The following is a 144,059-nucleotide window of genomic DNA, read 5'->3' as shown; positions in this document are numbered from 1 at the left end:
ACCCTCGTACCGAGTCCCATACGATTAACCGAATAATAACTTTTCACTGTAAATTTATAATGTATGATGAAATATTTGAATAAAATTACATTATTTTTACCAAAAAATTAACTATTATTGAAAAATATATATATTCAATTCATGTTTACTATTGATCCCCAAGTGGTTGTTAATTAAACACTGTTGGAAATTTGAGAAAAACTTATATGAAAATACATTTTTCGGACCCTCTTTTTCTAAACCTATTGCTATTTTTTTTAATGTTTACAATTATATAGGTTGTCAAAAGCTCAAAAAAAAAGAGAATCTCATGACAAACACAGGAGAAAAAAAGATGCTGAATTGTTTTATTTTTGCCTATGTATGTAATATAGATAGCGTTGAATTAAAAATATTTTTGGTTATAAAATAACTTCACGTGATATAAAATGGAGGTAATATATTTTCAAAACCAAAAACACTAAGCTAAACTATTTTATGGTTCAATGAAAATAGCATTTATATTAAAGAAAGCAGGACAGATTATGTATTCTTTTTAGTATTTTTAGAACGATTTCACTTCGGTTTAAAAGGTCTGACACTTAATAATTCTTATTTCAGAGAAAGGCTTCCAATTCTCAACGTGTTACGTTTAGACAAGACGCCTTGACGAGGGTTCAGATCGTAATTGAAAATTTAATTAAGCGTACTAATTTTATCTTAATTTTACTAATATTCTGAGTTCTGCTACATCCGTATATCGGACTTGTTTAACAAGTATAATTTTTATCAGGTGAATTATCTTATATTCATCTAAATTTAATGTACCTTTGTAGAGGCTACTTTACCATTCCTTCGAGTTAAAGGGTGAGGATACAAGTATTATTTTAGGCCTAACGCCCGATAATAGCGCCCGAACAGTTTAAAGCGTGTTTTACACAATTCGCTGTGCCACTGTCTGTAAGCGAACGTTTACTTACTTATCTGAAAGTAGAAGATCGAGTTACTTCGAAAAATAATAATAAGAAACTCCTTGATTATCGAAATGCATGAAACAATTTAAACCGATTTATAATAATATTGATATCTAATTTGAAACATGCTATCATTTTAATTATTGTACATATTACGTAAGGCATTTACCATTTGTTTCTTGTCATTCCTAGCTTTCTATTATTCTAAATTACAGCATTGATTTTCCTATTAAATCTTTCGATAGTTACTTTGAAGTAAAAATCAAAAGCTGAATTCTGAAAGTAAATTTTGCGAGGAAATTTGAAAAGTAAGATTATATTAATTTTTGTTTAGTAACATTTCAGAAATGAAAGTTTTTAGATTATCATTCTTTGTTACGCCAAAGAGTTGAAGATAATAGAATGGACTAGTTGACGTTTACGCTTGTTATAAAAAGTAATCGATCATCTTGGAACACGCTTTGTCATCATCGCCGTCAATACAATAGACAATATATGTCTCTCATTCCATTACAAGGAAACCACATTGACATGAGTTATGTTAAGCCGTGAGTATGACGTATGAGTCTAAATAATGAATACCTTTTTCAGAAAAGGTATTCAATGTTTAGACTAGAGTAAGGTAAAACATACCCAGGTATCAAGCCTGCTTTTAGTCGCTTGTATATTATTTTAACTTTTATATATTGTGTCTTTGTTTTTACGGATTAATAGAAAATCCCAACAACTGTGAAATGTCAAATTAGCTATTTGACAAAGTTTATCTTTAGAATTGGTTCTATAATATAACAAATAACTCAAATATTATTTAGTAATTAATTGATTGCCCTCAAGCAATGCATGTTACTAGTGCTTCTGATTCCGTACAGCTAAAACGTAGCATAGATATGAAAATGAGTAATTATTTATAAAATAATTAATGTTCTCTCATATCTTCTATACTGCTCAAAAGTTATTAATTGTTAGTACGCAATACTTGACATAATCTTGTTAGGTAATTAATTTTGCTAGCAATTTCAAGCGAGACTTTAGTGTACCTTGAGTGTACAAAGTAATTACCATATACATAAGCACTTGATTGCTCTTAGAATCATTTATAAATATTGTTCTGGGCCAATATTTTACGTATATTAATCAAAACTCGTGTGATTTGAGAAATTTAAACAGTGGTAATGAATTATTTACTCTAACTAAGATCTGATCGGTTACTAGTTACAAAATGCGTTAAGTGTACGTAAGTGTGCGTTGGAAACGGTAGAAACTGGAACTGACTGAATCTGTTTAACTTGCTCCCTGAGCTCCTCTTAGAATATTTATGTGAACTGCATAATCAAATATCTACGTTGATAGCAGTGACAACCGTGGTTGACTAATATATTATGTGTTCAACTGCGAAGTTTAGCATTTCAAAAATGTTTGTAAAAATTGTTTTGAATAAAGTTGAAACTTAACTCGACAAAATCGAAAGAAAATCTGTAAAGTACCATTGCATACTTGCATATGTATGCATGCAAACCAGAAACTGCAGCGATTTTTAGAGAGATTTAAAGCACTAGCATATATGTTGGAAATAAACGACATAAAAATAGTCAAATAAACAACATAGAGATAATTAAAACTTAAAAAGTAGCCACCCTTTGATTCCTTATATTTTAATTTGTGTGTGCTTATTTCAGAAACTAGACTAGTTTATGACTCACTTTATTGGTGTTATTTATAAATTACATACATTTTACATTTTTTTTTTACATTAATAGCCTGCAAAATTCCCACTGCTGGGATAAGGCCTCCTCTTTCTTTTTTCTTTGAGGAAGGTTTTTGGAGCATATTCCACCACGCTGCTCCAATGCGGGTTGGTGGAATCCACATGTGGCAGAATTTCGTTTAAATTAGACACATGCAGGTTTCCTCACAATGTTATCCTTCACCGCTGGGCACGAGATTAATTATAAACACAAATTAAGCTCATGAAAATTCAGTGGTGCTTGCCTGGGCTTTAACCCGAAATCATCGGTTAAGATGTCCGTGGTAAGAAGGCATGCATGGTAGTGCGTGAAATTACATACAATATATTAAAATACCATCCTTATGTACATACCTTGATTTATATATTTATTCTATAAATTAATAGGATAATGACAATTTATGTATAATATTTCCACATTTTTAGTTATTTGTTGTCTTTAAATAAAAACTTTTCTCTCACTGTTCATAGTGTCCATTAAAATGTAGATTATACACAGTTAACGTCATTACCAGTAATTTAAGTAATTTTACTAAAGTCTCAGCTGTATTTTGATGTATTGACCTCTTTTTAACCTCTCCTTTCAAAAGGGTTACCTTAATGATCTTGTTTAGTAATATTTGTGAAACTTTTCTTTTATATGTATAGAGGACAATTAATAATTAAAATATTTGTATATATAATGTTGAATACATTAAAACAAGGAATTTAATTTTAACGTAATTTCTCGTTAACGTATAATTAGATATTATATGGTATTTTTGGATGATAATAAGTTTTAACTTATATTAATACTTATTACTTACATAACAAATTCAATTCAATAGTATTTATTCAATAGATTTGTTAACTATCGTTATTTTAATATCATTGATTATCTAGCCACTAGACCAACGAGGTCTTACTTTTATATGAAACTAGCAACCCGCTGCGGCTTCGCACGGGACAATGCTGATACTAAATATACTACATAATATCTTTATATACAACGTTCACAGTTTTTCAGCCATTAGTCTATACAAACCGCTAAGTACCTGCGTTTTAAATCTGTAATATCTTCGAAAATATTCATTTAAATGTCATGTTGCAAAGGGCCATATTGATTTATATTAAATGCAAAATGTATTTAAGGTACTTAATTGGATAAGGATTAATGCTGTATTGTTTAAAATCACCTATTATTTCTCGTAGAAAGTAAAGTATAAAAAATGGCTACTGTGGGAAATAGATTGCAACCCTAAAAGATAGACATATACCACTCCAGACTTTTTTGTAGACCTTTATAAGGTGTACAATACTGTAGTACATTATTTTGATCTATCTCGTATGGTTAACTCGCCAAGCGTTCGCAATGTAAGCGCAAAAAAGTGTTTATTTACGACATCACTTTAGACAACTCTAACATTATCAGTGTTTCTCTATTTTATTGCGCATGTTTTATACATATATAAACCTCCTTCTAAATTCTAAAATACTTCTATCTATTTAAAAAAACCGCATCAATATCCGTTATCTCATTTTAAAAATCAAAGCATACACAGGGACAGACAGCGGTAAGCGACTTTTTTATACTATGTAACGATAGGGCAGACAAATGGCATGTGTATGTATCACCACATAGTCAGTCATCAGGCGCCATGTTAACTTAGATGTTATGACCCTAGTTCTTCTATCCACCCGAACAGTTACGTTTCCTAATATACTTATTGTTTGGTAGAATATGCCTACCCAGACGGGCTCGCACAAAGCCCTATCACCAAGTAAAAGTGGATCAAATCAAAAATTCATGCTACTTTAAAAAATATATAATTACATTTGATATAACTTTAATCTCCATCAGATATATTTAACGCCCAGTGACTGCACATTTTTTCATAACAACCTGGTAAACAAAGCGTAATTCACTTTAGCCTTAAGCAGTCTTAGGGAGGAGGCGGAATGTTTGCAAGCCACCGCCCTTGTTTACTCCCGGTTACAAATATTGACACAAACATCGACTTATGCCCCGCAATCAACTTCGTAAGGAACTCCCTGTACTTATGACAAATATAATCATTAATTAGTATATTTATAACAACTTCAGCAGATTTCAATAAAATGTTATTCAAAATATTACATAAAAACTATTTTATTGAGAGAATAAATAGACTTAAGGAAAAGAAAAACTGTATTATCAAAAGAAGTCTTGAGAAAAAACATTTGTTGTGACAACAATGTTTTATGTGATTAAATGATAGTTTGTATGTATGTAATGAGCACAAATCATATGGAATTATCACTGCGTATTTATTTAAGTCATTATTTATTATTTATAACTCCTATCATTCTAATATTATCTATGAAACATAAAGGATGATATATAAATATATGTATATATTAAATAAGAAGATATATTTCAATCAAAATCAAATACAAACAAAACTTATCTTAACTTAGATATCTCACTGGGAAGTATTCCATTGAATGTCTCGATGCCTAAAATTAATTTTATACCCGTGTTTGTCAACAATAACACACAATTCACTTACATACGTACATTGTTGTAATGCTAAAAGTAAATTGTACAAAACATTTGGAAATTTTAGAAACACTTATGTAATTCTAATTGTCTTAATTAAAAGTTAAGTTTTATATATTGGAAAGGAGATTATAGTACTTAAGGATCAAGAAGATCAAAAGAACAATCTCAATAATTATGTTGTAAATTAATACATTTGAAACAAAAATATTGAATTTTATGATTTAATAAAATAATCACACCACTAACTCTAAAATACTGGCTAGAAATCAGTAGTCAATTTGAGTGACTGACTTTTTGATATATATTTATTAATTAAGGTTTGTTTTGACATCTGCCCTCTAAGCCAAGTGTTCTCAAATTATTCTAGCAACATAAACCTCTCGTCTGATCTAATCAGTATGCGACTCTATCGCAATCCCAACAAATTTCCCCAACCGTCTGTGGAACGAAATGAATAAACATCTCAAGCAACCAGGCTATATTCCCTATATTATTATAGCATATAATCTTATTTGCTACCTAAGTATTATAAAACATACATCTTTCTTTTGAAGAGTAGATTGTTACTTAATACTATGAATATAATTGAATTTAATTTTAATATTCGATTATACAAAAAAAATATCTTTTTTTTATTTATAAATTGTATTAAGCACTAGCCTAGCATGTATTGCAATGTCCCTAATTTTTTTTTATAAATATTTTATACGACCGGCTCGTTTACCGTATGCCGCTAAAAAAATATATATAATTTCGATGTAAATTATGCATTATCCGTAATACATTGGTTTATCAATAAAACGTCAACAAAAAATATAAAAAAATATAATGCTCTGTTTTAAGAAATCAATTATGATATTTAAAAAACCGTAGTTAATATTATTTTTAAATTATAATAATATTTTAAAGATATGATAGTGACGTAACCGATTCTACAGCGATTTTGGGAATCGCTTTAGATGTGAAAGTGTGGTCAAAATTTATATTTCATAACAGCACCATTAGCTTTGTAGCATACACTGTAAGAAAAATTAAACAAGTAACTGATATTGATGCTGCTATATTAGTATGTTTTGGTTATTCTCCTAGTATTATGTCATTTGATATATTACTTAAGTAATTCCTAAAGTTTCGTTCTTAATAATGTTACTGTGTCCGGAGTCCACAGCTAATATACAATAATGAAAATTATGATTTTAGTACACTGTATAAGAATAATATCACTACATAGTATAAAACAAAGTCGCTTCCCGCTGTATGTATGTATGCTTCGATCTTTAAAACTACGCAGCGGATTTTGATGCAGGTTTTTAAATAGATATCGTAATTCAATAGGTAGGTTAATATGTATAATAAATACATAATATAGTAGAGAAACACTAATAATTTTAGAGGTTTCTAATGGGATGTCGTAAATAAACACTATTTTGCACTGGCTGAACCCTACGAGAGAGACCAAAATAATGTCGTAAAGGATTGTACATCTTAAAAAGATCTACAAAAAAGTCCGCGATGGTATATGTCTATCTCTTAGGGATAACCCACAATAACCATTTTTTATCCTTTACTTTTTCGAGAAATAATGGCTTACTTACGAAGTGATTTTAAGCAATACCACATTAATACTTATCCAATTAAGTAAAGTTTAATATAAATCAATATAGCCCTTTACAGCATGTATTTTAAACGAATATTTTCGAAGATATTACAGATTTAAATGGCAGGGACGTAGCAGTTTGTATTGTCTGATGACAAAAAAAACTGTGAACGTTGGGTATAAAGATATTCAGTGGTATATTTAGTATCAGCATTGAACCCGTGCAAAGCCGGGTGGGTCGCTAGTTAGATATAGATATTAATATTATATAGATACAGGAGTGTAATGTACTTACTAGAAATTAACAGAGAGAAATGAAACAAAAACAATCACTTGAAAAGTGCCGTCTAAAGTCTTCACAGATATGCATTAGAAAATATATAGTGAAATTTCTTCTTTTTACAAAATAACTTCTCGGGCTATTAATAATATTGGAGTTCGAGTATCCCTTCGGGATATTTTTGGCAAAGAAGTATTCGCGCTGAAACTATATACTGTATTTACAGTTGCGTCACAGTATCACAGACACAATAAGAATAATATTAATTTATACCTAAACCTTGTATGCTCTTTCTCTCTGTTTTAGTTATGTAGTTATTTTTTATTGTAATTTCACTTATGGTCTGTGTATTATTTCCTTCAATTGATTCTATTATTTGTATTAGTGTAAGATCGGTCACTATCTGTGGTTGACTTTTGTTAATGGTTTTTATACTATTCAAAGTAATAATACCGTTTGGCAAAATAAAAAATATAGCTATTTTGAAAAAATTAAAGATAAACTTTAAACGCCAAGTTTCCGACTCTGAACAGTTAAAATATCATTCCTGGGGTCGAGTATTTGAATTCAAGTTTTTCAATTAATAAATTTCAAATCATGTTAAAAAACTTTAACAAAGAAGGCAAATAATATGATATAAATATAATATATATGTTTGTAAGAACCTACTTGAAAACAATATTTTGACTTTGTCTATTTTGCTGTCAACAGACTGGCAGTTGATTGTATAGCTTAGAAATGCAAACGGCACAGACTATGAATAATTTATTTTTATACACGTGTATATATATATATTAATAAACATACTTACGTCTTACCTTACTCATGGAGGTAAATAGCAACAGCCTGCAAATGTCTCGCATAATTTGACTAATCATTATTCCTAGTCCTTACTAGTAGCTTAATAGATTATGTTTACTAAAAAATATATCTGTATTGACTTAAAAAAAGGCTTAATCCGGTTACAACCGGTTAGGAAAGTTACGACTAGCAACGTCTTTATCTCGTATATCGAATCATGGAAGTAAACCCATATGTTTACTATATAGAAAAGGAAATGCAAGAGAAAACATAGCTCTTCGTAGGCTTATTTTTAATAAGCAGGAAAATAAAATGAAAGCATCATTTCTTGTTACTAGAAGACTTCAAAATATGAAGTGGATGAATGAAACATTTCGAACTCAATATGTAAGTAATGATATAATTTTTTTAATTTGAATTCCACATCTCATTTTCATACATAATTTTATAAAAGAGGAAGTGTTCTTTGGAATTCAAAATTTTCGTGGAAAACACCCGAAATAAAATTCAATGACATTAAGACCACAGTGCCACTTGACACTTGGGAACTGTGAACTGGCTGAGTGTACTTGGAGACTGTTCTGTTACAAAAGCTAGTTCCGTCATGATGTTACCGTTACTTTCAGTTACAGCTCGACTCATTACAATAAAGCAAATAGTAAGTTTAAACTTACACGAATATTCATTGCTTCTTTAAAGAGATACAGTGCAGAAATAAGTATTTAATATATGTGCTAGAAACCATAACTTTTAATTTAGATAATAAATAAACATAACTAAATGTAGGTAAATGTAACATTTGTTATAACATCAAATTGTCGAAAAGACCTGACAAAAACCTCAGCATCACTTTTATACTTATTTTGGCACTAATTTATATACATACATACATTGCGTACTTTTAGATCACTGATATAGCCAACTACTAAAACTTATGTTCTTTAATATGATTATTTGTTTTGTAAACAGGTCAGCACGTTTGAATCATAAACAGAGGGCCCTCGTGGCACCTGAGCCCGGCGCTAATGATCCTATATCCCTCACACGTCTCATTAACTACATGCTTGTGTTATAAACTTGTTTACTTCCAACAATGCCACCATTAGGTTAATTGGATCTGAAAGTAGGACAAAAGTTAGATAAAAATATTGTTTTAATATTTCACTCGCTGCCATATTAACTGGAGCGTGAATAAAAGCACTTATAAAATAGGTTGATTAAATAAAAGCTCTGCAAATTTTACCTTGTACTAAAATGTTCCCAATTTTACAATTCCTATTTAAAATGATTCAATTCTAATGAGGTTAATTTTATTTTCAACAAATGAACATAAAAAACATAGAATTGTATTTTAATTTTTTTATATTTAATTTTTAAATATCTGTGGTTTATTTTTGAAATAATTGAATAGATTAATTCGTACCAGTATGTTCCGAGTAATAAATTATAATATACATGTCGTAGAATATTATGCATTTAAATTGTTATAGATTATGAAAGTTCCCTTGAGTAACATTATGTCACGACTCGAGCACATTTCCAGTTGATCCATATTTCATGATCATAAATTTTAAAAGCACATTAACGTATGTGTAAATGATGCCCGCTGCCACTCTCCGCTATGACGCTATTTCACTAATAAAATTATTTGACCGCATTTATTACTTAGCGGGGATCTCTAAAACGCTTTTATGGGGTATTATGAAAAGCTTCTAGGGCTTTATTTCGGCAATGTCCTTTAAGTTTTTCAGAGATTGTTTTTAACTTTGTATAATGAAATTGTACTTTTCATCATTTTAATTTTTTCATAGGTCTGAGGAATGGCTAATGGAACAGCTGATGGTAAATGGTGACCACTGGCCATAACAATGGTAAGAATATAAGAAATATTAATCATTGCTCATATCAGAAATGAGCCAGAAAACTTAGATCCGATTGTCAATCCGTTCGAGTTCTTTGACCAAGAAAATTGTAAATATTGTAATCTGATCCAGTAGATACTTAACTGTTTTTTGTATTGTCCGTTAAATAATGCACGTTTTCTCACAGTGTTTTAACACAGTCTGCTCTCAGTCTCATTCAATTTAGTTATATTAAAAAGCCAGGATATCTAATATTTTTGCCATCTTATATCATTATATGTGGGATATTTTAAAGAAAGATAGCTTAATGAAAATATTCACAAGAAATTATGAAATAATATGTTAATTTATATTAAGTTATTGTTACATTAAAAATTATTTTTATAATTTTAACTTTTTTTTTTTATTTTATAAAACGCCACAAAAGTGTCAATTCGCTAAAATCCGTGCCGTTAACCCATTTCCCACTTCCCATATATCGGTATTGCTGGCTCAATACATCATTTTGTCATTTTCTTTGAATTTAAATAATAAAATAACTTATATTTATTTTATCATTGCAGTGAAATAATTATTAAAATTAGATTTTATTATCTAATTCGTTTGTTGTATTTGTTGGAAGTCATTTTGCATCGCTTCAGATTAGTTTATTAGCTGTCATCCAATAAGTGTTAGTATTTGTTTGAAAATGTCGGAAATTTATTATGACAGATTTATTTTGCCTTATACTTGGCTTTTATTAAATAAAATAATTATTCCATAATGGTTTCTTTGATTTAAATATGGATATAATTCCTATTTAATTTTGGTGGTGATACTGGCCACACTCCCGCAATCTTTCAAAGTTTCAAGAACTTTCGATTTCGTTATTTTTGCATTTTTACATCTTCGGTTTAACACCGAATTCAAACTTCAAATTCGATATATTGAATATATCGGTGAGTTACCTTAATAGTAGAGTTTCTTAATTTGTGATTGATTATTACTTCAGTGCTTTAACAGCATATATCTTTTCAGAATGTATTTATAATGGAGTTTTGAAGTTTGATAAAAACTTTATACAACATATTTCTACCGACTTTAAAAAATTGTAAGTCTTTAATTTTTGTTTTTGCTTAAATGCGTTGGTTTGCAATTCAGAAAGTCGTAGTCATGTTTAATTTGTGATTTACAGTGATTTTCGACCCATTGGAATGTTTCTCCGGAGTTAAAATCGTCATTTAAAGTAAGCAGGACTTTAAACCTCCAGAAGGTAAATTACTGCTTACATCCCTCGTTAAAGCTATTTATCTCTTGGTTATTTACTTGATTATTGAACCTGTATATTTCGTATTGCAGGAGGTTTTTTTTTACCCACCACATGGATTTGAAATATTAAGTATGGACGGCTGCAGTTTCCTGGTTGAGTGTGTCCAGATAGCTGCTGGTGCAACTCTAAGGATGGCATGCCTGTTCCCTTAGATATAAACAATATCCACGTGTAGCTGAAAATTTGGTGATGTACCCACTTTAATTTTTTATACAAACTAAACCGGCCTGGCAAACGGTGTACTAAATAAATAAAAACAAAATCTTTGAATCGTCAGTGGCGCCTAAATTGTAATATTTAATAAGATAAATTATAATGCATTGAATTTTCAAACATTCCTTTTATCCCAAGTGACCCACGCTGAGTCTAGCTGGCACATTTTTTTTAAATTATCTATAGTACAAAAGCTGTAACTAAATTAAGTAACTAAACTTATTGTAAGATTTATAAATTCTGGTTTCTGCAATTAAATAGTTATATAACAAAACTGTTTTCTTCAAATCCATTCCCACAGAAAAAAGATAATTTTACAGGATTAATTAAAATAATTAGAGACAGATAGAATTAATTAAATTGTTATTTTACAGGAAGTTAGAACCACTAATGATCTGGTCAGCGGCCGTAAATCACGGTCTAAAGATGAAAAATAAGTAAACAAAAACATTTTTAAAGATGTCGTTTTATTATATAGAAATTTTAGTATTGTTTTTTTATACTGAAATTATATTTATTAAATGCATATAATATTTGATAGGTCCTGTGTGGTTAGAGGGCGTAGACATCAACTGACTATTCCTTTTTCAAACGCAGGCAAACACTACTGAGTTTTCATGTAGATATGTATGTGCATGGACAAACGTTAATTTTTCTCTTTTGCTCATTCTTCGTTTTTGTTTTGTTTTTCACTTTTGTTGTCGTAGCAAGCTATAGTAATTAATAGTTTAAATAGTTTGTAGTGTTTGCTTTTAAATGATTTTACATAATCTATGGATTTATTATAATTGTAAATAATGTAAATTGTATGTAAGAATGGTCAATGTAAAAATCGCCAGTGAACCTAATAAATAAATTAATTAATTAATAAAAATGAAATAAATAAATGTACTTAATTTGTGTCTATAATTCACCTCGTGCTCGGCGGTGACGGAAAATATCGTGAAATATGCGACATGTGCCTTATTTCAATGAAATTCTGCCACATGTGTATTAATTCTCCAACATCGGAGCAGCGTGGGGCAATAAGCTCAAAATCTTCTCCTTTAAGGGAAAGAAGGCTTAGCCCAGAAGTGGGATCATAGTGTATTTTTTGATAAAACCTTGTACGTTTTATCTTGTCATCAAATATTTTCTCGATTTCTTCGTCTCCGCTTCAACTTTTCAATATAAAAATATTTTTCATGTTCGCTTCGTATATTCGCTTAGATAAGATATCATTATATAATGAAATAGTTCTGTGATATTTTAATATAAACATAATTTAATCTACTTTTATATTAAATTCCTATTTTATGAATATTTACATATTAATGTTAAAGGACAAAGCGTTGAGGTTAATAATAGAGGTTTAAACTTAATATACTTTGAAGTAAATTAAACTCGCCAGACTCGATTTTCACGTGGACGTAATGTCGATGAAAATATCTCATTGGATAAAATACGTATCGTAATTTGAGGTCACACTGATTCTAGGCATTCATGAGCATTGTCATTAATTCAACGTACTTGTATTTTGTACAGTGGTCTCCAGGATTTCGAAGAGAGAAAAGAGAATAGAAGAGAAAGCCATAACTTAAACTTATTAATTTTGTATTATAAGAAGACTGCGAGGAGGTAAATGTTAAGCTTGAGTCAAGAGATACTATACGGAATTCGCATAAAAAGTATATTAGTGCTAATGTTGAAAGCAAAACAAAAAATCTTAGCGGAGACTTATGCTGTGGATATTATAGTGCTCAAATGGTTGCACAAGCACCGAAGCCCTATTATATATATCGATTACTTCATTTATATTATACTGGAATGTCAATCCGATGACTAAAACCTCGGGATCTTAGAAAGGCACAAAGACGACACCTTAAAAGTCATAGCAAATAAAACAATGTTTAATAAATGTAAATACAATTCTTTATTATTTAACAATTCATATAACAGCGTAGAATTTCTAGTTGCAGATTATATATGAATATTTGTGAAGATTCAATATGAAAACTTTTTGCCCTTTTATTTTCTCTATCGTGCCTGTAATCGCTGTCAATAGAAAATATGTCAACATCGATGTTCTTGGGAGTGATGAAGATAAATTGTCGCAGTCAAAGTAAAGGCGGGCGCACCAATATATTTCGTAGAAATAATTTAATTTGCGAACATTATGAAAATATAATATGTACAAATAATGGCAGTCTTGACAATATCGTCATCTGTGACTGACAAAGTAATGAAATTTTTGATAGTTCGTAATATTATAAAATAGTTTATTAATTTTCTCCCTCGATTAAACTTGAATCGTATGCTTATAAACAACATAATTTAGACGTATTTAAAAGTTAAAAAAACTAATTCATGTTAGATCATTTGTATATCTAGATACTAATAGAGAGTTACAAAATTAATGAAATAAACGCGCCAACTTTATTTTGAACCGGAGTATAAACATAAAATCATCTGCCCCGTACCTATCTATATTTATAGTATATTTATTTTCAAATGCAAAGGGATGATATGATATCACTGGAGAACTCTTTAAAAAAGTTTTAATCTCATCAGCCTTAGTTCCATAACATCCAGATTTTAATAAAACAAACGCTATATGTTACCCCAAAGTTACTACAGTACATCAGTGCAAACAGATAAACAGAGCAAATTCTGAAAATCATATTTATGTGATATATTGCGTTAATAAGCTATTTTTTATCAAATTACTTCCATCATCAGATAGAATTTTATTATATGTATATAAAAAAATATTGTAATAGATATAGAATATAGATAGATTATGTCACTGCGCTTTGCGGTTTTCTCGCAATGAATTTAGACTTGAAATGGTTAGCGTAAATATGTTCTTGTAAATGTATGAAATAGCAATATAGGTGCGTATATTAATTGTATACTATGTTACGAAATCTCATTTCACGCTTCCGATAAATCTATTATTTCTGAACATAGTTAAAAAAAATCTTTTAGCGAATCGAATATGAACTTTTAAATTATTTTAAAACTAATTTTTATGACGCTTTTATATTATTCTAGAACTAAAGAATAGTGAATTAACCACCGGAAAAATAATGCGTCTCATTTCGGCTTGTAAAAACATATTTGGAATTGTAATCAGAGTTACATTAACTAACTAAAAATAATTAGAAACTCATCTCATTTTATCTGAACGCTTTTAGTTTCGAACATGATATAAATTTTCCGGTGAACTGGCTAACTCGAATCGCAGTACCGTAATTTGTATTAAGCCATTAAACAGGACAAAAACTTCGTAAGCTAGGTAAAGAGCAGTTAAAACAATCCACTGGCAAAAATAAACAACAAGTATCACAAACTTGCTGCTATAGGTAAAGTACCTTTTGTAAACTCTCTCATAAAACGATACACCAGTAATAACGTAAATCTACCTAAAGACCCATTATTTTTCAACGCTCCTGTTTATAATAAATGTGTATAAAATTCATAGAACCGTCTACATAATATATTCATTACATATAATTAGATATACCATCAATTAGTAATATGAAGGTAATTAATGTTTAATATTTTAAATAGAATGATGAATGAAATACCTATGTGATTGAAATAGAATAATTTTGAATTATGAAGTTTTAACAGATAAAAATGAATAGCTACCTGTTGTTTTACCGGTACTAAATTTATAAAACTTTACCTTTAGCACAAACTATGACCCCCATTTTACCCCCTCGAGGGATGAATTAAAAAAAGTCGCCAATGTCCTTCCCCGAGACTCAAACTATCTCCATATCAAATTTCATTTAAATTGGTTTAAGCTTGAACAGGAAACAGACCGAGTTACTTTCGTAATTATAATATTAGTATATATAGATGTAAGTATAGAATAGATATATTAAAAACTGTTTTGTCATGTTTTCAGTCTATATGTGTATTAATTATTTTCATATTAAGCTTTAATATGGTTCTATATAGCATTGCTGATTGCGTCGTTGGTTTAGTCACTAGTGGCTCAATATAAGGCTACGGATCCTAAGGTTTCGGGTTCGTACCCCGGGTCAAGCCATCGAAAGGTAAGAAGGTTTTCCGCCGAAAAATTCTGAGTAGTAGCCTGGAAATTAGCAGAGTTTATACTCCCGCGCCTCAGCACGTAAACTCGTTAGGCCTGCACCCAAACTCTTTTCGTCCGTGTCGGATTTGCCATCCTATCGGATTATGAGGGAGGAAAACAGAGGGTGCATTTGTGTTTGCGTACACACTTGCGGTCTATAGGAAGTCCCACGCCGATGTCTAGTAATCTGCCTTGAGAAGGACCGCCGTGGGCGAAATCGATCAAAAATTCATCATTTAACAATTAAATTGAAAAACATAATCTATTATAAAATTTGTTTGTTTGTATAGGAAATCTCCACTATGGATCTCATTCAAAAAATATTTTTACTGGTAAAAAGCTACATTATTCCTGTGTTATAGGGTTTAAATTATATTAATGTTATATAATTTTTTTATTAATAAACTGTATCCTTGCGAAGCCGGGCTGGATTAATAGTATAAATATAAAATATAATACAAGAATATCAACGAAGATTTGTACCAAATAATTTGATTAACGACAACTCTCATTTGATAGACTTGAGAAAAAAATTGTAATCTAACTTGTAACATAATTTAAAGCCTCGTTACGGCTATACATTTTTGATTTACATAAATTATGTAAAACAAACTTATTTAAAAATACAATTGATTAAAAATTAATAAGATTGATTTCAATATCATTTAAAGATTTCAAGCTGCAATATCGTAGTAATTTAAATAATATATATGAACGAGTTTAGTTACAAAATATTATCCAATAGCTTAAGTTTTATTATATAATACACTATATATACTGCCTGCATATACATACAAATTATGCTTAAACGATAAGTATAAATGTTGATGGTGCAGCAATTGGTGGCATATTACAACGAAGTGGATTGTTTTATGTAAAAGTGATCCCTATAAAAACATTTTTATGTACCAAATAACTTTTACAATCATTCGCGAATTTTAACATGTACCAATTATTACCTTTTATTATAAAAGGGTTAAAATAGCGGTAATCGTTGTTTTTGACAAACCACAAAAATTTGTTATCCATAAAAAGTTTAATTTAATCTGAGTTCTACAAAGCGCTTTTCTGAAATGTACCAAGTATTTATGTCAAATAAAAATAAAATATTGTAATCTCTTAAAACATAACGTAATAAAGCAGTATTTCAAATAAAAACAATATATTCATGTTTATTTATTTGTAACACAAAATAATACTAACAGATTCAATATCATTAGCATACATTATATTTCAACTGTTGTATTGTATTGTTGTAACTGTTGTAGTTGTATTGTAACCAACGTCTGAACATTGGGTTTTCACAATTATAAATTTAAAGTATCTTGGTTATAACGAACTCAACATAGTAATGTTACCGACTTTTGATATTTCATTATTTTAACAAATGACAGAACTATATTCTACTAATTTTAGTATCTCAGTTGATTATTTCCGTTTAGATTAAAATATTTGTTTTGATTAATAATATGGTTTTTATTTTGACTCGAAAGTCATTCGTTTGCTAGATACCGAGCAAGAAAGGTGTGCTGACAAATAAATAAGTATAACATAAACTTAGTGTCTTAATTATAATTAAAAACCTAACGTCCCCAAAGTAAAATGTAATAGTGAAAAATTAAATGTTGTGAAGTTTGTGTGACTAAGATAATAAGAGAAGGCCGTATCAGTAAATATACCGTATTAATCATCTATGCAATCACTTCAAGCAATTTCTCCTTTACCGACTCTCGTCAAAGAGATCTATGCCTTCAATCTCTATTGAGCATGAAGTACGTCAAGGGAAAATTAAAATGTCACCAGCAGTATGTTCGTACGATTACAAATACGAGGACACTTGAGGGATAGATAGGAATAATCTTTTCTGAATGCGATGAAACATAAAGTGAGAGATGATTTTGCATGAAATCAAAGTCAAAATATATTTTATTGCAGATGGCCTTTATAAATACTATTTTGAAAAAGATCATGAAGGCGTATTAAAATAACATAAATAACATGATGAGTGATTGAGAGTGAGTGAGAGGTAAACATTTGGATAAAAGAATTTGAGATTTCTTTCTTTTATGTTATTTAGTTGTCAACCTCGTTGGTCGAGTGGCTAGATATAAGGCCGCAGATCATGAGGTTCTAGGTTCAAACCAACAAGGTTTTTCGATTGAAAAATTCTCAGTAACAGCCCAGAACTGAAAGTTGGAAGTGTGTACATTCCCGAGCCCCGAAAAGCACGTAAAGCTTGCCTACTAGTAACGCCGTTCCATCGGACAATGAGAGTGAGAATAGGGAGTGTACCTGTGTTTGCGCACACACACACACACTTATGCGTTATATGCCCTGTGTAGTTGGCTGATCTCCCTTGTGATCATTATTATTGTTATTACCACAAGTTTGAAATGAAAATTCTATAAATACGAATCGGCAAGAAATTCAGTAGTTACTTTTTCATAGCATGTTAAAAGTATTTCAATTTATCAATCTTATATAGTAATAGCGTAAACCGATTTTTGTCTCAGTGATTATGGAACGAAAGCTGCACATAAAAAATATCGGTTATAGTCTCATTTTGAAGCGCTCCAGCCGCAGATGTGCAGAATAAAGAGGATTCTTGATTGCAATTTATTACATTTTTATGATTTAACAAAGAATTCATTTTAGAGAGCGGAAAAAAGTAACTGGCCACTTATAGAGCGGCGCTATGGCTGTATAAAAAAAACAAATGTAAATCGTGCGAACAGACGTCGTCAGCTTACAATAAAAAAATAAATAAAAAAATAAAATATAAATAAAAAAATCAAATTTGTTAAAATCTGTTGAATAAACGAAAAATTTCGCGACCCACTATCGAGAAATATAAATAACAAGGGCATGAGTATTAAATATATATATCTATATATATTAAACATAGAGAGTTTGGTTATGATCAACAGGAAATACATATATGGTAGAATTTTAGTAGAACTGAAATATTGCTATTTAAAGACATTGTAACAAGACAAAATACGAAATTTCGTTTGGGTTAGGCTCTTGGGAGTTTATAACAATATCAATTTTTGTTTATGCTTATGTTATGCTCTTAATATTATTATAATATATTCTGAAGTAGCGGTGCCCTTCAGAATGATTTCGGTTCTGGGGGCTATTTTAAAGACAAAACAAAGACTCATTTTCCTCGCCCTTTTATTCCGATTTAAATAACAGTCCGAAACTAAGGGAAATAATACAGATACCGGACCAGTGGCTTCATGTACTTTCTGAGGCACGGGAGTGTAAAACCATCAACACTTAAACTCCGAGCTGCTACTAAGTAGTTCTCGCCAAAAACAATACCAAAATTTTTTTGTTAGTTTGACCCAACATTTAAACTTAGGACCTCGGTGTTAGTAGCATTATAAGTTAGCCAATATACCAACGAGACAATAACTTGTAAAATAGTAACGATAAAACCTTTATTAATAGTACAGTGTAGACATAACTGGTTAACTTCCCTTGTAAAGTTAGGTACAAAGGCATATTGACGTTTATTAGCCAACGTTGATATAATTTTGAACTGAAAGTCAAGGCAACGAAAATCAGGCGGTAAACATCATTTATACATCAACATCGTAAAGCGTATTGTAACCACGTAATAATATAAGATTTTATAAAACAAGACGTAGATCATATTATTGTAACATTAAAAAAAAACAACAAAAAATAAATAAACAAGAATAGACAAAAAATATAAGCAAATCAATGTATTTTGTTTTGTAAAGTAAGATATATATTTTTGATATAAAAAATAAACTAATCATAAAATGTTTTTTTTAAATTAACTATTTTAAAATTCCAAGAAATTATGCTCGCTTTCTTTACTGAGCGTTTTAGTCGCACGTTCTTTCAAAGTTCTCGCTATATCAAAGTAATTTACCAAATTAGTAACAGTTATTTGCATAATGGTATCTTGTCTTGTAGCTCTTAAATATAACTTTGTTCATAAAATTTTACGATAGCACAAATATTATTCTTTAGTATTCTGTAGTATAATATATTTAAAAGAGAATTATATTTTCTGTTATTTTGTAAGGACGAAACGGTAATTTACTCGAACATTAAGGCAGTTGTGCTGTCATATTATTTTCATACATCACAATAAAATCTCTATAATAAGTAATAGATTCATTTCAATTCACTGTCTATAAATAATACACTTATATTCCGATTAGTAACGAAAAATAATTATTATTATACGTAACGAGCAATCCATCTCGAGCGCTTATATAAAATCTAACAAAATATTAGAATACAATTCATCGTGCTAATGAATAACATTCATACGTCTACTTCCTAACGACTTGAAATATCTTCCAAAGAACTTAGGCAGAGCCGCCTCAAGGCTGATTCAAATATCTAACATATAATAGTTCTTAGAATAATAGTAAAGAATTAATGTAATACAATAAATAATACGAGAGTCGAGCAAGTTATTAGTATCACAAAATTGCCAGAAATACTTGTACAGTATATATTATGAGAAGATTTCGGTTTAGAAAATTTTTCGTCTCCGAATTGCTGCCAAAAGCTTAAGCTTAGATATAGCTATATAAATCCGGGAGATAGAATAAAGCGATGTGTAATGCCTTTATTTGTTTTTTTCATTTCATTAACTAAATTTTCTAATGAAATTATATGACAAACAAATTAAGTCGAACTTAGTGCGATCAATGTGTTATCATATTAATAGATAACAAGTCTTTATTTAACGTTTATGTCAAATTATACAATTGAATTTCAAAAAAGTTTAATTCAACTGACTGAGATAAATTTTTGCATACACTTTTGGTTGTGACAATACAATCTAATAAACTTGCAAATTTATTCGTTTTTATACGACGATTGAATAAAAGCTATAAAATGGGGTCCTTCTTAATAATTTAACTTCTTTTGTTTTAGATTAGTAATTTACTTAACTTAACTTTTTCTGCTTTTCTTCTGATTAACATTTTATTTTTTATTTTAGTTGAACGACAAGTTAATGATAGGTATAAATTGTAGTAACTAAAAAAAGTGTTCTAAATTGCAAGAATACAATACATTATATAAAGGCCGGTATATACAACAGGTTCACACAGCAGGTGACGCTGACATGGCTGTATAACTCGCATTTGTCATGAGCCATGTCCCAGATATCTCATCGGACAATAGCAGATAAATAGGGCAATATATCCAAATGTCATATTTTAGAAACAGAATGATACTGTAAAGGGGCCACATACATATTCAAGAGATAAATTCGTTGAAAATAACGACATTGAAAATAGTCCATACAATATAACTTATAGATGTAGTCAGTAACTCTTTTCTTTATCATCTACTCTTAATACGTTAAATATATACAGGATATTATATGCCCCTTAAACGACGATTTCTCGTTTATGCAGAACCATCAATTGCATGCCCTCTCGGTCAGAGGGACTGACGCTGACAAATTGACATATATCTGTTTACATATACACCTCAGTGATACGTTAAGGTTATAAAAAAACATTTTCCTATGTCGAATCATATAATAAAATTTGAGAAAACTATAATGCAGATAATGAATAATAGTGAGTTAAAATGATTAATTATAAGTATTTATGTTTCTTTAATCTTAACAGTTTTCTTTTCTAAAATTTAAGCGTTTTACCGTTAATTAAACCTAATGAACCTAATTATACAAGTTATTCGGGGGTGAATGTTTACCGTACGTACATTGACAACAGAGTATATTAAGATCTTAAAATTTAAATATATTAAAGCCTCTTTTACGTGCCTGATTAAACTTAAATAATTAAAAAAACATAAAAATCACAATCGAGTGAACCTTCAAAGCGTAGGTGCGTGGATATTGTGCTAAAACCTTTTCCAAACCGCGCTGCATCTTCTGTGTAACTTTTATGTATATTGGTTTAATATATTTTTCAATTACATTAGGCTAAGTAATTTCTGTTTATAAGGAAAAGTACGTTATTATTTCACAATAGATTCTATAACTGATAAAAGCCCTCAATGAAAGGGAAACACGCATCAAAGTCAAGATGGTTGGCTTAAAGTGCCCGGGCAAGTGCTTAATTTATGTAGATAGTTGAATCTGATTCTCGGATGAAGGAATACGTGACAACTGAGTCGGATGAAATTCTGCCACCACTGCCTTATGTACCACAGCCTAGCAATAGGACATTTATTTTATTTTTCCTCATAAATGATTCATAAAATGTGAATATTCCCTCACTCGGTCGCGCCGTCCGCTTTTTTCCTTTCCTTTGCTAATTTAAGAGAAATATTTTTAATTAAATTATGAAATATTATGAATCTACACTTTAGTATCCCATATTATTATGCGGTTTAATTAGATGAGAACGAGCATTAATTAATTAAGGATGATTTAATTATATTAAGTTATTTTTACTCTTGTTTTAGTTCATTTTCTTTCATTCTTATTAAAAACATATTTTGTAGTATATTCGTATATTATATTCGTATTATGTAAATTTATTCATGCTTTGATAGATTTATAATTACCACAAATATAGTAAGTGGTTTTAAAAACAACATGGCCGATGAAAGGCTTATATTTAAGTAAAATCTGCTGCAAATCGATATCCTGCTAAGCTAAATATTCTCAGTAGCGCAGCTTGTACGCTATAAACTATGAAATTAAAGACCTCAGAGAGGGAACTGCGCAAACATTTTCAGTGGAAATGTTGTTTAACTTCATTTTCATTAGCGTCCTTCATTAAATTCTAGTTGAAATCAACGTTGGTCTGAAGCTATCTACATTTTGTTAGTTATTTACGCTGTCAATACATTTTTCAATATATTTAATATGAACAAAAAAAAATACGTTTCAACTTGCAATTGGGCAAAATTCATTATAAATTGTAAATACCATAGTCATCAAACTCGAGAATTCTACTATAAAATATTTAGATAAAAATGCTCAAAATGACAAGGTATTATACATTTTATAAATACCTCCCAATATTACATATTTATTTGAAATAATCTTGTTATAGCTTTGTTTTATCTATAAACACGGTGAATATTTGAAGTGGGCGTGGACGGAACTCTGAAATTACTAAGAATAGCGAAACATTCTTATGAATTCCTCTCGGCAGCGATTTTCATTTTAAATTGTATCGTTTGATTTATTCAAATGAAAAAGTTGACGATTGATATACTTTTTGAAACGTATATAATAATACCATTTAGTTATTAAAATTAAACCTTAACGCTTGATACTACAAACATAGTTTCATGTTCCATAATAAAATATTTTTACAACACAAAAAACACTTCATAAGTTATCTTTGAATACTTTTAATATTTTGAATAAAAAAATATTATATATGAGACGATTTTTTTTACAATTAACAATTTTAATCAGATATTCTCGGAATTGGAGTCGTACAAGTTAACAACATTTATTAAATAAAAAAAATGGCAGAATCGAAATCCTCATTATTGTTTGAAGTCGACGAAAACTATTCGTTAATTGAGTAAAAACATTTGATGTTTAATCGTGAAAATCCACTGAACAGCGAAACGGTTTCGTATCGCATAATAAATTGACGCACAAAGCTCTTCCGTTTCAACTGATGGTTATTAATATTTTAATCCGAGTTTGTGTAAGAGGATCAGTTATTTTAAAAACGTACAATAAACTTAATTACTATTATGTTGAAACCTATTCCAGCATATATAAGGTTTGCGGGTTACAGCCACACCCCGTAAATCAACTTGATAAGTAAAATTTACATATCCTAGCTATTGCCCAGCTCAAATCTGACACATTAACTACCTACTTAATTCATTGATTCATTAATTTCATTCGTTCATTCAATTGCTTTAAATTTTGCGTATAATTGTTCATTGTATTTTGTTCATTTTGTTTCTCTGCTTCATATCTGTATTATTTATTAGGAAACTTAAAGGTATTGTGTTATTGAATTATTGTGTGTGTCCCTTTTCTCCCGAATATAGAATTAATAAATAATTAAATATTTTACAGTTCTTACATGGAACTATGACTATACGATCTTTAGACAGATATATTATCCTTTATTATTATATCCTTATTATCCTTTAACCCTTTACGGACCATGAGCATAATTAACCCAGTATATTATTATAAATTTATATATCGGCGAGAAACCCGAGTTACATATTAACTTAAAACGCGTGCAGGAAAATCATCAAAAGTAGAAACCTCATATAAAAATCATAGTTTGATTAATTTTGATACAAATTTAATCAATTAGTTTAGTTTATGTTTGATTGTAATAATCAACGTGTTTTGATTCTGTGGTCCTAGTTTTGCTATAAATACAGTCCGATAGCTCAATTTGATTGAGTCCTGTTCGAGCCGCCCAATTGTACGGACTAAAATCAACATTATATTTATTATTACTTACTCTGTTCATTTGGAAAATAATTTGTTGAAGTATGACTCTTGAATTTTCTTTTGCTACCATCATGAATGATCAGCATCACGAGAAAAGTGGGGATGTCAGCTTATCTGACGTCACCTTTTTAAAAAGCGTTCTTTTGGCGCTCGTCTCACGTATATTATTAACCCATTTTAACAGTTCTTTGCCATTACTGACAATGAAATTGACAGCTTAATGCGCTCGTCACAAAAGGGCTTGGAGAGCGAAGAAAAATATCAAAAACAAAAAAAAAATTGCCAATATAAAATACTGTCCGACTTAACTTCACCTACCCCACCTATATTCTACTCCCTATGCTTATAAAATAAACCTATGTTCCAAATTTCAGATTTTTAGACTCAATTTCGGCTGTTCTATGACAGTCAACTATAATAAATGATTACATTCGTTTGATTTACCAGTATTACAGATTACTATTACTTTACGTATCACAGACTCTTAAAATAACTGTTAAACTTAAACAAGTTTGAATATCCGTTGCTGAAAGTGGAACGTATCACGTTTTCGTGCCAAGATTTCTTAATAACTACAGTTTTATAAGGAAGCCACTTTTTTGCTCCCAGTTGATACCTTAAGAAAGGTACCCGGGTCCTTGTGTACCTCTGTACCGCAATGTGTCTCATAGCTTTCATCTCTATCAGCTAGCCTCTATGACTAGACCAACAAGGAAGACTAAATTATGCGCCATTTACGTAATAATTATGTGTTAGATCTACAAAGCTCCTAAAAAGTAAAGATTCAGTAATCAATGAACAACATTGAACCAAATTGCAATATCGAGTTGATGTAACAAAAATAAGGTTACTGCTCGTTTTAAACCACTACGGGACGAAGTCTTATTTTCTTTTTAAGGAAAATGATTTGTTAATTGTAAATTTGTTAATTGTTTTGTGACGCTTACAATGCATTGTAGAATAAAAATCTACTTGTATCGCAAATGCATCTGGTACATGCAGTTTTCCATACAATATTTTCCTATACAACCAAACACAAGAAGAATAATAAACTTGAATTGATCTCATTAAAATAATTATATGGGTTTGCTTTGTTATCGTGTCGATAGATATTTAAACAAAAATGAATTGGCCAAGTACACAATAGCATTAACCGTATAATTAAAGCGATCGAATGTTCATTAAATTCTAGAAAGAAATAAAAATTTCAATTCACCGTATAGTATTGATACTCGGTACCAAGAGGGGTTATTTCATTTGCGGCGCTCAAGAGCACTCCGACAGAACCACTCAACCATTTTATGTTGAAAATTTTGTTTCATAGCGTCAGTTTTATTTCAGTCTGTTGTTCTGTGGCAGTTTTATACTTTTCCCAATGAAATATTGTTATTGGTCTTTATTACATTTTCATTGAAGCACGTCTATGTACTTTTCGGACAAAAAGATTTCAAAAAAAGGAATTTTTATGTTCGTTATATAATAATAAAAAAATATTTTTTAAATATATTTTTTGAAACATTGAAGTTATTAAACAAATGCTTCATTCAATATCATATCATACAAATCCGTAAATGTTTATCGAATAAAATATTTTGTTTACTAACTGCACAATAAATAAATATATATGTATATACAATTGATATTTAAAAGTAGGTATTCTTTTTTAGCCAGCTGAAAAATTGAAAATATTTTATTTACATTGATTATATTCATGTTATGAAACCGTAATGCACATTTATCATTAAAAATGTAAGAACACATTTTTTTCTAATTTATTTAAATTCAATTCGAAACAAGAATTTGTTTTGTAAAATGACGTTAACCGACTATAAAATATGAAATTTTCAAAAAAAGACAAATAAAATAAATAATGTATAGACGCCTCTATCTGGTCTGTTTGGTCGAACGCATTTGCCAAAGATCATTTGCGTATCTAAATCACTGAATTTCAAAAGGAAAAGAGTTTAGGGTGAACGGTAATATTTTATTGGATTTTTAATTACTATGGAATGAAGAAAGTCTTCACTTTTTTACTTTCTTTACACTCAATTCAATAAAAACGGACGCCATCTTGAAACAACAGCTCATTATGAAGAGAAAGAAATGGAAAACAGATAACGAATGAATCGGTCGAGCATCTACTTTACTTTTGAGATAAATATTGTAAATTAACGTTTCCTCTTAGCTCAGTATTTTAAAGTAACTATATTTATTATAATTTCAATGTATTATTTTATTAGGCTGAAGTCATTTTTGATCGCGTATAATATACTCGCATTTATATAGTTGTGCAATTAGCTTGTATAGCTACATAAAATTAATCAATAAAATCTTACACTAATATTATTGGTATTAGCAATTATAATTATCTATAATATTATTAAAATTGCGAAAGTATCATATGAAACAAGCTTGAAATCAACCCCTTAAACGCGAAAGAAGCCGTGTACGACAACTGGTATTTCATACAACACGGGTGTATGATATGTTACTGTTCATTAAGATATATGTATAAAATAAAATATGATTACAAAAACTTAAAACGATCAATATAGCAAACGCAAGTATATATTTGACAAGCTATATAACCTAAATGTTGTTTTTATGTATGTGGTCCAACCAAATCAAAAATCAAAATATACTTTATTCAAGTAGACTTTTACTAGCACTTTTGAATCGTCATTTTACAAACTATATTAAGTGAAGCTGTCATCGGTTCGGAATGTACATTATACCGAGAGACACTGGCAAGAAACACAGTAGTTGCTCTTTTTCGACATTTAAAATACAAAGTTATGTTAGCCAAATACAATCACATATTTATATAATATATCCTGGCTGGAAGTCAACAGATATTAGCCCCACACCTTTCTATCATCTATATAATTATGTATTAAATAATATGCTTTCTTTATTAATGTTTTTTTTGCAAATGATTTGAATTTATGAATCAGAAAAGTTAAAAATATCTGCGGAATTTTATAATAGAACGGATAACTTGCGCCAAAGAGGATGTATTAACTTTGCGGAGTCGGAAATTTGGCGTTATAAGCTTATCCTTAAATCTCGTGCACAATCAATGATTAACACTGATTCTATGAAAGTGATCAATGTTACTGTAAGTAACAGTAAGTATTCCTACTTTGTTAAAAACATCCCGAAAAAGGAAGGAATGGTGGTCAAACAAGGAGAGAAGTAGAGACATTCATATAAAGAACTTGGACATTGAATTAAAATAGTGCAAAAAACCCATATGATATCTAATATATTTTTTCGTAAAAATCATCACCGTGGACATGATGTTCTTATACAGACTTTTTAATAACTACATCGACTTATCTAAACTGTTATCTAAGGTTCATTTAAAATACCTTACAGAATAACAAGAATTCGATAAAACATATGTAAAATAATAAAACAAGCACCATTAAACAAATTTATACGAATCTACAATGAGTTAAGGAAAAATAAAGAAAAATTAAGGATTTAGCTATCGCTCATAATAATGGAATATTTACTTTTGTTCTTTAATCCGTCTACCTTATCGTGTGCATCTCGAGTGCTGGCTCACACGGATACGCTAGTACAACGCAATTGGTCATGTGCGCGCCCGCTCCCAGTCTAGATAAGTTCAATCATTAGGAGTGTTAGAGAAAAAATGAGCTAACTTCGCTAATAAATCACTGTTATTCAACAAATTTCAAGAATTTGTATCAAGAGTCGATTTTTTTACTTCTATATTTTAAAGTAAAGTTCTGAAGAGTTCTGGTCTCTAGCACCTTTTGTTTTTTTTTTTACTATTTTTTTGTATAATAAATATCGAAATGCAGAGATGTCTTTTTTAAGTTCTACCTCAGATAATGGTCCAAATGATAATTAGATTAAATTTTATCAAGTCAATGTCCGATAATTAGAAGTGCCATTAACATCATTTTTTCATGTGTTATATTTTGTATAATCTAATAATACGATATTAAAGAAAATAAATACAATTTCAGATTATTTTCTACCTATTTATTAGAGTAAGTTAAACAAACAGTTTGGCCTCATTATACCTTATATGGATTGTCTCTCTTAGAAATAATAACTATGCCTTAACAGAACCATCAAATAACCGCCAAACTCGGGATTATATCATTCTCAATCTCGCTTTAAATTACTCCGTGTCACTCATCCTACATAATACAAAGTTCAGATGTTGAGCGGTGGAATAAGTTATGAACGGCAAAGTGCTACTGCCATTAGCTGCAGTCCTAAAGCAGTATGATAATATTCATCATTTATTTTGAATAATTCCACCAATACCAATGTTATTCAATCATTATTTTGTCGACAAAAGCAAAACCGAGTCCAAATGTCAACAGACTAATTTAAGCTAAAGCTATTCAATTGGAAGCTATCAATGTTTCGAATGATCCGGTTACAGATAACTAGATTTTGATTAGTATTGCTATTCAGTATATTGCATATCATAGCTATTCATTGATACATCACTCGGCCACATTCAATATAATGGTGCTGCAATGGAATAATTCTGTCGAAATAGTTTGCACGATGTATCGTATTATTATTTTAGAACATTTAGTCAGTTTGTATTTTCCGTTAACGATAAATTATAATGATATACGATGTACTGCTCTTATGGTATATTGCATATTTTTTTAGAAATTAAATTATAATATCGATCTGATTATTATAAATATATATACTATTACAACAAATTAATTTATTATCTTATTACTGTTTCTGTTAGCTGGAATTACATCTGTTCTTATTTAATAAACAAGCTTAGACCAATTATACATAGCCCAGAGTAATTTAAAAAGTGGTAGCAACCAAAGCAAAACATTATTTCACGTCTATTTTTAAACTTTCCTTAAATTATTTACGACACATATATCGTAAGACCTCATAGAGCTGCATCGCTTGAAAATTGCGGTGTAAATAAATTGAATCGCTGTACATGTACCTCGATACTCCGTGTCTGGAGTAGGATAGACTAGGCTTTATGAGCGCGCTTTGCGGCAATCAACATTTTGTGTCTACTCTCAAACCTTTATATAACTTTAGTGATATTATTTCTTTATTCTTTGTTATTTTTCAGCGTTGATATATCTAATAGTTATGATGATGTCCTCGTAAAAATGAATGATAAAGAATGCTATGAGTTTTTTTACGTTGATAGCTCTGCGTAAAAGTGTACTGCTAAATAAAAAGGTCGCGTGTAGTGTCGAGCAACCCCAGCCAATTTTGGTAGACAACAATATTGTATTCTTTACGAGAATCGATTTTCTACTCTTCGTGGGTATTGTGAAATGTACTTTATACTACGACATGATGTTTACCTTAAACAAAAAGTGCAAAGTAAAATCTAAAATAAAAATACAAGTAGTATGCGTATTTTTTGTTGAAGTTAACTACGAATCTTCAATATTTTATGAGTTTATAAGCATCGTTTTATTAAAATAATAGTCAATTTCAGTTTCAAATTTAAAGGTTAAAAATGGCATAAATATTTGGATGGATACGTGATCGAATTTAACAACGTTAGAAAGCGACAGCATTGCCTGTGAAGCAAGATTCGTGGCAAATTCGGTCTCATTATCACGGTAATTAGTTCTATCATCGCTGTTATTTTGTTTCCGTAATTCACGTACTTCTTTTGTTAAATTTTCTAAAAGACTACTTTGATGTTTTTGTATCTTGGCATGGCTTTGACGTTTACATCTCCCTTAATGATGAGTTCATCATCAGGTTTAAAGAATTTATTTCTTAAAAGAATTATAACAGAATTCGCTTATAATAAGATACAGTTTCGTTTAAAATATTGGTACATAATGTTTTTTTTTTTAATGGAAATTTTATTTCACTTTATTACTACTAAAAGGTTCATTTTTAAGTTTATATAATATATATATTCTTACCGACCAGAAGTGAAAATGACTTTTTAAAAAGAATATACTGTCTTATACTATCTGACTTTATAATAACAAATAACAATCAAAAATAAAAATAATTATTTTAAATTAATAATAAAAATCTAGTTAATTTGTAAAGACAAATCTTCTATGACTCAGAAATAGTATGTCCGAAGCACCCAAATTTCGCGCCAAAAAGTAAACCCAAGCCTTTGTGACAAGCGATCGCGCGCAATATTTTTAAATTTATTACCGTACAGGGTATTGATGCATTAGTCGATAAAAATATATATTAATTAGTTGTACAGGTACACCTCAAACAATAGCGTATTTGCGCTATAATTAGTCCGTGGAGTTGTAAATGTTGTTTATTTTGAGTTATTGTTTTTGTACATCATTTTATGTTTGTTTGTAAGTCGAATTTGAATTATTATTCGAAATTAAGGACTTGGGAAATAACGCACAAGTTGTCCAAGTGTGTACCTTCATAATCATCCACGCCTATTATACTAAAAAACTGTATTTTTTTTAAAACGAGAAGTAGGTATAATAAATATTCGAACATTAAAATTTATTATGTAACATATTTTAAAAAACTTATGCAACTTACATGAAGATTAAGTTATGCACTTTCATACTTTTCAAATAAAAACTTGAAACTTGTATAAGTTTAAAATGAGATAATACTTTTTAGCAGAAGTTAACATGACAGGAAAATTGCACGCGAATTATACACTCAAATAAATTTTAGAATATACTTATACATATATAATGTATAATTTTAAAGCAATTGCTTTGAAAAGAAGACAAAATGTGAAACTTATTTTCCAATCCGTTCTTATAATAAAAATAAATATTGAGTCTAAATTATATTTATTTTAAATAATTGTTTATTAACATAACAATTATTAACATTAAGTCCTTAAATATATACGAATACTAGCGGCCCCGTACGTGCTTCGCTGTGTGCTTCGTGTAAAGTGATATAATACTAAATGAGTTAGAACATCGATTCATTTCTTAAAAAAATATATTTACTTAATTGCTAGCTATTTAAAAAAATAATTCAAAACATTTGGATAAACAATATTTTTGGTTTTTCCATTTTGAGTGTGAATAAACAAACGGCTGGGAGTACCGACTCTGGAACAGGCAACATAAAGTTGGCCGTGTGAAAAACCTGATTCTTCCAAATTCACACCACAAACGTGAAGTGTTTGCCCTTGGGCCTTGTTGATGGACATCACAAATGATAAACGAACAGGATATTGTAATCGTTTGAACTCGAATGGCATATCAGTTTGAATCATAGGGATACGCGGTATCAAACAAACATCACCTTTAGATTTACCAGTTAAGATCGTAGCTTCGATCAAATTTGGCAATAACTCTTTCACTGTCAATCTGTTGCCATTACACAGTTTTGGTGGATTCATATTTCGCAATAATATAATTAAAGAACCAACTTTCAGATTTAAGCAGTGCGGTGCAATACCAGCCGGTTCCAATGAATTTAAAAATTCAACTGGAAAGTTCAATGCCTCATCTTGATTCATAGCACTGTCAATTGATTTATATGTCGTAAATACACCTGGCAGTTTCTCTTGAATTTGAAAATTAATAGCATTGATATAAATTTTCTTTGGTGCTAAAATGGCGCGTTCTCTCAACCAATCATGATGTATATAATTCTGAAGAATATTCGGAAAAACACATTCAATCAATTCATCTATCGATTGCACAATAGTAAAAAAATTGTTCGGTATAGCGATCAATCCATTGGTCCTGTCGATTTGTATTTTGCCATCACCAATTTCTAACAAATTTTTTGAAAACTCATGAGCAGCTGGATCATTTTGTAGGTTAATACCCATATTAATGTTTAGTGTCAATTTTTGTACATATCTCCAAAGAACTTATGACTTCAAACAGGCATATATTTCATCAGCAGGAGTTGATCGAGACAGGCAATGTTTGACGAAAATCCCCTGACAGTAATATCAAAGCGCCACCAAAAAGCTGTTGATTACCACGTAATAAATAAATAAACTAATAATAATTTTAATAACTCTGGATCAACAGTTTGATCGGGAATTTCAGCTGATATAACGTTATCGATTTGATCCGGAGTTATTTTATGTACCAGCCAAATTAATAAATATGCATGCGGCAATCCCCTTTTTTGCCATTCAATGGAATTTTTGCCGAAAAACACGTGCTGTTATGTCATGACGATCAGTTGTCGACTGTTTTTCAAATAAATTGTTTTTATTATCATCCCACTGCGGATTACATGTAAATGTAATGAACAGGTCAGGTCGAGCATATTTTCGTACATAAGACATTGCGTCTTGTGCTTATCGTTCATATGCCGTGGGCTACCAGTAAACGAAGATGGCAATATAGTCAATCGCCCGATGTCATTTACATTAGCATCATTCGCTATCGCATCTTGCAAATGAAGAATATATCTTCGGATCTTAATTTTGCTTGGTTGAAACGAATAAAATTAAGACAGTTTCTATTTTGGCATACATATCAACGATGTACTGATGATATAGTTTACCACATCTCAAGATATAATTTTGTGCTTGTGGACGAACCATCAACCGATACGAATAAAAATTCATGGCACAAACTTTTTTCTGTGTATGACCTGAAAATAAATGCAAAATGTGACTCTGGAAAATGAAAATGTCAACACATAGAAAATAGGATAATTATTTACCGGTTTGTGGATCAGTCATTGGTATATTGATATGGTAGCCATCGTCACCTTTCCAATGCCATATTATTATTGGGTATTGTAATGCATCATAACTACGATGAAGTTCCGAAACACGATGCAATTACTCATTTCTGCGATGAAGTACAATATCACGGGATTGAAATTGATCACCAATAATTACAATTGCAACCTCATCAATTGTCCGTGTATTGAATCGTCTGGCATGCTCTCCAAAAGGTGTTCTATCAGCCCTTATTACGATTTTGTGATTATCAGATGGCATACGATCGAGAGCAATTTTAAACAATTGAACTAATGCGTTATGCTGATGGAAAAACCATTGTAGCTCTCGAATAATTTCTCGTCTTGTATTAGAAACAATTGTACAACGTTGATCCAATTCACGATTTTCATCACCAATAAAATAAATTTGCAAAAATTGATGATCAGCATCGGGGTACGGCAATAACGAACCAACTTAATGATAAATCTTTAACATGTATGCAATTTTAGGTTGTTGGATAAGAATTTTTAAAACTATCGAATACTTTATGATTAAGATTGATATAAATATGGGACAATCCAGTTGAGGTATTTACATTAAACGTCGGCATGAAATTATCTCTAATAATTTTAGTAGCACCAAAAGAAGTCATTTGAAATGCCGAATTGTATTGTTGAATATGACTCAAAAATGCTTCGATGTTTGAGATGTCCCAAATATTAATGAATATAATGGTTCGGGTGGAATTTCTAATGCTGGCAATCTAACTTTGCCATTAGCACAACACATGCCGGGCGTTTCACCTGAAAATTTTGCCGCATCACAATGTGGACATATTACGTCCATCATTCCAATGTACAGACTATAATCAATGTGACTGTTGTAATTAAAAGCAGCACAGTTTCAGTCAAAGCAGCACGACATATTCGTGTGATCGCCGTGGAAGATTCAGTACAGGCACAATTTGTATTACGCGTTCACCGACCTATATTTGCTCGTCTGGCTTGTGGCATTGATCCTTCATCCTTCATATACAAAAGAAAAAAATAAATTGAAAACAAATTGCTACATTAATAGTGGTGTATCAGTATTTATACATGTGTATCTGGAAATATACGGGATTAAATATTGGTGGCTATTTTCCCGCAAGATATCGATTCAGTTTCGCGTAAAAATAAAAATACAAAAGGAGTAGGTATTGACTACTAAATCAATTCTTTGCGGGAAAACAACCAACAAAATTTCACCCTGTACCTATATAACTGCATTATATAATAATCCATTACAAAATAATAAAATACACAGCAATATGTTTTTTTTTTTAAATTAAGAAACACGCATACATGTAATCACTTCAACAGTTCAAAACTTATCGTTTGTGTAAATGCGTTTGACAATTTAATTCAAATAAAGCCTGCTTACTACATGACACACCGACAGCGCACTAAAAAACTGAGTAAAATTTAAAAATTTAAAGTACACGCTACTTTTAAATCGACAAATGTAAATAAATATTTATATGATTTTAGTTTTTAAATAGCTAGTCAATTAAAAAATATATTTTTTAAAGAAATTAATTGATGTTCTAACTGATTTTTGTATTATTTCTAATGACAGCTCAATCATTTTTAAAATAAGAAATTGTGTTACATGCCAATATTTAATGCTATGCCATTGGTTATTTGGAAATAATAAATTGAATTAAGACGTATTACCTATTGAAACTGGTGGATGAGTGTACTCATTTTTAATTGATACTTACTTTTAATTTGACAGACAATTCCCCGTCTAAAAAATCTCTATTAACAAAATGACCCGCCATTTACTGAAATCATTTGTTACAAAAAATGTGATAAATGAAGAACCACTCGACCGATTTTGTGCAAACTTCACATAAACCATCTACTAAATAGTGCGAACAAACTCTGAAAATTTGGTTTGGATAGATGAGCCCGTTCTTGAGTTATAAAGTGACAACGAAAAATGCCACTTATTTTTATATATAAGATAAATTAAAAATAGTTACTGTACAAATCATGACCGCGTAGAATGGTGGCACGAATGCTAGCAGCATTCCCTCGTTGATCGCAATTCCGATTCTCTGGGCATCAAAACGCACCAGCCCTCCTGTCACCAGTGGAGACAATAAGGCGAGGTGTTATACTTTTGATGAAGCTTTTTGCACCACTACTCCAAGGGCCAAGTGTTTAGTAATTTGACATAAGACTCGAATATTTACATAGAACAGGGGCCAGCGTGTCAACGCATGTAGCGTCCCACACAAAGGCCTATCCTCATTCCCAGGGAACCAATGTCAGTCCATCAGGTCTCTTACCATCATCACGACTAATTCCATGACGCTCAGTAAGAGCAGGAATGTCGATGGTGGCAAGAGCCCTTTTTATTGTGTCATTAAGAGAACAGTGGCGAAAAAGTCTACCTGAACTCCTTGGACAAAAGAGACCATTTAAACCGAAAGAGTCCACCCCTTTCCAAATCTGTGCTCAAAGCACAGAGGTGTTCCCAGTCGGATACCAATTGATATACGAACTATCATCATTTATTATAATTTTATAAATATAAATATGAAGGATACATAAATTCCTGGATACACCTAGATAATCAGAGATTATAGGTACGTGTAATGCAAGTGCGACGACGACGAAGACGATTACGATTATTCTATCAATTCATTACATATGACACTTTTTTTATTGATAAAAATATGTCCGGTCTATTTGTAATCTTAGATAATTAAATTGGAATATTTTTAACAAAGTAGAAATACTCATAATTTGTATCGCAACTGTAATTATTAATCCTTAATTGTATCTTACTGGTTCTTCTTGGTAAAATATATATTTCAAAAAGGTGGACGCTTTAATTTAATTTTGTAACATCATTTAAAAATGCTTTCAAAATAAATATTATTTGATTAACGGTAAAACATAGATATGTATCCAAAATACTACCATCATACATAGTTACACGTGCTTGACGTATTATTTCTCAAGAAATTATTCCGGTTCACGATGACGCAATTACATACGTTGAGGTCGATGATCCAAGTGAGATTGTTTTATGAGTATGATGGTTGCAATCTAAATAACATTTTCAACATCATTGACAAGCGGCTCGTTGGTCTAGGGGTATGATTCTCGCTTTGGGTGCGAGAGGTCCCGGGTTCAAATCCCGGACGAGCCCGTTTTTTATTGATGTACAAATTATATTAATTTTAAATAAATTTGAAATATTGACGGTAATCAAACCACTTTTGACTTTAAACGTTTAATGAATATTTTACATGATGATTATGTATTTATTGAGTAACATATAATTAATTAGCTGTATCTATATTTCTATACAATTTTTTTACAGCTTTTTAACTAAAACGCTTAAATTTCTTGAAATTTAAATTTGTCATAATTTTTCGTTTAAAACATTTTATATTAAGTAATATTGAATAAAAAAAAGTGTTGAATTATCAAATCAAGACTACAATGTACGTTTTAAGTTATAAAAAAAATGTTTGTATTTTTCGTCAATCTGACAGGTGGCTCGTTGGTCTAGGGGTATGATTTTCGCTTAGGGTGCGAGAGGTCCCGGGTTCAAATCCCGGACGAGCCCAATATATTTTTTAACCCAACAATAAAATTTATATACGAATTCGACCCAAGAGAAAAAAAACAGTGAATTTAATAATTAAAAATAAAAACATAGTTCTTTTCTAATTTACTTATATACTTCTCTTTCAAAATAGGAGTGCCGAAGCCTTTTTCTTACATTTTAAATAAACTAATAAAAAATTTTAAAAAAAAGTTGATATAAAACTATTATCGATATTATATAGTTGATGTTTATTCATAGACAACAGATCAAGAAAAAATAGAAAACAAGTTACCGAATAAACAGATTTCAACAGATAAGATAAAATGTTATCAAAACGATATCAATCATAAGTCTGTTGGTTATTTATTATTACTACTAGTACTGTGCCTAGCGGTTTTACCCTTATTAAACTTGGATCATATTTTCCTTTTGGTACAGTTTCTGAGATGAACACGTTCAACCATACAAACTCTCCAACCTTATATATAGTATGGCTAATGATCAATGAACAATTAGTAATTTATCTGGATATTACCTATATCCACCCCTTTCAATAATTTTTTTTTAAATAATAATATATATTTAGGCTAAAAGTATTTTATATAAAGTTTTTTTTTTTAAATAAAAAAGTTCAAATTACATAAAATGAAACACAGATAACGTATAAAATATTAATCGTCCTTGACTTTAATCAAGAACGCTAATGAAAAGTAAATTAAATATTTCTGCTTAATTATTTGTACGGATTCTCTTTGGAATTATTACCTAAGTTAATATAAAGTAGGTACTATGTTTGTGCCGATGTCTTGTATTTGATTATTTTAATTGAATAATATTGATTTTTTATGGCATTTTATTGATGGGCGGGCAAATCGGCCACTTCATGGTCACCACTGTCGTTTGAATTGCGCCATCAACCTTAGGAACTGAGCTGTTTTGTTCTTTTGTACCCGGAATTACACTGACTCACTCTTCAAACTCTTCAAATACAGCAATACTACTTACTGCTTCGCGGTAGAATACAGGATAGTACCTATTTTCAAGCCAACCAATAGCTAAACTGTTTTTAGTCTAAAGGTAGTGGAAATTTCCAAGCCATTATAAAAATACACTTTCATAAAATAGAATATTTATTGTTTTCATAAAATAGAATATTTATTGTACAATCGCTTATAAAATTGTTTTTGTTCAGATAAGAAGTTTGAATTATTAAAACAAAACCTTACAATATTGTGTAAAGAACAATATACCGTTAAACTCCTTACAAATTTTCAATATCAAATTATTAGCTAAGTGATATTGCTGCCTTGATAAATCTTCTGAAAATTCTGTCTTTTATTGTTTGACCCACCTCAACTACAGCCTCATTTAAGTTCAGTAACACAAATGTACTGGATTAGTGGTAGGTACATTATTTACGTATGGCATGTTCTCGAATTACCATTGTCTAAGATCCATTAATAAAATCCCTTCAAATCAATTCGACTCAATCCCATTCAAACTTTCGGTCTGACTGGAGCTCGAATAGCTAAGAATTTAAATAATAGATGGTTATATATGGAATCCTAAAAAAAATATTCTAAATAACTTTCTATTATATTTTAAGATAATCCAATTACGTAATGGAACCATTATTAGAGAAAAACTAATTATAACAGAACATGTTGTTTAATGAGACGTATAAAAGACAACGCAAGTCATTTGTACCGCAGCTGTATATGCGAACGAACTGAATAAACTGCTTTGTAATATTTTTCTTGTGCTGGTTTCTATAAAATATCAATTTAACAACACTTGTTCAAATATATTGTAAATGTAATAAAGCCTTTAGAATTTATAAAGGATTTCGAATAAAGATTTGATGATTTTTTTTTAATCATTTTGAAAGTGGTTCAAATAATAATATATTGATAAGAAAAAAATGTTTGGTTTTTCATAATTTTTTCTTACATTGCTCAAACTTAATAATTATGTCTGTTCGTTTATAAGCCAAACTCTCTTATTTGTAAACATTTTTTTTTCAAATATAAGAAATTAAAGATGACCCCTCATCTTTGTAGAATGTTTTTATAATAAAGTATATATATTATTTGTACGGATTCTCTTAGACATGATTACCTGAATTAATAAGACAAATAATATTTTTATAATTATGTAATATTTTTGAAGATTAGTTTTGTGATAGCTAACATTAATTTGATCCCCAAGTGTAATCGTTAATACATAGAGATATTTTTATTACAATTTAATTAAAAAAAAAAGTAAAAACTGAAAATATTGAATAGGCAGCTTTAGTGTGATGCTCTTATGAGACCTGTAAGTTTCATACCAAACATTGTTACGGAGGCGTTCCCAGCGAACTGAATGTGGCGCTACACTTGAAAGTGTGAGGCTTGAGTGGCAATATATTTTGGGAAGTGCCTTTCCGTATAAAATGAAGCGGTGCTATTTAAAATGTACCATGAAAACACCTTTAAAAGAATATAGTTTTAAATGGAGTATGCTGTACTTGAAATTAATGGGAAAATTATATTTTATAGGCATGTAAATGGGTAGAAAAAAATTACTGGTTGACGTCTAATTAAAGCATACTTTAATAAAACAAAATGATCAATAAGATCATGTTTCATTCGTTATGAAAAAAGCTGTTAATAATATTTCCAATTTTACAGTAACGTTGGCAGAAAAATCGCCTTCATAAAAATTCGTCGGTAGTACGACATAAATCAAAAAGTAAAATAATTAAAAAGAGCCCTTCGTGAGACAAACGGATGGTGACGCTAAATTCTAAAGTAAGGTCTGATTTGACGAAATCCGTTACAGAATTAATTAAGATTTCCGTGTATTTTTCTTATTGGACTGGGAATTGAAGAATGTCTTTCAGTAATATACATATATACTTCAAAGAATATTGTATGTCCATTATAGTCTATCTATAATTATAATAGTAAATTTAGTAATGCACTAATAAAAAAAGCAAGGCAATCGGATGGTAATTTCGATAAACAGTTTCTCTTATACTACTTTTAGGTACTACTTGGGTATCCCTTCTTGTACTATTGGCTTTACATAAATAGGTTCATGTACCAACGGTTAAAATGTGCTGTGTTATTGTGGTTATTTAACAATTTTTGGTTATTTTTCACGAATATCGCTTTCAGCATTAGGTAATCATAAAATTACTCTAATCAAAGTACCGTGTTCAATTTGATTAGACGTTTAAAAATCTTTGTACGTAATATTTTCTTCCGCGATAAAGTACTAGTGAAATGAACGCGTACAATGTAAGCCTCTGCTTAATCTTAATGTACCTTATTAATTTCGTTGAAATATCCATAAGTTCTAAATTAAGGACTTACAAAAGAAACTTTTTAGGACATTCACGATCCTCTAATTACAATTCGCGACAAAGTAAGTTTCTTATTATACTAAAAGATAATATTATTTAACATTTAGACGTTATTCTACGTCTAGTCTATATTAGAGATTTTTATAAGGATATAAAAACGTATTTACACATTAAATATGTGTGTATATTTGTAAATGTTTATCTCTTTTATTTTGTATCTAAAAATTAGTACTTGTTAGTGGATATGCATAATTTTGAATATGAGAGTTGAGTTGACTTTATATCATAATTTCATATATATAACCTATTTCATCAAATAGCACGCATAAATAGTTCAAGAACACGCGTCCATAGGCATTAACTGTAGAGTTGTTAGTATAGGCAAACCAATTTTTATAGATAAAATAAAATAAAATACTTGGATAAAATTATTGGCAGCTATAAATAGGCTAATTTTTTTTATATAACTTGTTAGCACTCCAGTATACAATATAAAATGGATATGAACATTCTTATCTATTCTAATAAATGCTATTTTTAATTAATTAACGCGCTTTCTAAAATATTATTTACATCTATTAGGTTAAAGAAGAATCAATAGCTAATTCTAGATTTATTTTATTTATAAATGAAATTATGTATATAATCCTATTGGGGAAAATTTTTTGATATTCCGAAGTCATAAAAGCCTGTAATCTGTATGGAATATATTCCGAAAAGGGTATTTTATTTTTACCGAACAACCTTCTTTTGTTCTCAGATGGTTTTTGGGTAAAATGTGCCAACGTCCGCGGCGTTTGCATAAGAAGCAGAGCCTGTCCGTGGGACAAGATAATACCGGACAATGATAAATGCTTGGAATATAATAAGAACTTCGTCTGCTGTCAGGTGGCACGTGTGCGAATGCCAGTTGATATATTTGATATGTACAAATAAATAGAAGATATATTATTTACTATTATTTATATGATAAAATACAAACGCAGATGAACAATAGTATACCTGTACCTTTTTGTCTGCGATAAAAGCCGTTAGGCATATCCAAATCTTTGTGAAATATTAGGTCTGATTTGCAAAATTTATTATTCCAGAAGTTACATTATATTATTAAATTATGAAACTTTAAAAATATACCAATCAACATTTTATTTACATGAAAGAAGAACATTATTTAATAGTAGATATAAACTAGTACTGGTACAGCAAAGTCATAAATATGTTGTCATTAATTACTTTCTAGAGTTTCTAGATTAAATTCAATGTTCATATAAATATTTAAGATAATAAACTTGGCCTAGCGCAGTATCTAACATTTTTTTTGTAGTGTTAATAATATTTTTTTTTTTTTTTCATATATGTATTTATTTTTTATAAGAAGTGTTCTGGAGGGTACCCACCATTACCACCACACATCATACAATATCCGTCCTACGGTCGAACATTAATACTTTGTGTTGCCGCGTCTTATTTTCAAAAGTAGTTAGTAACATAACATCGTAGATTTCGTTGTTTAAATTTGCAGTTTTCTATGTGTGAAGTCGTCTACTTACCATCAGGTAGCACAGTTGCTCCTGTTCACATTTATTATTTAAATGGTTTGAAAAACACTATAGATCCATTTAAGGATAAAATTTCCATAATAAACGATGCATATTAGGCGGTCCAAATAGTGCAATTTCCTAGCACACACCTTCCATTTCCATCCTTCCATTTCGTTACCCATCGCTGCAGCCTTTCTTTCCTGTATGTCACTCGGGACTAAGTTAAAGTGCCTTCCATCAATCTCTGTATTTTCCTTTCAGTAAAAAACAAACGGTTATTGATGAGTTTGCGGAAAGTGAGATATTTCAACTCGCTAACAATGACGTTATATAGCAAATAGAGTTAGTGTCGACGACAATTAATTACATCCATGTTATCGTTACAATTTCTTGGTTTCTTATGTGTTAGTAGAAACCGTATTTATATGGACTTTTATTTTTTATTTTATGTTATATTTAGGTGAATGTACAAATGGATCACTTAATAGTACCTAAGTGGACAACACCGCCCATAAATATTGGTGATGTAAGAAGTTTGACCATTCCTTGCACACATCATCAATGCGCTCTCAAACTTCGGAACTAAGCCTGAGTGAAAGAACCAGAACAAAACATTAATTCATTATTGCTGTAAGGCGGTAGAATATTTGAAGAGTGGGTGGTATCTACCCAGACTGGCCTGCACAAAGTCCTACCACCAAGTAAACACTTTTTTCTACTAACCTTTTTTTAAATATAATAAATTATTAACTTACTAGCATTAAATAATAACATTAAATAAAAAACTTTTCTTATTTACTTTTCTTGCTTTTTATTAGAGAGTAAAAAAACTTTTAAGCGGCTTATGCAATAACCTATACCGTTTTCATTTCGTTCAATGAAAAATGTAATGTAAATTTTATTGGATTTACTATATTTAAATTTATTAACGAATACGTTACATTCATAATTGATTATATTATAATATTCGTAGCATGCAGAGAATCGTAATAGAATTTCCCCTTATTATTTGATATTTAACTTCATAAAATGATATTTCTTTTAAACAGACAGGTACTTTATGTTTTTTTATAATGTATTCACAGTCCTGCCATTGTTATATCGCCAGAGGGTCGGTCTGAGGTTGCGAGAGCGCTGTAATATTCAGCCTTTAGCCGCAGTGTTTTATTTAACCGCCGTACGCCTTCAATATTCATCACATTACCGACAGCACTCTTTGTTCTTGAATAAAATACACAACTCGCGTTTATATTCCAGCGTCGCCGCGCCCGTGGACTTAAGTCGCAACCCCACCGCAAGTCGACTGTTGTTTACACTGACACCAGAAGTTTGAGAACATAATTTATTAAGCTTAATTTATGGCAGTATCATTTTATTTATTATATTTAAAAACATTTAGTACATTTTAGATGTGTGCAAACTTTCGTTTGAATTGAGCAACTGTTTGTTTTCGTTTTCGTATTATTTATAATAAATAATAAATAGATTAATTAATCCAACAATAACCAAGAATTTTTTTTAAAAAAATATTCAAATATTAATTACATTAATATTTCACGTTATACCACCTCATACATAGAATCCTGAGCAGAGCGCTGCTTTTATTAAAGTCAATAAAATATTCTAAAAATCAAAATGTTTACCCTTTAGGTTAAAGAGGTCAGCATTTCCACTCCACGGCCGCGCATTAACCGCGTTAAACGTTCCACTCCGTTGACAATTCTGAAGTGAAAAACTTTGAAATGAAAAAGAAACATAAAGTGACATCCATTACGAGGCGCCAAGTAAGGAACTTATAACAAGGGTGCTGCAAAATGGATATTTGCTGAGTCAGTCACTGAGAGCTCAGCGCGAACGACTCGGAACGTGACTTCACTATTTTACGATTTTTGACCTTTTTCATTTTACTTCTTATTTCAAATATACATACAGACCAAGCTGCATTTCATAAAATAACGTAATTCTTATATAATTTATTTCGGATACTTAAATGTATAATTTTACGAGTTTTTGTCAAGTTCTAGATAAGTGTTCTAGATTTGCCCATTTCTATAAATTATTAGATGACCCGTTAATGAACTGTTTTGATATTAATAACATTCATATTTAAATTATTATTTTAGAATTAAAGTCATTATCTGGATAATGATACATTTTTGTTAAAATAGTTGACAAGCTTCTGAGTTTGCAACTTTTAGAATTCTTTAGAAAATTATCAATAATTATAAAACATTGTACTATTTTGTTGACAGCTTAAGCAAATTCCAAATACACAGGAGATAGCGCAAAAGATTACAACGATAAAAAATAAAATTTTTACTCTAACATATTATAGGGAACCTTATACTACATCCTACAACTGAAACTAAATTATATAATTAATATATTAATATATAATAAATAAACATACATACATAAATATTACATATATATATAATCGCACATATCCATTCATACATCACACAGTCATATAAAAATAGAAACACAATTTAATAATAAATAAATTAAATATCATAGCTATCGTATCGCATCGCTTCATCGCTGCTTACACTGGAAAGTGATGTTTACGCACCACTATAGCGATCCTTTTTTTCTAGCGCGGCTGCGTATGCGGCGGTTCAACGTATACCAGTCACGAACTATGCTTGACGCTGAACGCCTGTCGTTTTATCCCACGCCGCGCAGTATACGTTGCACTGTAGTTACCTTTATTAGTTATTAGTTTGCTTATAGTTCTTCCCTGTATTCTATCTTTCCACTGTGCTATAAACTTTTTCTTCTTGTGCTTATCTTGTGTTTAACACTGAACTGTGTAACCGTTTCTATTCTTGCACCTTCTATTCTTTGGTTTTCTTATGTGTTTCAATAGACATATTTAAAGTGAGTTGGACTTTGATTTAGCCATTCGTAACAACACACGAACATTACACACCAACCACCAAAATATAAATATCTATTTTTTTTATAAATAAAATATTCCAAGTAACTGTATGTTGTATAAATAATGATGTAATAATTTATTTTATTAGAAATATAAATAAATAAATAAATAAATATTGGACAACATCACATACATCACTCTGATCCCAATGTAAGTAGCTAAAGCACTTGTGTTATGGACATCAGAAGTAACGACGGTACCACAAACACCCAGACCCAAGACAACATAGAAAACTAATGAAGTTTTTCTACATCGATTCGGCCGGGAATCGAACCCGGGACCTTTGGAGTGGCGTACCCATGAAAACCGGTGTACACACTACTCGACCACGGAGGTCGTCAAATAGTCACTTCGATTATTTAAATTATAAATTTTAACAAATATGGATCAAATTTAATATAGAAGCCATATGCTGTTCTTCAAAGGAGTAACATGAAACTGGCGGCATAATCGTATTTACCCGGACAAGCTATAAATCACAAGACTAACGCGATTTATCGCCGGAGATCCACTTGCGCCCAACTTTTTACTACCTTTGCCACCAAAATGATATACCGTAAATAATAATGAATATTTAAACATAAAGTTGCCAATACCGCCTGAATTTAACGCACACTAAAGATGCATAACACATTTTCACAAAAATATGATACCATCTCTATCTCTATTGTATTTTTTTTTAAAATAAATTGTTGTAAAATTTTCAAATAGCAATTATTACTGCTTAAGATGTTGACGAGTTTTTAATTCAGGTATGGTAAATGTTTTCAAGTAAATCACATAGTAAATAGTAATATTAATCATTTTACAAGCTTTTATTTAACTTGCAAAGCAATCTACGGATAAAATTTTGCAACTCAATTTAGAAGCAGATATCTTTAACCGATTGGGCTGAAGTTTTGTATACACGTTCAGTTTGGATCACAATGCATGGTTAACTGTGTGACGTCATTCTAAATCTAACGTGGCGGAACACGCAAGATGGCGGATAATTTTTATTAATTCATTCTTACAATATGGGTATTAAATGAAAGGGCTTGCTGAGAATACGAATGCGAGTTTAATTACTAAAAAGTAAAAAATAAATTAGAAGTAAAAAGCGTTTTTAAAAACCAGCTTTTATTTAAATGCGTTAAAAATAAACAAAAAACTTTTACTGTTAGCTTAAATCATCATTTCACATTTGACACAATTTATATGATAAAAAAGCTTGTTGCAATTTATTTATATTAATTAAAGAAAACAGGTATTTACAAAAAAAAAAAAACATAAAAATACTGAACGGTCGCACAATACCGTTCCTATCCGTAATTTTGTATCTTGTTAGTATTACGACCACGAAACCTTTATCTGTGATACCACCTACGACTTTCCCAATGCTTAAGACTAAATAAAGACATGAATGTAAAAGAGTTTACATTTGTCTTGGATTTGATATTCACGATAATAAGCTCAATGGGAACACAATACACATCAATATATGCCAAACAAACAAAGCTGATTCCCGCGTCAAAGACAAATTACGTTTGTTAATATTAATTATCCCGATTTAAGGTAACTGATTGATTAGACAATCATTATCTATCTAATTCACAGGTATTAGTAGTAATAACTGAGTCAAGGGGCTTAAACATAGTGGAGTGCAAACTATAATTACAATGATAGTTAGATTAACCTTATAGGCTATTTAGGCCTAAATACTCCACCTACCTAATCCGAAAAGGTAAGTAAAACGCAAATGATCTTCATAAACTACGCACCCTAGTATATTAATAAAATTAGGCTTGAATTATATTAGATAAGTCATATTAAATTAAAAATAATTCTGAACAATTTTTAAAAGAAATTTGCTTAAGTCATTAGTTTACATGATGTATGTGTATCTAAATCAAATAAAATCGCACGTGCAGCATTGTACATAAAATAAAAGTGAAATTTCATATAATATATTTTTCAGTAAGTCATACCTTTCTGCTCTCTCATGTAACGAAATCTGTTTAAACGTAACGCGTCCTTAAAATTACAATACTCTCAATTCACGTCCATCTATCGATTTTATTGAATCGCCGCTAAGCAAAACTTTTGCTTATAAATAGGGAATTCATTTCTATAACAAAATTTGGTCGTTCGAAAGTCGTACCTGTTAAAAATAATAATGGGAAGTTAATATAAATTTATTCTTCCCAGTTGCTTCCTGATATAAGTTTTTTTTTTATTTTCATATTTTGGTAGTGATTATAATGGCTAGATTATATTTTTTCATCAGACATCGTCGCGAACACTAAGTCCTATAATATATTTTTTTAATTATAACATATTTCACAGTTTCTAAAGCAAAATAAAAAAAAAAAAACTTATTATAGAATTTATAAAAAGAACATATATGGAAATTTTAAGATGATTTTTCTCGACAGTATTAAAGATTAGCGTTCTTAGATTAAGTTTACATCTGCATGTGATTTGAATGAACATTCATACACCTGTCTAGGTATTTCTCTCCTCGCAGAAAGCATTGCAACTCACGTAACTATGTGTATGCTCCCGTAGCATAATAGTGCATAATGTTAAAGTTAAGGTTAGAGTAGATACAAGTCGGAATTACGTTTTTCACTTACAAGTCCCAACAAGGCTAATTAATATTTAAAGCATAACTTCAACAGATACTCTTGAAATACATACGTATACATATTATGTTTATAAGTTAAGTATGTGTATCAAACAAATATTGCAATAAAAATAGAAATAGTGATCGTGATGAAAATATAATTAGAACATAAAGATTTGATTAGTTTTAAATTAATATTTTAATCATTGAGGTTCATTTTTTTTATTTTAATTGTATTTTAATGTGGCAATTTTTTTTTTTATTTTCCACGAAAGCTCAGTGTTCGTGCAATAATTACAATTGTATTTTTAATACCTACTATTAATTATATAACACTATATTGTGCTATATTAGGTAGCCACATTGTAATATAGTCGCTGAAATTACGGTGTACGAAGTTATACGACTGCCGTTTTTATTTTAAAGAAGAAGAAAAAAGTCTCATGTCTACACGACTCTTAACCATGTTACAGTTAGCAAGTTTGCGGTGGAACTTCGGGATTGCGGGATTCAATTTACGACCGTCGTAAGGTACGGAACGTTTATTGTAATTAACGTACGAACACCACAAAAAATAATATATAATAACTACAAAATAAGTCATCGTTCACATGTGTTGAATTTGTTTTCGAAGTCTGTTGTTTGCGATTCTAAATAAATTGAATAACAAACGAATTAAAATTAAAAATCTGAGACATAAATTAAAAATATATGTGAAAATAAAGATAGTAAGAATACAGTTTTACAATTGAAAATGAAATAAATAAAAATTATAACTAAAAAACATAGCATTGCGGCGTACCACCAACAGCATTGCAAACAGTTATTATTTAATATTATTTAGACTGAGTCTCAAACATAATTAACCTCATATCCTGAATTATTTACGCTGCGAACAAAAGAGACGACTGTACGTTAAAAACTAGGCTAATGAGTAAGCCCATTTTTTTCCGTAGCAGGTAAGCGCTTCTCTAACTACCATAACTCATAACTTAAAAAAGTTAAATGTTCGTGAATTATTTATGGAAAAATTTTATATTTATATAACGTTCATGTACAAGAACTTTTTGTAAATATTCACGTACATTTAGCACGTCTAAGTGATACTTAGAAATATTAAAGTATATGATAAATGAAGGGATGGTATTTTTTTTCATAAAAAACAGTGGGAATATTGAATAAAAAATATTTAATTTTTATTCAATTTTTTTAAATTGTTTATTTTTGTTCGACACAGCTATGTTACATAATAATCATATAATTTATGTGCTATTTTATCGATCTTTAATATTTAAATAGAAAAGATTTATTTAAATATTTTCTATACTCTCTCATGTAGAGGTCTCTTGTGTGCAAAGTAAGTTATGTTCGAGTGAGCAGTGATGGGCATCGACAACGTTGATCGATTGTACGCTCCAATAATTCTGATACGCTACGAACCTTTGACTTATATTTATAAGTAAAAATAGATATATTCTTAATATAAAAATTTTGGTTTCCAAAAAATTACGTTCAAAAATAAAAAAAATATAATAATTGATCTCATTGTTGAGTATACAAGCCTTCGTTATATATAATAATAAGGAAGTCAGATTAGTTAGATTGTATACACAAATATTACCCAGTTGATTTTTTTTTATTGGTTTCTTTTAATATAATAAAATCTTGATCACGATACACATACGAGTTATTACGTTATTACGTTAGGTTCGTTGTTTAATTTTGTGAGCCAAAATACGAGTAATTTGTTTTTCAAATAAATAGGTCAACCTTAATACTAGATAATCCTGAAAAATTGCAGAACTACCGAGATAAACAACAGCCTGGGTATACGCTAATCTATTTGAATTTTGCTCCAATTCATAAATTCGGTTTAATTAGTTATAAAACTGTCCATGATTATGTATTTTATATGACCTAAACATATTAAAACTACCTACACTATATTTAACATTTTATGTACGGTTATAGCCGAGTACGGAGAGCCGAGATGGCCCAGTGGTTAGAACGCTTGCATCTTAACCGATGATTTCGGGTTCAAACCCAGGCACGCACCACTGAATTTTCATGTGCTTAATTTGTGTTTATAATTCATCTCGTGCTCGGCGGTGAAGGAAAACATCGTGAGGAAACCTGCATGTGTCTAATTTCAACGAAATTCTGCCACATGTGTATTCCACCAACCCGCATTGGAGCAGCGTGGTGGAATATGCTCCATACCTTCTCCTCAACGGGAGAGGAGGCCTTAGCCCAGCAGTGAGAAATTTACAGGCTGATTATGTACGGTTATATATTATTTATATCAGAAACCAAACGAGGTATGTTATAGGCCTGTATACTTGTGAATAGTTTAATGATCCTTCGTCAATAAACAATATCAGGAAAAAACTATAATACTAGCATAACCCGACAGTCGTTGTCTTACATGAGTCATTATGTACTCAATATGAATCGCCTGTATATAATGGTGACTTAGTTCAAATGAATGGATTAAAACCTTTTCTGTGAAAATATAACACGTTAGTTAAACGGGGTTGAAAGCTCTTAATCTTTAACAGATATATCATACAGACCTTTTTTAATATATGTATTATATATTCGCAGATAAACGACTTCATACTTTGGTGCCGCAAACCATGGGACTTGAGACTTATCGCTTGTACTTGTTATTAGTCTGCCCCAATAAACCTTTCATCCGGAGTACAGTGAAATTTGTTATTGATATTTGTCTGTAGTATATAGGTAGGAGTATACTAGGACTTGCACAAACACCTACTTCCCAAACAATAATCAATGAATACTAGAAAACAATTAAAAATGAACAATGGTTTCTTACCTTTTCAGTTTTAAGAAATACTCATTATTGTTCGATCTGATTAAATATTGTTTCAATATATACCTACGGCTAATTTAATTTTAGCTTAATTGCATTAAAAAAAGCCTAAATTATTATTCGAGACAAAAAGTCTAAGATAAACAAAACACTTTAATCTGTGTGGAAAGACCTTTTTAAGACTGAAATGTGAGAAAAAAGTTGAATAACCAAATCTTGAGGCGATTACCAGATAGTACTGCTGTAATTACTGGACCCCAAGGAATTAAGTAGAGATAAGCGCTTCCAGCATATAATTTATATGAAACGAGGGTGAGCTGCTTATATAATTAATAGAGTGGAATTCAGAGCTCAGTTTATTTTTATGTTATAATTCAAACATATCGCTTAAAATGTTTTTAACGATCATAAGAAAAAAATAATTCAAAAAAAGCTGTCGTTCTTGTCTCAATAGCAAGCTTAAAAAACGATATATTTTTCAGCCGTACAACGTACATACATTAATAATAAAAAATATTATTTAATATTTTTTTGTTAAACTAAGTTAATATAACCCATATATATTTTTTATATTATACAATTAAGCTTGTCGCAAGAATACATATTACGACTTGACAAAAGTTATAATTCAAATACGACGAAATTTATGTATTTTTTATAAAAAATATAGGCAGGTTAATCTTTATTATAGCAGACTATACAAAGGGCTATCATAATTGAAAGCGGATACAAAGTTTTGTGTCTGTGGAGTTGGCCGTTGAGCAGTTCTCTTGTCAGGAGCCAACTCTAAGTGCAATAGCTATGACATAATGGCAATTAGAACGGGCTATCTCAATTGAATGTGTATTTGGAATTTCGTGTCTGTGCTGTTAACTGTTGAGGAATTCACTCGTCAGGACCAAGCCTAAGTGCAGTAGTCATGTCATGGTGAAACTTCGAATGAGCTGTAATATTAAATATTCGTACAAAGAACGAACAAGTATTTCAAGTTAAATAAAAGCTTTTAATTAAACCCAAGCTAATATGATCCTAAATGATGACAGGTGAGTTCTAAATCTTTGTTGTAAAACATTATACGATTAGAAGAGGTAATTATGAAGTCAATTACTCAGAGGAACATAAAAACTATTTTTTTTTAAATTGGCAATTGGCTTCTTTATATATTTAAAATGGGTGACAATAATTAAAATATATATACGTATTATTATATAAGTAAATATCATTTTAACAATAACAAGTTGCTACACAAGAAACAATTTGGATTTACAAGAGGTCGACAACTGACGCTGGTGTTGAGCTCGTTAAAAATATTTACAAGGCCTGGGAGGAGTCACAGGATGCCTTAGGGATATTTTGTGATTTATCTAAGGCCTTTGATTGTGTGCAACACGAAACTTTGGTCAGGAAACTACGTCATTATGGAATTAGGGACACTGCACTCAGTCTTCTGATTTCGTATCTGAGCAATCGGATTCAGAGGGTTGATGTAAATTGAAAAAGATCTCCCGGGTCTCCAGTTACTGTGGGGGTCCCTCAAGAATCAATTCTTGGACCATTTCTCTTCCTTGTTTATATAAATGCCACATCTCCTAGGTGATAAACTCGAGATAGTATTGTTTGCTGATGATACTACTTTAATTTTTAAAATAAAATGACGTATTTCAATATATAACGATGTGAACAATGCTCTCTCTGAAATAGTAAATTGGTTTAGTGTTAATAATTTAATGTTAAATAGTAAAAAGACAAAATGTATTAAATTCACTACTCCCAATGTAAGATGTGTCAAAACGAGTGTACTTTTAAACGGGGAAGCATTATATGTTTTAGAATCAACAGAGTTCCGTGGTATGACAATAGACTCTAAGCTCCAATGGGGCCCCCATATAAATAAATTGGCGAATAGACTCAGCTCTGCAGCCTATGCGGTAAAAAAAATTAGACTTTTGACTGATGTGGATACGGCTCGCCTTGTGTATTTCAATTATTTCCACAGTATGATGTCGTATGGCATCCTACTCTGGGGTAATGCAGCTGACATTAATACCAGGTTGTACTGCAGAAGAGGGCTATTCGTGCAATTTATAACCTGGGCCCAAAAGATTCGTTAAGAGGTAAATTTAAAGAAATTAAAATAATGACTGTCGCTTCTCAATTTGTTTTTGATAATGTTATGTATGTACGCAAAAACATAAATGATTTTCCCAGAAATTGTGACGTACATTCTATTAACACTAGGAACAAGAATAAACTTGTTACTCCAAGTACCCGATTACACAGGGTTAGTAACTCTTTTTTGGGGCAATGTATACTGTAATGTTTTTACAACAGGATCCCAGAAAACGTTCAAAATTATTCAATTATAAAATTCAAAAGAATCGTTAAAGAGTGTTTGTGTGCTAAAGGATATTACAACACTAATGACTTTTTAGTTGACTGCATACCTTGGGAATGAAATGATCGCCTACAGGCTGTTTCAAATAACTAAAATATAATTATTATTGTACATGCAAAATGGAAAAAAAAAAATAAAAATCCGCTGAGTTTCTTTCGCCGGTTCTTCTCAGGTCCGAGGTTTTAAATTCCGAACCGGTGGTAGATTTTTGATTATCAATAAGCAAGTGTAAACACTTCTATATTTAATAAAAAAAATTGACTTTGACTTTGATCTGTGTTATTTAATTAGTATCTATACAATAAATCACTAAAAAGCGATGAAAGTAGAAATTCTCGGTACAAAATGCTTAAATATTTTATAAAAAGAAGCTCGACGCATCGACACTGTTCTGACTGATCGATGGATGGATTTTACGACATGATGGTTTAAGCTTCAGATAACAACATTCGTCGTATTATATATTTTTGGTAATAAAAATGTATCCACAAGATAGTCAAAGCTGTACCTCTCTAAAATCGACGTTCAGATACCTTATAATCAATTTATTTTCGAGCATTTGTTACTTTATTAATTTAATTTTTAACCTTCATTGTGTTATTGTTATCAAACGTAATTTTTGGTAAACGATATTTTGAAAAAAATATATAATATTTCAGGTGCTCGAATGTTTGTGTTTAACTCGCATATGTAGGTATATATGTAAGCGACTTGGTGAATGCTCCTTTCCCTAAACATTATTTGGAATCACTTTTTATACATTTACTACACATAAAAGAAATATTGTCTGTGAATCAAATGGAAGTTGATGGTGTGCGTCGATCGAATCACATCCTCACCAATTACTTATATTTTTACTTTTGTATTGTCCGATAAAAAAGACATTTTCAACATCGCAAGTGTTCTCGACTGCCGTCCCAGTTCGACCCGAGTCCGTTTTACCTCAAACGGAAATAAGATTCCCCGGCTGACATAATAGCTTTTCACGGACTACGTAATGCAAGTTATGAAATGGAAAAATTTCTCTATATTATACAATTTTCAATACTAGCTCTTCTGTTAATGAGATGAAATGCGAATACATTTACTTTTTATGAAATTATTGAAATGTATTTAATAAAATAAATATGTAGGACGAGTACCTATGTAGCTTACCGACACATAGACGCAATCTGTCCTTTACATCGCGCTTACTATATTTTTTAGATTGTGTATTGTATTCATTGATTAAAGACCACTTAATAATCCACAATAATGATAACAAAAAATGTTTAAGATATAAATAATATAGACCGTTTACTCTTCAGTATAACGATGTAGGTAGATAATAATAATAAAAAATATGGTTTTAAAGTCAAATTTCATTAGCAAGTGAATATTTTAAAATTCGACCCGCGTTCGGTCGTGGAAATACAATCAAGCGTGAACTTTGCATACCAGCGTCGACGAATTTACATTTTATGTAGGCAGAGAACTCTTTATCTTCCTGGAAAATAATGCAAATCACGATTAAAGCTGTCACGAAAATGACTTTAAGTTAGATATTCTAGTAACGGAGTTCATGGCAGGTTTAATAATATATATTTGGAACAAGATGTAATGTTTTAATGAATATACTCATGTCTTGTACTGAAAATCATGTTAATAAAATTTATCATAAAACGTTTATAGGTGTGTGTGTTCCTTTTTTAAAAATATTTTAGGTTCGCTAGCTGAGTTTTACTTTCATTACAGTAATATAGTAATGTATAATTTTTGACCCGAATTGTAATTAAAATATTTCTACATTTTAAATGTTTATCTATAGGTACTTATAATTAATAGTAAAAATTAAAAATTGATATAATGTGGACTGCATTATAATTGTGCGGCTTAATTTTCACGTATCTTAAATTAAATTTATGTAAACTGACACATTATATTAATAATGTCTCCACACTAACCACCGCTTTGGTGTCCGTCCAAACACGCCACAAAGTTTATTTTAATGAAATATTATTAATAAGTTATTAAAATTTTACAAATATGTTAATTAATTACACCACACCGAATTTCGGTCATTAATTTTTATGCGTTCTCCTCCGAAATATAAATACATCCTTAAAAAATGTGTGCTCTCACTTGTCAGTATTTAGACATTTATATATAACCTTATTATTTAAATTAAGCACTATTAATGACCTTTTTACACTCTGTATCCCTTTCTATAATTAATGTTGTTCATCGACCTCCTCCAACAGCATCTTAGTTAGGCCCTTTAAAAATCGTGTCGGAATGAATGTAGAGATGTAGAGCGAGCGTTGACCGGTTAAATAATTGCAGGAGGCGTACGAGTTTTCTGAGGGCCAGTCAACGTGAAAAATTCATTTCGCTTGCAGACATGTTTTATTTAAGACTTCGCGCACTGCGGCATATTTAAATATTTAGTATCGGCGAGGGCTAGGTAAAAACGTCTCCAATATTGATTAAATAACTCATTAATTTCAATATATCATTTGTTAGAGTATAAACTCATTTGATTTCGTACTCATAAATATAAGTACATAAATCACAATCTTAAGGAATTAGATCACAAATTTCACTTGGTGGGAAGGCTTTGTGGAAGCCCGTCTGGGTAGGTTAGGTACCACCCACTCATCAGATATTCTACCGCCAAACAGCAGTACTCAGTATTGTTGTGTTCTTATTTAAAGGGTGAGTGAGCCAGTGTAACTAAAGGCACAAGGGACGTAACATCTTAGTTCCCAAGGTTGGTGGCGCATTGGTGATGTAAGAAATAGTTAATATCTCTTACTATCTATGAGCGCCCACTTACCATCAGGTGGCCCATTTGCTCGTCCGCCTACCGATATCATAAAAAAAAGTTACAAATATATTATTAAGTAAATAAAAAAGGCATATTTTTTAAAACTACGGAAATTCACTGCAACTGCTAACGGTAGTTACGTCACAATAAAATTACGCGAGCTGAAACTCAATTATATGAAATATTGACGTATCATAACGAAGGTTCAATATGAAGTCCTTCATGTACTAAAATTTTAGATAAAAATCCACGTAAATAACAATACAGTTACATCGTTATCATGTTACAAAACTATTTTTTAAATAACTGTTTCTTTTTTTAAGTCTAAATTAATTAATTGAATATTTAATTAAAGGAATATAATATCGTTTTATTCGGATTAGTAATACCGAATATGCTACCAAACTTATTATTTTTCAGTAAAATTATCTACTCGTAAAAATAGCTTAAGAGCTATTTGTATGTATGCGCTGTCGTTTACAAACTTTACCTTTTAAGGAAGAACCTTGCAGAAAAGTATAGGTAATAGACATTAAATTTCAACTTAACAGATAAGCTTTTGCTTTTTGATAAGCATTTTGACAATAAAGGAAGTTTAGATTTACTCTCTTATTCTGACTTGGAGTAACTAGAATGTTTTTTCTTTTAATTTTCAGTCAATGACCGAAGAAATATGGCGTAGCTATTTTGCAGGAAAGACAAAAACTTACAAACTTATTGAAGACAACTTTTGAATTAATAACTAGGAATTAGTTACTGCTATATATTTTGTAACAATAATTTTCGTAATTTTTATAAGTATTTAAAAAAAGCGTGTTTTTTTTTCAGAATAACTACTAAATATTACTTCAGTGAGGTGGTAAATATCATTTTAAAAAAAAAATAGCTTTGGAGGAACCTAATTCTAACAATAAGTAAGATATTAATATGTTTTATATTATAATCGACTAGTGACCCGCCCCGGCTTCGCACGGGTGCAATGCTGATACTAAATATACTACAGAATGTCTTTATATACAACTTTCACAGCTTTTTTGTCATTAGACAGTACAAGCCGCTATGTCCCTGTATTTTAAATTTGTAATATCCTCGAAAATATTTATTTAAATTTCATATTGTAAAGGACCATATAGATCTATATTAAATGCACAATGTATTTAAAGTACTTAACTGGATATTATTTTTTTGTATTGCTTAAAATCGCCTCGTAAATAAGCCATTATTTCTCGTAAAAAGTAAATGTTTAAAAATGGTTATTGTGGATTATCCCAACGAGAAAGACATATACCATCGCGGACTTTTTTGTAGACATTTTTTGGGTGTACAATACTTTCCTACATTATGTATTTTGATCTATCTCATACAGTTCAGCCGGCGCTTGCAATGTAAGCGTAACAAAATGTGTTTATTTACGACATCACATTAGACCTGTAAAATTGTCAGTGTTTCTTTACTATATTAAGCATGTTTTATACATATAAATCTCCCTCTTTAAATATTCTATCTATTAAACCGCATCAAAATCCATTGCGTTGTTTTAAAGATCTAAGCATACCCAGGGACAGGCAAACAGCGGAAAGCGACTTTATTTTATACTGAGAAGTGATATAATTTGTAAGTCTACATTTATTTAGTGGATAATAATTGTTATTATTCAAACTCCAGAGTCAAAACTGCAAATAGTTTAAGACACAAGACACATCTATGTTAAGAAAATCCATTCGATATTAATTTAAAAACCCCTTCGCTCTAAGGTAGCAGTAGCTATTTCCACTGCATTCATCCATAAATATCGCAGCTGTAAATATACTTGACATTTATAAAACAATTCTCTTTGGAGTCTACTATTATCCTTGTCTAAGTTAGATTGACTATCAGACTTGTCTTCAGTCTTCTAATTTTTTTTATACAATGGACCGCACATCTATCAAAACTCTGAGAAAATCTATTATAATTTGTCAAAGTGTTGTAATTATATACCACTATATATTAGTAATATTATTTAAAATAATTATGAAACGAATTATGAAAATATTAAGTTTAAAACTCTAATTACAAAATAATAATAATTTAATTCTAGGATAAAGCTATAAATCGAAATTTCAGTTCATATTATTTAAGCCAATACCCATATTATATTGACAAACAAGAATTTAGATCGAAATGTATACTTATCAAAAATGTTTGATATAAGTAACTTAATAATAAAATGATTTCTTATCTTTCCAGCTGCTCTTCAAAATGAACTGAGCCTCGAATAAACATACTATTTTTAATGTACCTAGAATTCATTATTCTTTTACGTGCTCTTTTAAATATTTTAATTTTTATTAATTTACTTAATACTACGTATTATTTTTCTATTTCATATGTCAGTATTGAATTCATAGAAAATACTTAATTTTACTACAGCCTTTCCTATCATTAAAACTTTTACAATAATATATAAAAATTTATAGGTTTTTTTTTTTTATTTCTACAATACGAAGTATATACTAGTATTTAAATTTTGTCTTCATAATTACTGTAACCTCACTCACATTTCACCTTCTTTCCACCTTCTATATATACAAAATATTGTTTATTAATGTGCATAAAGAAGAAATATTTTACCTTTTTTTATACATATACGTATGTTTAGCTTAGTCCTTGCAATATATAGTAAAAATTATACCGACATTTGTAAAAGCAGGCACGTTTTGCGTCTTAGATGCTGAGTGCGAATGCTCGCTGACTGGCTCGGCAAATATCCTTTTTGTATGAAATCTTTACTAAGAGAAAGCAATCTGTGATACTATATTTTTTTCCATTTTTTCTATCCAAATCATGGAACTGCTTAAGAATTGACTTGGTCAACATTCTGTGTCACTTTTCAAGATTGTTAAATCATAAGTATGATTATTTTATTACATGACATCAACATAAACCTATTTCTGATGAAATTTTCAAAATGGTAAAAAAAAAAAATAGTTCATAGAAACAATTTATTGAAAAATAAAACTACCGCCATTTCTGATTAGTAAGACAAGAGTGAACAATGTTTTTTGTTCCTCGATACGAATGTGATTAATAAGTACTTCAACTTAGTAGCACAAGAATGACTGCAGCGAGAATTGTTTTATGAACGTCAAGTGTTGTTGCAGCGATGGGCAACGAGATGGAAGGATGCAGTGGGCGTGCGCGCTGGGAAATTGCAATATCCGAAACTCTAGACACATAATATCATTATCTGCTGGAAATGTCATTTTTTTATAGTTTTAACTATTTAGTAGAGTACAAGTAAAGATCTGTCATTCATTTATTAATATTAGGTATATTAAGGATAAAATAATGTATATCTATACATTTAATTAACATAATTTTTTTACACAATACATTTATGAAATAAAGGCTCAAATGTGAAATGACTGCCTCTTCGACGGATTTTGATACAGTAATGCGATTCTGTAAGAATTTTCTTCGAATCTCACTCGTGAAATGTTGACAATTTTGATACATGCATCCTATACATTTTATAATTATTAAAGTCACTGTCGCATATCACATTCTGACATTTCACGAACGTTTTGTGAGGTGAGTTTCGAATTTCTTGTTACAGAATAGCCAACCAGTTTTCATTAATAGATACAGCTATAAAAGAGGTAGGTTTGTATGTATGTAGGTATACAAAATAGACGATTAATGTGTCATGTGTTTTATCCAAAAAACTGTTTTTGTTCGCTTACGGGGATCACGCTGGCTAATCCTAAGGAGATACTAAAATCGTGTTAAGAAAGCCTACAAAAAAGTCAGTGACAACATGTTTCTTTCACGGATAATTCATAGGTAATAACTATTTTTATCTATTACAAATTGCCAAAATTAGGTTATTTGCAAAGTCACTTCCTCCGACTCAATTTTTTTATTCCAAGTGTATATGTTAATTATAATAAAAATGTCTTGTACAGCATAACATTCAAATGAATATTTTAGAATATTATATCATCATGAAGATAATATCTGTCTTGTTTTCAAATTAAGTGTAACGAAAAACATCGTTCACTACGAAACGGATGATCGGATAAGTGACTAAAATTTAAACTACGCATTTAAAATTATCCAAAATAAAATCTATAAGCTGTGGACAAATAAGTTCTATTATTCGCAATAAAAGTACTATACATATTTTTCATTTATGAAAAACTTACAAGTAATAAATCAAACGTCTTAAAACAATTAAATATGTATGCATATTATTTTTTTGCTAAACGCACAACTATCTTTCTTTATTAATAAATTGCATCATTTCGAAGCCGAAGTAGGTCGCCAGTAGTATATAAAACATATACTAGTAACAAATTTCTGAATGTACCTGTAGTACAAAGATCGTTTCCAGTTAGCATTACATCGACGGAATTAGGCCTAACGGAAGATTGGATCGTACGAGCCGGCTTAACTAAACTTCATTAGCCAAGTTTGCATATCGGAGCTACATTGAATTACGACGTTACTCATATATGGGCGATGGACGATGGACGACATAGATCTTTTATTGTTTACATACCTAATGATTGTTAATTGAATGTAAAAACAACAGTATACTGAATTATTAGGTTTTGAATATTGGGAATAGAATATCACCTAGGTATTAGATACATTTTATTACGCAAATCACCACTAAATTTTATCGGAAGATTCGTATGGAGATCTTTATGTGTTGAATGAAATACTGACACAAGTCAGGTAGGTAGATTGGTGGCACCCAGTAGTACCTAGAGCAGCGCGGATAAGCTCTAAACGTTCTCCTTAAAATTTTGGTTTAAAATCTTTTTCAAATTATATCTGGATAAAGAATAGCTATATAGTAGACTAGAACGAAAGTATAGCCCTATACTTTATTTCACCTAGTTCTCCTGAGATACCGACGATCGCGAGATTTGACTAATTATATTTACGCATATTATCTAAACAATTAATTTTTAAAGCTTTTTTAGCGCTTTCTCGGTCATCCATGTACAAAGTAATTCCATAACTTTTTTTGAAGTGATAACTTCTTATGGGAGGGTAAACCGCTTCGTTGCGTAAAGCGTTACGTATTTTTTTTTTAACAATAGTAACAATTCCCCAAATGAATTAAGGAATTACTAATAATCCTATTTATGTTTATCATTTATATTAGGAGTGGGGACGACAATAACCCAAGGGGTCAGGATCGGTCCTGCGACTTTTTACATCGCTTGGCGGTCCGTAAACCATCGTGCTATCGAAGCTTTAATTAGAATTTATATTAAAATAATCTCCTCATACTACTGTACTGTACTAAAATTGACTTAAAAAAGGAATTAAAATATTTAGTAGTAGTTCTTGTCTTGTCGCCTATTTATGTAAAATATTAGATTAATAATATCTCATTCATTTAATAACACTTTATTGTTTATAATCAAATTATTATTATCAACAAAATCACAGCTCTTGTTAACATTGTAACACAGTAAATAATAGTAAAGTACATAGATTAAGAACTTGCATATTCAAAAGTGTTTGTAAAAGCAATGTCAAATAAATTTTATATTAATTGATTCTTATTCATTATCACATTGTTTTACTTAAAATTAATAAGTAATTATTTATATTAGTATTTATTGAAGTTAACTATAATGTCTGACTTCACACAGTGTAGGATATATCTAAGAGTATAATAATAATTAATGTCTATTTGGATCTGTTATTCATTCTTTAACCATTCATCTGATAAATTTCATTTTTTTTATAGTTATTGTTGATTATTGCATAAAGATTTCTGGCATGGTACCATTTATGTTTCAGAAGCATACTAGTTGTAGTATATTACAAAATTAAATCAAAGAGGCATATACCGAGCACTGGTTTCTTATTAGTGTAATATAAATACAAAATTTATGTAGCACCATTGGATTATGTCCTGCACAGAAATGTCTAAATAGAATATATATTATTTAGTATACACAATTGTATGTTTTTGTTATTTTGATTCTAAATCATAGTCTATTACTACAAAATTGTGGGCCCCTCCAGCAAATATTTGTTTAATTTTTGACTTTGTTACAATTGGTACTTGAGTAGGACACCTTATAAATTCTTCAGTATAGGGTAATCCTGTGTTTGCATGTTCATTCCAGCCCCAAGCCCAAACAGTTTTATCAGTAGCCATGCACAAGGTATGTTCAGAACCTAATGCAACATCCTCTACTTGCCTGTCATCTGAAAGATAAAACATAAATTATATGTGTAATAAATAGAAAATGTTATTTATAACTAAAGTTACTAATGATATTATAATTTAAATACATTAATTCATTGTTATATAAATAGTGACATCATATTAAAATAATAAGCTACCTGGTAATTTAATATTGAAAATCTTTCCAGAAAATTCAGCATCCGTCCCAAGTTGTGCTTTGTTGTTCCTTCCCCATGTAAGCAGCGACCCATCGTGCAACCATAATAAAACATTAGTCCAACCACTTAAAAGCTTTTTCACTTCTTTCCTTACACTTATATCAATTTTTTGTGGTGTAAAAATTTTCTTATATTCTTGGGAATTAAGCAACAACTGACCATGTCTATTATCACCCCAAACATACAAAGCATTTTCTTCCGAGCACCATCCTACTGTATGATTCTGTCCACAAGCAATGTGAGATATTTTGGTTAATTTAGGTACTTTTTGAAATCTATCTGAATTTAAAGTATTTTCACCTAATCCCAGTTGGCCATGCCTGCCACAACCAGTTGTCCAAACCTCTCCTTTTGAATTAATCATCGCTGTATGTCTCAATCCCATGGAAATCGCACACACATTAACTTGGAGCCTAATGGGTTCCACATATTCTCCGAAATGATCTTTAGGTAAACCTAGCTGACCATGACTATTGGAGCCCCATACAAATAAGTAATGTTCATCTGTGACACCACAACTAAAGTCCCATCCACATGCTATATTTGTAAATGTGATACCACTTAATCGCCATATGCGACTAAACGTATATACTTCCGTTTTATGTCCCAGTTGTTTTTTAGAATTCCACCCACATGAAAAAAGCTTTCCCTGACTGTCTAACAAGACGGAATGTGCGCCACCACAGGCTATTTGCTTAATCTTGTCATAAAATTCTGTTTGCAATTTAGTAGGCTTATCTATTTGTTCACAGGTTAGATCGAGTGCCAATTGACCATGAGAGTTAGCACCCTGAAAGTTATTTTAATGTTAAAGCTGGTTTTGGTTATAAGATACAAAATATTTATATAATATCAATAATACTGTTTACCCATGTCCATATTTCAACAACAGGATTCATATTTATATTATAAATACTAAAATACGAATTGATTTCTAAAAAGATATATTTTGATTTTAAAATAACTACAACAAAAATGAAAATTAACCACTATTAGGGATACACAGCCTCATAATCAGAATAAAACAACAAACGACTGTCACTGTCAGTCTGATAAAGTTAAATGTCAATTGTCAACGAAAGTGGAAACTTGAAAACAAAATCATTGTTGCTATTTTTAGTAATGAAACCAATATTACAATCCACAATCCATACTAACTTCTTCACTCTTGTTTATTTTAGATGTTGAAGTTATTTATTTATAATATATTATTATACAAATTGCTATTGTATTTTATCAAGCAAATAGCTTTTTTTTTTGGTAGAGAGATTTCTCCCCCTTACAGATCAGATTAAATTAATTGACTTCTTTAACAATCCTTCAATCAATGTTCATGCCGGGATTCAATAACTGGATCATAAATAACTTTGTTTTTTAGTCTTTCTGACGAGAAATTCTCAGTAGTAGTCTACTCAGTTTGAAAAATGGAAATATTTATAATCCCGTAATTGGAATGTATACTTAATACTATAATATTGAATAGGATATGACAATTTAACCAAAACTCGATGGTTTATACAGGATTTTTATTTTTAGATAGATTTATATTATTCTTTTCGTATTCAGCGATAAAAAAAAATATCCGAAATATGTTTCACCAGTACTCATTGGTATTGAAGTGGAATAAGCTTAATAAAATAAAAATCCTAGCGGTCAGACAGTTAAAAATATTCGTACATTATTTTTAAAATATTTTGATAATTGAAATCCTATATATGTGTTAATATTATATAAAAAAATATCTACAGATTTTACAACAAATCTATATATTTAACATGAACGTTGGAGCATTTGCTCTTTTCAAGTAAACGATCTAATCGTATAAAAAGTATTTTTGGTAAATTTATCTTTTTATGATTATTTTCGGAATGATATAGGTGTAATGTATATCTATTAAAATTGTTTGCTTTTATGCAAATTAATAACTAAATAAATGAATAAAATAATAAATATACATAAGTTCCCTCACAACTGTACCTATTATTTTAATAAAATATTTATTTGGCTTACCTGTGACAACCTCGGCAACAACAAACCAATATCAACTTTAGGTACAATTTCGATAAAGCAAATACGCCAGATATAATGTAAAAATTATCGAAAATTTACATTCAATTTATGCGTTTCAGAACTTAGGTTCAACGACCCAGTTATTAAATAAGGTTTTAAAAAAATGTAAAATTATATTTAATATAAAACTCTAATTAAATTAAAATGGGTACTATTTATAAACATTAATCATTGACTACCGAACATTTTATAAATTATATTATATAATTTATATAAATACATCACCCAATCTTTAACCAATCAGGAAAGTATAATCCGCATATTATGAAATAATTTGACACAAGTTCAGTGGCAGATGGGTAAGAAAATCAATAGAAATTCATCGGATTGGTCTCATAGTGCAGCATACTATAAATAACCAGCAAATCACGATAAGCTTTAGCTAGTATAATACACTGGAATCTGCCCGATAGGTAATCCTTAAATAGTTTCTCTGACAATGAAGCTTTCTAGCTTGTTTATTGAAATAGGGACAGATATTAATATTGAAGGTCTTAGCTAATCCTGAATGGTACGTACACATTTATCTTGATCTAAATTTGTAGATATATATTTTTATATTTGCATCATTTAGACTCTACATTGAAGCGTATAAACCTTGGAAACGGTATTGCTTTAATATACTTAGGTATTACATTTTCTTCCAAATTATCTTAAATCTTTAATATCAACGTCGTCTATATTTACTTTTATCTTAAACTTGAATATTGTCAGTTTTATAAAAAAGAATATGTAAGAGCCATTTAAAAAAATACAGACTAAGCTTCCAAAACTTAGGTGCATAAAAACATCTAAAATCTCTTAATAACCACAAGTCCCGTACTGTGTCACAGTTTTAGCCTCAATACATTTTGACATAATATTATATTTGTCTAATGGGCTAACTAGTCTGAGTAACCTTGTACCCAATGGGATTCCAATCACAAAACATTAACATGTTGGTTTTTACTTATAAACACAAATCTAAATACCGATTTGCATGTTTGATGTTTTTGTCTTAACTTAAAAAACTACGATCTTCCATACAAATTTACCTTTCCAATTTACCTTCTTAAGGTATGAATATTCGCAAGAGCTTTAACGAATGACTTTTATTCATAAAAGTATTCCTAAATAGGGATTTCTTTTGGAAAATACTCTAGGTGCTCACGTTCCTGTGTAAAATTTCATCCTGTCCAACCCACCGACTTAGGCTGTGTGTTGAATGTCAGACAGTCATTTTAAAATTATATTAATTAAATGATAAAAAAATCAATATGTTTTACTATTATTAATTCTTTTTTATCATCTAGGTTCTTCAAAATTAATACACGGTACGATCTACTTATAATCGCAATTTATTTATATTAAATTTTTAATCTATGACATGATGTTTTCCAGATTGTGGATATCGCTGACACAACTTCGAAAGTACTTGTTTAAATATTCATTACAATATATCGTTTTGGTGTGGCAAAGGTAATAAAGAGTTGGGCGCACGTGGATCCCGGGCAATAAATCGCGTTAGTCTCGTGATTCATGACCAGCCCGGGAATATACGATTATACTGGCAGTTCTACCATATAACGCCTTTGTGGCGTACAACAGAAGCCAGAACTATACGTATCAAAATAAAACTATGTAATGTACATATCGTCGTTGCGCCTGCAAAAGTTGCTATGTGTTTTTTTCTTATTTTACATTGTTATAACGGTTAAAACGGCATAACAATCTAAAAATATGAAAAAAAAACACAGCGACTTTTACAGGCGCAACGACGATATGTACATCTATCGTATAATACTTTTTACTTAATTTACATAATATTATATATTATATTGTAATTAATTTTCGTCTTTAATAGTAAATTATTTTATAGTAAATTGTTTAGGTATAGATATAAGCTTCGAATATAATTTTATTTTCAAGGTTAAATCTAGAAAAAAAAATATGTTTTTCACGACTAATATTCGCTATCAGCGCGTCACACATAACACATAAATATATTATTCAAACAAAAATTAATATCAAGCGGAGGTATAAGCTAAACTGAAGTAGGCACAAAGCTAACTAATGTTAACATTTTATTTTTCCTTTACATTACTTTAAGAAAGTATACAATACCAAAATAGATGTGACTTGAGTAACGTAATAGATTAACAGAAGTTACTGTAGCGCTTAACAATTGAAATTAATCCGATTTAAAAATGCTTCGTGTGTATACAAACGAGATTGATCAAAGAAAGAAAATGGAATAAGCTCAAATGCCTCTATAAAGGATAACATCAAAGGAATGATCACGAAGCGCGTCACGGACGATTACATTTGACACCATTGAAGAACATCCGATCGCAATAAACGAGTATTTTCCAATAGTTCTCAATCGTAATATAAAATACGAAAATCTTTATACAATAACAGAATTTGTTTTAAATGTAATTTAACTTGCATTAGTAAAACCAATTACTCATATGACGAACCGTTGAAAATATTTATGAAAATCGGAAATGAAACTTCTTGTTGAATTTTGACTACTTCATTAATTTGTCGAAATAAATAGTATATGTCTATCGGATAAGCATTGAAGTGCAATTTACTGTACTCATGTTAAGTATAAATTTTCAATCGTTGCAAGAGTCAAAATTTTCAATCTTTGACCACCTAGTTTAAATCGACTTGTTTATCAAAGTAATAGACGATATAATTTTTACCATTTTTTTTATCAATTTATACCTTATATCCATCCATCTGTAAAAAAATAAAAAATATTATTTCTACATAAATATTACATTTGGGAATATACATATAATCTCGCTTACTTAATGTATTAATGCTATGTCTCCTAAAAAATTGCTAAAGAATAATAGTTTTGTTTTTTTTTAGTTGCATATATACTTGATACTTTATATATGTATTTATTACTGTGGTAAGGGCATAGCCCTACTCTCATGTAGCGTTTTCTTGCAATGTCAAATATACAGACATAATTTTAGGAAATATATTAGGATTTAACAACAATTCCTATGGAATAATTTGCTTTATTTACAGCATTTCTGGCACCCATATACAGATATACTGTGTATATCAGAAAGAAATATAGCGAGAGAGATCTGTGCACCCAGACCACATGAATGTTGATAAAACAGCATCAATCACATTTTGACGTTTGATTTTACTTCATTCCATTTTTATTGCGGAAACTTATTTGCTGGATCCGTAGGAAATATTTTTATGAGAAAAAAATAAACGTTATTTGAGCATTCAATATTATATTATGGAATCATTAAAGATATCATATTTTTAAGGTACTAATTTAGGTACATACTGTAAAATATACAGACAAATAAAAATTACTCTGTTAGTTAAATTACATTAAATTACTCTGTTTATTAAATATACTTATACCATTTTTTAGTAAATGTTAGAAATTTAAAATAAGTATATTTTTTTCGATATAGCTCTTATAACGATTTGTATAAAACTACCAGAATTTAATGGAACCTAATCATAGTAAATTGAAAATACGCGCGTTGGCGCGTTATGAAATTCTCAAAAATATTTTTTCTAATATTTATGATTTTATCCGATAGTCTATTATTACCTACATGGAAATAGTGCTAAGATGTTTGTATGTACATATATACATATGGTCAACGGCAGGCTTATTATAAAATTTTACTTATTAGACACAATTTCCTTAAATAATGCAGTAAAAAATCACAAGCCAAAATATTCACTAACATACAGAAAACAACATCTTGCGGAAATCCTCAGTTTGAAAAAGTCGTATCACATTCTCATCTCGCGCGGATAATCCAAGTAAGTAATACGATACGTTACTAAGCTAGAAACAGCTTAGAATGTACGATCTACAGACTTATACCTACGTTCGTTATTTTTTAAACGCTTCACAGACATAATAACATTGTTATATCTCGTTAAAATATAATATATTGTGAAAATAAATAATGTATTTATATATTACATTTCTTTGATTCTGTTGTATGTTATTAGTTTGTGTTTTGCCTAAAATATATTTACTAATGTTCACATTAAATATTCAATAAATTACTTAGTACTTTAGTTGGTAGTAATAGTACTTAGTACTTACTTAGGAAGATGAACCACATTTCCATATATGTATGTATTAAAATTCATCACGTCTGAAAAAACATCATTTTATTTACAAGATACCTACTTGGAGGCATTAATTTTTTTAGAAAAGTAAGGTATTTTGTTCACACTGGTTTTTCTCAGTAGAATCTACATTCCGAACAAGCGGTAACTTAACATTAATTTCAATACTGTAAAACGACATTTCAACGATGCATTCATAAAAATGAGACTAATGAAAACAAAACTTTTCAATTTAGTTACTCAGCTTGTATTATAAATGTAGTTAGAAATTAAAATTGTGTTACAAATCGTTAAAAAGATACGAACCATTTGTTTTCTAAATAAATGAACGTACATTAATGCTATTTAATCCTGAAAAACTGAATGGGTACTGAGATAAAGACCAGCGAGGGTCGCGGGTCGACGCTAATCTGTTTAAATTTCGCTCCAACTCGTAAGTATAAACCCTGTTAACATAACCGTAAAACTGTCCACGTGTGCCTCTGCATAATCCTCATGAAAAGGATTGCGTCATGCTTACGCGGCTAATCAAATTCAGATTGATATTTTTTGACGGATTACATTAATTTTATTTACGAAATAATAATAAATTATCCTTTAAGGTGAACATACATTGCGTAGATTTTTTTCAAGTACTAGATACATAACAGTACTAAATAGTAGACATTTGACTGGCATTTACTTATCCAACTAAATATCGGTTGAATAACATCAACATTAAAGCGCCATCGACGGCTACTAAATACAAAATAACTTTATTGTATAAAATTTAAAGAAAATAATTATATTAACACTAGTCATGACTACTTCTCATGGGTACACTAGGGTCTACATAAAACATTTATATCGTAATACTAACTGTATTGGATTACGCGGAGCACATTAGCAAAGCCAGAGTGATTTTTTTTTCATTTTGTTCACTAGTTAAAACCCTTCTGAATCAATTATTGAAAATTCATCTATATTAAGTAAAACTATAACTGTAATGTAGATCCTTCGAGAAAAACTGGCAAGAAACTCAGTCGTTACTCTAAAAATACAAAGTTATTTTAGTTAAATAAAATTGTGTTTATAATATATCCTGCCTGAAAGGCAAGAAGTATTAGCTCCACGCTTTTTATCATGTTTTAAAAATATAATTTAATGGAGATCAATTATGAGAGCCGACATGGCCCAGTGGTTAGAACGCGTGCATCTTAACCGATGATTTCGGGTTCAAACCCAGGCAAGTACCACTGAATTTCATGTGCTTAATTTGTGTTTATAATTCATCTCGTGCTCGGCGGTAGAGGAAAATATCGTGATGAAACCTGCATGTGTCTAATTTCAACGAAATTCTGCCACATGTGTATTCCACTAACCCGCATTGGAGCAGCGTGGTGGAATATACTCCAAACCTTCTCCTCAAAGGGAGAGGAGGCCTTAGCCCAGCAGTGGGAAATTTACAGACTGCTAATGGAGATCAATTCTGTATTTTTCGAAAATTGATTGAATGTTATAGAAATGTAAAAAAACATTAAAATAATCCTAAAACGTGCTAAAGCGTGTGACAATGAATTTAAGAAAATGGCTTCGCAAACTATTTATACACATAGATTTTTACAAATTTGTGATAAATTAAAATAGTTATTATAAGTAGATATACCTGAAACAGTAAGATAGACACATCCCGTTACGGAGTTTTCGGTAGACGTTTTTAAGACCTATGATTTTTGGGTACTTTTTTTTTTATTGTATCTCCTAAGGTTTTGTCATTGTTAGCTACATAAGCGTACAAAAATACATTTTTAACAAAACAATTTCTTATAAAACACCATCATAGTTAAGCCATTTTGTACAAAACATTTACAAATTTCATACACAAATCTTTCTCGTGTATTGCTCTTTCTATTAGTGAAAACTGAAAAGTGTAACAAAACTGCTTGAGTAGTTTAAAAAAAGAACGAAAACGAGTATGTTTTATACTATTTATAGATATAGATTTAATTGGATAAAGATTAATACCTAATCATGACACGAATATCATCATTTTTCAACGTAGTTAGATATACAGCCTCACAGACTTTATTGTGAGTACTAATGAGTATTGTAATCATATATGCACCTACTAAGTATAATATTTTATTGAGATCGATAGTTTTTGCAGCGCAAGCCAAATAAATGACATATTTTATAAGCAAAATTCGACGCCTTATGTTACATTAGGTATAGCTTTTTTCATAGGAATTACAAGTTTTTTTTTAATAAACTGTAGCTCACATTACTCCAGAATAATTTAGCTTTTCATAATATGTAATTTTCTTTTCTAAACGATTGAGCTGGTTTTTAATTTTCTCCATTACAAACAACGAATGTGACTTACATTTACATTATAGTTAATTTGTAATAAAAGGTAGGTATTTAATTATCCTCGCTTTTAAGCTGCGATCATTATAAAATTAATTACCTAGTTAAAATTTCGTTACGTTATATGCCATAAAAACTATTTTCCCTTACTTATACATGTTGGTACATTGACCTCAGCCAGCGGCATCTTAGTTAAACCCTTTGAAATACCGTTACGGAATGAAAAACTGTCGGGATGTAGAGCGAGCGTTGACCGTTTAAAGTATAGTAGGCTCGAGCTTCCTGAGGGTAAATTTGCGTGAAAAACACATTTCACTTGGAAGACACGTTTAATGTAAAAATTCTTGTAGCGTGTTTAAATATATTTTATTAGAAAATGAAAAAAAAAAAAGCTCAGTTTTTTTTAATATCTACTATTGTTTTGTAAACATGTTTTGTAGATTATATATAGTAATTGTGTGGTAATTAGAAATTTATTTAATTCCTAAAAGAAGTTTGGTTTGTTGTTTAGGGTTAAATTTTTGTTACACATATTTACTATAATAATTAAATATTCTGTAGTAAATAAATTTACTTTATTTCCATAGAAATTGAAACAATAAACTTAAATAAGACTTTATAGATGAAAATGGTCAAACGAACTTATTCCTTAGTTCTCACTTCACAGTAAGTATCTCAAAGCAGCTTACGGGGGCGCAGCCGTACACCAACTTTTCCTTTCACGGAATAAAATAGAACCTCACATAAAAGCATAACAGGATAACTTTTTACACTTTAACTTTGCAGATGGTTTTCACTTTTTCGGACTTTAAAATTACGAAGCGGGATTCTTTTGTCTTGCAGCATTATGCTATTTATATAGAAGGTACCTTTAAAATATTATATTAACGGCGCTTTGTTCGATAGACAAGCGAAATTAAGAGGAAATTTATTTTTATAATAAAGTAAAGTAGTTTTTTCCAAACGCATGCAGACTTTCTTACCATATTTTAATTCCAACCAACGATAGACTTTAAACACAACTTTGATGGTCGTACCCGCATTGGAACGAGTTCCAGTTAATGAAAATGAAAAATATTTAAATAACAAAGAACAATTTTTTTATTCTATACCTACGTAATATAATCAAGCTACGTAACGCACTACTTATGATGCAAGGAGAAGGAACGTTTAACGCGGGTGAAGCCGTAACAAATAGCTAGTGTATCTATGAAGCGTAGTGTATTTAATTCCACACTGTAACATGACGATTCAAAGCGCTTTTCTGAGCCTTTTTTATTTATTTATGCATAAAAGTTTAAAAAACAAAATACTTATAGGATATATAATATATGCTAACAAAGACTTAGATCTAGGTACGGTATCTACAGAATATTAATGCCAGTTGAACATTTTGTGTATACATTATCATAACTGACTTAGAAAGTATGATTTCTTAATGTTAAGAGGAGTAATATGGTTTCCGTACATCAGTGGGTAATCCATTAACCAGGCGAGGAACTAGGTAAGCATTCGTACGCACGCCATACCAATTGCGCGCGCTCGGAGTGCATAACCAGCACTCATAAGCCTACTTGAATAAAGAATATTTTGATCTTTCATTTACCAAGTATTAAATTATTGCTCGCTTTACATAAAATTATAAGCGTTTAATAATTTAATTGTGATGAGCTTTTGTCAAACGTTGCGTTGCGTTATATTTATTATGTAAAGCGACTAAAGGTTTTCTTTTGCATAATTCAACGAAAAGAGTCGGATGATTACTTTGGTTGTGGCTTCACAGCAATATTTTAATGTTACATGTTGGGACTGAAACCTCTGCAAGCACAAATACATTTTGAGTAAATGGATTTTAAAGACCCGGTAATTAAGTAACGTGTTGTGATACACGTACATATATATTGAGGTAAGTACTATAATTAGTAGACTTTGAGAGCTAATTTTACGATTTATATTTAACGTACATTGAGGACACCGCTGCAGATGCAGCATTGATTGCTTCGCTGTATCGTATGAATAATCAAGGCACATTACTACTCTAGGATGGTGAGAAATTTGTAAGTAATAATTCATGCCGAACGGTGATTTCATTTTATGATGTTTATTATCTTATGTACTCGATTTTTAAGTGCTTATATTAATGCGCTTTAATATTACAATTTTGGTCCTTGGTCTTGAACTCTTCTGTATCGTAATTTTGCGTAATGGATCAGATCCGACTGTGTGATATGCTCGTCAGCTGGATTGGTCATCGGTATTAGCTGCTGCACGTCACCAATATCCCAGTGTCTGAAAACGAAAGTCTTCAACCAGTGCGTCCTACCGGTCATGATCTACTGATCTACGCAGCCGAGAGGTGGACCCTTACAGTGCGGCTGGTACACAAATTTAAAGTCTCTCAGCGGGCTATGGAGAGAGCTAAGCTTGACGTTTCTCCGACAAATCAAATCCGGAACGAGGTGATCCGACAGAGAACGAAGGTAGTCGACGTAGCACAGAGGATTACCCAGCTGAAGTGGCAGTGGGCTGGTCACATCTGTTGAAAAACCGATAGCCGTTGGGGCAAGAAGGTTCTAGAGTGGACACCGCGAATCGGCAAGCGTAGTGTGGGACGCCCTGTGACACGGTGGAGTGATAATATATGGAAGGTGGCTGGTAGGAAGTGGATGATAAGGGCCGAAGATCTGGCTCAGTGCCGCGCCTTAGGGGACGCCTATGTCCAGCAGTGGACTAATACAGCCTTATTATGATGATGATGATGATTAGCTGTTGACTCGATTAATGAGAAAGTCGATTTTTAATACTCTCACTCAGTGATACGATACCCATGCTCCTTTAAGACCAGTTAAAATGAAACAACTTCCAGCACAGTGGTTGTCGGACGAATTAAAATGTCTGATTGAGAAAAAACACCATGCTAAATACAAATTTAAGATGCACGACACTGACGCTAATCGCGATATAGAAAAGTTTGGAATCGATTTAATACAGCATGTAGTGACGCTTAACGACGCTCTATCCACAAATCTGAAAAATCTCGAAAACGGGGACACTACAAAAACCTTAAAATTTATAGAAACGCTTGAAGTTGGTAAATCATCACATAACTCAATTGACGTCGAGCTTTTAAATAAGCATTTCGCTTCCCTTGTGTACTCGATAGTGTTGATAAAAATCGCAGGCTTAATATTCTTTCCTCGCAACTAACTTCTAAATTACCACCGTTAACATTCTGCTTTATCACTGAATGTGATGTTAAGAAGAACATATTATCCATGTCTTCGAATGACGTTAGTACTGACTGCATAAGCCTTAAAATTATTATTCCAATCCTAGACATTGTTGGCCCTATTTTACTGCATCCTAAATTATTCCCTCACTCGTAGCACATTTCCTGATACTTGGAAAGATGCTCAAATCATACCACTTCCCAAAAAACCTAATCCTATCAATCATTCAGATTTCTGACCAATTTCCATTCTTCCGTTCCTTTCCATGTAGTTAAACACTTTATTCTCACTCACTCCATTCTCAGCCCTCTCTAATCCAGCTTCCGTGCAGGTATAGTACGGTCTCAGCTCTTGTTAATGTTACTGATGACATTCGTCCAGCCATGGATAACAAACAACTCACAATTTTGATTAATTTGGATTTTAGCAACACATTTAACTGCGTTTATCATGAGATCCTTTTGAGTTTGTTAGGATCTATTAATATCTCCATCAGATTGGTTTCAAATTGTATACTTTACCTTAATGAGACTTTCTCCTCATTATGTGAAAAATTTTAATTTCTCTGGTACCCTTCCTTATATACATATATACATATCTAAGCAATACCTTATGCTCAAAATGCCTGTGCACAAAACAAAATTTCTGAATAACTCATTTACTGTACGGGCTATAAAGTTATGGAATGCCCTTCCAGAAAACATTAAACAATTTATATTAATTTGCATATCTAACAGCTGTTAAAAATTATTACCTAAATAATAATTTAGATGACTTAAATTAATTTCCTTGCATTGTAACATTTTACTATCTTAAAATATTTATTTTTATTAGTGTATAATATTCGTATATATATATATATATATATACATATATTATTATTCACTTTTGCATCATGCATATGGGGGTTAAAATTATCGCAAATAGTCATCCCTATCACCTCCTAACGGGAATACGTCGAATTACCAATAACCCTGTATATTATATACGAATATTATATATAATATATAAATATTAAGTATAAGTATTAGATTGTAAATTTTTGTATGTAAGTTTATGACAGCATCACCTACCCAGATTGTTTTTAAAAATCTTTCTTAGATTGAGTTGTCTAGAAGAGATGGCTATTCATCCGTTGTAAAAAGTATCAAATATTTGTATTTATTTTTACTACTATTTTATTTTTTATGTGTTTAATCGTAAGATTTCGGTATTTTATGTTTGTGGAGTACAATAATGTATATTAATATTAACATTATTTGGAAATTAAAAGATAATACAAGTAATATAAAAGGTACCGTGTGATATTTCCAGCCTTGTAAAATATTCTTAATAAAATATTTGATATAATGTACTTATAATGTAATATCTTATCATATCATTACTTTGAATAGATGTCAAAAATATAGTTATTACACAGAATTATATTCAGTGCAATATTCTATACAATTCTACCATTTTTTTTAAATAATCACTTAAAAATAAAACATAAGGTTTTTTTAAATTTAGTATTTATTTTAAATGTTCATAAATATTGTAAAATATTACAAACATTTACATAAAGTAACTAAAATACACTGTTTTATAGAGAGTAATACCATAATATTCAAAATAATGACCATGCGGTGACTATTATCATTATAATTTATCTTAACAAAATATAATCCTTCAGTAAATATACATTTGCAAATTAAACATAAAAAACTGATAATAAGATCAAATAAACAAAAAATCAAAAAAAAATCCTGTATAGTTATGTCAATGAAATACAGTCCAGGTTTTTAATAGATTTGCAAAAAAACTACATAAAAGTTTCCAACTTATTCGCTAACAGTTTTAGCAGCCTGTTGGGTTTCAGACATTTAAAGTTGCTTGCTATCTCTTTCTTTCGCCTTTTTGTGTTTTGCGTTTATCTTTCTTTTCTTCTTTCAATGCTTTTTGTTTCTCTCTGAAATTTAATAAAAAATTAAATGTTTATTATATTATGATACATACTTATCAAAAAACATTGCATATTTTGCTAAAATTATTATTGACTAATTTATTTAGGTTTTCATTTAACCAAATTAAACATATATATACATATTTTAATAGAGATGTTTATTTCAATGGAAATATTTTATAGACAAATCATCTTAGTAATTGATGTATATTGAGTCTTAATGTCAATTAAAATTACAAGCACAGAAACTAATCAAGTATAACTGCTAAAAAGATGTGCTCATAGAGAATTCAGAATTGTTGAGTTCTCTTCAACATTTGCATTATTATTAAATTATACACAAAAAAAGAAATGTAATATAAAAAATTGTCATCTGTTATCAATAAATGTATAAAACATACCTATCTTCTTTGTCTTTTTCTTTTTTACGTTGAGCTTCGAGTCGAGCATGCTCTCTTCGTTCACGAGCAGCAGCAGCAACATCTAATGCATTCGTATTTCTAACTAAATCTTGGCGATCGCTTTCCTCTTCATGTTCTTGGTCTTGCTGAAAAATATAGGTATGTTACGTATTATATTAAACATACAATGAAAGAAAAACAAAACAAGTTTCATTTTAGACTGGGCTTAGCTACCTCATTATCAGACAGCTGACTATACTGAGATAATATAGCTTCTCGTATTCTCTTCTCTTCTTCTGTATACTCACGACGAGCAGTAGTTGCTAAAGACTGAGATTCCAATAACTTCGCTAACTGAATGTCAACGTCTGCTGCACATTTTGGATTTTCTTCTTTAGGTTTATACAACTCCCACTTATCTAATATTTCATTAACATGATCTGATATGTCTTTGTCCTAAAAGGAATTAAATTTTTTCTCTTAGAAATTTGTAATAAAACGCATTGGAAAAAATATTCTAACCATTACGTTAAATTACTTACAACAATCTCAGATAGTATGCCTTCTAATGCGTCTTTTTTTTCATCTAAAGTTTCTTCACTTTCTAAAATACCTGATATATATGATCCAAATACTCCTTCATCAGTTTTTAATGATCTTAGTTTATCACTTAACCATGGGCCAAATTCGCCTTCGGCAGTCGCCATGTTGACATTATGACTATTTCAATTCATCAATCATCAATATTCTCCTTCTTATCTTTGACATTATTTGTCAGATTCTATAGATAATAAAATCATTCTCTGAGAGTCGCTATAGATGTTTTTTAATAATCATACGTATACGGAAAGGAATAATAAATAAAACTTTTTCACAACTATTAAATGCACTTAAAAATAAAATCCTATTTGCTAAATAAAATCTGGAAACGTGTTTTTTCTGATGACTTTTAGGTAGTATAGTGTGTGCCCAACTTTTTTTAACTCTATGAAATATACTTTGTCTTTTCTCAAAAATGACAAGTTATGAAGTTACGAGTTAAATTGTCTCGTCATGATATAGTCTGTACTCTGTTAATCGAAGTTGTCTTGTTTCGGTGTAGCAATTACTAAGCATATTCTATTTGTTAACATTTTCACAAGAACATTTAACAATGTCTGCTAGATACGATAGAGCTATTACAGTTTTTTCACCCGACGGTCATTTACTACAAGTAGAATACGCACAAGAAGCTGTCCGAAAGGGATCAACTGCGGTATGTACCTCTGTAAAGTTAAAACTTAAAACTTAGATTTTACTTTCTTTAAAGCAAAACTATTTATTTTAGGTTGGTGTTAGAGGAAAGGATGTCGTTGTATTAGGTGTTGAAAAAAAATCTGTTGCTAAACTTCAAGAAGAACGAACTGTACGAAAGATATGTCTACTCGACGATCATGTTGTTATGGCATTTGCCGGCTTAACTGCAGACGCACGTATTCTCATTAATCGCGCACAAATTGAGTGTCAGTCTCATAAGCTAACAGTAGAAGATCCTGTTACACTTGAATACATAACAAGGTATATTGCTGGACTCAAGCAAAAGTACACTCAAAGTAATGGACGTAGACCATTTGGTATATCATGTCTGATTGGAGGATTTGACTATGATGGTTTTCCACATCTCTTTCAAACTGAACCATCTGGGATATACTATGAATGGAAAGCAAATGCTACTGGTAGATCTGCCAAAACTGTCCGTGAATTTTTAGAAAAAAACTATACTGCTGATGAGGTAGCCACTGAAAATGGTGCAGTAAAGGTAAATTTATAATTTCATTATTATAGTTCATCAGTATGTAATAAGCTTAACATGTATTAATTATAATGTTTTTTTATAGCTCGCTATTCGTGCCCTCCTTGAAGTAGTTCAATCTGGGCAGAAAAACTTAGAAATTGCAGTAATGAGACGAAATCAACCAATGCAAATGCTAGATATGGATACTATAAATTCATATGTCTCTATTATTGAAAAGGAAAAAGAAGAAGAAGCTGAAAAGAAGAAACAGAAGAAATAATTTTTTTTAAATAACTACTTTAATACATTGCAAAAATTTTACACGAATTTTTAATTTCATACAATACAAATAACTTAAGAATTTAATAAATCAATAGTTTGAGAAATTTGAGAGTAAAGTTCCCTAAAATTAGATAAACCTTCTTGGTTAGAACTTTTATTATCTATTATATCATATAACATTTGGTCCCATTCACCATGATAATGATTTATGTCATTATCTTTCTGCAAAAAAAAAGCTTTTGTTATACAAAATAATAATATTAATAAGAATTAAAAGATAAAAAAATTACCTCGGCCATTGCACCATCATCAATCTGATTATTTACTGATGGTAAGACACAGTTTAATGAATTGCATTCATGAGATGCTTCACTGCTTTTAGCGTGTTGATCAATGTCACTGGTAATATTAAACTCAGCTAATAATTCAACATCAGATTTCTTTTCAGTAGGTTCATCAAGATCTGGCATACTAAGAAATTGAGTTGAAAAATTTTCATTGTTTGGGTGGCATGTGTCCATGTTTCCAGAAAAATCCAGAAGACCATCTTGTGACAAGTCCCTATCAAACAAAAAATCTGTATAAATCTATTCTATTCTAAGTCTAATTTTATGAATAACTTGTGAACTCAATAACTTACCCATAGTTTGTAGTGCTTGAGTTTTCATTGATACTTTGAACAGTGTCTGTATAGGATTTAATAAGACATTGATAAAGAATATAAGGAAAGGAATTTGGAGTGATAAAGTTATGTTAAGGAAAGGAAATAGGAAAAGACCTGATTTAGTAAATTCTTTTTGATGTTCCATATTAACATTGTCTGTTATAAGCCAATCAAATTCAATATTTTCTTCCTCTTCACAATAATCATCTGTCGAATCTAAAACCATTTCAACTGTTATTGATTGGATAAATATTTTGTTCATATGGTTATCTTACAATAACCAAAATAATCTTACCAACATATTGTGAGTTACAATCTTTTGATGAATTCAAAACAAGCAAATCTTGAGCTGCTTTCTTCAATGCTAAACGCAAAGCGCGACGTGCCTTTTGTAAAGGAGATATGTAAATAATTTGATCAGAATTTTCAAAATTCTAAAAAAGGGTTTTTAATTAAATTGGCTTATAAAAACTGAATTAAAGAAAAGTGAACTGAACTATGATACTGAACCTTCGGCTTAAAACCTCGTTTCATAGTTAAAGCTTTTCTAGTTATCTTATTAAGCAATTCGGGTCTACCATACTGAAAGTTATCGTGGATAAACTCATGCATGTAAGGATTACTGGAATTACACAAAGGATCCTGTAGATGAGATGTAACTTTCCGAAAGCCATATAAATTTAATTGTCTTATAAAACTGGAGATGTTAGTTGTTTTGAAGATAGAATGATCGCATTTTAAATAATGCTGGAGAACTCGATAGTTTAATAGAATTGTACGACCTGTACCACCCCATAATATTGCATCAGTATGCAAATTGAGCAAATACCATAACTTTTGTGGGAAACGCATTTGTAATATAGCATTTGTAGCTTCCTGCATTTTTACAAATTAGTTATGCAACATAAATTACTTAAAAAAAATAATTAAACACAACTTTCTCTATGCTACTGTTAAAATTCGCGCCGAATATTATTTTGCATTCGCCATATTACTTTTTAATTTGTATTATTTAAAGGTTGGTATCACATAAGTAAAGTCGAATTAACGCCGTTACAAAATATTATATTACTACAAAAAAATATTTTTTTTTATACACTCATTACATTAATTTTGTTCTAACATCACTATAATTATTAAAATACATTGTTTTGTTTTCAAAATGACATGCACATATTACTGATTAATAAAACTTATGTAGTAAGTAACCATAATAAGCTGACAAAAGTTTTATCAGCAAGTCAGATTTTTTTGTGTGATTTAATATTCTATAATGTAATCCTATAATATACTCTTATAGTATCCTTTTTTCATAGCTATTACCAGTGCACTAATGAAAAAATCAAACTTTAGGATAAACTTTTGAAGAAAGGTTAAGTTTATCAAAACAACAACCAAAAATAAGGAAATATCTATTGCGCAAATTATTAATTATCATAATCATATATGCTGAAAAGATGAATACAACACTAAAGTATATTACTACTAATAAGTTTGGATTGTTAAGCATAGCTAGATCTTAAAGCAAGAATTTTTATCTATTTTTCTTATATAAAATCTTTCTCATATATGTATTTTTTCATTTATTTCAGTAAAGACATAAAATGATAAAACATACTTATAAATTTTAACACTTGGTACACCAGCACTTTTAAATTTGTTTCCAGTCTTATAAATGATTGAAGAAAATTGACAATTCAATTTGACATAATATATTTTAATATTTTTGTTTTGACATTTGTCATTGTTCTGTTTTTGTAGAACTATGTATTCTATTAAATTATGTTTAAATTAAAAACATTTTAAAAGTAACTTCTTACTAACTTACAAATTACTAGTTTTTCAGTCGATATTACTATGAATACTTATAATTATAGCATAAAAAAGATAAAAATCATCCTGTAGTGATAGTGTTGTGGGTTTTGCGTTTTCAATAAGTTAAACTTCTATGAACAAAGTAAATTTATATTAGTTGAAACAAACCATTTATAAATTTATACGTTGAATGTCTACATTTTTTGAAGACACAAGAAGGAATTATTAGCTAACATGAATAAATCGAGGTTAACTTTTTTTTTCACAATGATTAAAAATGCTTGCAACAGCTTCTAATTTAATTAATATTACAGGTTTTCAATGTTACTATTGGAACCGGGAGAGATTTACTTTGAAGATTATTCTTGCACAATGAATATGGAAATAAAAACAGGATGTGGACAGCAAGGTCGCTTAAAGCTTTGTTCTAAATCTCTGGTTTTCGAACCTAGAGAATGGGCACATCCATTGATTAAGTTACATTTTAAGGAATGTATTGATATTGATACTGTACTGATTGGAAGTTCAAAAGATACTAATATGATCAAAGTCAAAGTAAAACAATATTCCGAAATGTTAGAAGAAAACATTTTAGCACCTTACAAATTTATATATGAAAATATGGATTTCGTTTTTTTGTTCGATTTTGCCTCTGCTGATGAATGCTTGCGTCAAATGCAACAACTGCTGAGAGCTTCAACACTGCATGCTCCAGAGCACAACAGTATGGTGGCAACAATTCTTCATTCTCGCTATACTAGGATGATATTTGACACAGTTATGATGGAAGATTTTACAGAAAAAATTATCTGCGAATTCCAAACTGAAAAGATTTCTCCTCTAGTTAGACATCAAGGAAAACTTGCATTGACACCTACAACTCTTTATTTTCAGCCATTTAGTAATGTTGAAAATGTAAGTACCTCATAAATAATAAAATAAAAATTTACTTAATTTTTACTTATTAGCATTCCTGTTTTTATTGGTTTGTGCAGGGTATTATTAAAAAAGATATAAAAAATGATAGGATTATTGATGATATAATATTATTAAATTTCAGAGTCCAATTTTAAAGATGAAGCTTGAACATATGAAAAGGATATATAAAAGAAGATTTTTATTAAGGCAAGTTGTATGTATCTGTGTATGTTGTCAATTATCTTTTTGTTTGTAGTTTTTATTTATTTGCTTTAAATCCATCATAAAAATAGCTCCTTCTGTGATTTTTTTGCTTGCAATAAATATGAACCTAATTCTACTAAGTACAAAAATGAATAATAATTTTATTTAAGCATAATATGTAAAAATAATTAACAGCCAATTAAAATTACATTGTTTAATTATTAAAAATTCCAATGTGTATATTTTTAATTCAAAATATTTCATTTTAGGGTCTCGAAATATATTGCGCTGAAGAAAGTCCAATCTCACATATATATTTATCTTTCCAAAGTGAAAAGGATAGAAATAGGGCGCACCAAATATTGGAAGACTCTCCGAATGTTAAATTAGACAGAGTGCATATAGAGGAGATGACATTGCAATGGCAAAATGGAGTTGTATCAAATTTTGATTACTTGATGCATTTAAATTGGTAATTATTTTTGTTTTATCAGCATTTTATCTGGTTTAAATAGCCATTTAATTCTACACTCCAACAATGATATAATGAAACAAATATCTTATGAGAAGTAGGATATAAAAATTTATAAATTAATGTAGGTCATGTTTGTATATTTGCTCTTACTTTAATTTTTATATGATATTTTGAAAGGATAATTTACTATAACATGGTCATCCAGTAAATATAGCCATTTCAGCAGGATTTAAATCAATAAGTAAATATTTTTGTATTTGAATCTCTAGCAATTGTGTTTTTGCAGTAAGAAATTTGACACAGTGTATTTCTTTTCTAAAAATTATCTTTAATTAAAAATAAATAACTATGTTGAAAATGATTTAATATTTCTGGCATAGATTTATGAATGGTTGTTTACTTTATTACATATCTCGATACGCACGGGGCCTATACAACCCTTTTAATATTTCCAATCTACTTGTTATCATTATATATTTCTCAATAAATGTTTAACAACTTACATATGATGATGAAGGTATAGTATTGATATTCTTTAAAGCCTTGCAGATAGAAGCAATAATGATCTCACTCAATACCCTGTGTTTCCATGGGTGATAGCAGATTACACTTCAGAAACATTGGATTTGGAGTCTGTTCAAACATTCCGAAATCTGTCTAAACCAATGGGAGCTTTGAATCCTGACAGGTTGGAAAAATTACTAGAAAGGTACCATGAGATGTCTGATCCAAAGTTTTTATATGGATCTCATTATTCAGCACCTGGCCTCGTATTATTTTATTTAGTAAGTAATTTTCAGTAATAGTGATACAGGTACATAACAATATACTATTTACAGTAATAAAAAAAACAAACTTTGTAGCACAACAATATGTATAACAATAGCATAAGTATTTATAATAATATGTTTTTTATGAAGATTATATTATTTAGTAAAATTAATTTTTATTTTATTAAATTAATTTATTATCTGTTTTAGGTTCGAAAATATCCTCAATACATGTTGTGTCTCCAAAATGGAAGATTTGATCATCCAGATCGAATGTTTAACTCTGTGAAAGATGTTTACAATAATTGCTTGAAGAATATGTCTGATTTTAAAGTGGGTACTATTCATATACTTAACAAAAAGTTATATTTGTAATTCCAGTCATAATCAATAGTGAATAAGTGTTGGGTTTGCCTTTTCCTTGGGATATCCTTCCATTCTATTGCTAGAACATAGCATTTATGTTAAGAATAAAAATAATAGGTAGTTCTACTATCAACGGCTATCAAGCAAATAGTGAAAGTAATATGTATTGACTTTATCACACTAACTTAAGATTATTCAAGTTGATTGCCATTTACTTAATTGTTTTTTTTTTTAATGAGTTAGTGAAACTTGCATCTTTATTTTATACCAGTGCCTATTGAGTTAAAATTTTCTACATACTGAGCGTCGATTACATACAAGTTTACTCGCGATGTTTTCCTTTCCTGCTGAGCATGAGATAAATTATAAATAAAATTAAGTACATGAAGTGGTTTTAACTGTGTTTGAAGCCACGTTATTTAGTTAAGATTTGAATAGATTGAATAAATTTGAAGTTGAAAAAATATTATTGTACTATTTGTGGTAATTTCTATTTTGTTTGAATGTGATTACTGTTAATAGCATTATAAAAAAAAAACATGTTTTTTAGGAACTTGTTCCAGAATTCTATGATACAAGTGCAAATGGAGATTTCTTAGAGAATATGTACGATATTGATTTTGGGGAGAGACATAATGGCAGTAAAGTAGACAACGTTAGTCTCCCGCCCTGGGCCGTGTCTCCGAAGGATTTCGTGAATAAACTCAGGGAAGCCTTGGAGTCAGAGTATGTGTCCAGAAACTTACATTTATGGATTGATCTCATATTTGGTTATAAGCAAAGAGGGGAGGAGGCTGTGAGAGCTTTTAATGGTTTGTATTCTTTTTAAATTATACTTAATGTAAAATCTTATTATTCTTATACAGAATATATATATATTTTTTTATATATAACAATGTTGCTAGGAAAATAAATGAAATGTACATGTCTAATCTGTTTTGTGCTAAAGATGAATATAATCAATTTATATAATTGTAACATATAAGCCTGTAAAATGACGATCCAAATGTGCTTGTAATAGCCTACTCGAGAAATGTATATTGTGATTTTTATTTTAAACTAGCAACCTTTTGCTTACCTTTTAATTTATCCAACTGAGTATTACATCGATATAATTGAAAATCTGCAAAATCGTAATTAGCGAAGTTTTTTATTTTTTATTTATTTTTTTATTTTTTAGTGTTCCATCACGTCTGTTACGAGGGATCGGTGGATCTCGAATGCATTTACGACATGAACGATCGACACGCGCTGGAAGTTCAAATAATGGAATTTGGTCAAGTTCCCAAGCAGCTGTTTACAAAACCACACGTCAGGAAGATTTTACCAAAGATCCTAAAACCTTTATCGAATAAAAGTTGCGACAATCATGATTACGAATATAGTATGGAATGCGTGAACACCATAAGGCTGCACAAGGAAGCCGTGACGTCAGCGCTGCGGACGGGCGAGCGCGTGATATCGGTGTGCCGGGACGGAACCCTCAAAGTGTATGACTTGCTACAGAGGAAGCAGATACGGAGCGTCATATTGTGCTCGACGCCGCTCAGCTCGTGCGTCATGGTGGATGAGAACATCGTAGCCGCTGGGTCCTGGGACAACGAAATGTAATGTTCTGTTATCGATTTCCATATTTATATATGTATTTGGTTAATAGTATAAAAATAAAATATTGATGAGATAAGTTAAAATTAATCGTCACCTCTTTACATACACATTCTACATTTTAAAGTTATAAGCCTTCGTATACGGTTTTTATTTCATTACACATATTGCGACATTGGACCAGCGTGACCTCCAGGTTGACGAACGAAATAGAATGAGTGTGGTGCGCGCATTGAATTTTTTATTTTTTCTTGCAGTACCTGGTGTTGTCTCGTACCATCTTTAGTTGTACGTTGATATGTGTGAAGTTTGCATTCAGATGAACGATTCGCAGATTTTCTTATAAAATAGGAACAAAATTACCTATTATTATCTTACGTGCATCCGAGGAAAAAGTTCTCCAGTGCTTCAAGACCCAGAGTCTTATTCTATTCAGAATTTTTCTACAGAAAAAACAAAATAATTTTTTCATGTTCCCTGATATAGACTACCTAAACGGCTATCAGAATTTTGTTGTTTGAGGAAGTTTGATTGAAATGGTGAATGTAATAAATGGTTTATTTCCAGATATTTATACGACGTCGAATACGGTCGGGTCGTTGAGAGCTTTCGAGCACACGACGATTCAGTGAGCTGTTTGAAATGGTTGCAGAAAGGTAATATTTATATTTATTATTTTTCATTATAAGTTATTCCAGGTGAGATAAAAAAATGATGAAAATATTCAAAATTACTAGAAACGGTTTATAAAGTGTGATATATAATGACGTATATTCGAATACAGCGTAGCAAAACAAGAAGATAATCGAAAGATCATAAACACAGTAAAATCAGCGATAGAAACCAAACATTCATGAATACACGCGGGACGTAGTCGTCACCGCTGCATCTCTATCGTCGATATGACGTAACATATTAAAATAATTGTATTTATATTTAATTTCCAGATCGCTTGTTGATATCGGGCGGCTGGGACGGCGTGGTGCGCGTGTGGGGCCACGTGGGCACGGCGGGGCAGGCTCTGCGCGGCCTGAAGGCGGAGTTCGATCATGACGGGAAAATCACCATTGTTGCCTACAGGTACATAGACGTGTTTCTTTGGTATTTATTAAATACTAATTGGTCTTCAGGTGTAAGCCATAAAGGCCAATGTCCTTTTTTAGAGTTGAAGCTTGCTGTATATAAAATTTCATCAAATTCGGTTTAGTGGTTTGGCCGTGAGCGACACACAGACAGAGTTACTTTCGCGTTTATAATATTAGTGTAGAAGTAAGAGAGTAAGAAATAAGAGTAGTTTAAGAGTTGTCCGAAACACGCTATCGCAATCCACCGGTTTCGAAAGACCCCACCATCTGATTTATCGTTTTAAACATTCATATCTTCTGTCGGAAAGTAATGAACCCAAGGTTTTGTGTTGGCAAGCGGTCGCCTTGTGAGTTTTTATAAAACAAACTGTATCATTTATCAAAATTTCATTCTGAGGAACTTAAATCGTCTACAAAAAATACTAACGTAATTTAATATTAATCAAATTTTCAAAAGTATATATATGATATACTCTATTTAAAATAATTACTTCCCTTTACCTGTTGGTACTATGTGAATTAAATGAAATTAATTTTATTTTTTTTCGCAGATACAGACGAAACATACTCGAAATATTTGCGGGCACATCGGACGGTGAAGTATTCGTGTGGGATTATTCTACGAAGGATCTTATAAACAAAATCAAAGTGCATACATCAGCTGTGAGCGGAGTGTGTCTCTTGTGCGAAGACAGGATTGTCACAACCAGTGAGAATGGAGACTTGAGTGTTACGGATCTCAGTGTATTAAACTCGGTAATTATAAATTTATTTTATTTTTGTACGTCGTTGTCCCTGCTCGATTGGGCGTTACCGATAAATATGCAGCGCGGAATCCTCACCCCTTCTGTGCGCTGTATTTGCGGGGAAAAGTGTCACAGGTCCGTTCCGTTGAAAAATATTACGTAAAGTATTCGTTAAAAATAGTTGAAATATAAATCCGCTAAAGTAGGCTGAAGGTTCCCTTACTTGTCCCCTCGTGTGACTCAATATATCAATGTAACTATAATAATTTTGTAATAGCTTAGAAAAAAAACAAGAAGAAATTATATCAATAATATCTAATACTTGTAAATGTTTTTTTATTTTTTGGAGACGAAGAGTAAATGCTGTTTATTATGTCGTTATTTTTAGATTTTGGTTACTATTATTTTATATAAAAGGAATAGTGTGACTTAAATAAAAACCATTCGCGTATAGCCACGTCTTGATTGGTTGTTCTATAACTCCGGACAAAGTCAAAAGTCAAAAGAGCCCGACGATTATTTAACGAAAACACTTGACTAAATGTTTATAATTATTAGTAATAAATAGGTTGGTATTTTGATTAGTTGGTAGTTTCATATTTAGCAGATTTTGACAGTGTTGGGATAGATTATATACATTTACATATATCATACAAATACAAATTGTATGTATGTAAAACTTACAAATCAACAATACAATACTTTAACGAAAATAATACTTACATTAAAGTATTGTTAGTCTAGTTTTCTTGTGAGTTTTACGTACAGTGCGCTCTATTTTAGAATATTATTCTTAAATAATAACGACGTATTTCATTATATTATTATAACGTAAAGATAACATTGACTCAAATTTAATGATAAATTGTGCAAAACAAAAAGTGAAATCATATAAAATGTTGACATCATGTCTTTCGAAACCGGTTATTTTAACAGAAAGTATATATATATGTGTGTTTTAGGTTTATCAAAAACAGGTATCTGTAACAATTACTAGTATCTGCTGTGACGGTACCTGCTTGCTGTGGTTGGGAGGGAGCTCCGGAAAGTTGCTGCAATGGAACATGATAACTGTGGCGCAGTTGAGCGAAGAACAGGCACACGATGGTAACACTTTCAATGATTAATTAAATATATTATATATAAATATTTTATAATGATTTTATGATGATATACATTAAATACTTACAATGTTAAGGAATTAATTATTATGCTTATATTTTCAGATTTGATACAGAGTATACACTTCGATTGCCCTTCAAAGACTCTTATCACAGCAAGTAATGATAAGTCAATCAAAGTGTGGCAATTAACACAGAGATCCTGACCTAACGTAATACATTTTTATTTCAGTATTATTTCTTCGTTTCTATATTTTCATACTTATAATTGTTTAAAAATTTTAAAGAAAATAAAGATATCCATTAAATATATAACTATATAAGACAATAAAGTGATATTATATTAGGATAGTAGTTTTCTTTGTGCCTGTTTATCTGTCCGTATCATTCTGCTTATAATAAGTATTGCAGCATCTAAAAACCAATTTCTGTTTTTGGTTATTCAACAATGAATAATTCTCTATTTCTAAACATTTAAATTAGGTGATCCCGAGAAATCACTAAAAAACAAAGAAAAATGTCGCGGCTGTTTAGCACTAGTTGTGGTATTTGCTATATGCATATGTTGATAAATTCTGGATTAAACTGTTACTCATTGTGCCTTTTCACGGGCGTGCGTCAGATGAAGTATGAAAATGAGGTTTCGAGACCCGTGAATGAACTAAAAATAGTCACTGTCGTTTCAACGTGCTACCATACCATCCACTAGATGGCGTTTATTAGATATTACGTCGAAACCTAATTTACGTTATCGTAAATGCTCCTAAATGACTCTTGTTTTCATATAAAACCTAATAGAACTTTATTACTATAATAACGGCTAAAGTGATTTCTCCATCCGTATAACATAAAGAGGAAATTTCGTGCTATTCTAACATTATTTTCACAAGGGAAAAACTTAATTCAGAATAAATAACTATGTACGTCATAAATTGTTATATTAGCCATATTTAATTTCATACAAAAGCTAATTCTAGTGACGTTCTTAAGCTTAAGGACACTTATCTTCTATAGAGCAATTCGAGAGCATCGTAATTTCCCTATTACTATGAATGCACCTAATATCGGAGCTTTGCAATATACATTTTTGTTTTTTAATCCATACATGATCTAAGTTGTATCATTGATCATAATGTTATTAGGTAATTAACTGTTGGTTCATCATAGATCATTGTTTATAGCAAAAAAACTTACGATTGCTAATTATTATTTTGTTGACTAAATACTCCTGGTAAAATAATAATTCGGGTGGTAATTTAAATAATATTTTATTATCTTAACCTAAAATTGTAATACTTAGTTTTAGTTAGAGATAAATAAATTCTATAACATGGCTTAAGTCCTTATCATACTTAAGTAAAATATTTCAGTTATTATTATATCGGGTAATTTTTGATAAAACAATTAAAACATAATGATAATATTGAAGTCCCAATTAATATAATCAAAAACATAGTAACGTAATAATTCATTGATTGGATTAAACGACAACAAATAATATATTTACACAGTAACAGACTCTACCATAGTCTTTTTTATAAGTTCACCAAAGTTTTCAGTTGTGTCACTTGTTTCACCTTCAGTCAAAGTTTGAACTTGTTCTGTTTGAACTATTGGGACACTTTCATTGACCTGAACGGAATGATCTAAGTTAAGCAGTGTATTGTGACTAAACCAATTTTCATCATTCTCTACAGCTTGTAACTTATTGCTTTGTTGATATGGCATTGTCATTAAAGTTGTATAATGAGAGTCCACTTTGTTATCAGTGTTTACACAGTCCGGGATATTTTTATACATATCATAATGATTATGCGACATTGATTGGTATGGCAACGAAGTATGTTCAGGCATGCTTGTGCTTGGTTTCGGCATGTAATCTGAGTACATGTGACCATAATGATTGAGCATAGACATTTGTGAATTATGTGCAAATTCTTCGAAACTAGCTGCAGAAAAACTTTGCAACCCCTTAAAGTGGTGACTGTCCGGATATTGTTGTTCATATGAGTAACTGAGATCACATTGGTATCTTTGCATATTGTTTGCCATTGTGTTATACTCTATCGTGTTAGTGGCATGATAAGGAGGACCTTTGCCTTGGAGAATATTAGACGTGTAGGGATCATGGTTTCGATGATCAGATTTATCTACAAAAGTCATCATGTTACTAATTTTCAAATTTCTATGGTCTACGGGCTCACCTCTAAAATTAAAAGTATCATTTTGATTACTATTAGAACTATTCAAAGTGTGGTGTATATTACTAAAATTGCCTGGAATACAAGATTCCATTCCCAATCTAGGAGGTAGATTTAAGCTAGTCATTGCAGATTCTTCGTGATTATGGCAGTTTTCTTTATTATACGGTATAGTAGGCACACAAGAAGCGTTTGCACTATGTGCTTCAGCCCATTTTCTTTTAGCAGCTTCTTGATTTTCTTCATTTTTCTTTTCAAGACCTATTCTCATAAGTGTATTGATAAAATGAGTTCGTACTCTCATAGGGTTAAACTCAATTCTACCAGTTGTATTACAGCATCCATCTCTAGTACAACCACAAGGGAAATTAAGTCTATCGACTTGACATTTAATGCCTGCTAGACTACAAGAACAGTTATCTGGATTGCAAACACCCTTACAAGCACAACCACAGAATTCACGAGATGTTCTAATATCTCTACATTCATCTTTTTCATAGCCTTCAATTTTTCTTACACCAGCTGCTCTTAATAAAGCTCGCCTCTGTCTTGTTGGTACCGGTTGCAAGAAATAATAACTATCTAAATCTAACTCAGATTCAGATATATCACTTGCTTCTTCTTCAGTATCACTATCTTCACTGGACGACAGAGATGCTCCTTGTAAATTATGTCGTTCACTTTTTATCTGTTGTAAAACTTGTCTATGCAACCGCCTTTGTTCTAGTGCATGTTCAACTAATGTAAACTTATGTATATGGCTATGCTCCCACTCCATTCCTAAAGTAGAGCCTCCTTGAGAAGGCACACACGTGAAACCTTGAGCCCTTGGAAAATAGAAAACTGTTACGTTGTCGAACTGTATTTTGTGTTTCTTTTTCTTTAATTGGGGTTCGTCATGTTGTTCGCAGTCATATTTTCTTTTAAGGCTACTTTTTAGGGGTTTTTTAATAGCTTCAATTGAATTATGATCCTCATTTTCTTGATTATTATCGTTAGAAAAAGCGTTAACATTGACTTCATCTTTTTCCGGTTGCAAATTGCTTGGTTCAATCGGACAAGGTAGTGCTATATTAAAGCTTGGTAGTTTACCATTATCTGGACTTTCTGAACCTAGTCCCGAGTCACTTCCGTCAGATCTATCCCGTGCATCTTCTTCTCTATCGTTCAGCGCACAGTCGGACGGGAGACTACCAAGCGCAGAGTCCTCACTATCTGCTGATGCAGTATCTGTCTTGATGTCGTCTATATCACTTAAAGTATCGTTGTCATCTATCTTTTCAGCATAATCTATCTTACTATCACTGCTCTCATAAAAAGGAGAGCTATTCATGTTTACATTAATTTGTTCATCGCTACAACTCAAATCTTCACTATTAACATCACTGTCACTATTCTTTTCGTCTTTTGTTGCATCTAAGTATTCTTTACTGGGCTCTTCCATTTCGGCTAGACTGTTTTTATTGCTTGATTAGGCTATTCGTTCCTTTGATTTTTGCGTGACTCTAAGTGTAGCGCTCTTGTATATTAGTATCTGTAAAATAAATTAATGAAATACTTAATTCGTTGAAAATAAAATCTTAATTAAAACCTAAGTGTATTAGATTATAGAGATTATTTTATATACGCAGAAAAAATAAAAACTTTCAAAGACACTTAATCAATATTATAGTAATAAATATATAATAATTATTTTATTGATAGAATTGAGGTCAAACAAAGTTAAAAATTGTTGCACTAAGGTTTGGTGCAAGGCACCCGTCGAGTTTGAACGGAGCAGCATTATAAATCAAACAAAATGATAATACAAAACCGGTACCTGTTTCAAAAGTCCGTGGCCTCAACGGGCTTCACCGGCATTCGTATGAGTGTCTTCGAATTCTCCAGTCCATTATGACTCATTACTCAAACTGCTGATCATGCCTATATATTAAGATCAGCAGTCAACAACTAAGCATGGAGTCATAATTTTTATTAATTCCGTTATCAATATTCACAGTACCAAGCAAATATCACTTTAATGTTCAAGGAATTAAAGTCGTTTTCGTGACTCGCGGTTCATTGGTGACGCGCCGTATCGTTCCCTATTTATTTATTTTCTGCTTTATTTTGATAGTTTTTCCACAAATATTTTTTACGCATACGTAATAAGTTTAACTAGTTTGAAGTTCTAAAAACTAAGAACACAACACATTATACACATTAGCAAATCTAAAAACCAACATCAACACGATTTAATCGCACAGAGAGAGCTCACTTTTACTACAGCGAACTTGCCGTTCCCACTCTCGTAATCATATACGACGACTCTTGAGCGACGCAGGCAAGTTTGCATCCGACAAAATTTAATAGACGGCTAACACGGCTTAAATCGTTCCTGGTGAGACCTTCTGAATTTGGTAGCATAAAACTTGCGTTGTTCGACGTGACGTTACCTCTCCCTTCGCTCTTCCCCCCGGCCTTGCGACCCTCAGCACCGCGTTCACCCGTCGAATGCGCGCAAGCGCGGTTCGTCTCTTGCTTTGTAATAATACCAGCTCTACATTATCATTTTCCTTAGTGCAGTGATGTAGTACAACATTTATTTTAATTATTTTATGTCGCAAACATTTAGCTTACATATTTTCATAGTCATAGTGTCAAAGAAGAAATATGTTTAATTAAATATTTTTTACGTTAACTTATAATATATAGCAATAAATGTACTATTAGATATATCGTTAAGTATATGTAAAAATATTGCTGAAAAATAATATTTCCTTAAAATGTTGGATAGTAAATAAGCGTTGCAGTTTTTGCTCGGGCAAATTCGACACTCGACAGGTCTCTTTCGACACAAGCTCTACGTCATATCATGATTGTTGTATATGTATACCTAATATGAACCAACTTAAGCTACAGTTATATATAACTGTATTTATTAATTATAAAACTACAAATGTAATAAAAAAAAACTATAGAAATAGAATAAAACAACACCGAGTCAACATTTTACTGCTCTGTAAAAGTATTAAAATGGTTCTTTAATACATTCTATACATATGTATATATGTAATATTGTTTGAATGTTGACAGAAATGTGAGTTTAAAATTATATATTTTATTTCTGAAAACATTTTTTTTTAAACCAATGCTCTTCAGTAGTACTTATGCTTTTCATCGTTTTACACGAAATGTTTGTCATATATACATATATGTATATATAAATAGAGGTAATTTAGGTAGAACATTTTTTAATAGATAACTGGCTGTTATGCTGTTGGAATATTATAATTATATCATTGAAATAATAAATTATCAGAAAACGGAAAATCTGCTAGACTTCATTTAAAAAAATCTTCTCTATATATTCTTTCGGAGTATGTGTACGTATAACTGATTTATTTTATAAACCTTTTTCGTCGATGTGTTATGTTTTTGTATTACTGAGCTGGTTAATGTTTTACAGATTTTTATAGTCTATATATTAAATTGAATGATAAAATAAATAAATAATACTTGACTTAGTAATACATCAATGGTTTTCAGTGATATAGTTAACCAGATATTTTATATATTATGGGTATTGTACGTGTATTTTTGGTCATACAAAAACACACTAACTTACCATACAAATCACTTTGTTTCACATAATTTGCATAACTGCGAAATAGCATATGCATAGCTTGCCTGAACCATTTATAGAATTCAGAATGGTACGACCTTTTTTTATTAAAGTTGCTAAAGCAGGTATACAATTTTAAATAAAAAAAAATATTACAAATTAAACAAAATCGTTAATATATATATATGTATAGAATGTCAGTGATTGGACACCTTTTTTATTATTACTTTGCAGTTATCAGTTAGTAAATCGTTTTAATATTAATGATACTTACTGGTAAATGTTTTATGTATATCGGTTTAATATTTATTTTACTTAGACATTACAATATATCAGATATTATCTCTATCATCGAATATTATTATTTATTTAGAACAGCCTACAAATAACAATAATTATAACCCATAAATTAATTAAAATAAAAAGAAAGTTTATTGCACTTCAAATTATTATTCTTATTATTATTATAGGACATGTTAAAAAATACTACGGCCATAGCTAGAAGGATTATAGTAAAGTTTAAACAGAAACCAACTTTGTTTCAATAAGAAGAACTTATTTATATTCAATTTCTGATAATAATGTTTGATCATCAATTTGTATCAGGGATGGAAGCTTTACGAAATCATCGAATAACCGAAATAAAAATCTATCCGATACCGTAACCGAATCTGAGCAAAATTGTATATAATACTTTTGTTTCATTATTGTTATACTCAAAGAGAGGAGCTGTTTGTTTTATTTTGTGATTATATCTACTTCTAAATAATAGCTCACAAATAAGGTGATATTGTTACTTTGTAATTTTCCCTTTTACAATTTATAAATAATCGAATATTTGAAACCGAAACTCTTCGAAGCAATCGGATAATCCGACATAATGTCGTAATCGTAACTGTATCGGAATCCGGTAAAATATTAAACATATATCCGTATCCATATCTAGATCCGAAATTAAATATCCATAACATCCCTGATTGGTATTACAATCTATAAATAATCATCAATCTATCCAATTAAAGATCAATATTTAAGTTCAAGCTGAGGTATTAGCATTTACTTATTTATTATTTACCCAGACAAAGTCAAACACAAAGTGAGATAATTCAAAGCACAATTTCATAATTTTTGAGTAATCAGCACTTGTATTTTGAAATGTGCGAGAAGTTAAAACTTATGAATATATAAAATTAAATAGTAATCTTCTAAATAATCTAGTTCAAAGTACGGTCAAAGCAAGTATTATTATTTAGTAGAATTACATTAAAATAATTAGTACATGATATTCGTTTACCAATTACCTTTAAAATTAAGTGTGGGTAATACACTTTTTGTTCTTATTAATTTACATACAATAAACAAATTGCTTCATAATATAAAACGAAAGTTATGCATGTAAGATATTTAAATTTTCCACGCAGGTTATTTTGTACGTCATTTATATATTTTTCTTTAATACGAAACTTATTTCGATTGTTATATTCAAAGGCAACCACTTATCTACTTTTCCTAACTCTCAAGTGAATACTTGTTGCAGTTTTGTTGTTATTCTACAGACATAAGTATATTTCGCATTTTCCTTTCAATTTGGTTTTTATTTGGGACCTAAAATGGTCTTTAGGCCTTACAGATAACCGATATACTCCTAATGTCTATAGACAACTAAACAACAAGTTCGACTAAAAGTTATGTAAATACTTAATATTCCGTTAGTATTTTATTATGGTGGGTTTGTAGTAATCCAAGCAAATACTACTGGTACTCAGATGTATTGTAGTGTAAAGATGTCTGGTTTTCATATTAGTATCCACTTCACTTTTTACGCCGAAGCTGGAAGGTATTAATAGTAGGGCTCTGGGCCCTGCGTAAGCAGGTAGGCAAACGGAACATAACATCTTAGATTCAGTGACATTGAGGCCCTTTTCCAATATCACCTTTTAAGATAAAAAATAGAGAAATATACAACAGAATAACTCTCTATTGTGTTTAAATAGAGTTTGCACTTGGTTACATCTTCTATTCATATACTGCATTATACATCTGCTGCTATAAATTAAACATCGTTAACCTGAGTATATACAAACGTATCATAGAATTAAAATATTTCACAATGAAAAAAAGAGGATTAGACAATCGCAATCATGTTCAATAATCAAATCCTAGACGCAGACAGTACAATAAACAAATGCACTAAGAGACGTGAATTTAACAAAAATGACACAAAGAACTAATATATTTAAAATATTATTTATATTTCTTTAGTGCAAGAATATTTTATCAAACACGATGTCCTAATACTCATTATCACGACTAGTTTTTATTTCTCTCGAATTTAATCTAAATGCAAGGTGAGTTAAGCGCTGTACGCTGAACGTCGAGCAGCATGAATTCGTAATAAAAATAGCATTTCGTTACTCAAGGTAATCGACGTATGTTTTAATCTATTTTAAGATTTTATTATTAGTAAGACATGGCGTGCTTAAACAAAATGTATTAGGTTCAGTTGTAAATACAAAATATTTCAACGAAAAACTACGTTGGTGTTGCAACTATATATATTTTTAGTATATGTCACATGAAGCTTCGCGTAGGTATGTTTTCCGTAGATAAAACGTATTGTATAATTATGTACATGGTGACGTAAATCAAACGAATTAATGCAATTATTTGTCGCAATAGTGAAGTCACCTTTGTTTTTTTTATATTTATCTCTTGGACGTATTTTTGGCTTTGTTTCCGTCACTACTAATTGCATCTCAGTTGTTGGTGTACTTGCTTACAATATGGGAGCGTTCGTCAAATAAATTGGCACTCTGTGGCGGTAGACATAATATAGGGCGAGGTGGCTATACGTACCAAGCGGCATGTATACGATAATCAATAGATATTTTCAGGAGGCTTTCGCGGAGGGCGAAAGCGACGCTTGCATAGGGCTTTCTCGCTCTCGCCTGTAATTTTTACAGACTACGTAAAATAGTTCGATGAATCTTTACTTGTTTAATGAAATATCTGAACTTAAAGTATTCAGATTATAATATAATTTATAGGTAATAAGTAATGTTATTTTATTAATTTGTAATTATATACGAGTATAGTCTGTAGTAACCTCGTGGAGTACTTAGATCAATATTAAAAGAGAAAGAAACGACAAGGTCTCAGATTTAGACTATTTTATAAAGTAGCAATTAAGAAGTGGCAATATTTAATAAAAACTTTAAGATATTATGGTTTTATGAACCTTATTTAGTTATAAAATCGAGAAAAGTATGTTGACAATTGGTCCTTATAAAGTTTTTACCCTTTGTATTTATACTAGAAAATGACAAAGATATCTAGAACGCCCGGCATATGTCAAACCTCGAAATTGATGTTACAGAAATAATTTATGATTAAAGAAGACCGTTAAGTGAATAAATATGTACAGATCTGTATAGTAATTTAACAATATTGTAGTCTTACCACGTTGTTAAATCCGAATATAATTTGATTCTTCAATAATAATTATCTGAAAACCGCGTGTTAAAGCTGCAGTGAATATATGACACTAGCTACACAACGTATCCATGTTATTTCACTATTTAATGGTAAGTATATATTTCCAATTGTCATTTGTAAAATATTAAACATAGCTAGGATGAAATAATATTAATTAAAGTACATAATAACCGGGTTTGATCTATTTTTGACAATATACTGTGCCGTTGCCAGTCCCTGTGTACTGTGTAGGTCTGTGTAGTAATACGTATATAGTCCAACGTCGTATCGCTTCGTACCTAGGCACTATTACGTAGCCTGAATCGAACCGGCTTTAACGTTCTCATGGCAACAGTGGAAAGCAAACTTCTTCATACTACGGTCATTTACGTGTTGGTATATCCATTAAAAAGCCAAGTTGACATGAATAAATTATTTTTATAATGGACATATAGAAGGTAGGTAAGGGAAGGAAGAGGTCGGGCGGCGTGGGTGGTAGACGGGGGTAGATTAAATTTCATACTACATAGCTAGAGCGTTGCCTCCAGCTCTCTCGTATTCATCAACGTTAGGGTTGGGATTGCTTCCTAACGTATTTCATCTCACAATACTATACTAGTACCTGAATATTCCATCAAAATATAAAAAATCGGTAAAAGCCTTTGACCAATTAGGACCTCCAGTTGATAGACAAATTTACGTTTTTTTTTATACACTGCTTGCGTAAGAGTTGAAGGGTATATATATAATAATAAGAAGTCGAAAACAACGGTAAAATTTCACAATGTTTAGCGTTTGTTCAATAACCCAACTTAACTAAAACTTGTCAATATATTATATAAGAAATATTTTGTTCTTTAATTAAATGAAAACTGTATGCATTTACTAATTATAAGTATCAGTAATATGGGGATCAAATGATATGCTGGATAAGGGCGCGTCTGTCAAAGCTTGAGCGATATTTTTTGTTTTCTTTTTAATATGAAAAATCAGAACCCACAAGTGAAATCGCGCGAATCACTTCTAATAAATTAAAAACCGAGCGATGGAATGCAAAGCTATTTATAGTTAAAACTTTTTCTCAATTTGGCAACGTATATCAACATATATAACATTTATTAAATTCCTTACAAGACATTGCTATACATAGATTTTAATATACATACATATGTTATACATATTTATGTATATTAAAATTATTGATACAAAAACATAATACAAAAAAAAGAATAAGCTTAATAATATATTGTAACTATTTGTTCATATTACATTACTGATACTGTATATAACAAAATTAATAAAATACTGGTATATTTAGTATTAAACATCATTCGAATTTTCTTTTCGAATCTGTGATATTGTGAAAAGCATTTATTAATGTCGTTAGTAGCTAGATGTAACTTATAAAGATACAACCAGGATAAGGATGGCGATTGCAAGTCAATTGATCTCAAATTCTTATTATATATTAAATTTGTATGTTACGTATAAGATATTTATACGTATATTTACTACGAAATTTCTTTATATATGAAATATAAATAATCAGCAAGGTCATTAAGACAGCGGTCGTGAGGTTGCAAACTTTGTATACTAAATAAACTTTATCACAAATTACACACGCAATTGGTAATACCAAATTTCGTAGATATTAAGCCAAAAAATAACAATACGGAAAATATTCTCTTATCTGATTTTTCGTTCGTACAAAAACATAATTATATGTGTATGTTATGCTTCGGTTGCCGTTTAAATCGTTTGAATATAATTTTGTTAAATAAATCTAATAATATTTTATTAAAAAATTTTAAAAGTAAATCAACAGCTTGTAAATGTCGCACTTCTGGTCTAAGGCCTCCTCTCTGTTTGGCTTGGATAGACATGTGGCAGAATTTATTGTAAATGAGACTCATGCACGTTTCTTCACGATTTTTTCCTTCACCGCCGAGCACTAGATGAATTATAAACACAAATTAAGCACATGAAATTCAGTGGTACTTGTTTGGGTTTGACCACAATCATCGGTTAAGATGCACGCATTCTAACCACTGGGCGATCTCGGCTCAAGTAATAATAATGACAAACATATTTTTTTGCTCACAGGTAGAATCCGCAAGGCATGTTATTGTAATCGCAGACACAAGCAGAATTACAAACGCTTAAATCCAGTGGTTATTGTATTATATTAAGCTGTCTCACTGATCAAGTGGTTGTCCTATGAAACTGTTGATCGCATGTTGCGGGCCAATAACTTGTCAAGACTGTTTTAAGTAGCAAACTGGAGTTATGAAATTGGTTGTGTTACATTGAATATCGTAGTTACTTTTCCATCGAAGAACACGTAATGCTGGTGTTCCAGGGCCTGATTTATCTCTGGTGTGGAATCTCAGACTGATTTATTACTGTTTTTTTTTTATGTCATTGGTGGCAAACGAGCGGGAGGCTCACCTGATAGAAAGTGACTACCACCGCCCATGGACATCTGCAACACCGGGGGGCTTGCAGGTGCGTTGCCGGCCTTTCAGGAAAGAGTACGCTCTTTTCTTGAAGGTTCCCAAGTCGTATCGGTTCGGTTTGTTATTTTGCAAGAGAAATATTCTTAATGTTTAACATTTTTATAAAATTCATGTAAAGTTAATACGTTTATTATAGACAGTACGATTTTTAATATTGTTGAAAACTTGTTTGATTAACGTTCATTTTATCAAATATTCAGGTAGCCGGCTGTCAGAACTGAAAGCACTTTAAAAAATGAAATACTGGTGGTTTTAGCGTTCTGTTGCTTCAATATTATAAACATTAAATATTTATTGCAATTTTAACGTCAATATTAAAATTTGCCACCGCAATTATTATATCAATGGTTTATCTATATGCTAAATGTCTTTAATTAACTTCTCTACTCCTTAATTTGTAATATTATTGATTAAATAAAAATCTTATACGTAATAAAATTAACAAAATATAATTTTTAGTTTTTAGAATAATATTTTAAATGAAATTTTCATGTCTTACTTACGTGCGTCAAATACACATACATTATATTTTGTAACTACTGCGTTTCTAGCCGGTTTTACACTGTACAATATATACATTCTGAACCGGTGTTTTTACATTTAATACAATTATGTAAAATGACTATTCAAAAGTGCTTGTAAAAGCCTACTAAAATTTGATTTAATGTTGAAACTTAAAGAGTTATAAGTGTAGAAAATAAAAATAAAATTCAGTATTATGGTAAAGCATTTTTTTTAATTGTGGATGATTAGGTTGGATTCTCTAGATAAAATGTATAGTTGGTATTCTAGGTTATAGGTTACGTGCCTATATTATGCCTGCTGTCCATTCGTTGTTCTCAGCTTAGTTGCTTATTGAATGATAGATTTACTGCAAATAATACATTGCAATTTAACGGACCGTGGAGCTTAATAGCGAAAATTAAAAGGCTAAGTGATAGCCTTTTAATTTTGTTTTAAATAACTACTAATCCGATTTGAGGACATGATTATATAAAATATAATCTTGTTTTATTTTTAATAACTTTGTGTCTTCACAAATACGTGAAAACGAATATTGAAGGGTAGGTGTTACCATAACATGATACTACTTTTATCCCAAAAAAACAAATTTGTCAACGTTTTGTCAAAACAATAAACGGGTCGGTCTATGTTGGAAATATAATAAAATCAATAGTCATCAAGTAATGACAACCGTTATAGTAGTCAGACAGACTTCGCACGGGACAAATAATTCTAATGGTTATGTATCTAGATGTTAGTTTCGGCTTGGGTGGTGTCCTTTTGGGTGTTTCCCTACGTTACTCGCAGAGCACGCTGATGTTATTACAAACATAAAGTAAAACAACATAATATGCATATATCGCTTCTGAGTTACATAACATTTATTGTGATATTAAAGTTACATGACGTGATTCAGATGACTTACGTTTTCTCGCAAACGTATCTTGTTATAACCAAGTACAGGACAGAAAGACAGAATGTATAATTAGAAAAAAAGCCTAAATCTGCGTCTATGGGAACATACAAAATTATCTTTTTACTATCAGGTAAAAAAAAATAAAAATAGCTACTGTACAAATCATGACGTGGGGTTAATGGTGGCAAGAATGCTAGCAGCATTTTCCCCTTAAATCGCAATTACGATTCTCTATAAAAAATTAACTAGCGCTCCTGTCAACCGTTTAGGCAAAAAAGCGAGGTGTTTTACTTTTGATGAAGCTTGCACTACTACTCCAAAATCCAAGTGTTTCAAATGCAAATGTGACAAAAAATTAATTTAGAATAAGAGACGAATATTAGGATAGTTTGTTCGCTTTTTCCGCAGCGATTCTAGCTCTTAAAGAGTGTGTAATTATTAAATAAGTAGGTAAACGGGCAAATTGGCCATCAATGGGACTGGAACTGTAAGAAATGTAAACTATTCTTTACATCGCCATTGTGCCACAAACATTGGAAACGAAGATGTTATGTACACTGGCTCAATCACCCTTCAAATATACGTCGAATATGTGATGTGGGTCCAGATGAGTTTCTTTCTAACAAAATAAATATATATATTTTTAAAGAAAATAAATTAAGTTTTAATAATCATTAACAGTAAATAATTTATCTTTATATTTCTCAGTATTTATTGGGTTTGGCGTTACAATATTATCTATACGTAACATTTCCTGCAATAATCAATCTACATATACCTTTATTATAAATATTTAATGTTATTTGTGTAACTCAACAAATTTCTTTAAATGCAGCAAATTAATTAACTTACCTAAAAAGTAATCAGGTAGGTAAATCCGTTACATTAAAATTACGTTAGTTAAAACAAAAGAAAGTTTGTTTGATAAGATTTATCAAATGGTATTCGTGAAGTAATTCTTATCAGAAATAACATTATCTAAAACGCTCTTGGTAATCTGCCGTTTGGTGAAAAACGAATGAAATTTACATTATTTCATGTAAAGCAAATGTTATTACGTAATAACTATTGTATTTATTATTTTACGTAGCATTTTAGCTATTATTATTAATATTACTCACATTAACATGAAGAATTAAAAAACAAAACACACTTGATATTTTGCTATAGATTTATAAATAACATAGGCAAACGTCGGTAGTTTTCAATTTGGATATTTATATATGTTCGGGCATGTCGCCGACACATAGTTATAGGTTTTGAAAAAATATTTTATTGTTCGAATGAGGTTTATTGCGAAGTCGTCACATTTAAAGATCAGATAGATAGTTAGACAGACCACGAACTCTTCAATAATTTAGTGCTAATTGCTATTGTTTTTTGTTATTTTCCTTTTTACACATTTGAAAGTACTACCTCATGGGCGGAATGTGGGATCTTTCAATCAAAACCTATCTTGGTGGTCGGTGGAACCTATCTATTTTTTTTTACTTTTATTTTTAACGATTAATAAACATAAAGTATTATCAGATGAAGATAATGGTCGTCTAACACGTGGTGTGTTAGACATTATTATTTGTCTAGGCTACGCTGCATAGGTTAAATGTCACGTCCTTGGATAAAAAGCCGTTTGCGTTTATGCCATGGCGACAATGAAAAACAAAACAATTAGGTGTGTCTACATAAAACGCAATATAAATTATATCCTATCATGGCGATCAACAATTTTTCCGATTTAATAGTTTACATAAATATTAAAATTATTTTAAATGACTGATTTACAAAAGTCTAAATTTATAATACGGCAAATAAAGTAATCTAGCTGAAATTATAAATATACGCGATGCTCTTTGCATTGTTTCTCGACGTTTGTAGTCACTTTTTGTTTCAATTTATTTACATTTTAATAGCATAAGTCCACGCCCACTGCACATCAAACCAGTTATATGGTATAAAGTTTAGGTCTATGGATATCGATACATGTACGTATTTCCTCATGGCAATACATAATATGCATATATATGCATCTGGGTGTGGCTTTTGTAGATTCCATTAAAGCGCCATCTACAGACAAGTATTATAACTACTTAGTTTTTTTAGTTATCGCATAATTTGAATACCATATGGTTTGGTTCTAATCTCTTAGTCAATAAGTTTGCGTATTTTTTTAAAATAGATACGCGAATCTTCAGTAGATGTGGTTACGTGTATATTAACTTTTGTTTTATTTAATTTTTAACTTTTATAAGTAAACTTCACGATAAAAAATCATAATCATTTTTACACTTTAAGTGCCGTATTATTACTTTTGTATAGATGGGATAGGCTAAAAGTTTTGCACAAAGCCACATTTATCATAAATGAAATGTAAATAGAAAAAAAATTTGAAGTTTTCGAATAATCTCTGCCTCTCGCTTTCCGCTCGTAATCTTCCACGTTTCCCAAATGATGGTTAACATGTGAGGATTTCATGCGACACATGCCGATTTCCTCGCGGTGTTTTCCTTTACCAGAGAGTTGAACCTGTAACCTTCGGTTAAGATTCACCTGGTCTAGCCATTGGACCCACTCGACTTATGAATGAAATGTAATACACAATAATCATATTTTACTAAAACAGTAACCAGACCATTTGGCAGGCAAGTACTCTGCTTACATATAAATAATTATCGGTATAGTATATGTTGCTAAGTTATTAAAAAAAAAAATTGATCCTTAATATTTATTCTTCATTTTAAAAATTACGTTTATACTTCCCGTTTTTTTCTTATGATAATTAAAAAATATATTAGCATTGCAATATAGCAACGATGTATATAAAAAAATCCATGAAATGACTTTAAAAATAAGATATTTTTGATAAGTTATTTTTATATCCATTTATTTTAAGAAATTTATATTGTTAGACAGTGTATCTGCTGCAGTGTACACGCAAAGAGTGTATCTCCAAGTCTGTACAACATCACCGTCAATGCGACGCAAACTGAAGGATCTAAGGTGTTATAATCCCCTTTTCCAGTAATATTAACTTCTTTAAAAGCGATTACAATAATATAAATTTATGTGTCTCAAATGGGGCATTTACTTGCTAGTAGTATTTAGTGATTCCATTCTCTTTAGTTGTCACTATGTCGTAAGATTTCTTAGTGAACCAACCTTATGAAATAAACAAAATATTTTGTGCACAATTCAATACGTTATTTCTATTGAAAGTAATGCGTATTTGCTTAGAACGTAAGTATATAATTTAATTATAAGACTAGGCACACATAAAAAATACCTATGTAATATTTTTTTCTTATTTTCCACATTTTATTGAAAGGCTAAAATATTTTGTAAGTATTGTAATATATAGTACTTTAGAATATAATGTACGTGACTGGATTTCCGTACTTTACTACAATATCATTTACTACGTATGATAAGTATGGAAGTGTTGTTTCGTTATACCAACTATGAATTTAATTTTGAATCGATACTTCAGCACCAAAAAGTAGAAGCGTATTAAAAGGATAATAGGTGAATTTAAATTATTAAAAGCCATATGTCTATTTCTTATATATTTATTTTAGGTACAATTCACTATAAATAAGTGATTAATTAAATACTTATTAAATATTTTATAAGGATTATTGCTAATAAAAATCACATTTAACTTTGGTTTATAGAGAAATTGTAAATCATAATATAAATTCTATTTAATTACGTCTAATTAAATCTAAAGTAATAATAGAAAATGTTAAGAAGAAAATATAAGAATAAATGACACAGAAATCTTGACAAGACTTTAAGTCAGTCAATACATTAAATAAAGAAGTCTAGATATTTTTTTATTTATTCTAATTAAATTATTTCGAAAATAAATTATAATTTAAAACGTAAAATCTCTTTTAATAATTTATATTTGTAAATTAATTTTAATAATAATGGAACAGCAAATTTTATGGCTGAAGAATTTTAGTTTTACATAATTTTGTGTTGTTCTATTCCTTTGTTTGATAACAAAACTATTTCTTTATTTTTATTATATACCTAACGAAGTTTCATCTTAGCCTAAAGGCAATATACATGCCACTTACAAAATAAATTATATAATATACTTGTATTTAAGTAATATCTTATATTATTGTAATGAAATTTATTATAATAATTCATTTACATTTTTATGTAATATTATAATACTGTCTAAATTATTTGGCACATGCGTTCACAGTCCCCTCTAAACATGAAGAGGGGGAAAAATATTTTGCTTCGTAGAACTTGCGAGATGGCCTAATTATAATGATTTCTTTAGACAATCTAATTCCGAAAAGTTTTGTGTGGTTTTTGTGTTTGTGTGGTTTTTATATGGTTATACATCGCTATATATGAGGATGTCACTTATGAAATGTAATAATAATTGTGGGTGATGGTTTAATCTATACCTGTTAAATATTTAATACCTTTTCCATATCCTAAGATCGCACTCATAAAGTCGTGAGTATCACCTCAAAGTATTCAAGATCAATATATCAATATAGGCTACATAATTGAAATGATGAAATAAACACAATACTTTCGATATTGTTTCGATCATTGTAAATATACCATCTTGCAAGTTAAAGCAATTATCTAATAATAAAAATTCTATCTTAGATCAACATAAAATAAACACTGAGCATTAGTGTTCGTGACGATAATCGTCACCTATTAACACTATACTAGAACATAAAAATACTACAATCTTTATCGCATAGTACACGCTTATTAATTAATTATTTTATTATAAATTAAGCTTAGAACAGGAAAATCCTTTACACAGTTACTGCAATCTCATCCGATGTAAGTATTTGTAGAATTTTTTGAGAGAACTCATTTGTTTTTTTTTTTTTTTTAATTTGTTTTTGCTATGACAAAAGCATTGTATTTATTTTATAGTAACTTATGAAACGTTTTAAAAAATAAATCATTTCTCCAAAGGAATGTTAACTCGGATCTTATTTTATTAATAAGAAGTATACTCATGAAATGTTGTACTCTAAAATAACGAAAAATTGACTGTAGATGCTATTTTTAAAATGCTTAATAAAATATTTTCATTAAAAAATATATAATAAAAACACTTTTATGCACTATTTTACTCTCCAATATTTATGTGACTCTTGTAATACGGACTTCGTAATGTTTAATTTAATAGTTTTAGAATTATAATATCTAGAAGGAATTATTCTATGGTTCATATTTAACGATTAGGTCTCAAGAGGGTGGATCTGGAGGAGCGGGAGGCCCAGTATTGGGAGGCTGTAAAAGTTTCGCAGCTGCAGGGAGAGTGGTCAAGTCGAATCCTGGCGGTGGAACGAAGCCAGCGGCTGTTGCCGTCCCTTGGAGATAAGCTACCAACCTGAAAATTGAAAGGTTACATCATTAATAATCATTAACAAATAATATATTTATATAATACGTATAATAAACTCTGCTTCGTTTTATAAAAGCTTTAGCTTTTTACGTGTTACCGTTGCCGTTATTAAAAAATACATATGTATTTGCTACTACTCTTTATTTTGTTTTTGAGTCGGATACTAATGTCACGGAAATGAGTTAAAATATAAACTATTATCTATCACAATTTTCACTACTGAGCTTAACATTTATTTTTTTCTTTGTTTTAGAATGAGAGAAAGTAATAAAAATCAATTAGATAATTTATAATTAGCACTTGCTTATCTTATATGGATGCATTGTATTAAAAAAATACACAATTATTATTTTCAAAATCTGTTTCTGAGAGCTCCTCCAGAACTTGTGTTTTTTTCGGAAATGCCAAAATGAATAAATTCCATTTCTGTTAAATGTAATACAAGAAACTAATTAGTTTTAATTAAGTAATTTTTAGTTCATGTGTACATTTAAACAAAACTACAATAAAGTACAAATTTTTTAATTTCGAATTATACGAAAATATTATAATACGAAAAAGACTAAAAATGTATTATATATTTTTATGAAATGGCTAGGCGGCCTAGAAGGAATTAATTTTTTTATTATTAATGTTGGTAGTAACATTTTTTGTACTAATGCAAAATATTTTGAATTTTAAAAATAAAGATGTTTCGTTCTTTGTACGTTAAGTGTTGTTGTGTTACAGAATACGTTAATGTCGTAATTTTATTATCATGCAATCTCAATTACATCTTATAGATAAAATTATTAAACTTTAGGTTTTAAGTAAAACAGTGCAATTAGTTTAGCTATGGAAAAACATATTATGAATGGGTACATATATCGTAAGTATTTCTTGTTAAAGTCCCAAGTCATATAATATAAACATTAACAGCCTGTGAATTTCCCACTGCTGGGCTAAGGCCTCCTATCCCTTTGAGGAGAAGGTTTGGAGCATATTCCACCACGCTGCTCTAATGCGGGTTGGTGGATACACATGTGGCAGAATTACGTTGAAATTAGACACATGCAGTTTTCCTTCACCGCCGGGCACGAGATGAATTATAAACACAAATTAAGCACATGAAATTCAGTGGTGCTTGCCCGAGTTTGAACCCGTAATTATTGGTTAAGATGCACGCGTTCTAACCACTGGGCCATCTCGGCTATTAGTCTTCTCCAAATCCCACTCCAAGTCGCATATACTTTTTTTATTATAAAAATCTTAAAGTCGTACCTGCGCAACTCTTCAAGCGCGCTGGCCTGCATTAGGATGTAGTTTTTGGCAAGAAGCAGTGTTGCTATTTTGGAAAGCTTTCGAACGGATGGCGAGTGTGCATAGGGGATGACGCTACGCAATTCATCGAGCGCATCATTCTGAAGGTAGAAATAGGAAAGGTTCAATAAATTATTAAAGTCTTATTAATAAGATAGTTATTTAAAAAAATAAAAAATTAACATTTGTGGTTCAAATGAAGTTTCTAAGCTTAAAGAAGGAACAGAGATTGATTGTGAATAAAAGCGTATCAAGCGGCTGGACCATGCTTTAAGGACAAGACGTACGTCAGTTGCGTTAAAAATAGCAACTGCCTTCAAATACGTAATAACCTTAAGTATGTTATTTAAAAAAATATATCACATGATATAAAATAACGAAGTACATACTAAATCGTGCATCCTCCTCCGTTCCCTTGCGTTGATATTCAGTCTCACATTTTTTCCTTGTCTTATCTTCTGTTTCGATTTACCTTCTCCAAGTGGCCTGAAATTTAAGACGTTGGAATTTATTATACATAAATATATATATTTATAATACAATATTATTATTGTAAGCGTTTGTATATTGTATTGATTTAGTTTTTATTGTAAATCCACGTGAGTGGACCGGCGTGTATCACATTCAACCCTCATAAGAATTAGGCCAGGCACAATGTACCGAAGCGTAACAAGTGCTGGGATTGTACGAGTGTACGGTGTCTAACAATAGACGGGTTTCTATGTCCGGTACGAATGATGAAGGGGTATGATATATGACTGCATATATTTGCCGGCAACATACATTGCTAGCAGAATAATCTACTGGATAATACTTATTATCATATTTACTGTATGTTTTCTCCATACACGTAATAATAATTTCTGCTTTATAATAAAATTAATATTATCAAAACAATATTTTTTGTGTACAGTATCGTATGAGAGCTCTAGTATATAAATATAACAAAACACTCTTCTTTAGTAATTTTACAATTACGAGTATATTAATGACGAATAATAATGGATAAATGCTATATAACTTACCTTTGAGCGTAGCTCGTTCCTGGTTCCGGTTGGTTTTCATCGGTGGGATAGCAATGCTGCTGAGGCGGAGGCTGGCCTCCTTGCATATAGAAGCCACCGAGGCCAACAGCACCCAACGGCGTCCGTCGCCCCGGCACCGACTGTGGAGGAGAGTGCGACTCGCCCAGCGGCACTTCATCCCAAGTCCTCCGCCCCTCCATTATAAAAAAATACTAACACATAACACTAAACACAAAATATATCTACGTTACTGGCCAGTTTCAATTAATACATAACGTTTATTTTTTTAATTTGTTTTTGACGGACGTTTGAAGTTGGAACGGAGTTGACAGACAGTGAAGCTTTGCAGCGAGAAGTTGGAGCGGTCCACAGATCGATCGGGGCACGCAGCTGGGGTGCGCACCCCTCTGATCTCGCGGCATTGTTCGGAGATGCGAATGTGATTTATTTGAGCGCGTGCACGACCCGCGGTATCGGTGCGTCTATTGTTATAACATAATCACGGCTATGATGCTTGTATTCATTGCTCCCAATTTTTTTTTATTTTAAAATCAGGACAATTTTTATGCTATTTCTAAACTATTAATGAACTTTAGGTATAGAAACAACTATTATTTTAGACGAAACTGGATGAATTCTAAATTTAAAATATGCAAATATTTTTGTTAACTTCTCGTAAAAAAAAACTATTGATGTTCACAAAGGAATAGATAATGAGACCCATAGAGACTAAACGAGGCATAATAAAATTTATAAATAAAATATTGTCCTCATGAACATTGATTTCGGATATCAATAATACAAAAAATGTTATAGTTACTTGCATCTCACTGGAATATTCGTGCATCCAGCATCCATAAAGCGTTACTTTGATTTAATTTATTCATCAGTTTTGTAAGTGGGTTAAATGCAGATGAGCTTTAAGTATTAAATCGTCGAAACATCGCAGTTGTTATTATAGGAATTTCCCCGTTCAAAATGTTGAGGAAAATTTGTATCGGGTTTAGAAATATCTAAATCGTTGCGTTTTTAAACTGTTACGTATCTTATTCATTTTTTATCATGTTATCGCACTTTTTCAGAACGTCGTGATCTAACACTAAATAATTTATGTTGGCTTTATTTTATGAAATCCATAAACAATTTGTTTCATGAATCTTATTTTTATTACTAATAAATGCTTTTTTTTGGCAATTACGATCAGCAGTATGTTATCGTCCTTGGATTTATGATTTGAAATAACAAATAATGTTTTTCTATGTTAAAATAAGAAAATGTGCATATTTGTTTATGATTAAAAAAATTTACTGCTTTTTTTTAAATTATTAAAGTTTTTACAAAAAGGAAAAACCAAAAATATATTTATTAAACATTTATTTCTTAATATACAATTTATTTACAACTTATTCCAGTCAGTTCCGATTTCTTACTTTTCTATCAATTACATTATATATTTTTCCTCGTAGTTCATTTCTAACTAATATCATTTCGACGCATCAAAATTATAATGAAAATGTAATTATCAGCATACTTATAATTCAGCTATCGTTGTCCATAAACAATAACATTTAATATTTTGTTACTTTGGCGTATTTATTGAAATATCTCTTTGACATTTACATCATTTACTATTTAATATTTTTTACTCTGGGCTTTTATTGGTCAAGTTTTTTTTATTGACAGATTTTGTAACCTTATGACAAAAATAAATCTTCCCAATTTTAAAAAGCTATATAATTTTTTTAAAGCCCACATCCTTTACTTTAACATATAAATGTTAATTATATACTTTTTACATAAGTATGATTATGCGTATTCCGTTCTATGTCTTTTCACAGCCTATACCTAATGACTAGACAATGACTATTTTCTTTAAATAAATACAACAATCCATAGATTTTTTTGTGTACAAATATTTGATAAGATTATTTAATATATTTCATTTGGTCATTCTTAATTTAAAACGTCAGATATTTTATTTACAATGCTTTAAAACTTTCACATGGAAACTATTTGAATAACAATCTTTATATTATTCGTAATTTTATCTTTTGAAATTTATATATAATACAAAACAAGGTTCACATAATTTATACGAGCATATCTATGAAAAACCATAATGCTCCCAAATTTTCACAATTGTAGGCGATCTACTTTAAGGATTTATTCCTTTAACATTAGGAATGTCAAATCTTGTTGAGAGAAGCTAAGAAATGATTCTTGTAACTCTCAGAAGGCAATTGTACATCTCCCACCTTAGTTATAATTGTATGTATTGTTTCGTATTGTATGTACATACTTGCATATTAAGCAATATGCAAAATTAAACTTATTGTGAGAGTTTTATAAATTTTATACAAAACAGCCTTTTATTTACGAGAGTTAATTATTTTTCTTTTTTTTTGACGTTTTCATTAAGGTTGCACATATTAATATGTTATTCCTAATCTACAGACTAAGACTTAAGATAGTAATACTGTGTAAAAATAGAAAAGTCGTGTAAGAATAACAACATAATATTATGTTTATGTAAAGTTTATATCGTATCATCAATAATTACTTAGGCCAAGAATATATAATACATTCCATATTAAACATTATGTTTATAAAGATTAATTCAGTTGCAAATACGATATAAATTCTTATAATTTTTTTTATAAATATCTTATATAGTAGAATTGATCTATTGGTTCAAATATAGTTCACACAGCGAATAATACGAATCCATTTAAAAGTATTTTCTTAGTTTGTATGCTTTGGTAGGTATATACTTATGTATACATTTTAAGATCTTTGGCACGTAGCTTTATCAGGTATCTTTGCTTGCACGATGACTCCAAGATATTATGATTATTGTCACGATTAAACATTAAAACTTTTCACTTGTAATTAATAACGCTACTATTTACACAGATTAAAATTATAAAATAACCCTATTAGAATTAAATAACGGGCATTTAAAGCTAAAAAAATGCACCAACACTTAGTCTTAATGTCTTCAACCACTGTGCATAGTATTCAGTTACATGACGGGCATTAAAATTGTCTAAGATGCTCGTATAATATCGCCCAGGTGATTCACCTTAGAAAACGCCTAGAAATACCCTTTCTTGAAATATAAGTTATTTCGAGGCACAATATTTGGAAATTAAATTGTAGGCAGTGGTGATGAAAATCGCGATGGCACTGGTAGGCAGACTAGGCACACAGCACCGGCGAGCCGTCAGCGCGCGCGGTGTGCTGGCTCCGGTGCCGGTCAGGGCGCAGCGGCTGCTAGCGGAGGCCGCGACGGGGCGGGCACTCTCGGGCAAGCTACGACTGACCCGCGGGTTATTTGACTGTTATTCGTCGCACCACCTTTAAAAAGACAATAATAATGCTCAAATAAATATATTGATGGTTTTATATTATATTTGCATGTATTTTACTGAATGTAACATAAATATAAGGATTAGTGTCAAAGTCAAAAAGAATTATAGTCAAAGTCGAAATAAATTATAGGCTACGAAGAAAGCTTACCTATTAGTGATCCGAGCATTTTTGTCACTGAAAACTTTCTCGTGCGCTGTGGAGTGCGTACTTCAGCGAGTAAGCGGTCGACACAACGGTAGAGATCCCCTGAATTGTCAGCCACGCTCGCTTCGCTGAACGAAGCGCCGTGAGCGGCGCTTACAGCTTGGCCTTCCTTTATCGGCACCTACAAAAAAAAATGACTCTCTTTAGACACAAAATAAATTGAAGGAATAAATCAACAGATTGAAACGAAACAATGACTTTAGACATTAGTAACAGACCGGCCTATTTATAGCATAGGACACGTAATGTATATAATCCATTTGTCTTAGCTTACTGCGTATCTCAAACTGTATTTTTTTTGATAAAAAGTTTACAATACGTTTCCGTCAATTTTCAAAACGTTGTATTATTATTTTCAATTTAAATTTCAAGTACCCGTAACATAAATCGATCTTGTGCGAGTGTGGGCGTCGGTGCAGACTGCAGACTCATCAGGATGTACTAGTAGTATTTCTGTCATTCGTTTGCAAACCTCAATTGAAACTCAGAGAAGGTAGGTAGGCTACCTACGCCATTGTCGTAAATATCGGGCCTTACCAGAGCGTAAGGCATGTGCAGACAAGCATTTTTTGCCTATTAAATAAATATAATATTCATTTCTATTCCATATTTAGTAGTGTTTCCTTTAATTGGATAAAAAACATGTCATGTCACATCTACCTCTCAAAGCTGTTTACCAACATATGTAATTAATAATATCAACGCAATAAACTAACTACAAAAAATACTAACATTGGCATCTCCTGTATATATTTTTTCGTATACCAGCAGTAACAGCGATTTCAAATCATATTTATACAATTGTAGCCGAATTTATTTTTTAAGTTATGATTATTTTTTTATATAATAACCCCAAATATTAATCTGATTATTATAGAAATTAAATCAGAGTGGTATATATATTTAATGTAATGAGTAGATAAAATCTGTCTCTCTATCTATCGTTTCTATGATTTATCTTTTAAACTTCGTATCGGATTTAAATAAAGTCTTCATCAATAAACAGAGTGATTCAAGAAGAAGTTTATGAGTATAATACACTCATATTATATACATATAGAAAGGCGAGAATTCCTTTTTTCTTTTTTTGAAAAAATTACCCTAATGAAGTCAGGGCATATAGCTAGTATAGTATAATATAGTTTTGTTTGATAGCAGGCCGGATGTACGTCGCCTAATCACATTTCCGCAACTTTATTGGATGTCGTCGTTTTAACTAAAGATGGCTTATAAATATAAACTGATAAATATACTTTAATTTAAGAGCTTTGAGGTATAATTAATGTTAACTAACTTCTTTTCAACTATTAAATTCGATAATGTTCATGATTAAATGTGGTTCAGAAGGTGATTAGTCAAACAATGCTTTGTCTCCTTCTTTCGAATGTCCAAAAAATGATGTCAGAAAGAGACAGACGAGTATATAATTAAGTTCTTTAGCGAGTTCAAAAGAACGTTTGTAAGGCCGTAGGATTCTAGTTCCGTGTATACATACGGTCTTCGTCTAAATGGTCGTGTTTCGTGTGCGAGTCTCACCGTAACATTAAATGTCAAATGTTTATGCAAAATAATCCCACACGTTGTTTTATTATGCAAGAAAATGTGTTGAAAACCACGCAAAATTTTCAAACGCTTACATTTTGATTTATTGCGTTATTAGTTTTGGAATAATAATAATTTAAGAGACGTAAATAGAGGCTGTCCATTAGATTATATGTAGGAAGTAAATTCAATATAGATATGCGTGGATAACGGTGCGATAGTGTAACAGCTATTGTTACTTTGAACAGGTATTATATATTAAGGTTGCACTAGCCTTCACTACGATCAATACGTTGTGTATAAAAGCACTATAAATATTCCATTAAATCGTTCATAAAATATCTATGTTCCATAAGGTAACACTTTGGACATCAAGGATTTTTTCGGTTAATTCGTTATAAAGTAATTTTAAGTGTTACGCTCAGCAAAAATAACAGGTTAGGGTTGAAATTTAAAAATGGTTTTGTGTCCTAGGAAAAACAGACGATAATATTTGAGTGAACCAGTGTAACTACAGGCACAGTCATATAATATCATAAAATCTTAGTCCCCAAGTTTTGCGGCGCATTGGCGATGTAAGGAATGGCTTATATTTCTTACAGGGCCATTGTCTAAGGGAGATGGTGACCACTTATCATCAGGTGGCATTTGTCTGTCCGCCTACATATAAATAATATAGGTAATAAGAAGACTGTACTGAACTATGCCTATTTATATATACATACATGTATAATATATATTTATTTATTTATTGTGTGTGATTTTAGTTCACCGCAATTAAATTATATGCATTAAAGCGTTTATATCTTAGATACTAACCTGTCTGAGGTGATCCAAATCTGTCTTGTTTCCCAACAGAGCGAGCGGCATCACTGACGGTGTTCCGGTTGTCGTATGCGCTGGGCTTCCGTGTACAGGTGTTCTTTTCAAAGTGTTTAATATCTCTGTGGCGTATTCAAAACTGCTTCTATCTGTCACGGAATAAACAAGTAAACAGGCGTCTGCCCATTGAATCTGTAACAATAGAAATCAGAAATTACAAGCTGACTTTTTTAATTGAACTGAATATTAATTATATTATTTACTATTTTAATATGAAATTAACTAATTAAATTCATAAGTTGCTCAACAACAATTTAGAGCATCTTTATGGATTACATTCAGGCACGGTACACGTTCCTATACGAGATTAATTAGGTCACTTAAACTAGACCACTAGTTTTTTTTAAGAATAAAATCACAATTAACTCTTGCATCGAGATAATCGAATTTACGTCACTCGGATATTTATAAAAGACAAATTGAACAATGAACTTATGTATCTAATTATTTGGTACTTCAGTTAAAACACTCGGTTACTATTGAATTATAATACGTACCAGTATCACAATATAAGTCTGATACATTATTCATTGCTCTCTACTCAATTAACCTTGATTATATAATAAATTTATTATCGATTGTATCTGAGCGCCTAGACCAATTACTCGTATGTTCTACATATTTAAAGTAAATTACTCAGTAAGCGTAAACCATGAAGAAAACAAAATCATATATGATATGACGAATCGTATAATAAAAGTTTGAAATAACTTTAGTTCGTTATTTCAGATGAACTCTAAGCAGAATTCAAGGCAGCGGAAATATACAAGACCCGAGACAGGTAGAGAAATTATTAATTTAACTCGGTACTGTAAACAGAGTGACTCACGAAACGAGTGCTGAGTGACTGTGCGGGTCACTAGAACGAATTCACTCCTCAAACCACTCGTATTATATTCGTGACGATTAACCCACTTGCCAGAACATTAAACGGGTCCAGACTTGGTTTAATCTATGATTTTGTTTGCTACCTAAATAACACTACTTTGACTTTCTTCTAATGGACCCGACAAGTGGTTAAATCGTCATCATCTTGAATTTAAAAGGTTTCAGGCTACCTAAATGATGCCTTGATGTCTCAGTGTTCGAACAGGCATCTTAACTGAAAATCGCGGGTTCAAAGCCTGACAAGCCTAGAAATATGTGATGTCAGCACATCAAATGTTTATGGTATGTATGGTAATGTAAACTTCGTTGAAATAAAATTTAGCTGTAAACTTTGATGAAATAAAATGTTCAGTTGCCGATGTTAATACAGAACATAAAGGCGGCGCCGAATGACTATAACAAATGACCTCGGAGAATTATTGTTGTTATTTTAAAAGAAAACACTAATATCCTTAATCTTTTCCTGATTTAGTTTCTGTATTATTATTAAAGGGAGCCAAAGGTCGTCCAAGAGTGTTAGTTTGATCGTGAAGTACTGAACAAGGTTCCGTAATAAAAAGCATTAACCTACATTTGATGAATGAATTGTATTCGCATACATTAACGGTATAAGTATAATTGGTACTTATTTCAGCAATAAATATTGATTGTATAATTGAATTTAACAATATTTATTATATTGAATGAGTAATGTTGTTTGTTTCTTTTTTGTTGGTTTATTAAAATACTTAAATGTTACCTGTTCAGCTGGAAATTTGTCAACGTTGGAACCAGATACGTCTATAACTTCCAATTCAACTGGTGTTCCATTTATCGGCACAGTTTGTCTGTACAGAAGATCTGTCGAGAAAAGATAACAATTAGTTCGTACGCAATAAATGTGAATAAAAATATCTAAGCCTGTTTATTTCACATATATTTCTTTAAGAATAATATTTTTTAATATGATTATGATTTTCATCGTAAAATATAGAAACATATATATTTGTTGGTTGTTCTTATTGCTAACCTGTATTTGAATGATATTCCCCGATGTATCTTCTTGTTAGATATCGCACGATAAGAGCTAAAACAAAATAAATATACGGTTAAAATGTATGTAAGTGATAAATATAGATTTGTTTTATCACATGCGTCTTATCTTCAGTAGTAGTACTACTAAAACATGTTTTTCATGTACGCGAGTGATATATTATCGAACGGATAGACTTATTTGTTATTTAATTCACAATTGATTGCTAACATAATACTTCATTCCCAGCGAGAAGATTGTATATATTCATAGTCTTTGATTTGTTGACTGCGTATATAAAAAACAAAAAACTTTTTATTCAATAAGAGTACAAATTTAAAATGGTTTATAATGGACGTCCAAAGCAAAAGATTGATGGGCTTAGCTGGAACTGAAATGTTGTTTAAGAAAACAATAATGGGTGCATAGTTCCAGCGAAATCATTTGAATTATGATTCGATTACTAATTTATGCTCAAATTGTTGAATGTTTCATCATTATTCTAAAATATTAAATTTAGGCATTCCTAGTATGCAACATAAAATGTAGAGAACAGTTTGTTTTTTTAATTATTAATTATGCAATAAATTAGTATTACCGTTTCCAATTAAACAGGCGTAAAATAATTGTACGAAAAAGCCATAAATGGTAGATATTTAAATATTACTTATATTTATCGTTTTCTCGCACTCGTGTGAGTATTAAACGCAAACGTTTGCGTATTGGTTTTTGTAAAGAAGTGTTGTTATTGTAAACCAGGAGCGCTAATAAATGTTTTGTTAATACAAAGTCGTTACTATGCACTGAGAATGTCTCTGTACGAAAATATAACTACAAAAATGACTATTACTTTCAAATTATTTTATTTTATAACCTGTGCATATACTTCGATATATATTTGTTGTAAGACTCGTTAATTTATTAAGCAAATGAGGGCGTATCAACACCTTTGCACATTAGGACGTCGTTGTATCGTTTATCGTGTCAGGAATTCATACTTCAAACCAAAAGCAAAGTTTCGAATTTCTTAAAAGATAGAAAGTAGAAGCGACTTGAAAATATTTTCAGACTATAAAGTTTTTAAATTATGTTATACGCTCTTCAGCATTTGGGTCAAAAGATGCTATCCGCAAGCAGACGTGATATTACAAATGTTACGATAGCTAATGTATTTATGTAAAGGTATTAAATTATGTTATGGACGAGTATTTTTATTATATAGTAGGTATAAAATTGTTCATTTATTGTTTCGTCAGATATCATTTGCGATTTAAGATAAATATTTGATAATGAATACATAAGTGAGAGAAACGTTAAAATCACAGAAATCTATATTTATGTAGGAATGTTGTTTGATAAAAAAATAAATAGAAAAACTAGTCGCTTACCAGACTTGCCAACACGGGAGCTGCCAATGACGGCGATGCGTACGCGCGGAGGACTGGTTCGCTCGTCCCTCATGATTGCGTAAATATGGCCCGGCTGAAACAAAACAATGATCTATTATCGACCGCCTTCATAAACCCACATAATCATTGGACACAATGGTCTGAACCGATTTTATTCAAATATCAAGTAAATAACGGGCGACTTTTGTTGGGGATATATTTTTAAACCACACGTTTTTCGGCTTCCTGTTTATCTTTCTGCGTCAGTGTATAATGTACCTGTGTTTATTTTTTCCTTTTAAACATCCATTATTTTAGGAATATGTCGTCAACCAACGACAAAATTATTGACGATTGTTTTGAAACATTTCCAAGTACTAAATCTAAAATTTCAGCAAGATGATCTTAGAGGCGATTTTTTTTCATTCATTAGTTACATATCACTTCGATGACGTTTTACTTTTATCTCATTCATTCTTACTAAATATGACACACTCATTTTTTTTTTTTTATAACAACGTATTCAAAATATTTCTGGATGTTAAAATTAGTAACTAGTCGTTAATTTTATTTATATATTATAATTTTATTTATATATAGTCGACGCCAAAGTAGTTAGAATCGAGTTTTATTTACGACTCTATTTTTAAAAATGAGGCAATATATTTGTATAAATTTCAATTGAAATAGTAAATTAATATGAGTGAATCACACAGATACGAATGCAAGTGTAGCGTAAAGCGTGAATGTTGATTAATCTTTGCAAAAATCTCACAATAACAACATCGTTCGGAATGAGGCACGAGTTTATATTAATAGAGCTTCCTTTACGTCAGCTTGCCTACCAGATGGTTGAATAACCCAAGCTGAACATGCAAGTGTCAAATGCAGTTATATGACGTCCTTGAAGATATAACAATCCTTACGTAAATTTAAAGGTTATTTTACATAAAGAAATAGAAATACAATTGTTCTGTTCGAGATGGATTCAACGAAAAAACAGTTTTATTGCTGTCTTTATACACCTACACATAATTAAAAAACATAAAAAAAACTTTACATAAATAAGCACTCGCTAAAATTATTAGTTGTCGACACTTGAGTTAATAGCTGACCTAATTTAAAATAAACTCCTTCAAAACTATTCTATTTTAATTTTTTTAATAATAAATTGAAGAATTTGTACCTAAAAATGCGTTTTTTTTTTCCTAAGCTTATAAATCAATTTTATTGTCCTAGTTTATCTCGAGCAAGTAGCCGACACTTCACGTCGCAATTAAAAACCTGTTTTATGTCGACTTTAATTCTAGTCCTCTTACGAGACTTTTATCATCGCTTTTATAGCTGAAACATTTTATTTATTTAAGCAAATAAATACTCGTATTTTTTATTGATTTCGTGTAGTTTTAAATAATTACGCAGTTCCTTGTCAGACGTTTTTGTTGAGCCAAACTGTGATTTATTTATACTTGATGATAATATGTATAAAAACAAAACTAGTATAGTTACTTCATAGAAAAATAAACGTCATTATATTTTATTAGATATTCCTTAGAATAACAATTACTGACGTAATACATAGTCGTCATGGAATTTCGTTGGATTACATATTTTTTACGCGTAACAAGACTCATGATAAATATTTATAAAGATTATATCTAATGTTGAAGCCGATCTATTTACGTTAAAACAATATGTAAATGACAAACTGGGTTTGATGCACTGCTGTGGACTCGGTATAGACTTCGTCGCGACGATGTCAAGTCTTATTTATGTTCGGCGCCAAGCTATAATAATTTCAGAGTTGTCGCTAAAAAAAGGCAGAATGCTGCCAAAATTTCACTTTTGACGCAGTATTTTCTATACATATGATAAAACTGTACCAGGGCGACATCTTTATATGTTTTTTTTGTAAATACATAACAATATACAAACATAACGTACAAGGGCTACTGGTATATTTTTGGAAATATTATCTTTTATCTGGCATTTGGCAACAGTATCCTTGCAGACAACGACATAAAAGTGTTTGCACCATGTATAATATAGTACATAATATATACTATCAACATAATTCCAATCTAACCTGCAGAACTTCTTTTGGAAAATCTTTTTGATAAAATTACCAGGATTAATATTTATAAATAGGAAAGCACAAAACAGTTCAGTACATTTTTTTTCTCTGTTTGTGAACCGATTTGCCTTTTTTTTAGAAAAAAATCGAAATTTGCCCATTAAAAATTTTTTAACACTGAATGTCATGGCAATTACCAACTAGTTTATGATAATCTGGATATCTGTATGAAATTACCTTTTTCATTTATAATAAATCCTACAAAATAATAAAACAGTGTACAAAAAATAAAAATAATCAACATTTTATTCAACCATATATATAAAAATATTGATTACATATTAAGTTAAAATTAAAAAATGTGTTACATTATAAACAATTGTTATTGACAATGACTATTGTTATCTCAATATTCAGGCTACAACATCTTCCTAAGCGGTCACGTTTCAGTTAAATTCGACACATTATTCGGGAATATTCCATTATTAATTAAATTACGTACTCATAGCACTCTGTATATACAATAGAGTCGATTCAGGCTTAGGCACGTGAATACCTCGCCTAGTGTCAATCCACATACCGAGATGTTTCTGATAGCTGTGTCTGTGTAAAGTGGTGTCTGGGCGTTGGTGTATAATTGTTAATTTGAATAAATAAAACGTTCACCAAAACCATATAAGCAGAAAGATGTATATGTAGTGTATGTAGTCTGTAGATTTTATTTATTTATTTTTCTAATTCACGCAAAAGATAATAATGAGAATTTCTTGGAAAATTTCCATAATATTATTAGCTTTATTATGTATATAGGCAACATTATATTTTTACGTAAGTTTTGAGATATCAACATAGACGACGAGAAAATATGATACATTAAGCAAACAATTTATTTGTATTAGTATTTTTTTACCAAAATACAAGCACACAATTTTATAACGTTTGAACTTTATAATTTAGACTAGTTTTAGAGACATCAAACAATAATGGACCGAACACATAGTATAAGAAAAAAGACGTGGGGGTGTGCGGTGCGACGTTTTAGCTTTGCGTAGGCGGGCTGAATACAGTACTTATACTAGTATGACGTATGCTTTATTTTTTCTAATAAAATGAAACATGTATTTGTAATACAATCCATTTTATACTGCGTTAATATAGATTTGAAAAATTTGAAATATCAATTGTTGTGGATATTGAACGATGGTGCATAAATTACACGGCATGTAATAAATGATTCACTAAAACCGTTTCTATAAGATATACAAAAAATACGAATACATTCTATCATCTCGTTTATGATAAAATCACTTATATTCGCTAAGAATTACGTCAGATTTTTTTATGAATTGAAGCAAATTCGAAACATGATATTGGTTATTATGATTTTATTGACTTTCATTCAAATACGAGTATGTTATGTCGAATATCAAATACGTATATTTTTACTCACCCCTGTGTGCTTTTGTAGTAAATTTGTTAAAACACAAAGTAATACAAAGGTCAATGTGGGAGTTGGCGTTTTTGATAAAGGTCTGTTTACCGCTATCAAATGGTTTAATCAGAAGTACTAAGACGATTGTTGGCGGTCGCGTGGGTGAAACTCTTTAGCGCGTCGGAGATAGATGCGGAATATGTGGGAGGAATGCACAAACACTGAACTTGAAAATAGTCCGCTAATAATATGCAAATTGAAATACATTCCTATGACGTTTGATTTACCTTTCTACTTACACGTTTGTCTGTTGTTTGAGTTTAATCTTGATAGTTAACCAGCTTTTGTATTATATCACTGTAAAAGTGATTTGTGCGAATATAACGCAAATTCAATTATTAACAAAGAAATAAAAAATATTTCGTTTATAGCTAACGAAAATAAAGAAACGAGATAGCACATTGGTTAGAAACCGTGCATCTTAACCGATGATTGTGGGTCAAAATCTACACAAGCACTTCTGATTTTTCAAGGGCTTAATTTGTGCTTATAATTCCCCACATGTCTAACCACCAATCCACACTAGATCAGATCTTAGTTCCAAATCTCCTCTGAGGGGGGCCTTAGCTCAGCAGTGGGACATTTTCAGGCTGTAACTTTAAATTTTTACTTCTTATAACGAAAATGATTCTTTCTTCTATTTACTTCATTACGTTCTAACTAAAATAAAGCTACGATTGATTTGATATTAAAAATGATTGTATTTCTGCCCTTGAGAAATAAACAGAACCAATATCACATAATTGTTTACGTATCGATTTCGCCTAAAGACCCCAATCGAAAGTCCCACTATGAAGGTCGGGGCCTTCGTTAAGCCATCCTTGTAATACTCTTATTTTTAGTCGTCTAGGCAAATTCAAGGCTTGGAACAAAAGTAGAGTACCCACTGATTCACTGACAAAAGGATTGAGGTCACGATGAACGTCATTTTGATTAAAATCACTAACAATAGTCATTTTAAAATTTGATTGAAATATACACGCCGCTTTATTTAATAATAATGATAAGCGGATTGGCGAAAGGGCCACCTGATGGTGTGTGATCACAACCGCATATAGTCATTGGCGCTAATTGTCAATCGTAATTGAGAATTGATGTAATTACATTGGTTCATTCACCTTTCAATCCGAAACAACAATGCTATAGTGTACTATAGATTATCTATTAGTAGTAGAATAATTAATTAATGGGTGACCTAATCAGACGGGTTTGCACAAACATCAAGTAAAACTTTATAATAGACTGTATTTGTATAAAAGTCTAGCATATGGTTACATACAAGAGTTTCGAAGGAGCGCAAGAGAGTTTGGTAAATTTAGTTATGATTTACGTAAAGATAACAAAGCAATAAACCTACTGAACGAGATTTAAACAGTACGCGATAATATTGTGCAAATCATTTGTTTTTACTGTATGTTCGCTTAATTCACACGAATCGACTATTTCGTGAAACATACAAATCAGACATATCAACAGTCCGTAAACTTTAATATGAACTACTTAAATCTAAATAGAGCGAAATCTTTTTTTTTTTTTAATTTCTTCAAATACAAAAAGTTTTATTATTATCAAGTATTCCTTTAAAAAAATTTAAAATTCGAGACAGAATAAATTTTTTCTTAAAATAATTTACATAAATTATATGAATATATTTATACATAGATACGATATACGCATATACCTACTCGTCTGTAAAGATCCCGCCAAACAAAGCGTAAATACTGACGTTATGGGTTGAGATTTGTGCCATCTACATTAAACTTAGATTTATTGCGCACTGATAGCCTGAATATGAAGTGTTTACAACTTTCTTCCTATGATTTTCCTGTAACCCGGCTCCTACATTAATGGTAAGAGGTAAATATATAACCTAGGTCTAGTATATCTAGGTTATATCTTACGATTCTAGGCTAGGTATTAATTATTATAATAATTAAATAATTGGTAACATTTTTATGATATTATTAATTAGATTATCCGGTTCCACACACGTTATTTATAACGAATGCTCGACATATTTCTGGATGACTATGGTTCTAATTCGCATGTGAAATACATATAGAAATCATGTAATCGTATTGATTATTATCTACGTATAAATTGTAAGTAGTCTCGAGATTAGTGTCGTCACTGCATTCCATAGAAATACATAATCTCCACATAACATATAACGAACATATAGCTATAATTCGTGTGTATATTTGCTGCTTTTCTAGCCAAATAAAATGAATACACACATTTTAAGATATATAAATTATACACATAATTTAAGATTATTCAATAATTAAGGTGAACGAATATCGCCATTATAAGAATCAATGCATATTCAAGCATAGACATTGAACAGTGAGATTAACGCGAGGCGTGTGGATCAAATTATATTTAGTGCAGGAGGTGAACGCCTCCTGGAGTTATGCAGTAGTTCCGATATTATCTACAAAACTATTTATGGCCCTTTTGACATCCTTAGTAGCGTGACGGTGATAATTTTAAAATATCAAATAATACAACGACAATTACGAATCAAGGAAAATAGAGGTGCAGTATTTTTATAATTTACTTATTAAATATAATTTAACAGAAAAATTAAAAATGTATATTTATCAGTACTGTCAGTTTCTCTGTAAACATTAGCCGCTTAATAAACTTATTTGTAGTTACAACTCAAGGAAAGTTGAAGGTTTATTTGGCATTAAAATTACTAACAAAAAATATCTTCAAATCGCCAACTATGAGTTTTGTTGATATCGTAAATAACGATAAATTAATTTCGAAGTTCATTGCTCGTAACAATGCTATTTATATTTGAGGTATATTCTAAACGTTCAACGGAGCGAGTAATGGAACCAAGACTGTGAATGAAATCTCTACGTTTAATGCGAAGGGCTAACCTTGCGCAATTGTTTATACGAATGGATTAAAGGGATAGTTGAACTTGAGATATCTGAGGTTTTTTAATATTATTTAAGTCATAAATTATTCTAGAGCGGTGTTTGTTGTAAACTTGACCTAGTTATTTGTCTAACAATGAGATCCAACCCAGTTATGAAAATTGCACAATGTCTTGGCTGACTCATTTGAGGTTGAACGTTAAAATTAGGCTAATGAGGACTTGTTTAGATTAATTATACAGCGCTGTCCTTAGCCCATATATTATAAAGTTTCGTCAAGATCAACGTCACAGTATCATAACAATATGATTGACGGAAAATTAATTTAGATTGAATACAGCGAAACCGACATTATTACAGCCTAGTAAGCTCCAAGTATCCGCACGAATGTATTAAATTCGAATTTCATTTGAGATAATTAGTTCGGGAATTTATTTCAGACTAAATAAATTCACCACAATGTAATGAAGAAAACCGAACGCGTAAATATACAAAATTCTAAAATACAGTGCGAATGTGTTTATTCCTCAACTCCACGTCCGGTCACATGGCTCGAGCCATATATTAATTATTGTTGTCATTAATATTTGAAAACTTTCTCTAATCAGTTTAATAATAAATCTATGTGATATTAAAAAAATATATATAATTTGTTCAATTATCTAATAGTACTGTGAAATATTAACCAGTTTGAATCAAACATCGTTTTACATAATATACTGATATTTTACTGTATTGTCATACTAAACGTAAACTAAAATTCAACTAATGTTAACAGTTTCCACACGCGTGTCCGCTGCTGCTCTGTATTTTCTTGCATGCCCATTAAATGTTCCCCTAGACGTGCCATGATAACATTTTTGTCATAAATCGTCGAGACATTGGCACGAATCAATAAATTGATATACCTACGCCATGAAGGATCGTATTTGTTTGTATTTTACAAAATACATTTTCCATTAATTTAAGTTTTATTCCCAAGTGGGATATATTTCAAGGTCTAGAAACTTTGATATTAGCAGCCATGCATTCTATAGATATAATATACATGTATAACTTCTATAATAAAAAATAAATAAACCGAATATGTTGAATTTAGACTATTAATTATTTTATCTGTAAGTGGCCAAAACACTGGCATGACATGGGGTGCAATGAAGTGTATTATTATTGAAGAAAACAAGATGTATTTTCCTTCATGTTTACAATTCATCTCTTGCTCAGTGTTAAGAATAACATCGTGAAGGAACGTCTGCCTCATTTTTACCAACCCCTACTGGAATAGCCTGGAGAAATGGAGCTTCACTGCTCGAGTACTGGAATACTTAGAAGGCTTTCACTGTATCGTGTTTACTTTGAAAAGCTTAAAAGTTGTACTTTTTAAATCCTATAATCTGAATATTCATATAATAAATTAGAGTACTTCACATATGATGTATAGTAATTGAAAATATATGTATAAAAATAGACGAACTAAAGCCAAATAAGAGTTATTGTTGGATAACATAAGTCTTTAGTTTTGTTTATTTGCTGAATACTGACCCGGTTAGTAATATTCGTAGCAGGTATGAAATAAAAATATTTTGATTAAATGTGTATCACGATACGTAGTTGAAAACGTGTTTACCATCTTTGATCACTGAAAACATAAAATATTGGATTTTCTAGGCCGTTACGATATCCAAATAAATGGTTTTATTTGTAATGTCTGGATTTTTGTTTTATTAAGCAAGATACATTTATCGAATTTATCTTGAATATTTATTAGTTGTACAGATATGATACTGTAGCATTACACGTGAATTTTAAATGATTATTGCGGTGTCAAATTCGGGTAAGAATATTGAGTATTAATTATTCTTACTTACTTCACTATGCTTAATTTAAACTATGCAAACATTAAAATGCTCAATTTGCTTTTAAAAATATTAATTTCACGCTTGACGGAGAAAAACACTGCGAAAAGTCCACCCACATGTTTTCACATGGGAATAACGTACTGGAATAACACTAAACCTTTATCGCAAAAGGAAAGGACGGCTTACCGTCCTGCTGGGTTTACCCAGCAGTGCTACATTTACGGCTGTAACCTTTATTTAGAAACTAACTGCCCGTCCAGACTTCGCACGGGTAAAATTCTTCTTGAAGTTGAAATTACCAAAAACCCTTCAAGTCAATCGGACCAAAGTTTCGGAGATCTCGTGTTGAGTTAATGTTACTACATACATAAAGTGTTTTTTTTACTATTTCATTCATCATTGTTTTGATAAATACTTGGCAGGGCTTTCTGCGAGCCCTTCTTGCTAGATACCATCCACTTACAATATATTCTGCCGCCAAACAGAACAACTGAGTACAACCAACCAAAAGAATATTATAATGTAACATAATATTCCTCTATATATTTTTGATTTTGAACTATTATATGGAGTAATCAGACGTCATTGTGTAAAAACATTTCATACGTACAAAAAAATCTAAATTTTTATATGTATTATGTATAATCAGTTAAATAAAATAAATCGATTCTAGATTCTAATGGAACATGAATTAATTTCCGCCGTAGTTCACTGTAGGAAGTCTTACATAATTTTCTTAATAAACAAATGAATTGAGATTAGTTATTTTATATATATGCGAATGACGTAAACAATTACTTCAAAGGAGTAAGCTTCCAGATTTTGACGTTCGAGGTGAACGTAATTCAATAAAATCTAAAATGGCTTAAAGTCAAGTGCAACGGTCGTGAAGGTGTTTACGTACTTGTCTATGCGTTATATATTTATTTATCGTCTTACGTAACATATATTATAATATTAAAGTAAATTAATATGTTTTTCGAAATCTTTAAGTTTATTGCTGTGGCAACTACGACAACAAACAGAACATTGCTTTTAACCGCGCACATCCTGATTTATAATAGCTTATGTCATTAATCAACATGAGTTAACTTTAAAGTTGTAACGTTTCTAAAATTAACCATAATAATTCTAAAAAAATATACCTTAAAGGAATCTACTCCAGATCCGACCGATGACATGTCAGACAAAAACATACTCAATTGAGAGATTTTATGCGAAACGAGTTTTTCTTGTATTATTGTGGAAGGTAACTGCAACTATCATAATTATCGCGTTCTTAAATCAAGTAGGCTCATAAAAATACTTTTAAATCGTTATGTTACAGTACTTCATTTCAAGCTACTATCGAGTGGTTTGAAAAGTAAAATCTACAAAGGAGAACCGACAAGAAACTCATTGCCCTAGGAACCAATATTCCAATTAAAAAATATTGTATTTGTTACTATCACGAACGTTAATTAATATTGCAAGTTGCTTGGCGTGAATAATTTATTTATCGCGTATGAAATCACGGGTTACAGCTCGAAATTAATTTAAGCGCTAATAATATTTCATTTATATTAACAATGATTCTAACTCATAAGTACACGTTATGTTCGTGTATATTTCTGTCGCCTTGCATATTCGAAGAATAAGCTACGATATTGGCTTCAAACTAATATCACAAAATCAATTGCAAAATGAAACATATGATGAAAATCATTCAATTTCATGCAGCATTTTCTTGAAGATGCAGAGGGAATATAATCGTCCACAGATAAATATTCACGCTAAAGGGCATCGGGTGGGTAGTTAACAATGTGGGCAGAACTAATTCATCAACCTCATTTTATTCTGAGATTTTTTTTTTAATTGCAATCTGATAAGGAAAACTGCTTAAATCAATGAATAAGATAATACTCATCTCTCAAAAGGCAAATAAATATAGCAATAACTTTTCATTAACTCCAAACACCCAACAGTTGAAAAATCTGAAAGTGGATTATATTTAACAGTAATTAACGAGTCTGGAAAAATACCGAACATACTCAAACCGGGATTTGATACGTCGCGTGGAAAATTATTCGATGGGTATGATTTAACGGATAATAAATATACGCGGTGTGCGAAACCATCAGAATCGTTTAGCATATTTTTATGAATTATCGATTCCCCGTGGTACACGAGTTTTTGTTTAGTTTAACTTTATATTCAAAACATGTATTCTATTGGGTTTTTAGTTCAAGACCTGAAAAACTTCGATAAATTCTAAGATATTACCGCTATTAATAAAATACAAAGAATATATAAGATTTTTTTTTTCATTGAATATAATAATTTTATTAATACAAAGTTCGACTGTACAATATGTACAGGATAAACCAGTAATTGATTATCACTGATGTAACTATGTATGCACGTTATTTGGCTACTTTTCAACGTCTTAGTAAATAAGACGTGAATATGAATGAATTTTCATTTTCATATCGGAATTATCAACCTTGATCTTCTCAAAAATTCTATTAATATACTTGAAAGTGAATTATTTGGCAAGATACGCGATAATATGTAAATATTAATTTGTCTAAAATAAATTTTTGTAATGAAAAAAATTAATATTTATATTTTTTTAGGGTTACTTTCTCATTCAAAGTGGATAACTTAAATGGGTTGAGTAATACACTCACCTGATATAATTTATGAAATCAAAGTCGACCCGAGCTTACAGTTTCAGGTCAACTACGAACCGGCTCTGCAACACTTGTATGTAAACAGTCTTAACACAAAACACAATAGTTATTTAATCACTCAATTCCTGTAGCTATATACTGTTGTCAGTAACTAACTAAAATATTGAATGCAGTATATTTAATTACAGTACTGTTTATTCAATCACTCACTGCGCACAAAGTGACATGCGACTAGAGAGAACGCCTGCAAGCGACTGGGCAGCGCGCTCTCTCTCCGGCCTATATATACGTATCGTCACTAGCTACATCTGCTCGCTTTCAGAGCGATTTTCACACAAAAATACCGGAGGAATCTGGAGCCTAAATTTCTCTGTCACTACCTTCTTCGACACAATGGGAGCGTTGATCTCAGGCATGCATCACAGACAGCTGACCAGATTATTTCAATCTCCTCCAATGACCGACATTAGTAACCCGGACTAACTTTTGCAAGACCATATATGGATTGAAATATTAAGTGGGCATTTATGGAAAAAAAATATCTTTCTTTTGAATATCGTTATATCTAAGTGTTATATGACAATTATACATTTAATTTCTTATATTTGATTAACAATGATCACATAACATATCATTCGCTTATAATTGTCATGACAATTTTGTCAGATTGTGCGCTAATTGGTTATTATGATGATTTAAAAAAGAAGAAATCGGTCCAAGGATAAAATTTACACTTGAAACAAAATTGGAAATACTCAAATGTACTGTACAATACGTATTTTATGGTTATTGGTGCGAAAAACGTCTCCGTTTGTAAGTTGTCGATGACGGAAATAACGGTCTTGTTTATACGGTGTTGTTTCATGGTAGAAGGAATAAATAAAAATGTATATTTTTACATTAAATCAAATGATTTTTATTTTGCTAATCAGAATTTTTATTTTAATGCCTGGGCTTCGAATATTCATTGCTCACGTCGTGCCTCTTAAAAAAAACTAAGATTATTAATGAAAAAATGTGCATGATAGTTTGTCGTTCTATAACGTAGATTCTCGTTATGCTACAGAATCAGAGTTGAACAGATCGAAATTGACTGACTTTGCGTTTAACTTTTAAAGACATAACATATGATTCAAAAAGTAACTTACATAGCATTACTAAAGTAAAAAAAAAATAAGATTTTATTAAATTGGTAGGTTAAAAAAATAATACAGACACCAAAGCTCTCGGTTCTATCAAGCATTGTGACGTTATGTCGTAGCTGGTAATACTATTTGTTTATTGCTCTTCGTCAAACTACTCCAATAACAGGTGGTATTTTACTGGAAAACATCTCGATAGATGCCGAAAGAATGTAACCGATCCCGTGTTTGTTCCCGGAACACAGAATATCGACATATTATGTAGTATATAGTAATAAGCTTGTATATAGGGTTATATATATATAAATCAGTGCTGAGAAACCCAAGCCGAGGCAAACACTCACGTACTCACAGAATTTGTTGTATATATCAATCTCATGCTGCAATAAATACTCAAATATATGCGTATTTTTGAGTTCCGTATCAATAATTAAAGATTTTTTATTACCGAACTATTTTTCGCCCTCGTAAAACGTTTTTTTATTAGCATAAAAATATATCGCTTTTTTATATGTAGCTTGAAATGTAACTACTATTATAAAGAGTTGTTTGTTGTTTGTTTATCTAGTGTTAAAATTTAATTTAGCTTTATTTTTCGTATATTGAACTCACAAGAGAAAGTTTTTTTTTTAATTTAATTTATCAATTAAATAGATGCAATCATAACAGGACCTTTTGTCAAAATTTAATTTCGGAATTTATGTTATTGTAAAAAAATTAAATAATTCAAAGCCAAAGTTCAGTACTGCGCTTGCGACTGAAAGAACAAGTACAATATTTTTAAATACTCAAATTAATTAATGAAACAAATATTGTCTCAATCGATATAACCCGCTTCTCGATTAACAAAATACGTTGCACAACTAGAATATTATAGTATGGTATGAGCAGTTAGTTTTAAGACTAAGCGGTCAAAGAGCTGAAACCTTCTGAAACCATTAAGGCTTCTTTCAGTGGTTAGCTAACACTTATTCACCACCGTCGGTCTTTACTTAACCACAACCCGTTATAGCATTCAGGCGTTGCTAATTCGAGGATATACATATTTATATAAGTTAAGGCTATGAATTAAAGTATTTTGCAAAAAATGCGTTAAAATATACAAATATAGGTATGTGGTTAAAGTATGGAGATAAAATATCTAATCTTTATTTTGAGTGAACACATCACGAGACCCCAAATGGTAACACACTTCGGAATAATTTATGTTTTCAAAGCATATATTTAAAACTTTATGTAAAAGTAAGTGATAGACTTTCCAAAAACAATATCTACAAAATAAATACGACACAAATTTACAAAAACAATACCCCAGTTATCACTAGCCTAACTATTATAAGGTTGAAAAAGTTCAATGCAGAGAGATAATTCAATAAAGAGAATTAATACTAAAACTAAGTTAAAGTTATTAAATCAATTATTTACCTGAGCATCGCTCACCTAAAGTGTCTTCATGAATTGTCTTTTTTTTTTCATCTCAAAAGCTTTGAATTAACATATCAGACTAATACAATAAATCTGAATGTCTGAAATTCAAGCTATCTTTTTGTGACCCACCCAACTGACCCGATAATCACGCATTTGAATCATCATGACTATCCCATGTGTCAATTAAACTTTGCAGGGAAGTAGCCTATTAGTAAACTATAGACATAAATTACTGTGTTGCGGAAAAGATCACATTTAACGTCACCAGAGTCGCGGCAAAAAACTTGTTTCAGGGAAACAATTTAAGAGTACAGAATAAATATGATAATATCCTTCTCTTCTGGTAAGCAAGTACACTGACTTATAAAAGGTTTTTTTTCTATTTTATATAATATTAAATAAGGTTATTAATTATTATTTTAGTATAAATGTAAATAGAAGTACTAGTGTTTGGAAAAAACGCCACACAATTATTTATATTTATTGTAATATAATACAAAAGATCATAAGGAATTGTGCATAAAAACAAGTAATTTATACTTTTAGATAATATTATTATTATTTTGTATATTTATAAAAAAATGCTCCATTTTTGGGTATTACTTATTTAAAACTTACATTCATCACATATGTGATAGTGATTTATTTTTAATAAACGTCAGCTTCAAAATTCCTAACCTAATATAAATAAAAATACACAACATAATCTATATGTAAAAGCAATGTTTTAATTTAAAAATCCCAGTATTTAAATAATTGTATATTTTTTTCACAGCTTCAATTTCATTGTCATCTTAAGTAGGTCATACGATACACCGATTGATAGCAACAAAGGTGTGTAGACTAAAGTGTAGACAGGTACTCGTAGCCGTAGCGGGTGCGTTACGCGAAGGCATTGTCTACGACATGACGTGACTTGAATACGACACAAGTATGCTTTGATGTTTATTAACAAACTTTATAAAGGAACATTTATCACGACCTATTTGAAATACAAGTAAGCTGTATAAGTTGTGTGATCTATATTTGTAAGCTGACTTTCGATTTTCAGTACTTGACTTCTGTCAAGTAATTCATTACTCAATAATTTTTGATTGTTTGAATTCGACTATAACACATATTTAATTTTTATGGCACTTTGTACAAGCCCATCTAAGTATATAGTAGTATTTTATCGCCAAAAAGAATCTTGAAGTCAGCGGCTATACAAGCTCGTTATGCTGAACCAACGAGGCAGTCGACTAAATATATTTAGTATACCCTAACAAATAATACAATAATACTTCTGAGTAAACTCAATCGAAAAATGATACCCTATAAAACGTAATAAAAAATACTATAACACTTATTTTTATTTTTTGTACTCAATAAGTCTCGGCACTGGATATTCTAGAACCTTGAAGTATTGTTTCCATATTTTCTTGACAACTTTTCTCGAAGTAAATTACGTAAGTTTAGTATTACGGTTTGAACTTGCAATACAGAAGAGCTTCGTTATATTTTTCTGGAATATTAATAATATTGATCTAACTATGTTTTTTGGTTAAAAACATGCTAAAAAATTTAAAAATCTATATCGAAATAATTAGAATCATTTTTGATATATTTTACAAAATAAATGGGCTCGTAAATTAAGTAGAAAATTTTAATTTTATATAAAAAGATAAATATTTGATGTAACTACAATATTTTATTTTTATTCTATTGACCAACACAGTAGGAACAAAAGGTGGACTTGTATTTACATATATATTGGTATATAAGAAGCATAAAAACAAAATTATATAAAAATAACTAGCTAATATCTATATTAATTTAATTTTTCATAAACAAACATTTAAACTTCTTACACATTTTTAATACCTGCTTATTAAAAACTATTGCAATTTGGAGTATAAAAAGGAATTATATCTATACGAGTACGATTTCGGAAGTATTTACATACATGCTATTGAAAACTATTCTTAAAATTAAGCGTAGCAACAGGTAAAGAATTAAGAAGAAACTAAACGTTATGACTTGGGACTGGTTCCACTTCGAAGTTGTGCAACCTTAACAAAGTGCTTCTCGGGTGATATAAATAGTATACGAAGTATATGACTATCGGTTTATAGCGTCTCATCAGATGTAATAACATAACACGTCACTTGTACGTTGTCAATGAATAAGACATTTCAGCTTTGATCGATTGATTCGTATGTTAAAGATTGGCTGCACCAATAGTGAAGTGCAATAATAATAAATGAGCTTCTAAAATGATTAATTATTACCTCATCTTATTAAAAATGTATGTCTACGCCTACCTAACCACTGTGCCATATTATATTGATTATTTAGTTAAAATATTTACAACTAGTATCATTCCTCTGAAAACGTAGATATATATCATATTATAGTTAACTTATAGGCAATATATTCGAGACTTGAAATAATAGTGGCGTAATATTGACACGGTTCTTGGTATAATTTGTATGGTAAATTACGTGACGTCTCTCCGGATGTGTGTTAGTTACCCCTATTAGATACTTCGAATTATGTATTTCTTGTTTAAGGAATGGTGCCAATATATCTACACGATAAACCTGGTTTATTTTTATAGTAATCGAGTTTTTGTGTATCCGAAATCCAGCTCAATAGCGGCCTTTTACATGTAAAGTTAGTTTGAAATTTGGTTAAGGATGGAGAAATGTATTCTTTTAAAAAAAAATGTACTGCTTGTAGTTTATTATGTTTATTATGCTAATGTGTGATACTTTATATATATTATACAATTTTTAAACGTATGTAATTACTGGTTATTTTTCAACCCAGAGGAGCAAGAATATTTGATAGAGTTTTATAGCGACGATTCAAAAAAAAACTTTCACAGCACTATTTGTTTGTACTGTAAGAGGAAAAAAAATATACTTTGATAAAAAAAACCATTACTATTTTTAAAAGTTTCATTTTTGTATAGATGTAGTATATTCAGCTATAGGAATTCAAATAAACAAAATTGTCTATTCAACTCAAGTATTTTTAATATTTTCAATATATTACATCAAAACATAATTGCAAGCAGAATATGTTAACAATCACGTGATATTTTCATGTATATTCCAAAGAAATACCTTCTATCCGTGTTCGATATACACACGAAGCTCATACCACAGGCACGTTTTATTAAAATTCACATGATCATGGTGAAGTGGGCGCGTTTAATAAACTCCACGCTATCAAAAAAGGTACTCGATAATCTATTTTTAGAGTTCATTCATCAGTTAACTGAGCGTACACACGCTGAGTGCATAATAGTCAATCATTGTTATTTTCGCATAAAATGTTAGTGATTTATTTTTATTTGGTTGGAGATATTATTTTATCAAATATTTCTATTTATAACATCACTTTACCAATTGCATATATGAACATGAAATATGTTCAATAAAAATGAAGCATAATATGTAATGTTTGTGTTTTTTGATTAAAGAATTAGCGAATATTAAGTGCGTGTAATTTTCCTCCTGTCAAAAGTTCGAGCCCTGGTTGTAATGAAAACTGATCTGTATCAGGTGTATGTTCAGTAATAGTTTTGTTACATTATTTCAATCGTTCGAACATTCGGTTACATATTAATGATGTGTTCCTGACTAATTCCGCCACGGCGGCCATTCTTAAAGGAGAATAGCGAACTGCGTAGGAGATATTGTTGAGCTTAAACGTCGGTGCGTAAATAGTCGCAATATAATCCAACGATCCGGCAATCTGAAATGACCTGAAAGAGTTCAGATAAGAGAATTGGCTTTTCGTGCTTTTCGAGGTACGAGTGTCACACTGCCAACTTCAGGTTACTATGATTTTCTTGTTAAAAATACAGAATAACGAACTATTATTTTTTTTTTCTTATAAATGTAACATAGAAATGATAAAGTTACAAAAAAGTCTTATATGTGTGGTAAGGTTGGTAGTGGCACAGCATCCCGCGATATATTAGGTTATTGTTAGGCAACGTCACTCAATTCGGTTCAAATATTTTGATATCAAGCTTCGAGCTAAATATAAAACGACTTCCGTCAAGTATTTCGAGCCGGCGGAATTTTAGTTTATTACGCAATAAAATTCTTAGAAACACATTAAACTTAATAATATTTAAAAGAATAGTGAAGACTTAAAACCGTCTCTAGACATGAACTTTTTATATGACGAATTGTGCCAAACAAGGGAATTAAATATTGTTCATAGAAATAATGATTAACACGACTAAAACATTTCGAGGAATATCTTTGTTTGGCTTCAGTTTAAAATAATACATTCCTCCTGAAGATTTAATATAAATTTGCTTGTAGCTAATGTTACTCATACGAATCGTTTTCTTGCAAATGACAAGTTCTTTAAGTAATTCAGTTCTTAGAAAACTTGACTCATAAGTACGTTATAGATGTCAGCTCTCGTGTGTTTTGATCAAGAAAGCGGTAACTGTTTACTATTTTCAAAGAAATTCTCAGTTCGAATGCTAATATATTGTACGTTTTACAGTAACTGGAAATCCGCACCGAAATCTTAGAGTTATTTTAACGATTTTATTTAAATATGTATTCATAAAATCAGCAATATTTATAGGCATATGTACCTATTACGTATGGGACGATTTTTATCTTGTGGTGTATTTGGTTAGGAAAATAGCTTTAAATGTTTTCAGAACTAACATTTATAACATTGAACAATGTAAATACTATTAGTACCGTGATATAAAAAAAACAGTATACCTCAATAATTTTTACCACTTTTTCGGGGTAAAAAGAAAGTACACAATTACTTATTCATTTAAAGGTACAAAAATATTCTATGCTAATAGAGCAATGTTTTAAAAATATTGACGTAATATGACAAGATCTAAAAAAAACATTTATTATATAATTCCCTAGACTTATTATTTTAACGTGAAATCAGTTTTATACTTTTATCTTAGAGGAAATAAGACACACATCCATACAAAACTCTGTTTCGCAAACATAATGTCAAAACAGAGTTACATGAAGCGAACTAGTGACGCGATCTTGATGCAAGCTCATTTCCTGTAAAATGCATTAATCCCAGTGTTAAAAGATTTTGATCTGCACTAATCCTTACATTTACAAATATAGTACTGTGTACTTGAATTAACGATTACGAGAAAATAATCCGTTCAATAAAATCCTAACTTAACAGGCGTACGTAATTTTATTGAGCAAGGTCACAAATTTTGGCGATTTTTTTTATTATATCAATGTGGTCTGGCAAATGTGCCATCTGATATTAAATAACCATCACTTACCATCAGGTTGCAAAATTGAGACAGAAGAATCTATTCAAGCGTTTGTCATAAGAAATACTAATAATATTATCATCATTCCGGCATATTTAAAGCCGGAGGCATAAATTCTCTGCAAAACAAATGCTGCTTCCACGCCCCGGTAAACTCCAATATGTTATAAACGACATATACAAAAGATTTAAATTCGTTAATATTAAATTATATACTTCATAAATTATTTAATTTTATGATAATTATGAGTGTATAAGCTACTAGTGAATTATCCCGATTTCACTTAAGTATGTTTTTCATAGATTTTTTCTCTGAAATGTCCTAATGTCTTATGGCCTCTGAAATATTTAATGCAAGTTATAAAATGAAAATTCTTGTGTATCAACGAAAGAAAATATGTTATGAGAAAATGTCGTTAATCTAAGAAACAGAGAACCAATGCGTAACCTATAAACTGTCATATTTCAAAAATATTATGTCAGAGAAGGTAATCTGCGCTAACGAACAAACAAACGAAAATTATTTTCAATTTAAATCGATTGAACGGTATCTAAAGATAATTTTGTAGGTTGGTTTATTGTATGATTATGTTATGATCATCTCGGATTTATTTTTAATCCAATTTAGTACTTATTTATCCAGTGATTTGTGTAATCTCCTGTTTTGTTTACACACAATGTCTTTGTGTGAATCGCAGGAAAAGGGGAAATTGTTTTAGTGTTTATTTTTCAGGTTTCTCGGTTAAAATTCATACAAACTGACTTAAAATGTAAACAAACATTTTTGAGTATTGAGTGATTTTATAGCAATTAACGATAAGAAATCTGTCCTATACATCCGATCATCACGATTAATCATGACGTTAAACTTATAGACTGTAATAATCGTAATTTATGCATCGCAAAGTTTTAACTAGTAGTCTAAAATTATTTATACTACGGTTTGACAACTACATATATCTAGTTCGTTAAAATAGAACAGAACAGAACTAGGCTATTGTCAGTTAAGATAAATAATTAAAACAAATTTTCCCGACAAGCTCCCTTTAACACTTTTTCCTCTAAATATTTATTTATTTTAGTATACAATAGATACGACTACTTTCTAGCGCTCATAAGTTTAGTTTACGCATTGTATGCAAAATGCTATTTTAACACGACGGAATTCTAATAATAATAAATGTTTAAAATTCCTATTTCTAAAGACATATTATATAAATAATACATAATGTAAATATTACATACTAAACAATAATAAAAACAATAATAAAAATTACATACATACATATGTAAGATTTGTACTATTACCGATTAAATTGATACTTTATTTTCAATTTTGTAATTAATTTATATAAACGTTAAAGAATATTATTTGTAGATATACTGTCGGGATCTTATGACATTTTTCAAATCTTGTTCCATCACCCGCTCCAGATTGTCACATTGTAACAAGGATGCACACGGTACCAAAAAGGAAGGATGAAAGTATATAAATACTAACAGGGACGTAACAGGCTTTCTAAAATTACTTTCTTATTGTATCACAATTCAAGTTGTAAAAATAAACAGGATTACTTGTCGCCCACCTTTCTCAAACGATGTGATTCACCAGCTATTCGTCCGGTGATTACTCTTCGAAGTGTAAGGCACCCGACCTTGCTCATATGATAATAATTACTAATCTCTTGCCTTCATTTCAATGAACAATGCTACTAAAATGCTCGTCTATAACTCTGCCAAGAATTTGACATTCCCTTTTCATTAATCGGACTATTCTCATTGCGGAAACACATATCATCCAAAAATAACATTTTAAAAAACCATTATAAATGAAACGCGTTATGACGAAACGGCTGATGATATCTCGCGACTGGTATTAACAAGTAATTGCTCTCAATAACGCCGAATACGGAAAAAAAATCTTTATCGAAGTCATAAAGCAGGACGAGTGTAATACGGTGTTAATGTTTTGTAAACAAGCATTAATTGCATGTAATATCGGCTTCGATGTGTTCAAGCGGAGGAAGGGTAGACATTTATTTTTATGGAAGTAAGCGAAGACGGTTTAATACATTGAAACATGGATGCTGGGCGCGGACGGTCGGAACGCATCTTACGGAGGGTTACCCACTTAATTTGTACCGGATTCCTCTGTGACAACTTAAGCTTGACACCCAAATTTGTCGGGCGCCACTCTGGAATCTTCGCGATGTCAAGAGCTCGGTCAAAAACCTTACCTGAGAATGTAGCGATGTTTGTAATCCCTACCGAGTCCGTCCTCGTTCCTTCATAGTAGGGCACATTAACATTTTAAATTAGAGTTCAATGGCCCCGAGTTCAAACGTACTCTTTGTTCATCGTACGAGTTATCTCTTAATCAACAAAAGGAAATAATATAAATATATTTTATAAGGTATACTAATAGATAATAATATTCAACATTAACTATATTTGATTCTGACAAAAATTCCCAAGATTAATATTTTTAGGGTAGATATTTAATAAAATATTAAAGTATTTATTAATAAATAGCTTCAAAGGTAATTTTTCTTCTTAAATCGTTTCCTTTTTTATTTGACGTTAAAATAAAACAACTTAATTTCTTAAAACCCGATGGTATGGTGATTCCTGGCTAATATAGCAAGATATTTCTTAAAGAATAATCGAAATATAGAATTTTAAAAATGCATAGGTTTACTATTACGTAAATATTAAAGTTAGTGAAATAAAGACACGTAACTGACGGTCAAAGCTCTCGAACATAAAAGACTAATGAAGGCAAGCACTGGTTTCGACTCTCGAGTTCTGTGCTCTGTGATCGTTATATATGTGAGATGTTTACCTTCTTCGAATTCAAATATCGGTAAATACAATATTTTTATGGCCTCTATATTTTACGACTCAAATAAAAAATATACAGTTTTCGTACACAAAATAATATTCAATTATTTTCTGTGATGACATAATTTCATTAATTACAAAGCGTTAGTGGTGGTCCGTCGAAACCAATAAAACTTGTTTGTTAATCTTTGCCAGAGGGCTGGATAAGGTTTCTGTATTCAATGAACAAATGAAAATATTATAAGTAAATATCGCTTCAATTAATTAACACAACATCTTAATACACGACTTTATTTAATATAATGATACAGTACTTAGTCACGATTTTTTTAATACGAGATCTTTACGAGATTCATGGGAAAGTTACTTGAATATGTAATTGACTTGGAAAAATAAATATTGTATTAGACGGAGAAACAAAGAAAGGTTATATGAAAACTGTAGATGAAGTCTAGGTTTCAATCCTACTGTAAATACTTCTAAGCCACTGCATTAAGGCACGTGCATAGATGCGCTTAGCCGTCCCACGTTCCGTCCAACGCTCCTAATAATTAATATAAAGTTGTTTTGAAAGTTTCAACGTGTCTTTAAAAGAGAGCAAGCTTGATTGCAATCTCATAAAATAATAGTAAGGCGAGGAACTATAATTAATCTCTAGCGAAATCAATAGTAAATTTAGTATGATTTATATGAAATATCAAATTTGTTTTATATTTAAAAATATAAAATAAAATATGCAACATGAGTACAACATATTCTCAAAAACAGACCTTGATTTACTCTCAATTTTTTTTTAACATAAAGTATTTTTGCCACTATTTTTTTCTGCAATAAAACTGTTGTTGTTAATAACAAAATTTGATATTCTCACGAGTTTCCTGTGTGACTGCCAGCTTCCATAACAAACCTCTAATAAAAAGACGTCTCAATCATATACAGGCACAAATGTAGTGAATAAATGGATTACGGAAATTAATGGCCAAGCACGAAGCATGACTAAATGTTTAATCACCTGGTTCAAGCGCACGTCGAGGCATTAACGTGATTTCTAATGTTAACTTAAAATTGCGTCCAATACCTTATTTGAATTTGAAAACATTTGACCTTTAAAAAAGGTAAAGCCTGTAACTGTTTCACCACTGAGATAAGGTTTTTTTGAGGATAAGGTTTGGAGCTAATTTCACCATGTTGCTCCAATGCTACCTGCAATGCGTGAGGAATTACATTTTTTTAACAAAGTATTAGTGATCACATCATTTTTATGTGACGGTGAATCGGTGGTACCCTGAAATAGAAATAGGCACTAAAATGCATATCAAATTGTTAGAAAGATTTGAGTAATTTTTCCAGGAAAATAAAACAGATTAGAGAATAAGTGTCTGATCATTTATCAAAAGCATTTTCCTTGAAATAAATTTAACAATTTTGCTAGATATAAATAAAAAAAAATCGAAGTGTCTGTATTTATTTGAGTATATTTTGTAAATTTAATTTGGCTATTTGCAACTTACCGAAACAATAACGACTTTTTTGTATATATATCTGCTTGTCCGGGGTAATCAAAACGCATAAAAGATATTGACGTAAATATTAACTATAGGGATTTTATAGTATAAGGATTGTATTGTATTTCAAGGTTTCGTTCAGTCTTGATTCTATAAAAATCGGTAAAGTCTATTAAAGTTTAAAATCATATTTATATAATGCTCACATCGATTAAATATGTACGTAATAATATATTTTGCCAAATATTAAACCCGAGTAAACCCGCTATTACAGCTAGTTTGACAATGTCATTGAGATGTTTAGGTATTGTTACAGTATTACACTTGAGCGAATGTGAATCACGCGTGTTGTTCTCAGTACGACGGGGGCTGCGCGGCAAATTCAGGTCGAACACGACCTCGGGAAAGGCCGCATGATGCTACGACCCGAACTTGCACTTTTCATTTAGTAAGCGCTGAAAAACCACTGCTTTTTATTTTATATTTTCATAACATATCTTATGCGAGTAGCACAAGTTGACAATTCCTTTTTAATTAGTAAAGCTCAAATATTTACATAATAATGTATGAAATTCATAAACATTTTTATCAGTTATATTAATTATAATTTTTATTTTCGTTTCAGGAAAGATTATTATAATGAATTTGAGTAACACGTTAAAATAAAAGAAATCGCTAATAAATAAGTAAAAAACTCATGAAAATTAGAAGGAAAAGTGATCGATATTTATATAATTTTATTTTCATTGTTCAGTACATTATTTTCGCTTGTAACGGATGAGAATGACAGCTAACGTTCTTGGCTGCCCGTTTAACAGCTGTGTCTCATACCGCTAATTGTCATACAATACCGCGGATGTGTTTCACCACCTCGCGACCTCTGGCGATAATTTGGCATACCAAAGCCATGTTTATTTATTATCATAAAAAAATCGGAAGTTGCTGAAGTATGGGTGTTGATATAATGTTAAAGAGCATGTTTCTCTGATTAGAGAATATTAATGACAATAATTTTTCCACATTTACTTTACATACAAAAAATGTTCTAACCAAAGGTAGCGTAGATAGACAAACAACTATACTTTTACCAAAAAATATTAATTTTATTCGGATCATACTTGTTCATATAAAACAGTTTGGTTAATACTACAAAGGAAGATATAATGACACAATTTTCTTCAAATAAAGCTTTTATTTATATCCTTAACTTACAAAGGACAAACATGTCCAAGGTTACTAAGGTACGTGTATGAGAAGAAAGATAAAATTATTAGTATTATATTTCAGCCTTGTTTCGAATTATAAAGTGCGTCCTTCTCTCAGACCCGGCAGTCATCAAGTCGACAAGGATCGCATATCTTTAATTTCATTTGTCACCAAAGTATAAATAATTTTATACATTAAATTACTTTTGTGTCATAATCTCGAACTAGCTTAAATATGTTTGTGTCCGAAACGAAAACCATTATTATTCCCCAATTTTTAGTTAGACATTCGTAGAGATGAAGACTAAATCAAAAATTACTTATTTTATGGACTTTATTTTCATTAATATAACGATGTCAATGATCTGTAAGTGTCAGAGTACTTGATTCATTTTGTGGGCGACCCATCAACCTGTTTACTCATTTTCTCGTAAACGGTTTAATTGCGCCGGAATTACGGCATCTTCATTGCATGCACGTTTTGACTTTTGCGCATACTTTCTTCGAAGCGAGACTTTAATGGCATGCGACAGGCCGACAAAGTCTGTTAATATCACCACGTATCTTCTCTACCTATTTGTTGTGCTCTAGACACGTTTATTAATAAATTAAACCAAAGATAAATTCTTGTACTTCCATATTCTCAGTGGACAGGCGCCGTCGCTCGTCGGTAGCGCGGCGACGCCGACGATGCTCGGATTCAAATTCTTGAGAACGAACGGCATCCGGCCAGCGAGTGCAATTGGCACTGCGCCAAATATGCGCGTACGCAGCTAATATACTGTGGAATATACCGGGCTACGTTCATTTTACAACTTGATTTTACAGATGTTGTGAAATTTTGAAATAGTTAAAAAGTCGTTTAAGCTTCTATGACATTGAAGTTCAAAGAAAACTATGATGACCTCTAGTTGTAAGGATCGTATTAAAGTATACGCTAATAGTATATTATTCAGTGGCATTACATTCCACTCATAACGGCGTCATTGACATAGATAACATCCAAACACCAACACTTTTATTACAATAAGATTAAAGATGATATGTACATTTGTGAGCAAAATTGTTTTCAGGATAAAATATACCCTACCTGATCCATAATAAAAATTAATTTATTTAATTTTTATTGTGTAATATATAATGTATATATTTATCATTATAAATAATATAAAGACGTTTTGTATTTCATTCATTTTTACAAATTGTCAATAGAGTGAAATACTGGAAACTCAAAATAGGACGTATGTAATTCCGGTTGATAAAGTTCTGTGTGTTCTGTGATCGAAATACATAATACGATAGTACACGGAAATATCATTAGTATCGCCTGATTCTGAATACGTTTCTGTAACAGCTGGTTCCGTTTCTGTAAGAGTCTTTCTCCCCGAACCCCTTTTTCACTTGTTTGGAAAAAAATAAAAAACTTCCGAGGTTCTTTCAGTGATAGTATTCCTGTTTCTAACGATCCTTCTGTCTGGCTCTATGATTTTTTGGATAGACTGGGTCCACCTTTTGTTCCTCCTGAAAATTGTTTTCCTTCATCTTCCTCTTTTCCTCCTTCCTATGATCGAATGGATGATCCTTTTACATTTGATGAGCTTTGCTCTGTTTTAGACAATCTTCACGATTATATATCCTCCCCTGGTATTGATGGCATTCCTTACTCCTTTTTAAAGAAATGTTCTGACTGTTCAAAATTAATTTTACTCTCTATTCTTAACAAAATTTATGAAACTGGGTTTGTTCCTGAGTCATGGAAACATCAAATCATCATTCCTATCCTTAAACCCCATATAGATCCTAAAGAACCCTACTATTGCCTTATCGTCAGTTCTGGCCAAAATTATGGAACACCTAATAAAAAATAGATTGGAATGGATTCTTGAAAGCAGGAATATCTTGCCAAAATCGCAGTTTGGGTTTAGAAAAGGTATGGGCACAATGGACAGCCTGAGCGTGTTCTCTTCGGAAATTCGCCTGGCCCTCTCAAGGGGATACCATCTTGTTGGTGTCTTTCTTGACGTCACTTCAGCCTATGAAAATGTTCTCCTCCCTCTACTCAGGCAGAAAATGCTCCAGCTGAGTCTTCCCGCGAGGATGATTAATATCATATGTAACCTTTTCATGCAACGTTATATTTCTGTTCGAGTCCAAGATACTAGGTATCCCCCAAGAATAGTATGGAAGGGGTTACCACAGGGCTCGGTTTTAAGTCCCATTCTCTATAGTTTATATACTTCTGAACTTGACTCTTCTTGTTCATCCGATTGTAACATATTACAATACGCAGACGATATAGCCCTATATTCTGCCTCAGAATCTATTGAAGATTGCTCTGTTCGCCTTAATTCTGCTTTACAAAATCTTTATATCTGGCTAGAGGATCATGGCTTATCTCTGTCTGGTCCTAAAAGCTCTGCAGTTGTGTTTTCCAGAAGAAGATTGATACCGGATGTTGATATTGTTCTGGAAAATGAGACCATTCACGTAAAAAATAATGTAAAATTTTGGGGGGTATATTTTGACTCTCGTATGACTGGCACGGTCCATCTTAATTACATTAAGGAAAAATGTGAGCTCGAG

The 144,059-nt window shown here is 30.5% G+C and overlaps 8 protein-coding genes and 2 non-coding genes across 10 annotated transcripts; 4 read left to right on the top strand and 6 right to left on the bottom strand.

Moving 5' to 3' along the window:
- The first annotated feature begins 35,568 nt into the window (after positions 1-35,568).
- On the top strand, positions 35,569-35,640 carry Trnap-ugg (transfer RNA proline (anticodon UGG)). The gene has a single exon. It is a non-coding gene; the product is annotated as a tRNA-Pro (tRNA).
- A 351-nt stretch (positions 35,641-35,991) lies between these two features.
- On the top strand, positions 35,992-36,063 carry Trnap-agg (transfer RNA proline (anticodon AGG)). Its single transcript has one exon. It is a non-coding gene; the product is annotated as a tRNA-Pro (tRNA).
- Positions 36,064-60,250: 24,187 nt separating this feature from the next.
- LOC113395159 (secretion-regulating guanine nucleotide exchange factor) lies at positions 60,251-61,981 on the bottom strand. The gene is made up of 3 exons (XM_026632721.2): positions 61,802-61,981; positions 60,873-61,722; positions 60,251-60,734 (listed from the first exon to the last, which is right to left on the bottom strand). The coding sequence occupies exons 1-3, from the start codon at positions 61,829-61,831 to the stop codon at positions 60,496-60,498; spliced, it is 1,119 nt and encodes a 372-aa protein (XP_026488506.2). The 5' UTR covers positions 61,832-61,981; the 3' UTR covers positions 60,251-60,495.
- A 12,203-nt stretch (positions 61,982-74,184) lies between these two features.
- Positions 74,185-75,841, bottom strand: LOC113395176 (coiled-coil domain-containing protein 43). The gene is made up of 4 exons (XM_026632747.2): positions 75,580-75,841; positions 75,272-75,493; positions 75,038-75,183; positions 74,185-74,642 (listed from the first exon to the last, which is right to left on the bottom strand). Exons 1-4 carry the CDS (start codon positions 75,742-75,744, stop codon positions 74,570-74,572), a joined length of 606 nt encoding a protein of 201 aa, XP_026488532.1. The 5' UTR covers positions 75,745-75,841; the 3' UTR covers positions 74,185-74,569.
- Positions 75,842-76,056: 215 nt separating this feature from the next.
- Positions 76,057-77,132, top strand: LOC113395167 (proteasome subunit alpha type-7-1). Its single transcript, XM_026632734.2, has 3 exons — positions 76,057-76,292; positions 76,365-76,835; positions 76,915-77,132. The coding sequence occupies exons 1-3, from the start codon at positions 76,191-76,193 to the stop codon at positions 77,089-77,091; spliced, it is 750 nt and encodes a 249-aa protein (XP_026488519.1). The 5' UTR covers positions 76,057-76,190; the 3' UTR covers positions 77,092-77,132.
- Positions 77,133-77,165: 33 nt separating this feature from the next.
- On the bottom strand, positions 77,166-78,726 carry LOC113394124 (uncharacterized). Its single transcript, XM_064220543.1, has 5 exons — positions 78,268-78,726; positions 78,053-78,191; positions 77,714-77,973; positions 77,384-77,680; positions 77,166-77,315 (listed from the first exon to the last, which is right to left on the bottom strand). Exons 1-5 carry the CDS (start codon positions 78,637-78,639, stop codon positions 77,166-77,168), a joined length of 1,218 nt encoding a protein of 405 aa, XP_064076613.1. The 5' UTR covers positions 78,640-78,726.
- A 905-nt stretch (positions 78,727-79,631) lies between these two features.
- LOC113395140 (protein FAN-like) lies at positions 79,632-87,209 on the top strand. The gene is made up of 13 exons (XM_026632700.2): positions 79,632-79,820; positions 79,887-80,487; positions 80,633-80,704; positions 80,964-81,166; positions 81,711-81,954; positions 82,150-82,272; positions 82,856-83,117; positions 83,486-83,912; positions 84,478-84,566; positions 84,858-84,990; positions 85,547-85,751; positions 86,704-86,848; positions 86,968-87,209. Exons 1-13 carry the CDS (start codon positions 79,807-79,809, stop codon positions 87,066-87,068), a joined length of 2,619 nt encoding a protein of 872 aa, XP_026488485.2. The 5' UTR covers positions 79,632-79,806; the 3' UTR covers positions 87,069-87,209.
- A 905-nt stretch (positions 87,210-88,114) lies between these two features.
- Positions 88,115-91,511, bottom strand: Axud1 (AXIN1 up-regulated 1). Its single transcript, XM_026632712.2, has 2 exons — positions 90,883-91,511; positions 88,115-90,597 (listed from the first exon to the last, which is right to left on the bottom strand). Exon 2 carries the CDS (start codon positions 90,505-90,507, stop codon positions 88,366-88,368), a length of 2,142 nt encoding a protein of 713 aa, XP_026488497.1. The 5' UTR covers positions 90,508-90,597; positions 90,883-91,511; the 3' UTR covers positions 88,115-88,365.
- A 13,610-nt stretch (positions 91,512-105,121) lies between these two features.
- Positions 105,122-108,254, bottom strand: LOC113394622 (class E basic helix-loop-helix protein 22-like). Its single transcript, XM_026632017.2, has 4 exons — positions 107,797-108,254; positions 107,161-107,257; positions 106,733-106,872; positions 105,122-105,457 (listed from the first exon to the last, which is right to left on the bottom strand). The coding sequence occupies exons 1-4, from the start codon at positions 107,994-107,996 to the stop codon at positions 105,313-105,315; spliced, it is 582 nt and encodes a 193-aa protein (XP_026487802.1). The 5' UTR covers positions 107,997-108,254; the 3' UTR covers positions 105,122-105,312.
- Positions 108,255-109,153: 899 nt separating this feature from the next.
- On the bottom strand, positions 109,154-128,340 carry LOC113395119 (ras-like protein family member 11B). Its single transcript, XM_026632681.2, has 7 exons — positions 128,070-128,340; positions 117,085-117,178; positions 115,694-115,750; positions 115,424-115,524; positions 113,734-113,928; positions 111,316-111,493; positions 109,154-111,153 (listed from the first exon to the last, which is right to left on the bottom strand). The coding sequence occupies exons 2-7, from the start codon at positions 117,155-117,157 to the stop codon at positions 111,053-111,055; spliced, it is 705 nt and encodes a 234-aa protein (XP_026488466.1). The 5' UTR covers positions 117,158-117,178; positions 128,070-128,340; the 3' UTR covers positions 109,154-111,052.
- Positions 128,341-144,059: the final 15,719 nt, after the last annotated feature.

This window comes from Vanessa tameamea, chromosome 4, assembly GCF_037043105.1.
Source record: "Vanessa tameamea isolate UH-Manoa-2023 chromosome 4, ilVanTame1 primary haplotype, whole genome shotgun sequence".
Taxonomy (NCBI): domain Eukaryota; kingdom Metazoa; phylum Arthropoda; class Insecta; order Lepidoptera; family Nymphalidae; genus Vanessa; species Vanessa tameamea.
Note: the sequence above shows the minus strand (reverse complement) of the source record. Positions and strands in the feature narration are given on the sequence as shown.

Excerpts from the sequence above, each read along its gene's own strand:
- Axud1 (XM_026632712.2), bottom strand. The coding sequence starts at position 90,507 with ATGGAAGAGCCCAGTAAAGAATACTTAGATGCAACAAAAGACGAAAAG.
- LOC113395140 (XM_026632700.2), top strand. Across the intron at positions 82,273-82,855 it reads AGAATATGTCTGATTTTAAA|GAACTTGTTCCAGAATTCTA; the intron begins GTGGGTACTATT and ends CATGTTTTTTAG. Across the intron at positions 84,991-85,546 it reads ATCACCATTGTTGCCTACAG|ATACAGACGAAACATACTCG; the intron begins GTACATAGACGT and ends TTTTTTTCGCAG.
- LOC113395176 (XM_026632747.2), bottom strand. The coding sequence starts at position 75,744 with ATGGCGACTGCCGAAGGCGAATTTGGCCCATGGTTAAGTGATAAACTA. Across the intron at positions 75,184-75,271 it reads GTCAGCTGTCTGATAATGAG|CAAGACCAAGAACATGAAGA; the intron begins GTAGCTAAGCCC and ends TATATTTTTCAG. Across the intron at positions 74,643-75,037 it reads GAAAAAGACAAAGAAGATAG|AGAGAAACAAAAAGCATTGA; the intron begins GTATGTTTTATA and ends ATTAAATTTCAG.
- LOC113394622 (XM_026632017.2), bottom strand. The coding sequence starts at position 107,996 with ATGGAGGGGCGGAGGACTTGGGATGAAGTGCCGCTGGGCGAGTCGCAC. Across the intron at positions 107,258-107,796 it reads GGAACGAGCTACGCTCAAAG|GCCACTTGGAGAAGGTAAAT; the intron begins GTAAGTTATATA and ends CTTAAATTTCAG. Across the intron at positions 106,873-107,160 it reads GGAGGAGGATGCACGATTTA|AATGATGCGCTCGATGAATT; the intron begins GTATGTACTTCG and ends TTCTACCTTCAG.
- LOC113395167 (XM_026632734.2), top strand. The coding sequence starts at position 76,191 with ATGTCTGCTAGATACGATAGAGCTATTACAGTTTTTTCACCCGACGGT. Across the intron at positions 76,293-76,364 it reads TCCGAAAGGGATCAACTGCG|GTTGGTGTTAGAGGAAAGGA; the intron begins GTATGTACCTCT and ends TATTTATTTTAG. Across the intron at positions 76,836-76,914 it reads CTGAAAATGGTGCAGTAAAG|CTCGCTATTCGTGCCCTCCT; the intron begins GTAAATTTATAA and ends GTTTTTTTATAG.
- LOC113395119 (XM_026632681.2), bottom strand. The coding sequence starts at position 117,157 with ATGAGGGACGAGCGAACCAGTCCTCCGCGCGTACGCATCGCCGTCATT. Across the intron at positions 115,751-117,084 it reads CTCCCGTGTTGGCAAGTCTG|CTCTTATCGTGCGATATCTA; the intron begins GTAAGCGACTAG and ends ATTTTGTTTTAG. Across the intron at positions 115,525-115,693 it reads GGAATATCATTCAAATACAG|ATCTTCTGTACAGACAAACT; the intron begins GTTAGCAATAAG and ends TTTTCTCGACAG.
- LOC113395159 (XM_026632721.2), bottom strand. The coding sequence starts at position 61,831 with ATGAATCCTGTTGTTGAAATATGGACATGG. Across the intron at positions 61,723-61,801 it reads TTGTTGAAATATGGACATGG|GGTGCTAACTCTCATGGTCA; the intron begins GTAAACAGTATT and ends AATAACTTTCAG. Across the intron at positions 60,735-60,872 it reads TTTCAATATTAAATTACCAG|ATGACAGGCAAGTAGAGGAT; the intron begins GTAGCTTATTAT and ends TTTATCTTTCAG.
- LOC113394124 (XM_064220543.1), bottom strand. The coding sequence starts at position 78,639 with ATGCAGGAAGCTACAAATGCTATATTACAAATGCGTTTCCCACAAAAG. Across the intron at positions 77,974-78,052 it reads TTGTAACTCACAATATGTTG|ATTCGACAGATGATTATTGT; the intron begins GTAAGATTATTT and ends AAATGGTTTTAG. Across the intron at positions 77,681-77,713 it reads GTAAGTTATTGAGTTCACAA|ATTTATACAGATTTTTTGTT; the intron begins GTTATTCATAAA and ends AGAATAGAATAG.